At 49.4% G+C, this 137,923-nt stretch overlaps 5 protein-coding genes, 2 long non-coding RNA genes, 4 other non-coding genes and 1 pseudogene across 29 annotated transcripts; 6 read left to right on the top strand and 6 right to left on the bottom strand.

Moving 5' to 3' along the window:
* Positions 1–21,559: 21,559 nt before the first annotated feature.
* LOC140623399 (U6 spliceosomal RNA) lies at positions 21,560–21,663 on the bottom strand. The gene has a single exon (XR_012023019.1). It is a non-coding gene; the product is annotated as a U6 spliceosomal RNA (small nuclear RNA).
* Positions 21,664–29,661: 7,998 nt separating this feature from the next.
* Positions 29,662–29,733, bottom strand: TRNAH-GUG (transfer RNA histidin (anticodon GUG)). The gene has a single exon. It is a non-coding gene; the product is annotated as a tRNA-His (tRNA).
* A 637-nt stretch (positions 29,734–30,370) lies between these two features.
* Positions 30,371–30,442, top strand: TRNAH-GUG (transfer RNA histidin (anticodon GUG)). Its single transcript has one exon. It is a non-coding gene; the product is annotated as a tRNA-His (tRNA).
* Positions 30,443–30,453: 11 nt separating this feature from the next.
* On the top strand, positions 30,454–57,790 carry SHF (Src homology 2 domain containing F). Of its 4 annotated transcripts, none has more exons than XM_072808255.1 (7): positions 30,454–30,848; positions 47,618–47,759; positions 50,116–50,322; positions 51,874–52,014; positions 53,229–53,400; positions 53,545–53,664; positions 57,041–57,790. In XM_072808255.1, exons 2-7 carry the CDS (start codon positions 47,726–47,728, stop codon positions 57,225–57,227), a joined length of 861 nt encoding a protein of 286 aa, XP_072664356.1. In that variant the 5' UTR covers positions 30,454–30,848; positions 47,618–47,725; the 3' UTR covers positions 57,228–57,790. The 4 variants fall into 4 exon arrangements, with proteins under 4 accessions (XP_072664356.1, XP_072664353.1, XP_072664354.1 ...); XM_072808252.1 differs by lacking the exon at positions 30,454–30,848 and adding an exon at positions 37,997–38,512; XM_072808253.1 differs by lacking the exons at positions 30,454–30,848; positions 51,874–52,014 and adding an exon at positions 37,997–38,512.
* Positions 30,477–31,930, bottom strand: LOC140622604 (uncharacterized). The gene is made up of 2 exons (XR_012022292.1): positions 31,699–31,930; positions 30,477–31,243 (listed from the first exon to the last, which is right to left on the bottom strand). It is a non-coding gene; the product is annotated as an uncharacterized lncRNA (long non-coding RNA).
* TRNAH-GUG (transfer RNA histidin (anticodon GUG)) lies at positions 31,933–32,004 on the top strand. The gene has a single exon. It is a non-coding gene; the product is annotated as a tRNA-His (tRNA).
* LOC140622603 (uncharacterized) lies at positions 34,841–37,894 on the bottom strand. Its single transcript, XR_012022291.1, has 3 exons — positions 37,759–37,894; positions 35,894–35,969; positions 34,841–35,158 (listed from the first exon to the last, which is right to left on the bottom strand). It is a non-coding gene; the product is annotated as an uncharacterized lncRNA (long non-coding RNA).
* Positions 57,791–59,249: 1,459 nt separating the features above from the next.
* Positions 59,250–91,183, bottom strand: DUOX1 (dual oxidase 1). Of its 11 annotated transcripts, none has more exons than XM_072808232.1 (37): positions 91,059–91,180; positions 90,610–90,664; positions 90,356–90,432; positions 89,514–89,667; positions 89,145–89,250; positions 87,236–87,319; positions 86,909–87,073; positions 85,437–85,624; positions 85,133–85,334; positions 84,848–85,014; positions 84,374–84,434; positions 84,149–84,245; positions 83,119–83,209; positions 81,881–81,983; positions 81,465–81,637; positions 79,941–80,116; positions 79,614–79,732; positions 78,883–79,020; positions 78,098–78,211; positions 76,959–77,158; positions 76,173–76,358; positions 73,921–74,146; positions 73,556–73,649; positions 73,102–73,277; positions 71,496–71,565; positions 70,851–70,976; positions 70,120–70,298; positions 69,714–69,944; positions 69,076–69,175; positions 68,772–68,821; positions 67,270–67,397; positions 63,357–63,510; positions 62,721–62,953; positions 62,293–62,451; positions 61,068–61,223; positions 60,697–60,825; positions 59,250–60,020 (listed from the first exon to the last, which is right to left on the bottom strand). In XM_072808232.1, the coding sequence occupies exons 5-37, from the start codon at positions 89,200–89,202 to the stop codon at positions 59,898–59,900; spliced, it is 4,656 nt and encodes a 1,551-aa protein (XP_072664333.1). In that variant the 5' UTR covers positions 89,203–89,250; positions 89,514–89,667; positions 90,356–90,432; positions 90,610–90,664; positions 91,059–91,180; the 3' UTR covers positions 59,250–59,897. The 11 variants fall into 11 exon arrangements, with proteins under 11 accessions (XP_072664333.1, XP_072664343.1, XP_072664338.1 ...); XM_072808242.1 differs by having other exon boundaries at positions 70,851–70,940; XM_072808237.1 differs by lacking the exon at positions 89,514–89,667.
* A 276-nt stretch (positions 91,184–91,459) lies between these two features.
* DUOXA1 (dual oxidase maturation factor 1) lies at positions 91,460–100,634 on the top strand. Of its 3 annotated transcripts, none has more exons than XM_072808243.1 (8): positions 91,460–91,507; positions 92,013–92,091; positions 97,258–97,434; positions 97,756–97,813; positions 98,125–98,259; positions 98,470–98,683; positions 98,938–99,155; positions 99,845–100,634. In XM_072808243.1, the coding sequence occupies exons 3-8, from the start codon at positions 97,288–97,290 to the stop codon at positions 100,099–100,101; spliced, it is 1,029 nt and encodes a 342-aa protein (XP_072664344.1). In that variant the 5' UTR covers positions 91,460–91,507; positions 92,013–92,091; positions 97,258–97,287; the 3' UTR covers positions 100,102–100,634. The 3 variants fall into 3 exon arrangements, with proteins under 3 accessions (XP_072664344.1, XP_072664346.1, XP_072664345.1); XM_072808245.1 differs by lacking the exon at positions 91,460–91,507 and adding an exon at positions 91,508–91,549; XM_072808244.1 differs by lacking the exon at positions 91,460–91,507 and adding an exon at positions 91,547–91,656.
* Positions 100,635–101,096: 462 nt separating this feature from the next.
* Positions 101,097–105,737, bottom strand: DUOXA2 (dual oxidase maturation factor 2). 3 transcript variants are annotated; one of them, XM_072808246.1, is made up of 7 exons: positions 105,573–105,737; positions 105,281–105,450; positions 104,074–104,131; positions 103,672–103,806; positions 102,840–103,053; positions 101,860–102,074; positions 101,097–101,498 (listed from the first exon to the last, which is right to left on the bottom strand). In XM_072808246.1, exons 2-7 carry the CDS (start codon positions 105,425–105,427, stop codon positions 101,305–101,307), a joined length of 963 nt encoding a protein of 320 aa, XP_072664347.1. In that variant the 5' UTR covers positions 105,428–105,450; positions 105,573–105,737; the 3' UTR covers positions 101,097–101,304. The 3 variants fall into 3 exon arrangements, with proteins under 3 accessions (XP_072664347.1, XP_072664349.1, XP_072664348.1); XM_072808248.1 differs by having other exon boundaries at positions 101,860–101,942; XM_072808247.1 differs by lacking the exon at positions 105,573–105,737 and having other exon boundaries at positions 105,281–105,537.
* On the top strand, positions 104,820–125,581 carry DUOX2 (dual oxidase 2). 2 transcript variants are annotated; one of them, XM_072808230.1, is made up of 35 exons: positions 104,820–105,034; positions 105,232–105,960; positions 106,615–106,698; positions 106,978–107,067; positions 107,358–107,522; positions 108,118–108,305; positions 108,408–108,609; positions 108,729–108,895; positions 109,309–109,369; positions 109,519–109,615; positions 110,043–110,133; positions 110,395–110,497; positions 111,033–111,196; positions 111,777–111,952; positions 112,173–112,291; positions 112,679–112,816; positions 113,037–113,150; positions 113,341–113,543; positions 113,844–114,029; positions 114,980–115,205; positions 115,285–115,378; positions 117,245–117,420; positions 117,924–117,993; positions 118,413–118,496; positions 119,054–119,232; positions 119,336–119,566; positions 119,694–119,793; positions 120,526–120,575; positions 120,828–120,955; positions 121,211–121,364; positions 122,554–122,786; positions 123,007–123,165; positions 123,505–123,660; positions 123,764–123,892; positions 124,200–125,581. In XM_072808230.1, exons 2-35 carry the CDS (start codon positions 105,834–105,836, stop codon positions 124,320–124,322), a joined length of 4,767 nt encoding a protein of 1,588 aa, XP_072664331.1. In that variant the 5' UTR covers positions 104,820–105,034; positions 105,232–105,833; the 3' UTR covers positions 124,323–125,581. The 2 variants fall into 2 exon arrangements, with proteins under 2 accessions (XP_072664331.1, XP_072664332.1); XM_072808231.1 differs by lacking the exons at positions 104,820–105,034; positions 105,232–105,960 and adding an exon at positions 105,983–106,119.
* Positions 125,582–133,436: 7,855 nt separating this feature from the next.
* LOC140622590 (thioredoxin-like) lies at positions 133,437–137,541 on the top strand (annotated as a pseudogene).
* The last annotated feature ends 382 nt before the right edge of the window (positions 137,542–137,923 follow it).

Genomic DNA, 137,923 nt, shown 5'->3' with positions numbered 1-137,923 from the left:
CGCAGTTCAAGGACTACTTAACCGTACTCTAGATGGATAGCCTGACTTTTACCTGGAAAGATTCTATACGTCTACCAATTCTCTTAGCCAGGAGAGGGCAGCACTGATGAAGGACACCACAGTCAAAAAAGACAATCAGGATGGCTGCTAATGGTTATCAATATGGCCTATGGCGTCCCTGGCTCCATTGCTGGCAGCTTCCAGGACGTTCTTCTCCTCCCTGTGATTATTTGGCATAGAGGAAGAATATGGTGTCTAGAGTAGTCTCAGCTCCTCATAGAAGAGAAATCCCACTGTTCCTGCAATGCAGGAACGCAGGAGGAGACTGCAAGGCTAGCGTGAGAAGTGACAGGGGTTCCTAGTGACCCTTTTGGTGGCAATTATAGTGAAGCAGTATCGGATTTAATTGGCATGAGATTGCACTGACACCAAAGACAGAGGATAATGGCATGTGGAAGACAGGCTGGTGGGAGGGTTAACCAAAAAAAAAAAAAAGAAAATCAACACAGTTAGCTAGAGGCAGAGGTAGACAAGAGGGGATATGGAATCATTATTCCTTCACCAAGATACTTGAAGCCTCTGCCACCACACCATCACTCTTGACCCTGCACTTGACCTTACCATCCCCCAGATGGCCTCAAATGCCTCATTGGACTTACCCACAGGGTAATTTTACCCCCTTCTATTCTTGAACTTGGCCTCCCTCTGATTTACCAGCTTTGACAAGGCAAGAGCAGAAGGGGCAGCCACCACAGAGGCACAAATTAAGGATGATGGAGGCTCCCAACACAATGACCAAAATGGTGGCAAACGCTCCAGTCATCACTGCATGGACTTCAGAAGGCATGATGTCTGCAAGATATAGATGGATGAGCAGGGGTGCTTCTGTCTATAAATAAGGAAAGCTGTGTCAGATTCAAGAGATTGCATCTCCCCAGCCCCAAAGTACCCACCCTGCTCCTAGGACATAACCCTTCAGTGTGAGTACCCCTCTAGCACCCAGCTCTGTTCTCAGATCCTCCCAGCATTTACCTCACCCCTGCTGGCACCTACTCATATCCTGGATGGCACTGTTCTCATTTGTTTTCACAGGAATTTTTCTCTCTCATTTAAAATTTAAAATGCTATAGAAGGGAAATGGTACATTTCTTTTGTATGTTTTCAGTGTCTGAAGCCATATACTTAATGAGTGATCTTATGGAGTGCATATTAGTTACTTGAAAAGTACTTGTTAAATTAATTGCAAATAGATGATTAAAGCCCAGTGTTGATGACAGAATCAAAGGAACCATGTTTGTTTTTAACACTGTGTGTCAATTATACTTCAATTAAAAAATAATGTTTGTGAAAATGTTATGAAATTATGAAGGCCCAACTATGTAAACTGTATCTTGAATTGAGATAAAATAATGTTATTTAATCACTTAATGAGCAACAGCTATGTGCCTACTGCTGTACTAGATGCTAGGGATATTAATATGAATAAGGCAAAGTTTCTGCTGTTAGATGTCTAGCAGAAGAAACTAAGCTGACAATGCATAATTTCAGCAAAATGTGGAGTGCTATGGAAAAAGTGTGCAGAAGTACCCTAAGAACATTTCAGAAACAGTTAATCTGCCCAAGACCTTGGGAAAGACCTCAATACTAACTCTGGGTCAATTTGACAAGCCATTGTCCCTAGCATTGAGCTGAATAGTCAATAGCATATATTGGGCACCTACTCCATACAGATAAATGTATCAGACAAATATTATGAGAGACAGCCTTCATGTTAGCCCTGAGCAAGGCAAATTATTGTCTCCTTAGAGACCCTGGAAAACAGAGGTCACAAGGAGAAACCTGAATACAGGGCTAACATCTTGCATAGCCCCTAAAGAAGGAGAAGATTGGATCAGGATATTTCCATACATTCCTGTGTAAGAAGTTGGATCAGTGGTTAAGGATATCCAAATTAAGTATGCCCAGATAAGTATGAGATGTGAAAGCAAGCAGAGTTTCTTTTGAGCTTCCAAGTTTTCTTTATTGGCTGCCCAAACCATCCTCAGATATTTGACGTATCAGAAAAAAAACATACTTTTCTCAACCTGTTGTCTGCCACGCTTTGTGTTCCCCAAAGAAAAGAAGATCAAGGGGATCCCTGGATAGCTCAGCAGTTTGCCTTTGGCCCAGGGCATGATTCTGGAGTCCTGGGGTCAAGTCCCACATCAAGATCCCTGCATGGAGCTTGCTTCTCCCTCTGCCTGTGTCTCTGCCTCTTGCTCTCTCTGTGTCTCTCATGAATAAATAAATGAAATCTTTAAAAGAAAGAAACAAAGATCAAAAGGCCTTAGAGTGCTTACCAACCCCACAAAGATGCTTCTTGCCACAGCTAGGGTGTTTGTGGCAGTGGTACCTGTGGTTGTTTACAAAAACCAGGTTACCCAAAGGGATATAAAGTCCTAAGGCATTAGCATTAGCAGGAATCTTGGAAAGTATCCTGCAAAACCCCTTCTCCATTTTACTGGTAAGGAAACTGAGGCCAGGAGAAGCAGAGTGACAAGTCTAAGGCCACAAAGTAAGTTACAAACAGAACCTGGACCAGAACTCAGGACTCCTGGCTTTCAGAACAAGTAGATTAAAATTCATTATGAAATAGAAATGCAGCCTCTGGGATCCCTGGGTGGCGCAGTGGTTTGGCGCCTGCCTTTGGCCCAGGGCGCGATCCTGGAGACCCAGGATCGAATCCCACATCGGGCTCCCGGTGCATGGAGCCTGCTTCTCCCTCTGCCTATGTCTCTGCCTCTCTCTCTCTCTCTCTCTCTGTGTGTGTGTGACTATCATAAATAAATTTTAAAAATAAAAACTTAAAAAAATTAAAAAAAATTAAAAAAAGAAAGAAAGAAAGAAAGAAAGAAAGAAAGAAAGAAAGAAAGAAAGAAAGAAAGAAATGCTGCCTCCTTTCTGTCCCTGCTCTGCCCCTCAGCCTACATAGGGCCTGGACATGACCATCTAAAATCAGGTATGCTTGAAAGAGTTTGCCTTTTCACATTGGCTTTACCACTCTACATCCTACACACAAGCACTTTTCCGTAATAAGTGTCATCTTCATGCCTCCTAACAGATCACAAGATGAAAGCCCACCTGCTGACTGGTATAAGAATGAACCATCCACTGCGCAAGGCCCAAGTAGCAGAGAATGGACATCATACATCCAAAAAAAGGGATGATTGGGAAAGTCTATAGTAAGAACGACAGGGCAACTGGTGAGATGAATGTGCTCATATGTGCCCTAAATGAACTGCATTTCAGGCCTCTGAATTAAACTCTCAGCATCCCAAGAGCAGCTGAAAGAGTATAGATACTCAATGGGTATTTAAACACAAGCTAGTTCAGGAATACATTTAAATTTATTACAAATCTATCATCCCATCAGTACTAAGCCACAAGGAGATGTTTCTGAGCCTTCCTCCCCAACCCCTATTTCATTCCAATTTCCAAAGAATGATCAAAGGGCAAAGACATTGATGCTATTTACTGAGGAGATCAAATTCTCTTCTTAGGGCCACCTGGGTGGCTCAGTCACTTAAGTGTTTGCCTTCAGCTCAAGTCATGATCCCAGGGTCCTGGGATTGAGCCCCAAATCTGGCTCCTTACTCAGTGGGGAGTCTGCTTCTCCTTCTCCCTCAGCCCCTCCCCCCTCTATTTGTGCTCTCTCTCAAATAAATAAATAAAATCTAAAAAAATAAAATCTCTTCTTAGAGTCAAATTGATATATACACTAGTTCATCTCTTGGACACACATTTTCTTTTTCTTTTTTTTTAAAAAAAGATTCATGTATTTATTTGAGAGTGAAAGAGAGAAAGAGAGAGGAAGAACCCTCTCTAGGGTTTTAAAAGAGCCCTTCTAAAAGGGCTGAGCCCTCACATTCAATTTCTCATACCTAGATCTGGTCTCCCAGCCATCAAAATTCATTAAACTGAGGATCAGTTCTGATGACCAAGATACCAAAGAGCCAGTTGAAGACCCAGGCCCAAAACACAGCCCTCCAGGACACTTAGGACCAATTAGAACATTATTCCAAGGTGAGTTCTGAATCCTAGTTGTTTATTACTTGGTTTGATTTTTAAACATGAGTGTATGTACTCTGGGTAGAGCCAACCTAGGATGTTAACAGTAAATCTGGAGTGAGGAGCAGGGGGAAATGGAAATAATATATAAAGAGCCACATATATCCATATGGTTTTTAAAAACTGTCCACAGACTTAATGACACACACACACACACACACACATATATATACACTTACAAATAAAAGTGTCATAAACCAATACTTATATTTTTTTAAAGATTTATTTATTTATTTATGATAGACATAGAGAGAGACAGAGACACAGGAGGAGGGAGAAGCAGGCTCCACGCTGGGAGCCCGACGCGGGACTCGATCCTGGGACTCCAGGATCGCGCCCTGGGCCAAAGGCAGGCGCCAAACCGCTGAGCCACCCAGGGATCCCCATAAACCAATACTTTTAATATTACTGTGTGCAATATGGATTCTCTATTGTATTTTCTTTTCTTTCTTTCTTTCTTTCGTTCATTGGTTCTTTATTTGCTTGTTCTTTCTTTAACACTGATCTGGATCCACAAATTGATATCAAGATTCACTAATGGGTCACAACCTATAGTTTGAAAATAAGTGGTCCAGGGCCTCTGAGAACTTTAAAATTTCTCTAAGGAACAAAACTGTCAGAGAAGCAAATTCCAGAGATTGTTAAAAATTTAGTTCTATAAAAAAATAAAATAAAATAAATTTAGTTCTATGCCTTTGTAATCAATACTTGACACATGCACTTTTTAATTAGTAACACATGGCCCTTGGCTATGTGATACTATGCCCATCCTGCAGACCCAAAACTCACTGCATGGCAGTGTTTGGAGCAGGCAGAGGATGAGAATGAACATGTAGATTCCTGTGAGGGAGATCAAATGCTCTGTAGACTCTGGCTATCACCTCTCTCCCTCAACTCTTACAGAATGAAATTAGAAGAGTCCAATCTGAAGACACAAGTCACATGACTTCCTTTCCCTCAAATTTCTGTAATGGTAAGATGTGATAAAAAGGTTTATTCTTGGGCAGCTCAGGTGGCTCAGCAGTTTAGCGCCACCTTCAGTCCAGGGCGTGATCCTGGAGACCTGGGATTGAGTCCCACGTCAAGCCTGATTCTCACTCTGCTTGTGTCTCTGCCTCTGTGTGTGGTGTGTGTGTGTGTGTGTGTCTCATTAATAAATAAAATCTTTAATAAAAAAAAAAAGACTGTTCTAATGGATAACGAGAGTATTTTTTAAAATGGTCCCCTGTGGATCTCTACCCAATATCCAACCACTCCAAGGGCAGGAGAAAAGGCTAAGCCACAAATCAACTACTTAGGGTCTTGTGGTCCTTTGATGTACCAGACATGTTTGATCAATACACAAACTGGTTTCTTCATGTCTGAGTATTGGACAAGGAAAGAGAATTAGAAGAGAGGTCTTATATGAAAAGAAAGGAAACAAAAAGAACATATTGTCCATTGAGATGCCTCAGTAACAACAACGACAAAAGTCTTCACAGGTCACACTTGAATTTCAGAGCTGTTCTCATTGTGAACTCATCTCACTTAAAGGGAAATAAAATCTGGCTTCCATAATCCACCCTCCTAATGAGTGTCAAATAAATCAAGGATCCAAAATTTAGGCTGTAATCTGGTGTGTTTTTCCAAATTATCACTGTTGTGAACATTTTTTGTGTGTATGAACATTTCCTGTGCATCCATTGGAGAATAGGCAGAAAAGAGGAACTTCATAGAGAGTGTGAAAGTTATTCTCTCACCCCATACATGCGATCAAAGGACATGTGCATGCCATAGTCAGTTAGATGAGCTATGGCTGCTGTAGAATCCCACTCAGTATACACTGAACAGTAAGTTTGCTCCTTCAACTCTAAAGAATTGTAAAAGATACCAATCGGGTGCAAGAATTCTAGAGGACTAGAGGTGGGGGGAAGCATAAAGAGTATCAGGGAAGGAGCACCTGGGTGGCTCAGTCAGGTAAGTGTCTGCCTTCAACTCAGGTCATGATCTCAGGGTTTTGGGATCAAGCCCCCTGTCGGGCTCCCTGCTCAGTGGGAGTCTGTTTCTCCCTCTCTCTCTATCCTCATTCTCTCTCTCTCTCTGAAATAAATAAAAATAAAGTCTTTTTAAAAATAAAAAGAGTATCAGGGAAGTAAGGGAGACACATATGGCCACCATATCAGTTCAATAGCTTAATGTAGCTGCAAGCCTCTATGTTTTATTTCACTGAAAAGGAGTATGGTTTTTCTCATTTTTGATACAAGCCCTGACAATAAACAGACTGAAATTCTTCCATGAAACTTAACCTTCCCCGCCCCCCACTCCCTGGCCTCCAGCAATGTTGAGACATGAGGCTACAAGAAACTGAAGTCCAGTACATGGAGGCCTGTTGCTATTTGCTCCCTGAGCCTTGCGTTTCTAAGTGTAGGGGAGTGGTTTGAGAGACAGCTCAGGAGCTGTCAAGGGAGAAAAAGGGAAGATAATCAAATCTTATTCATCATTTCATCCAAAGCTTCAGGCAGGAGTTTTTAAAGGCCTTTAGACATCTTGTTCGTTTTTTACCAAAGAGCCTTTTTCAGAAAGTGGTGAACCAGGACCAAGAACACCAAACAGGTGAGGACAGACAAGGCCAGTGCCCTCTGGGAATCCACGATGCAGGTGCCAGGAAGTAGGTAGCTTAAGCTAAAAAGAGAAGGTACCAAGTGAGGATCAGCAAACAGGGCTCCTTGGGGGCAAATGAAGCTCTAATGATGAATGCCTGAGACTTAAAGCAAGAACTGTCCAGTGACCTTGCTATCCAGCCCTAAGGGTCAGGCTGAACTACAGTCCTCAAGGCAAAGATCGATGGCCATTTTCTGCTTGAGGATTCCCAGGAAGAGTCCAGCTTAGTTTTCACTGATTTCTAATGAAATCTCACTCCCTTCTATTTTATCTGATATCCTCTTTTGGTCCCTTGGAGTAGATTTGATCAGCATCTACCACTAGACTCTTCAAAAGTCATCTGTTCTCAAAACCATATAACAGCAGTCATTTTAATCTTTCCCCTGGAGCAAAACCACATAAACAAGGTTACTCTTAAGAAGTGTAGCCATATGGTTCTCACCTCGTGGCTGCTTGACTTGCCTCAAAATAAGATTTTTGTTTTCATCATCCTAGCTCCCTCCAATATTGGCCCCAAAGTCCTATACATCACTGACAGTATACTTTAAACAGGTTTTCTGTCTTTTTAAAGTGTTTTATATCATTGTTCTTACTAATGAAGCAGGAAATAAGTAATATATACTAGGCTTCTCTTGTAAAGACTATAACAAGCTGCATTGACTCAAGAGACAAGAAAGAAAAAACCCAGATTCTCTCAAATATCTAAGTCTATCAAATAGTATAGTTTTGAGAAATAGTTCATTCTCAGGTTTTACCTATTCCTAGAACTGCAACTCAATAAATTATGTTCACTTACAAGTCATTAAGATCTATACACCAAATAGCCCTTTAGATCAGTTTGTGAATAAAGTTGCTTTCCATCTAGCAATTGTCTTGCTACAAGGCTACATTCCTAAAATAACTGTTGTCTCTTGCTTCCATGAATTCTCAACATCTCACCCAAACAGGCCCAGCAGGATCTTCTTGAACAAGCCAGCATATGTTTTAGAGAAACTTCTTGCTCTGGTAAAAGGCTGTAGGTTCCTCCTGATAAGAACAGCAAAACTAAGTTACAAAAATTACTTCATCCCATTTGTATCAATTCCCAGAATTTATATTACCTGGCCTGGGAAGAATTTATTAACCAATGAGAAAAATTATTCAGCCATGGTACAATAGATAATATTGTGGCATGGCAGAAAGGCCAATCAAACCTTGCCAAGGAGGAGCAGGTCAGAATAAGCCTACCCAACCTGGACTAGCAATATCCTCAGTAATCTCCAACCACAGAATTGGACACTAGTCACATCAGGAGAGACTCTTGGAACTGACTTCTCCCTTGTTCCTTAGGGACAAGGGATTGTTTAGCTTCCAAGATTCAGAAAAGGGCTTATTCTGAGAGGCAGCTTTGACCAATCTTCCCTAAGAACCATACGAACCCATAACCCTGAGCAGTCAATCAGATGTGCACTGACAGACTGGAAGAAAATCACTACCACCGTCAAGAATCCCTGGTGAGCAGGACCTGATGCTATTCCAGTTGACCACTGACATGTGCTTTCTATGTGCTGGGCTCTTTGTGGGAACTTTATAAAGAGTAGCTCATTGACTCCTCTGAACAATTCTGGAGGTGGTTACTATTATCTTTTCCATTTTACGAATGTGGAAACTGGAAAACAGAGATGTTAAGTAACTTTCCCAAGGTCATTGAAGGTGTAAGGAGCATAGACAGAATGCAAACTCAGGCAGCCCGACTTCAGAATCTGAGCTCTCAACCATCCTCCTATCTTACCTAGGCCAGGCTCACCCATCTCTGCCCTTCCTAAGTATCTTCAGCACACTTAAGTCATATGAGCAAAGATCTCCAATTTGCAAACTCTTCGAAGGTCCAAAGAAGGCAAGACCAGCATGAAGGTCCCGTTGGCCATCATGCTGAGCCAGTACAGCATAGCCAGGGCTGGGACCAGTCACTACGTTCAGATGCCCAGGGGTCTTGGTTCACAGATTTCCATGACTCTCCACTGCTATCTCTGCCATCTGAGATGCTCCCTCTTCCTTAAGCATAGCCTTCCTTTTCACTCTTCCCTCCTCCTCATTTCCCCTTTGCAGGGAGCCCAAGCCTGTGTTAGTTGAATAGAGAGTATATTACCAGATATAGGTAATTTAAGAAAAGAGAAAAAAACCTTTATTGCCACCTAACTGAATCAATTCAAAAGGATACATCTCATGAACTCTGTTGCCTTTCCTTGCTTAATAGAGAAAGTAGTGAGTAAAAGAGATTGCTTAGAGGTATTTGTGTGCCTGAAGTACTTTATTATCTCTGGAACATCATTTGCAAAGTGTATCAAGGAACTAATTTAGTTTTAATCTAGACTTCCTGTGTCAGGTACCTTTGGTTTGCCCCTCCAGATCCACTCTCCACCCAGCTCTGTACTCCATGAGCCTGACCCTGTGGACTACCTGGAGGGCTCCCATGCCTTCCAGCTCATCTGATTGGGTTCTACCAAGGGGACCCACAAAGAGATCAGAGTGTATGAAAAGACTGAGGTCACTGTATTGAGGAGGTCTTTATCTGACTCTCCTCCTGGGTTCTCTTACATCTTGTCCCTTCAGGCCTAGGAATAGTAGCGGTTCACTGCTTACTGCCTCAGGTTCTTGCACTATCCTTTCTTGTGGCTCCACTACATCTTGCACACATCTTTCTAATGGTCTCTTTGTAAATGAACCCTCCTATAATTATCTGAATTTAAGTATTCCATCTGTTTCCTGTTGGGACCCAAACTGATACACTAGGTGAAGCTGATTTAAAATTATACCCAGTCAAATGCCAGTTCAGTAAAGCCACTGCAAAATTAGAGGGGGTATACTAGTCCAAAAATAAATAGAAATCACATGCCTAGAAAAGGTTTGTCATCACTTTGTAACCACGTTCAACTATTTCCTGGGAACTAAAGTTCAGTGGGTACCACCAGAAATGAGTTAAGAACAATAACTTTAGCAAAATCTATTAACATTCTAATCCTAGAATATCAAGTTGAAACTAGACCTCTCTGGTTAAAATTTTAAATAAAAAAAGAAAGCCATAAGGGGTATTGCAAAGGAAAAGAGAAAACAAACTCTCACACTCTTTTAAACCAATTAAGCAGCAGAGCATAGAGGTATGAGAAATCGTGGTCTTGGTATCTTGCTTGGCCAGGGCTCTTGTTAATACTACCTAGCTCTTTGCTTTACATGACATTACAATTTGAGGGTTAGTAACTGTTCTATCTGAAAGCTGAATCGAGAAGAAATCTGTCTGATAAATGGTGAATCATAATACCTTGTCCAATCATAATACCTTCACTTTCTGTTAAGTATGTACCCATTAATAAATTCTCTAAGTATGTGTATGGGACCCTTTTCAGATATGTACTAACAATAACCTTCTCTCATGCTTACTGCTTGCAGCCTCAACCGATAGAGCATGAAAGAGTAGAGTAAAGGCATTAAGTCATGCTAGGTGAACAGAACATTAGTGGGTACTATAGGTTAGGCTTAGCAGCAAAAGTGTTCATGCATTTTTGCAATGACTTTATTCATAGGATGTGAAAACTCAACTAAGTGAGACAAAGCTATGGAAACTCCCAGGGCCTGCAGTACTAGCATTTAGCAGTTAGAATGGAAAGCTTAGGATGACTTTCAGAAAGTCCATCTGCAGTGCTGTTGACACTGTGACCCTGGTTGATTTTTTTTTAATTTATTTATTCACAAGAGACACACAGAGAGAGGCAGAGATACAGGCAGAGGGAGGAGAAGCAGGCTCCATGCAGGGAGCCCAATGTGGAACTCGATCCCAGGACTCCAGCACGGAGCTACCCAGGTGTTAATCTTTTCTTCTCTAGCTTAAGAATGACTGAGTCTGAAAAGCATAAGATTATCAATAAGCCAAAGTAGAAAGCCAAATAGGAGCTAGAAAACCACGGAAGGCAAGAGAAAAGTCAACCGGGTGGAGGCCAGTAAAGTTACAATGGAGGCAGAGACTCCATGAAACTGGGGATGACCAATTCTGAGAACCATCAGCCCAGATAGAGTAAGAAGGGAACCTAAACCAGAGCATGGCCAGGTGCTTAATGCTGAATTGGGATTATTACCTTAGAAAAGAAAGCTTTCTCCACAGAGTACCCAAATCTCTGTTTCATGTGTCCATTTCAGACAAGAGAAAAAAATCAGATCTTTTTCACACTAACAGTGGAGATCCAATGCCAAAGGTCCATGAAGACAGTAAGGTGATACATTCAATTGGCCCGTCAATTCACCCTCAACTTCTTCCTTCCAGAACTCTTATCTCTCAGAGTTAGAGATAGCATTAGTTCTGACAGGCAATAATACAGTGGCCTTTTTTAAGCCAAGTCCTAAATTCTTTGTTAAGCAAACGTTTCTCCTGATTTCTAGTACACAGTCAGTGATGATCATGGGCTTCCTATGTTGATACAATTTGCTCCTGTTTATACATTCTTTTAACAATTTCAGTAGGAATTTGAGGACAGAAAAGCTCTAGCTTCCTTAGCTGCAGATAGCAGACTCAGGCCCCAAATTAGACTCATTTTCCTAATGAGAAAAAAAGTGGAGGAGGGAAAAGAGCTTCTACCAAGGATGCACTGCCTAAAATTCTTCACTTGGGATTTGTATTCACATGTAACATAGTCAAGCCTGAGATGTTCTTCCAAACCTCATTCCAGGGAACTTGTATAGCTCACACCCACCCACCTATCTTGCTATGCCCACCCACCCCTGCCAGGCTTACCACCACCCTCCCAGGAAGTCAGAACAAGTGCTCTGACAGGACAGCCAGAAGAGACAAACAGACTTAATAGAAGCAGTTGGAGAGCTAGGAGGAAAAGTGAAAAAGAGATATAACCCATAAGGAGGAAAGATCAATGATATTCAATGATACATAAAATCAGGTGGCATGATAAACGAGAAGATGCTAGATGTGGCAGTGAAGAAGCAACTGGTTCTGTGTGAGTGAACTGTTTACATGAGAGCCAAGGACCATACCAAGTACTAATGAATTTTCAGAGCAACTGGACTTGTTCTTCAGAGCAACCTCATGGTGGGAATGATTTCCATAAGAATATGCAAAAACAAAATACAAAAATCAACTGTGTTTTGTGTACCAAAAAATGAAGTTTAATGAAAGATATTTTAAGATATAATTTTTAAAATAGTTTATCTTCTAAGATTTTTTTTCTGTCTCTCCCATCTATCCTCTCTTTCTAGGACTCCAATTATATGTATACTAGGCCACTTGATGATATCCCAGGAATTCTAATACTGTTCTCTCTCTTTCAGTCTTTCCCCTGCTCTGTGTTTTATTTTGGATAATTTCTATTGCTATGTCTTCAAGTTTACTAATCTTTTCTTCTGCAATGTTTAAGTTGCTATTCATCCCATTCAATGTACTTTCTTTCCAGATGTTGTATTTTCAATTCTAGAAGTTCAATTTCAAACTTTTTTTTTTTACAGTTGTTTAAACTGTCTACAGGCTAGATGACACACAGAAGACCTTCCTACCCTGCTCCTGTCTCACCCCCCAGAAAGATTCCATTCTCCTCTGTGATGTCCTCAGCCATCTGTCAGACAGACAGAAAGCCTCTCCAGCAGCCCAGAAACCCAGTTGAAACAAACCCACCAAAACATTCATTATTCACAATTCAAATGCACAGTACTTCCTAGAGCTGTTACACAGCAGGCACTTGATAGATACTTGTTGGAGAGTCAATAATGAAGAACAACTCAATACTCAAAAAAAAAAAAAAAAAAAAAAAAAAATCCAGGGCAGCCCAGGAGGCTCAGCAGTTTAGTGCCACCTTCAGCCCAGGGCATGATCCTGGGGACCAGGGATTGAGTCCTGCATTGGGCTTCCTGCATGGATCCTGTTTCTCCCTCTGCCTGTCTCTCTGCCTCTCTGAGTCTCTCATGAATAAATAAAATATTTTTTTAAAAATCCAAATAAAGGGATCCCTGGGTGGCGCAGCGGTTTGGCGCCTGCCTTTGGCCCAGGGCGCGATCCTGGAGACCCAGGATCGAATCCCACGTCAGGCTCCCGGTGCATGGAGCCTGCTTCTCCCTCTGCCTATGTCTCTGCCTCTCTCTCTCTCTCTGTATGACTATCATAAATAAAAAAAAATAATAATAAATAAATAAAAAATAATAAAAATAAAAAAATAAAAATCCAAATAAAAAATGGGTAGAGGGCTTGAATAGACATTTTTCCAAAGAAGATAAATGGACAATAGACACATAAAAAGATGCATAACATGACTAATCATCAGGGAAATGCAGATCAGAACCACAATGAGATATCATCTCACATCTCTCAGAATGGCTACAATCAAAAAGACTAGAAAGAACAAGTGTTGATGAGGATATGGAGAAAAAGGAATGTTCATGCATTGTTGGTGGGAATGCAAACTGGTGTAGCCACTGTGGAAAACAGTATAGAGTTTCCTCAAAGAATTAAAAATAGAAATACCATATGATCCAGTAATTCTACTACTGGGTATTTACCCAAAAAATAGAAAACACTAATTTGAAGGGATACACACACCCCTATGTTTACTGCAGTATTATTTACAATAGCCAAGATATAGAAGCAGCCCAAGTACCCATAAATAAATCAATGGATAAAGAAGATGTAACATATATATATATATATATATACACACACACACGTGTTTATACATACACATATAAACACACATATGCATATATATACACACGTCTTTTTTTTAAAGATTTATTTATTTATGATAGACATAGAGAGAGAGAGAGAGAGAGAGAGAGAGAGAGAGGCAGAGACACAGGAGGAGGGAGAAGCAGGCCCACGCCGGGAGCCTGATGTGGGACTCGATCCCGGGACTCCAGGATCGCGCCCTGGGCCAAAGGCAGACGCTAAACCGCTGAGCCACCCAGGGGTTCCCAACACATGTCTTTCTATATATGTATATACCTACCATGAGATATTACTCCACCATAAAAAAGAATGAGATCTTGCCATTTGTGACAACATGGATGGACCTAAAGTGAAATAAGTCAGAGAAAGACAAATACCATATGCTCTCACTTTTAAATGGAATATAAAAAAAATGAGCAAACAAACAAACAAAGCAGGAATAGACACATAAATGCAGAGAACAAATTGATAGTTGCCAAAGGAGAGGGGATGGGAGGGATGGGCAAAATGAGTAAGGGGAGTGGGAGGTATAGGCTTCCTGTTATGGAATGAATAAGTCATAGAGATGAAAGTTACAGCATAGGGAATATAGTCAGTGGTATTATAATAGTCTTGTATGGTGAAAGATGAGAGCTACACTTGTGGTGAACATAGCATAACATATGGAGTTGTCAAATCACTATGTTGTACACCTGAAACTAACATTGTGTGTCAACTATACTTCAAATTTTAAAAATGGAAACATTTAAAAAAATAATGAAGATAGAAGAAATCATGCTGTAAGGAAAGGAGCTGGATAGCTCTGAACATCTTTCAGGCACTCTTGAAATCTTCCCACATGGGTGACCCTACTGAACTCTTAAGGTTGGGTCTGAAAGTGTTAATATAGTACTCATGTCATTTAGCCACCTCTGGAGAAAATGTTTAAAATGAAGGAGTTATATTAAGAGGAAAGGCCAAGAGACTGAAAATCCAACTTTCTAATCATTGGCTGAGCTATTGAGTGATTGTATTATCTTGTTATCAGCTATGGAAGAGAACAGATCTAGAAATTATCCTGCTTCCAAGAGAATTATTGAAGAAATCCAAGTACTGACGAGGAGTATTTGGAGGCCCTCCTGTTCCTCTCTTACTCAATTCCATCTCAAGTCCGTGGTGCAAGCCAGGGTCATAAACTAGCTGTTACTTGGGGGTTTAGAGCAGATTATCTTGCAGAATCATACAGATTTTTAGAGCAAAATGGACCTTCAAGATCTTCCTACTAACCACAACTACATTGATTGTAGACAATCCAAATCATGAAGCCACAGGCAGTCACCTGATGGGTATGGCATAAGGACCCTGTGCTCTCCTGTCTCTGCACTCTGCTGCCTCTGCACTCAGGCTTTCAGTGAACTTAACAGCCTATGACGCCTCCCACTTCATGGAGAGGACATCCAGTTTCTCTCTCTAACCCTGACTTTAAGACACTCCTGTCTTCCCAAAATCCTAAAGGTCATTTTCTTTTTTTTTTTTTTTCTAAAGGTCATTTTCATTTAGATGACTCACTGATGTCCCAGAACCACCATGTTCTATGTAAGAACCTCCTGTATCTTAGATGCTACACTCTCCCGATTCCCCTCTGTTACCCCCTAGGTAAAGCACTCCTTATACTTGCTTCTCTCTTCCTGTATCTGCCCCCCAAACCCCACTATTGGCACTTTCCTTCATTTGGCCTTGTGTCAGAGCTAAGCATGTGTTAGAGCTAGGAGCAGAGCTTGTGTTAGAGCTAGGGCCTTAAGGCCATCTCACCAGAGGGGAAGTTCCTTGAAGGAAGATCTTGTGAGGGAGAAAAAGAGATGTGGAGTAGGGTACAGAGGGACACATTTAAAGACCTATTTCTTCAACATCACAATCTTGGATAGGGTTGACCCTGAATACCAAGCCATCTGAGTTACTGCAGGCAGTTTAAATGTCAGGTTTAGGGCAGCCTGGGTGGCTCAGCGGTTTACGCACATGCCTTTGGTCCAGGGTATGATCCTCGAGTCCTGGGATCAAGTCGCATGTTGGGCTCCCTGCACGGAGCCTGCTGTGTCTCTGCCTCTCTCTCTGTGTCTATCATGAATAAATAAATAAAATCTTTAAAAATAAATAAATAAATAAATAAATAAATAAATAAATAAATAAATAAATAAATTTTTAAGATGGCAGGTTTAAAGGGGAGGTGACAAGTGTTTTGCAGGGATGCCATTATTTTTTAATGTCTTATGTATCCAATCATAGTTAATTTTTTTGAAATGCTCGCCATTTCTCCTGGCATTCTGATGCTTTTTAAATTTTGCTGGCAAGAATTTTAAGGTCTTTTTCTCTCGCACTTTGGCCCACATGCAGTTTCTTACTGCAGTGAGACACTGAATGTGTGAAGAGTGTGGAGAGAGGGGAGAGAGATGATAAATGTCCCTCCAGGCTGCAGTGCTGGGCATGGCCAGTACAATGGCCACATACCAGATAACCTCTTCTTTCAGGAAAGAGTTCTAAAAATACCAAATTGAAAGATCAACCAAACACCATCTGACCACAGAGAGTGGGACTATGGTAAATACTAAGGGCTTATACTTCTCTGTCCTGGCATTAGGGATTTCTATCTTCTCTCCCATCCTCTGCTTCTACATCCTGTTTGTACTTTCTCTATCTCTCTGACTCTCCCTCTCTCTCTCTTCTCTGTCTCTCCCTCAAACCCCTTCCTTCCTTTCTCTACCTCTCCTACTTACACTTTGTAGTGCTCTGCCTGAGATGTGATGGAGAGAAGTCTGGGAAGACAGCCTCCAGAACATCTGTGGGGCCCACCATGGTCCTTGCAGAGTGGAGCTGATGACTGAGGCAAACAGTGCTGAGCGCATGTGCATTAGAGAGCAGGTAGGTGAGCAGTCATGGCCTGGTGATGGGGATGGACAAGGCTGTGGAGAACCCAGAGAAGCCCCATGAGAGTGTCCTCTAGACAATGAGCATCAACAATCTTCTACAATTAGTCTTATAGGCTGCGGATTCAAATCTTTATTTTCTGTTTGCTTAACTTCGTAGGAGATTTTTGCCCTGGGTTCTGGTTAGAAAAGCCTGACCTCTAGTATTCCTTATTGATTTATGATTGGCTAATTATTTTCCATGGCTAAATTGTACAGTGGACGAAGTCTAAAAAAGTTGGTGTTGGCCTCCCAGTCCTGACCCTCCCCCTAAATGCTCTAATCTGACTAAAGTCTACCCTTGTTTGGAAAATAAGTTATAAGGAAGTAATCTTTGGTCTCTGTTATTAAGCATTTCCGGGTTTTTCTCTCTTGGGTTTTTTTACTTTTTTTTTTTTTAAGATTTTATTTATTTATTCATTCACGAAAGACACACAGAGAGAGGGAGAGAGGCAGAGAAGCAGAGACACAGGCAGAGGGAAAAGCAGGCTCCATGCAGGGAGCCTGACATGGGACTCGATCCTGGGAATCCCCGGGACTCGATCCTGGGTCCTGGGACTCGATCCTGGGACTCGATCCTGGGACTCGATCCTGGGACTCCAGAATCACACCCCGGGCCAAAGGCAGGCACTTAACCCTTGAGCCACCCAGGGATCCCCTGGGGTTTTTAACTTTTAAGGCAGGTTTAAAAATACTAGGAATCAGAGGCTCTTTGGGCAAAATGACCTCATGACATGGGGGAAGGTAGAATATTTAACTTCCATAAACCTCAATTTCCACTTCTGCAAAATGGAAGTGGTGATAAGCATATCTGCCTACAAGACCGAGACTGATTAAATTAGAACCAAAGTGAAAGGAGGGGAAAAGACATTTGTATAAACAGTAAAGTGCTCCAAGAAGTGTAAATCACTTAGCATACTGCCTGGTGCAAATTAAGTGTTCACTTGGTGGTGGCTATCGTGTCCTACACCAGTAACATAGCAGGAATTACTGGAGCATCTTAGAGCAGGACGTAGAAGGCGGCAGGAGAATAGAGAGAAAGAAATGGAGCATATGGTGATTGCTGGGGAGTCATGCAAAGAGCAGAGCTTCTATTTACTTTAGTCTATGCAATTTTGACTATTACCAAAAAAAAAGGCTTTCAGAAACTTGACTTTGTTTCTAAACAAGAAAAATGTACACTTTTCAAAGCACAATTTCATTTTTTTACTGACACGAGTCTCAAGGAGACTTCACTCATTAGTTTACAGATTTCCTGTAACTAAAATATCCTCCCATTTATTTGATATAAGAATTGAAACAAAATATTAAGTCTGATTTTTAACAAATTTGAAGTAGCAAGTTCTTTTCTGAAACCTTATTTCTTTTTACCAAGAGCCAGTTGTTCCCTTAAGGGGAATGAACAATATGTCTGCAACATCGACTATCTTATGGAGACAGATGTCCTTATAAGAGAAAGGCAGAGGGAGGCTGGAGACACAGTAGAGACGAAGCAATATGAGTACTGAGGCAGAGATGGAATTAGGCAAGCCACAATCCAAGGAATATCTGGAGTCACCAAAAGCTGAAAGAGGCAAGGAAGGATTCTCCCCCAGGGTCTTTGGAGAGTGCAATTCTGAGAACACTTTGGTTTTGGACTTCTGGCCCCCAGAACTGTGTGAAAACAAAATTCTGTTTTAAACCACTTGTTTATGGCCATTTGTTACAGTAGCCTTAGGAAGTGAAAACAAGTGCCCAAAGGACAAGAGTAGGCTGGCACCCAAGTCTCTGGACTCCCTCAGTCATATGTTTATTTCTCTACCACCGTTTCATACCCTCTAAATTCTGATCTTAACAGAGATGTGAAAAAAATTCACACTCTTTACTGCTGAAAAGATAACTTCTTAGATGGAAGCAATGAAGAATATTGCAGGTGCTGCTGCTTCTATGAGTTGATGCTTAGTCCATCCAACAACTAAGCTTTTGGGCTTTTGGGCAACAACAAAATCTTAGTTGTATGGAAAGTGATATATCCAACTAAGATTGGTATTAAACATTAGGGAATCATTCTAAGATCTGGAGGAGAGAACTGATAAAATATAGCCAAAAAGATAAGCCAGTTGATTCCAACAAAATACAGAAAATAGGTAACTCACAAAGTCTATATGCAATCAACAGAATTTACTGAGCATACAGTATGTGCCAGGCAGTTGGGACGCCTGGCTGGCTCAGTTGGTAGAGCATGTGACTCTTGATCTTGGGGTCATGAGTTCAAGCCCCATGTTGGGTGTAGAGCTTATTTAAAGAGTAATAATAATGATAGTAGTAGTAATAAAAATGTGTCCACAAATCCTTTAAAAAAGAAAAAAGTTTCTGGATCTGGTAAACAGAGTTCTTACTTGAGGTACCACAGTGGAGAATACACCACATAGCTCTTGTTTTCTCCTCCAGATCCACTTTCCATCTCTCTCATCCTGCTCTGACTAGTGTGAGCTACATCACCAGGCTGCCTCAGTCTCTGGGTTCCAATTGGGCTCAGCCATTGGGAACCACTGACAGGAGATTGGATACCTTTCTGTCTATTTCATCAACTACCCCAGTGCTTGTTCAGTGGACTCATAAACAAAATGGCCAGGATGGCAGAGACGAAGTTATGTATAGGCTCTACAATAGGGACTTCTCATCAAGGTGAATCTGGCCTCTCCTACTGGTGATTGCTGAATCTACCAAGAACAGAGACCAATGTTGAGTCCATAGTATGGCATCGATCTTCAGGGGCACTAGCCAGTTACCTGATAACAGGTTGATTATGTTGTCCCACCATGGAAGAGGAAGCAATTCCTCAATGAACTTAATGCTTATTCTGGATATGGTGTCCCTTTATAGTTTGATGTTCCATAGTAAAAGTTAAGGGAAGACTATAGCAATACCATTCTGTCAGGACCACTAATGGTTCATATACCTAAGAGTAAAGGCTTGAGATATCAGATAAAGAACCGGTTGATCACCAATTAAGAAAAAAAATCTTAGTAGATAAGCATATTTTTCCTTGGTTTATTCTGCATATATTTATACTTCTTAGTTTCTTTCTTCTTCTTCTCTTTTCCCTTCCTGTGCTTGTCCATTTAGGATGAGTTGATGACAGTTAACCTTATATTTTGTTTTTAGATTTCAGGATATCAAGGTGGGGGGGGATGGTGGATCGTGACTGAGAAAGAAAAAGGATGACCATCAGAAAAACAAGAAAAATGACTGATAAGACTTTGGGTCTCCCCTTTTAAGGGGAGATGGTAAGGCATCTTTGTAAGAGAGATAGTTACAGCACATTAGGTGTAAGCATTATATTGTCACTATCATTGTTTGGAAGCTAAATGTGAGTAAAATGGTATGTATGGATACTGAGTACCTAAAATAACGAACTGCACTAGATTGTCTACTGGCAACTCAGCATTCCACTTCTGTGATCCCCCGAGATTTAGGAATTCTGGAAAATGTTTCTTAGAATCCCTCGACAACTGTTTTTTCCATGTTAGATTCCACAAATGAGAGGTACTTGTGTGACATTTGGAGAACAGAAGAGAGATAGCTAGCTTCTTCAAGACTATTCAGACTTTAGTACAACATCCATTCATGATCAAAACCCTCTGCAAAGTAGGTCTAGAGGAAACATACGTCAACATAATAAAGGCCTTATATGAAAAACCCACAGGTAACATCATACTCCATGGTGAAAAATTGAGAGCTTTCCCCCTAAGGTCGGAACAAGATTCTCTCCACTTTTATTCAACATAATATTGGAAGTCCTAGCCATAGCAATCAGACAACATAAGAAATAAAAGGCATCCAAATTGGTAATGAAGAAGTAAAACTCTATTTGTAGATGACTCTGTGTCTATAGAAAACCATAAAGCCTCCACCAAAAACATACCAGAATGCATAAATGTATTCAGTAAGGTCACTGGATACAAAAATCAATGCACAGAAATTGGTTGCATTCCTATACACTAATAATGAAGCAGCAAAAAAGTCAAATTCAGGAAACAATCCCACTTATAATTATGGTCAAAACAACAAAATATCTAGGAATAAACTTAAAGAGGTGAAAGACCTATACTCTAAAAAACTATAATACATTGATGAAAGAAATTCAAGACAAGGCAAAGAAATGGAAAGACATTCAATGCCCATGGGATGGAAGAACAAATATTGTTAAAATGTCTATATTACCCAAAGGAATCTACAGATTTAATGCAATCCCTATCAAAATACCAACAGCCTTTTTCACAGATCTAGAATAAATAATCCTAAAGATTGGATGGAACCACATGACCTCGAATAGCCAAAGCAATCTTGAATAAAGAAAAACAGGGCAGCCCAGATGGCTCAGCAGTTTAGCGCCACCTTTGGCCCAGGGCCTGATCCTGGAGACCTGAGATCAAGTCCCACATCAGGCTCCCTGCATGGAGCCTGCTTCTCCCTCTGCCTGTGTCTCTGTCTTTCTCTGTGTGTGTCTCTCATAAATAAATAAATAAAATCTTTAAAAAGAAAAACAAAACTGGAGGTATCACAATTTCCAGACTTCAGGTTATCCAAAGTGGTAGCAATTAAAACAGTATGGTACCAGCATAAAAAATAGAGCAAGAGAATATAATAGAAAACCAGAAATAAAACACAATTATAGGGATCCCTGGGTGGCGCAGCGGTTTGGCGCCTGCCTTTGGCCCAGGGCGCGATCCTGGAGACCCGGGATCGAATCCCACGTCGGGCTCCCGGTGCATGGAGCCTGCTTCTCCCTCTGCCTGTGTCTCTGCCTCATTCTCTCTCTCTCTCTGTGACTATCATAAATAAATAAAAAATTAAAAAAAAAAAACACAATTATATAGTCAATTTAATATTTGACAAAGGAGGAAAGAATATACAATGTGAAAAAGAGTCTCTTCAACAAATAGTGTTGGGAAAACTGGGGGGCTACCTGCAAAAGAAAGAAAGAAAGAAAGAAAGAAAGAAAGAAAGAAAGAAAGAAAGAAAGAAACTGGGCCATACAAAAAAAATAAACTCAAAATGGATTAAACATCTAAATGTGAGACCTGAAATCATAAAAACTCTTGAAGACAGCACAGGCAGTAATTTCTCTGACATTGGCTGTAGAAACACTTTTCTAGATAATGTCTCCTGAGGCAAGAGAAACAAAAGCAAAAATAAACTATTGGGACTATACATTAATTTATGCGTCATCCTTGCACAGGAGCCATGCTAATCTCTGCATTGTTCCAATTTTAATATATGTGCTGCCAAAGTAAGCCCACTATTGGGGCCATATCAAAATAAAGTTTCTAAACAGTGAAGGAAACAAAAAAACTAAAAAGCACCCTCCCGAATGGGAGAAGATATGTGTAAATGACATATCCAAAAAAGGATTAGTATCCAAAATATATAAAGCAAGGAAAAGAGAGACCAAGAAACAGACTTAACTATAGAGAACTGAAGATTACTAGGTGGGTGGGGGTGGGTGAGATAGGTGATGGGGATTAAAGAGTACACTTACCATAAAGAAAAAAAAAAAAAAACCTATTCAAACTTTCCCTAACACTCTTCTCAAAGCTCTTCTAGTGTTTTCCCAGTTCCAAACCCTCTTTCATATTTAGGTTTTTATATTATGGCAGTGCCCCACTTCTAGGTAATAAAATCTGTATTAATTATCTATCACAGTATAACAAATTACCTGAAATTTTAGCAGCTTTAGATGATGAACACTGATTATCTCACAGTTTCTTAACTCAGGCATTTGGAAGTGACTTAACTGAGTGGTTTGGGTTCAGAGTCTCTCATGAAATTGTTAAAATGTCAGCCAGAGTACAGGCATCTGAAGGTTTGACTGAGGCTGGAGGATCTGCTTTCAAGATGGCTCACTCACAAAGCTATTGGTCAAAGATTTCATTTTCTTGTTTTTAAGATTTTATGCATTTATTCATGAGAGAGAGGCAGAGACAAGGCAGAGAGAGAAGCAGGAGCCCAATGTGGGACTCGATCCTGGGACTCCAGGATCACTCCCTGGGCTGAAGGCAGATGCTTAACCACTGAGCCACCCAGGCATCCCCAAAGATCTCATTTTCTTGATGATTGTTAGCAGGAGTCCTCAGTTCCTCAACTCATGGATCTCTCCATGGTGTTGCTTGGGCATTCTCAAGACAAAGAAGCTGGCTTCCTCTGGAGCTAGTGATCTGTAAGTGCCAAAGGGAGGCTGCCCCCAAGGTGGGCCACTTTGGCATGAACATTATTTTGAATTAAAAACAATCAAAACCCAGTAGATTCAGGAAAAGCTCTTTATGTCCTCTTCAAATGCCTGCTTGTACAAGGAAGAGGGCTATTAACAGATTCTTCTCTACCTAAGTAACTTATCTACATCATAGGGCAACCTTTGTTTTCCAAACATCTCCTCTCACCTTCCTACTAATGGTCCTGTCTCCCTTGTATTCTCAGACCTTACCCCTCCCTTAGCTCATATAAGCCTCATGTTGCCTCACTGTCTGCAATTTCCATGTGTGTGTAGTTCTCATACAAGCACTATTTTTTTATAAATTTATTTTTTATTGCTGTTCAATTTGCCAACATATAGAATAACACCCAGTGCTCATCCCGTCAAGTGCCCACCTCAGTGCCTGTCACCCAGTCACCCCCACCCCCCGCCCACCTCCCCTTCCACCACCCCTAGTTCGTTTCCCAGAGTTAGGAGTCTTTCATGTTCTGTCTCCCTTTCTGATATTTCCCACTCATTTTTTCTCCTTTTCCCTTAAGTTCGGCATCAATATGGTGACCTCCTGGGAGCGGGGGACCACCAGGTTGCCTAAGGAGGGGTGAACCGGCCCAGGTCAGAAATGGAGCAAGTCAAGACTCCCGTGCTGATCGTATAAACACTATTAAATTTGATTTTCTCCTATTAATCTGTCTTATGTCAATTTAATTCTTAGTTCAGGTAGAAGGACCTTATAGGGCAAATTATTCCTCTCTGACAGATCCAATAGAGAGAGCAAAGGGGAAGCCACAATGTACTTATGACTTCATCTCAGAAATGACACACCATCCCTTCTACTTTATTCATTTGAAGATGTCACTAAGTCTAGCCCTCACTCCAGGGAGAGAAAGGAAGCTCTATGATCGGGAAGGTAGGAGCATCAAAAGACTTGTGAACATATTTTAAAACTACAAGTTCTCTTGAAGCATTTGATCTAAAGAGATTTAGGGAGGAAAGGAATTCTTAGCCATTTTGATGATACAGTAAGAAAGTCATCCAGACTCAGGATGAGGCCAGTCAACCAAAGGGTAGTCATGACGCAAGTATTTTGACTCTGAAATTTAGGAGAAATTGGGGAAACAGTTAAGTCAGTTTTTTGCAATTTTTACATGTATCTCTCCCTTCTAATTTAAAATTACATTTGAAAATTGCATACTCTGTCATCATATCGGATTCTCAATATCAGCAATGACATTAGGGCAACACAGATACATCTATTTTCATAGTATTTGAACTACCATGACTCCAAAAAGTATTCTACCCTTGATATTAGAGCTTCCTCTCAAACCTCCCATCCATTTCCTTCATCCAACATGTCCATCCCCTCTACCTGTGAGTTGAAGAGCCTCTAAGCTTATTGCTCTCTGATCACACACCTATGGGTGTGATGTGAGGAAAGAGCTCCTCCTTCACCCCCAGATTAGTCCCCAAGCCCCAAACTCAACAACCAGAACCAGAAGCTGAAATTCTCTTCCATCTCTCCTCTGAACTAAGACTTTGTCAGTAAGGACACCTGGGTGGCTCAGTGGTTGAGCATCTGCCTTTGGTTCAGGCCCTGGCCCAGGGGTCCTGGGATCGAGCCAGTCCCGCATCAGGCTCCCCACAGGGTGCTGCTTCTCCCTCTGCCTAGGTCTCTGCCTTTCTCTCTGTGTCTTTCATGAATAAATAAAATGTTTTTTAAAAAAGACTTTGCCAGTAATTACCCATTTGTACGTCGTCTTTCTAAAATACAGATATGATTATGTTCCTCTTCTGCTTAAAAATGGAGACTTAAATAGTCCCCAATACCTATAACAAAGTCTATAAATGGCCTTCAGGAAATTTGTGAATTCCTGACATTTTTGTCATAGATCCATCATTTGAAGAACAAGCCTATGGCTTCAAATGGATCCCCCAAACAGTAAGTTACCACAAAATGTTAAGAACCACTAGCCTCCATGAAAAAAGACCTGACTTGACAAGGGGCAAGTGAATCATCACAATTTGGCTCCACCCCTCCTCTCCTTTCCATATCTTATGTCACAGCTATGACTTGTCTTTCCCTATGCTCTTTGTATATTCATGCTTCCTTGCCTTTGTTTCTGCCTTTCTCTCTGCCTAGGCTATCTTTTCCTCTTTTCTGCCAGGAAAATTACTATGCATGCCTTGTAACCCAGCTCAAATGTCATATCCTGGGGGAATGAATGATCTAAGCTGTAATGCATTTTGTATATACTTCTAACATAATTGTAATTGTTTCTTCACTCTTCTGATTAACCCTGGACTGAAATGATCATCTCAGAGTAAGAATGAGTCTTATTCAAATTTATATCGCCAAAGCCTAACATAGATCATACTAGGGCCTACTGTTTGTTGGGTGGGTGAATGGGTGTTAGCTTTGTAGTGTACTTTTAGATTTTACTGACTAGTAAAATTTAAAAAATAATTTTGGAGATCAACATAGGATTGCCAGTTAATTTTCCAAGTAAAGACTGTAGAAAAAAAATATCACTTACCTTATCACGTTATAAAAGAAAAGTCACTTTAAAACCTCAAAAGTTTGAAGGATATAATCTCAGCCTAGAAGACAGTCCTTTGAATTAAATACATTTAGCCTTTTGAAGAGCTTATTTTTCTCTCATCCCATGATGAAAAATTCCTGTTTATCATTTCTAGAATAATGTTTGGAAATCACTGATTTAGACCTTTACTTCTGAGAGATGGCTCCTGCATTCTTCTTCAGGAATGAGTTTCAGGCCTCATGACAAGAATAGTCCTTCAGGATCTCTCCATGGATTTATTTCTACAGGAACAGAGAAAAATACCTGGAAATAAGAGACCAACTAATGCATGTGTACTAGGGGCATATCTCAGTTAAAAATTCAAGAATGCAAGAAGTGCAACTTTATCTCTTTTTCTTAAATTTATTTTCTATTCAAATATGTTCCACTGGGTAACAAATATAATCTTAATTCAGGGTCCCTCTCCTTTTCTTTCCCTGAGGGTTGCATCTTTGATCCAGGGGACTGATTTAGTGCACAAAAGATCCTAAGCACTGATGAGATTATGATGTCTCATGTGTAATTGAAAAAAATTAAGTATTTATAGCTCGTTATTTCCCAACAAAGTTCTGGGGTCTTCTTCTCTCTCTCCTGAAATTATCACTTCAGTGCTTTATATTCTTTTAAAAAACTCTCTTACGTTTTTGGGTAGATGATTTGTTTTTCTGGTGTCCTTGGTAAATTCTTGGCCTACCAGTGAGGCCATCTGGTTCTGCTCATTGCCCTTAACATTCAATTGGATATATTTTATTTTATCGTGGGTCCATGCAGATCACCAGAATCATCCTCACCCTGCCTACCCAAGACTGCCTCAGATCTGAAGGCTCTTTATGCCCCCCATGAGCCGTTCAGGGTCAGAATTTATCTCCTCAGTGTAAAACTTTGATCCCCTTTAAAATGCAACACTTGTTATTATTAGCCATCATACTTCGCACAAAGGAGCCGAGGAGCAGAGGGAATAGGAGGATGGAAAATAGGCAGAAAACAGGAGAACACTATATCACATTATTTTCTGTTGGCTCAAATTCTATTTATTTTTTGTTTAGCTTTCTTTTCTGCACTAGACCATAGGTCTATGAGAACACACATCTACCTCATTCATTATTATTGCCCCAGAACCTAGAACAGTGCCTGGCACAAAGTAGGCCCTCCATAAATATTGTTGATGTAATGAATGAGAATAATGAGATAGGAACAACACAAAGAGGTTGAAGAGAGAGTGAGGGGGCTGGAAGTGCTAAAAATAAACTTCAATTCTTTTACAATTCTGGTGGAAGTTTATATCAGTTTTCTCTTGAAAAGTTTTGTTCCACTGAAGTAAGAAATGGCTCTTCCTTCTATCATTTTGTGGGGGGTGGGGGGGAGAGGAAAGCGAGAATCTTAAGCAAGCTCCTCATAGGAGGAGGGGCTCCATCTTAGGACCCTGAGATCCTGTCCTGCGCTGAAATCGAGTCCCATGTTTAACCAAATAAGCCATCTAGGCCCCCCCTCTTGTGTTTTCTGATTGTTGCCTCTGGGCTAGTTGTTTCTCCTAGCTGGAAAACTAAACTATTTGGGCCAGGAGTATCAGTATATACCATTGCAGCTCTCCAGGATGCAAAGCACTTTAAGTGCTAAAAGATGATAGTTTACTAAATGAATGAATGAATGAATGAATGAATGAAACTTGAGTCCTGAATAGCCAGAGAATCTCTGGGCAATAGGTTCCCTGTTGGGGGTTAAATCCAAAGTGGGTCTTGAAAGCAGCACCTCCTAGTAGAAGTACATGGGTGCTACTTCCTCCTTAGATGCCCCCAAATATGGGCCTCTTGGTTACTCCTCCCAGAGCTCCATCTTTTCATCCTCAAAATCTTAATGTTACTCCCCTAGATGAGGCCCAATAGACTCTGACAGGTCCCTTCTAGTAACCCTGAGTACTGGCAAGGTAAATAATGAAGGGCTTCACTCCAACCAAGTGGTTCTAGAAAACAGCAGCACCTTCTCAGACTTGACTGTGCAAGTGAATCACCGGGGGAGGATCTTGTTAAAATGAAGATTCTGATCTAGTAGTTCTGGGCTGTGAACAAGATTCTAATTTTGAAGCACCTCCAGGAGCTACCAAGGCTGTTGGTCCAATCTGTACCACACCTCTGTGGTGGCCAGCAGTTATAACAGTAGCTCCCAGAGGCACCAGATGTGACCAGGAAGCCATGGCATTGGCTGTTTATGCAAACACTCTGAAGCTCATAAATTACAGTTGTCCCCTTCAAGTCAACACACTGGGGGCGCCTGGATGGCTCAGTTGGCTAAGCTTCTGCCTTGGGCTCAGGTCATGATCCTGGGGTCCTGGGACCAAGCTCCGCATTCAGCTCCCTGCTCAACAGGGAGCTTGTTTCTCTCTCTCATGCTTTCATCCCCTGCTCTCTCTCAAATAAATAAATAAAATTTTAAAAATAGTACTGTATGTTAACTATACTGTAATTAAAAAAAAAACTTAAAAGTAATGCTTAACAAAAAAGTCAACACTCTGATACCAAAAAATAGTTTGCTGGAATGTTACCTAAACCATTTTTGGAATCGCTATTGAAGCTTGTTACACCTTAAAAACTCAGTGCAACTGGGTGGCTCAGTGGTTGAGTGTCTGCCTTTGACTCAGGACATGATCCTGGGGTCTAGGATCAAGTCCCACATCAGGCTCCTTGTGGGGAGCCTGCTTCTCCCTCTTCCTGTGTGTGTCTCTGCCTCTCTCTTTGTGTCTCCCATGAATAAATAATAAAATCTTAAAAAAAAAAAACTCAGTGGTGACATCTTTTGAAGATGGATTTAAAAGCAGTAAAAAAAAAAACATTTCAAAGTAAAATATTGAGACTATAAATATTGAGATGGATTAACTTATATGGCTTATAAATTAGCCCTGAAGGTAATCCCCAAACAAGAGTTCCAAAAATATCTGGGGCAGCTAATTGGAGTAAGTGGAATGTCTACTTGGAAATACACCATTTAGATGCCTAAGTACCACTGCCTTCCTTTATAAGGTGTTGATTTAATTATATCCTTTTTAAGGGGTTGATTTCATTATTAGTTTAAGTAAACCTAGATAGGGCTTAGTAAGTGGCAGGCACTGTTACTTTACAAATATTCATTTCATTTTCATAATAAGCCTGCTTTATTCCCATTTTACAAATGAGAAAACTGAGGCACAGAGACATTAGGTGGCTTACCCAACATCACCCCACTAATTAATGCAAAAGTCAGTATTCAAATCTAGGGAGTCTGCTTCCAGGTGGCACCAGCTTAATTATTAAACTATGCTAACCTTACTTAAGGTTAGGACTAGCCCAAAAAAAGAGTGTTAGCTACTAGAGTCCATCAGAAAGAAAAGGAAAAAATTAAGTGACTTATAGTGGAGACTGAAAGCCAAAAACAAACAAAGCAACGACAACAACAAAAAAAATCCAACCCAAACAGAAACAGCTGGAGCTGGAATGTGTGAACAGAGGTTTTACACCTCCTGCCTCTTTTCCCAGTTCTGATACATAGAAGAGACCTCAAGGTGGTAGGGATAGCAAGTTCTCAGGCTGACCTTTCGCTATTTTATTCTCTCATGCTCTGAGCTGTCCTGTTTTGTGGCTTTAAACCCATCACATTTAGGGAACTGGGAGCAGGGAGACCCTAGGAAATTACAGCCCACAGTAGTATCTTGCTTTTTACATGCTATTCAGTGAGACTTTGCCAATGGATTGTGGGTAAAGAGGGCACAGCCCCACCAAAATGTCCATCTCTTCCAGGAATGCTTCCTGACTTGCTTTGCCACCCCCACGATCCCTGAGAGGAGCTAGAGAGGCTCATTCCTCACTCAACCCTCTCTCATTCCTTCCCTGACAGTGACACAAGCCGCCAGCAGCCACCCAAGAGTCAAATCTAAACCTCACTTCCAATTTGCCTGATGCTGAATGACAGATCCGAATTTGTTGAGCTTGGATTTTTTTTTTTTTTAAGTGCACAAAAAATAAACTAACAAATAAAACGTGCTTTAAATCTGAGGTGGATTAGGGAAAGAAAAAAAAAATCCTGCAGGAGGAAAACACCCTCTCACCTAGGAGGTTGTAGAAGTGGGGGCCACAAGCCTATCATTAACACCCCTCACAGTGGCTCTCTAACCCTTAATAAATGTTTGCCATCTGTTCCTATAACCCCTACACTCAAAAGTATTGACGTTTTAGCAGGGCGAGGCTTTTCTGAGGACCTGGTGAGCCGATCACTGACAGTGAGCAAATGAGCTAAGAGAAAGAACCACACAGGAATACGTCCTAAAACAAACACGCCGCGGGGAAGGTGCAGGTGGGGGGCTTCACTTGTGTCCACTTTGGCCGCACTGTATAATTTCGGCCCTAACCTACAATGAAGGGGGCAGTCGGGGCACAGCCGCAGGGATGCCATGTGGCTCCCCGAATCTAAAAAGGCGCCCTTGCCGTGCCATTGTTCCCACAATGCCGTGACTCGGATTCGAACCGAGGTTGCTGCGGCCACAACGCAGAGTACTAACCACTATACGATCACGGCGAGCTACCGGGACGCCACGAGGCTCGCGCTCCCGAGTGTGGGCCTTCTGGTCTCCCGGGCCGCCGCCTTAGCCTTCCCGTGCCGCCCCGGGCCAGCCACGCCTAGCCTGGCCCTCGCGCCGACCCCGAAGCCAAGCGGGGACGCCATGGACTCCCCCTCGGGTCTCTGTCGGTCGTGCGCACGGGTCGTAAAAAGAAGGACCTGAAAACGCTTTGCAAACCGAAGGATTCCTACGAGGCTGGGACTCAGCCGTGGCCGGGACGGAGGTGATGACCCGGGGTCGCCCGGACGGGGGGGCGGGTCCCTCTTGCACCCACCTTGCCCCGGCGCTCACGCAGTCTGAGCGGACTCTGGCTGGGAACGGGGCCGTCTCCAGAATTCTACCACAAGAAAGAAAAATCGGTTCCGCCCCACCCCCGCAACGTCCTTAAGGCTCGGGGGCGAGGGGGCAGAGAGAGCCGCGGCGCAGCCTCCAAACTGGCGGAGCGGCGGGATCTGGGCCGCGCAGCGCGTCTGCGCGCACGCGAGAGGCAAACTTGGAGAGCGGCGGGAGCCGAGGATGACGTGACAAGGGGGCGGGGCTTTCAACAGAGAAGAACTCAGGCGAGGAAACCGAAGGCCGGATCCCCAGTAGCTCGCCGTGATCGTATAGTGGTTAGTACTCTGCGTTGTGGCCGCAGCAACCTCGGTTCGAATCCGAGTCACGGCATTGCGAAAGGCAATGACACGGCTAGGGGTCTGGCTTTTTTTTTATCACCGTCCTCCATTTTTATTTCGAGTCTGTAACATTCTCGAAAATGGATCCCAATCCCTTTGTGACAGTTGAAAACGACATTTACGTCACGCCGGCTCTGGCTGAATTGGACTCCCGAAGAATGCAGGCTTCCCATTACTCGGGCCACCCGCCATAGCGTTCACTGGGGACAAAGCACGGAGGCGCTCACAAGGCTGATCATTGTCATAGGCATATGTACGAATTTTCACGGCTTCGCTGGAAAAGGACTCCCAATAAGAATAGGAAGAGAAGCCTTTGCAAAGGAGGTGACTTTCGAAGTAGCTCATAAAGGCAGAAAAAGGAATTTGCCGAGCAGCCAGGATAATCTTGTGTGCAAAAGGTATGAAGGAGGTCTCAAAAAGGAACTACTGGCAATTCCTCTTTAAAAATCCAACCCCCTTCCCCACCTCGAAAGGACCTGTTGAGTGAGTGAGTGAGTGGATGGATGCATGCAAGTAATTCAGGAATGAGAAACAACGCCGAGGGATGAGCTGGAAAAGGTGGACGAATTTCCTGCATCTGTGGGTGGAGGTGAGGGGTGGAGGAGTGAAAGGATACGACTAGTGTTTAGAAACCTCCCTCCGGTGACTCTGCAGGGGACGGGGGTGATGATTAGAGCAGACAGGTGGTCGCGGTGGATTCTCTTGTTAGAACCAGCGGCACGTTCTCAGTTGAGCAAAAAGCCTCCGCCTGCTGGGGACTCGGCCTGGTTCTAGGCGCCGCGGGGCGGGAGCCCTGGCGGACAAGAAGAAAAACCGGACTGGTGGTGCCCGCTGCCGCCCGGGGCACAGCGGAGGTGGGCACCGGGTCCGGCGGGAGTACCGAGAGGGAGCCCTCAGGGCTGTCAGGGCCGTCCGGCCCGGAGAGAAGCTGCAGGGAGGTTGATGGGGAGCGGACGGGCAGGGGGGAGATGCGTTCACTGAGCCCTTTCTGCGTGGCTAACTAGTGCTGGGGAGGGGGGCTGGGCGGCCACAACCACCGCGGAGGAGATGCTGGGTCACTCCTCGGGGAATCAGCGGGGACGGGAACCCCTTAGGAGCGCCGCCTTCACACCCCGGGTCGCCCGCCGCAAAGACCTCCCAGGCGGAGGAGATGGGCATCTTCCTAGGAATGCGAGTTACACAACCTGTGAACAGAGATCCGGCCAGTCCCGTCCCTGCACGCCCAAGTGGTCCCCCCTAAACTCCCACCTCATTCACAAGGAGCCCACCCTTCCTCAGCGGGTGTGTTCCGGTGGCTAAGGGGCCAACGCCTGAGAACCCGAGCGACGCGCTGGGGCGCAACGCGCCTGCGCACTCCCGGACTTAGCGTTCGGCCGGAGCTCCGCCCCATAGGTGGGTCCCTCGGTGACGTGCAGCCTGCGAACGCCTATGACTATTGAAGAGGACAATCAGAAGGCCAGCCCCGCAGGTCCCCGGTAGCTCGCCGTGATCGTATAGTGGTTAGTACTCTGCGTTGTGGCCGCAGCAACCTCGGTTCGAATCCGAGTCACGGCATTGTGGGAACAATGGCACGGCAAGGGGGCCCGCCTTTTTCTTAACCTTTCGTCTTGCCACGGATAATATTTTGCAGAGATCACAATTCATTTTCTCGAAATGAACCGCCGCGTCTTTCTACCTTGAAGAGTGAGCCGCCCCTCAGATCGCCACCTCCAGTAATTCGCACTTAAGGCTCCGAATTCAGTTTCACAGCAGTTCTAATCCTTTCTCGAAGAAATTGGAAATCAGTGTCCCAGTCATTCTGCAGCAGCAAAACAGCGCCCCCGTGACCTTGCGATTTTTTTTCCCTTTCATGAATTTTTAAAAATTGAGTTGTTTATGTTTAAATAGAGAATACATGTGCACAAGCCCAATGAAAAGTAAGTGTCCCTCTCAGTTCTTCACCACCAATTATTGCAGTTTCCCTCATATCTTTCCATGAGACCTTTGTATAAACAAACATTTATATAGCACGTATGTAAAAATATATATATATATTCTCTCCCCTTCTTGCATAATACAAACGACCTCTTCCCTTCCTTGCCCTCACACCCAGAAGTCAGACACAATTTGCTATGATATATGTACACAAATAGGCAATCTCCCTTTACAACGAAGAGTACACATACTGGGGGGTAATATCCACCCACCGACTCTGTCCTTTTTCTCCCCAGCCCCTGGATCCTGCTGAGGACTGGTGAGGGATGGCTGACTTGGTGAGATAGGGAAAAGGGATTCCTTATTGTGCTTTAAAAAACCTTTGGATGGGAGCCTGGGCTCTGTTGAGAAGAGTCCTATTTTGATTTCATGTTGGAAGGGCAGGGTAGCATCCTAAATTTTGGGTTGTGAAGAGGGACTTGACTTGGTAGTGCATTTGAAAACCTTTCACTTCCATCTATTATCTTATTATCAGGATCAAACTTAAATTACAGGCCACTAATGTTAGAAAATTCAAGTTAATCAAAGGCAGAATTGAATCTTACAATGTATATGTTCCAAGCATACAGCCACTCCATAAATATTTGAATAGAAGTTTCTTATGGAGCCCATAAATGAGTGAAGTGGGCCAGTTTACTTCATGATTGTACCTCAGGCTGTATTCTTTCAAAACAGAACCATGTTATTTTTATATCAGACAACTAGAAAACTAGGCCCAAATGAAACTCCACCTATATCTAGAATCTCAAAGAACAGAGTGCATACATATGTGAGTGTACTAAGATATGTTTGTACTAAGATAAGTTTGTGAACAGAGATAGGCCTGAAGCAAGCCTGGTGACAAGAGGCAAGGACCAGTCTTAGAAGAAAGCAAAACCCAGAAGAGATCAGAGCTCAGGAGAGGACTGGGCATCCAAAATCAGACAAACAAAAGTGAGGGAACCCCACTGAGAACCCCCTAAGAAAAGTAAAGGCTAAAGACTAAGCCTTGGGACATGCACAAATTTAGGAGGTTAAAGGAGGGAGAGGGCGTGGCCTGAAAGAAAGGAAAACCATAACTGTCATTTAGAGAAAGTTTGGAAGAAGAAGGGTTCAGGGATAGAGGTCAGTAGATTCAGGTGCTGCAAAGGAGAAAGAGGAATAAGATAAAATCACTGAGTTTGACACTTAGAAGTCATTGTTGACTTTAAAAACCTTGTTTTTAACATTGTTAAAAAACACTGTTAAACAAACAATGTTAAAAAAACATTGTTGACTTTAAAAACCCAGGTGGCTCAGCTGTTTGGCGCTGCCTGCAGCCTGGGGTGTGATCCTGGAGACCCGGGATTAAGTCCCACATCGGGCTCCCTGCATGGAGCCTGCTTCTCCCTCTCCCTCTGCCTGTGTCTCTGCCTCTCTCTCTGTGTCAATAAATAAAATCTTTTAAAAATAAATAAAATAAAAACCTTCCACGAGAGCAACTAGGCACTGTATATCAAAGATTCAGGAAAAAAAGAAATAAATGTACACCCTTTACCCCCAATAATTCCATTTCTGGGAATCTTGCTAAAGAAAATAATCCTAAACTTGGAAGAGTTATCTGTGTAAAGATGTTTATTAAGGTTATTTAGAAGGGAAGAGAGTGCAAATGTCCCAAATGCTCAATAAATAAGGTAATATTGAACTAAACTAAAATATGCTCATTTGATGATATATTGAATAGTTTTGTTTTTTGTTTTTTTTTTTAAGTATCAAAAGCACATAAATGAAGTATTAGGTCATCTTTTAAATACCATTTCCAACTAAAAGGAGTAAAGTTCTCTTAAAAAATGACTGATTATGGGTCTGCAGCAGGGGAAATGCAAATCTGAAATATTTTCTGTAACAAAACAAGTTAACTGCTTAAAGATTGATGGGACCAAGTCAAAAGGACACAGAAGCTTCTTTAAAGAGCTCCTCTTGGCCAAATTTGGGACAATCTGAGCATCAAAAAGGAATAACAGGGATCCCTGGGTGGCGCAGCGGTTTGGCGCCTGCCTTTGGCCCAGGGCGTGATCCTGGAGACCCGGGATCGAATCCCACGTCAGGCTCCCGGTGCATGGAGCCTGCTTCTCCCTCTGCCTGTGTCTCTGCCTCTCTCTCTCTCTCTCTCTCTCTCTGTATGACTATCATAAATAAATTAAAAAAAAAAAAAGGAATAACAGTAATAATGGTAACAAATTATATCACACTGAATAGATAGATAAATACATAATTTTTGAGACCATGGGGATGAAAGAGAAACAGAGAGACAGAGAAGCAGCAGAGCAGCAGCTTTTTTTTTTTTTACAAGAGAATACTAGATAATAAATAAAAGAAATGACAAAATTAGAGTCACCATTTTGCAATCCCCAGCATCATAACAAATATAAGCAGAGATCATCAATGGAAGCTAAAAACCACTGGGCAAATAATTTTATTTGTTGGGAACAAATAATCAAAGGTCTTCGGATATCCCATGACAGCTTACCCTTAAATTGTAAAGATCTGATGAACTCCAAATTATCCAAGTGATCGAGCCCAGCATCACGAATAAAAGGACAAATGTGCACTACGGGCCTACCAGTGTGACATAGTGGGAAGTCCACAACATCCCCTATGTAGTGGTCTTTTCTGAAATGTCTAACCTATACTGAATCATGAGGAAACTGGAAAAACCCAGAATGTGGGACATTCTGCATGACAGCTGCCCTGGATGCTTCATAATGATCAATGTCTGAAAAACAAATTAACAATAATAAAATGGGGAACTGTTCAAGATTTTAAAAGACTAAAGAAACTTAACAAATGCCATAGGGGGGAGTCCTGGTTAAATCCTGAATCTGGTATATATATATATGACATTTTAAGGGGAAAAATGGAAATAATTTAATATGGACTGCATAATAGACAACACTATTGTGGATGTGTTCATATGGTCCTGTAGGAGAATTCTTTATTTTTAGGAAATGGCTGCTGAATTATTTAGAGTGAAAGTGTCATATTTGCAACTTGCATCAAACATTTAAGTTAAAGAGAGAAAGGGATAAAGTGAATATGGCAAAATGTTAAAAAAAAAAAAAAGTAGTGAATTTAGGTGAAGGATATACAGATTTTCACTGTACTTGTTTCTGTGAACTTGTCTGTAGGTTTGACATTTTTTTAAAAAAATGGAAGAAAATAAAGCTCACAATAAAAATGGGGAACTATGCAATGTTAAGTGAAAAAAAATAAGGACATAAAATTGTGTATGCCACAATTATAGCTATATAAAAATAAGAACAAGAGAAATGATCTTTATTCATTTCAACATTTGTTAAGCTCCTGCCACATGACAGGCTCTGCAATAAGACATGGGAGCACCCTGCTCCCCTACAGAATCCTGATTTTATGGTATAATGCTTGAAATGCAAGACTTTGGATCTGGCGAAACTCACCCAAGTCTCAGAGAGCCTTGCTGTGATCACCTCACCTCTATATCCTGGGTTCCTAGCAAGCCGCTTGGTCCCCAAGAGGGGCTCAACAGCCTGCTTCCATGAGTCCATATGCTGGAAAGGGAAGAAAGTGCACTAATAGATCATTTAAAATAACAGGAAGTGCAAGGTGCACATAGGGTATTAGTTTTAAAATTATCATTTAAAAAAATAAATAAAAATATCATTTATATTCTACTTTTATGATATCCACCCTCCTCCTCATCTAACATTTTTTCCTATTATTCTCCACCAGGAATCCTCCCCTTCTTTATGCTGCTTCCTACCATTGCTTTGGCCCAGCTCATGTTAACCCCATAACTTGGAGTGACCTTTTGCTTTTTTTTTTTTTTTGCTTCATCTGGTCAAATCCTACCCAGCTCGGGTCTATTTCCCTCATGAAGCCTGCCATCTTTTGTGTAGACTCAATTGATTTGGTTCCTCTGAGCTGTCAGCAGCTTAACTCCATACATTCTAAACAAACGTGGCTTCATTTGACACCTACCATTGTAAGCATTTCACAGGTTTCAAAACCTGTTCATTGTCCATTGTCTAATCCTCACACAACAATTATTATGTCCTTTGCAGATATAAGGAAAGTGAGGATCAGTTGTATTGAGTACCTTGTCCACAGATCTGGCTAGAGCCCACGACTATTGGACTCCTGAATCAGTGTCTCCTACAACCCTACTACTCTAAGTGTGTGTATGTTTTGGGGGTGAGGGTGGGGATCAGCAGCATCTGATAACTAGTGAGCCTGTTAGAACTACAGTCTGGGATGCTACCTCAGCTAGACCTACAGAATCAGAAACTGCAATTTAACAAGTTCCCTAGGTAAGATTTGTGTTCACATTAAGGTCTGAGAAGCACTGTCCTATAATGCCAACTAGAATATGCACAAAGCAGAAACCCAACAAATATTTGGAGACCTCGGCCCTGGAATTCCTAGGGGATTCCAAGTTTTGCCTTCAACATCTTCCTCTACTCCTCTTCCTCTAAGCCACCTTCCCCTTTGGAGCCTAATGTGGCTCTTTGCTCCCTCAGATGGCAGATGTGAGCCCAAGGATGAGAGAGACTCTGAGGCAGTGCCCAGGGGGGATGATGGTGAGATGAAGCTGCTACCTTCTCGGCAGAGCCAAAAGCAAATGTTGGCGTTTGCTTCAGGGCTACATTATTTCTGTGGAGAAACAGGCTTTATTTCTAAAACAAAAATGCCTATCGCTTGAGCATCGGAGCCTCGAGCCTCTCGAGAGGATAAGGGGTTGTGATAGACAACACTGGAACTGTTTCTAGACTTGATTTATCGACTTGTCTGTTTCTATTCTGTCACTAATCTGATTGACAACGAAACCTGGGGTTTGACTTGAAGGGATTTCTGCGTGTGTGCTTGCTGCCGCCGGCGGGGCCGGGTGGGCCTGCTCCAAGCGGCGGCGCCCGTCGGTGGGAGGCGTTCGTTCGCGTAAGGGCTGTTTGCATGTGAGCAGGGCGTGTGTGGAAACGACACGGGAGAAGTGGGTGTCACTAGGGAGTTGGTTATCTGTGATGTGAGATGTGTCTGTCTGGATCGGGAAGCAATGCAGTGGGAGCAGCTGGGTGGGAGGCGGTAGGTGGGGCTCCCACGGTGCGCGGGAGAGAGGGGATTGTCACAGACACACGTCGTACGGAACAGCCCCTCCTCTCGCCCTCCCTAGCTGTTCTTCCTGGGATATTTCCCAGTTAGGAGGCCTTGGGGGAAGGGAGGCGTCCAAGCGCTGGGAACCCAGACGTGTGAGGTGCCGCGCGTGAGCTGCGAGCTGGGGAGGGGGACAGATGGAGACAGGTGCGCCCCCACGGGGGCACGTGTGGGGACACGTGGAGGACTCACCTTCAGTCCAGGATTCGCATCCCCCGCGTTGGGGGTCGCCCACTTCCTTCCCGTGTGTCCACACCCGCTGGAAGCCCGCACCCCCCCTCCTCCCAGGCAGGGGGAGGCCGACCCCGATCGGGAGCGGAACCCCGCCCCTCCCTTGTTACCCACGAGCCCCGCCCCCCCGCCGCCCGGCGGAGCTCCGCCCCCGCCCCGCCCCCCGCCGGCCGCCGAGCTCCCCGAGCTCCCCTCGCTCAGTCTGGCTGGCCCCATGTTACTGAGCGGAGCTCCTCCGGCGGGCTCCGGCCCGGGGCAGCGGGCGCAGGGGAGCGCGGGGAGCGGCCCGGGGGGGTCGCGCCGGGGCGCCGGGGGAGCGGGAGCCGGCCCAGGCGGGGGCGGCAGCGGCGGGGTCGCCAAGTGGCTCCGGGAGCATCTGGGCTTCCGCGGAGGGGGCGGCGGCGGAGGTGGGGGCAAGCCGGCGCCCCCCGAGCCGGACTACCGTCCCCCCGCACCCTCCCCGGCCGCGCCCCCTGCACCACCCCCGGACATCCTGGCCGCCTACCGGCTGCAGAGGGAGCGCGACTTCGAAGACCCCTACTCTGGGGGGCCGTCCAGCTCCGCTGCTGCCCCGGCCACCCCCACCGCCCCCGGCCCCACGCCGCCCCCGCGCCACGGCTCGCCTCCCCACCGCCTTATACGGGTTGAGACCCCTGGCCCTCCAGCGCCCCCTCCCGAGGAGCGGATCTCTGGACCCCCGGCCGGCAGCGACAGGGTGAGTGCTGCGCGGGGCGGGGGGGCCGGGAGGGCCGGGAGGAGAGGTGGTATGAGGTCTGGGGCTTTCAAGAGGGACAAAGGTGGCCTGGCCGGGGCCGGGCCTGGGCCCCTCCGTGTTACGGTTCCTGGAGGACAAGATCTTTATCCTTGACCCGCAGGCTCGGAGCCTTCATTCACCTTTGTTCAAATTCTCGACCGACTAATCTGGGACGTGCGCCCCAAACTCTGCTTCTGTCCGTGGTATCGCCCCAGGACTAGTGACCCTCTTCCTCAGGGGCTTTGCTCTCTTCGTCTCAGCCCTCCGCCTCGTCCCGGGGCCTAATCAGCGTGCTTTGCTCTAACGGTATTTGAGCACCCCCACCCCACGCCAGTTGGTGGCCTTTCTGCCCTCCGGCAGCAGCAGCTCCCTGCCCTTTGATCTCTGACCCCCTCCTCCTCCCCCCACCCCCGCCCCAGAGCGGAGGCAGCACAAAGCTCCGTTCCTCCTCCTCAGGGAGCCCAAGCATCCTTGCAGGTGCTGGAGCCCCAGGAAGGAGGTGAGGGCTGGGGTTTCTCCCTGTGGATACAGCAAGAGCTGGCCTTTGCCTTCCTTACCCAGGGGTACTGGAGCCAGGTGGACTGTTGTTCTCGGGAAGCCAGGACAGGCCGTGTGTAGCTCTGTAGCTCTTCACCAAGGATACTGACCACTGAGGTCCAGGCAGGCCCACGGCACTACTTACTTCCCTTGTCCCCCCAGGTGTGGGAGCAGTCAGTGTTTAGAACCTGTTGCCCAGAAAGGGCTGAGCTACTGAGCCCACTTCTCTTCTTTTGGCCTCTCCTTTCCCAGGTCCATTCTGAGGGAGGCTAGAGCCTTTGGGAGACCTGCAAGTGTGGGATAAAAGGAGACTTGGGCATTCACTGTTCTGGAGAACATTCACTGTGCCTCCGAGGCTTCTGGTGGAGAAGCCATCCCTTGCTCAAGCCCACTTCAGCCTCCCTCCTTGATAGCTGAAAGCCATCTCCAGGTCCCTCTAGCCCTAAATTCCATGACAGTGACTCTGTGGGCTGTCCTGGCTCTGTTGTCCCCTCACACATCCCTGGAAGCTCAGCTCTGAGGCTTAATCCCTTTCCTCAGCAGAGAACACAGTTTTATTTGATTGGAGAGCAAAGTTCCTGTCTGAATCCATTGGCTCCAGGGTTGAGGTTTTCAGTGGAGAGAGCGCTGTTCTGCCCTATTTCCTGGATGAGAGAGATGTGTCAGGGTCAGAGCAGAAGCCTCAGGAATGTGAATTATTTTTTCCCTAGTTCCTGCCATGGGGCATGGCTGCCCCTCCTGGGCCAGGATCCTTAGCCTGCAGAAGGAGACTGTGCTATCATCACATGTCCTTTAGCTCCTCTCCTTCCTAATTGTCCCCCACTGTTGGGTGATGTGATGCTGGTAGTGGCAGTGAGGCAGAGGGAGCATTAAGCCTTGTTCTTACTATTGGCCAGTTAGTGTCCCTCTCCCTGACCACTGCCCATTGGCACATGGGCCTGAGCTATCCCTGGCATTCCTTTCTGCAGTCTTGGAATGGCCTAACATGCTTGCTCCCCAAGTCATGAGCTCCTCTAGGAAAAAGGACTGTTGTCCTCCTCATGTCTGTATTTCCCAAGTGCCTGACATGCTTGGCATAAAGAAGGGGTGAATGAAATACGTCCATTGAATGGTGACTGTCCATTGCTAGGGTGACCTGAAGGTCGGAGACTCCCTTAACAACAGCTCCTCTTTGTACATTTCCCCACAGAGACCCCCCCCCCCAAGGAAGGGGCTGTGTCCACACAACTGTGGTTGACCCATAGCCTCTTCTCACTGAGGGCATCCATGTCTCAAGCTGGGTTGGTTCTGTGATCTGTGGGCTGTTCAGACCTTAGGGGCCAAGAGGTGTCTGACTCCTTTGTCAGCTGCAGGGACAGGAATGAAATCCAGCAGGATCTCCCAGGAGCCACACAATCTGTGGTTTCTTTAGTGGGTGTGATGAGAAGGATCCAGGATGCCATCCAAACCGGCTCAGGGGCAGGGACATTGTCTCTGCGGGCCCTGACCTGGAGCTTCCCATCACTGGGAGAGGGTAGCTCCACTCATTTAAGAGCAGAGTTCAGGGGATCCCAGAGTCCTCCCTTAGGAAGAGTCCAGTTCAGGTACCTGAGCCCCTTATTCTAAACCCAAGTGATGGCACATGCCTGTAGCACTCACACAGAGTTGCTGTCTCTGAATGGTGAGCCAGCCTGTTGAGCTGGAGTTTCTGTTCTGTGACATGTTTTGTCCCGATTCTCTCTGCTCCTCTCCTCTTAGCCACGCAGGTCTTCTTGGCTTGTTGCTTTGGGTTACTTCCTGAGGTGAGATGAGCTGCCTCATTTTCCTTCTTCTCCTGGAGCCCAGTGGCTGGTGCTGGGTGGGTCAGAGCCCTGTGAGAGGGCCTGGGTCAGGAGGTTTGATGAAATGGGTGGAAATACTTCTGTAATGAGAAGATTGAGGGGAAATGAGCCCAGTGGAGAGTGACTGTGGGGGGCAGGAGAGATTGGGGATTTAGACAGGGCCCTGAGAGGCCCAGGGAGCTTAGGACCATTAGTGTCTCCCCCTGCAAGGCTCTGGCTACTGGCCCTCCCTTAAACCCACCACTGCATTTGGCACAGGGGCAAGGGTGGCCATCTGGGCAGGCCTGGCAAGGCAGGTGTGGGAGCAGCAGGAACCGCACCCTGAACCAGGCAGGCAGGGCCTCACCATCTGGCCACAGGAAGGCCCTCATGGTGCTGGGCCCTGTCTGGCCTCCAAGCCATACTTGGGCAGAGGGGTTAGGGCCTTCCTTGCTTTGCTCCTTTGCTCCTTGCTTTTTCTCAGACCTGCAACAGGAAAAACCTGGTCTAATTAGGAAAGGGGGATGGGTATGGGAAAGGGACCCTGATTGGATGAAGCTTTGAGCTGTCTGTGACCATCTGCACAGTGTGTCCTTTGCTTCTATCCTGCCAAGATATGTGCGCATTTGTGTGTGTGTGTGTGTGTGTGAGAGAGAGAGAGAGAGAGAGAAACAGAGAAAAAGAGATGGTATGAACAATAAGACAAGCACCCTGTATGAATTGAAACTAGGGCTCTTATTCTTAGCTCATGGAGAGGCTGTTAGGGTTCATGAACCTCCAGATTGTGTACAAATATTTGGGTGCATGAGCATTTTTCTGGGAAAAGGCTCCCAGCTCCCAGATTCTTAGAGGGTTTCATAGGGCCCAGTGTTTTAAGAACTTTTATAAATAGGTACACATCATACATGGTGTCCACACCATGGAGGAGTTGGATCCTCCAAGTCCAAATTTGGAGGCAAGTGAAAAGACCGGTAGAAAGAGAAAAGGGAAGGAGACACCGAGGGTGTCTGAAGTCCAGCAAGACATAACTGCCCTGGAGTTAGGAGGGTGGGTAGGGGCTGCTGCTGTAAGATCACAGGATCACGCCTGTGCCAGTGTTTACTGAGGATTTCCATATCATTAAATGACACTGGCCTGGACACTGAAAGGGACTTCCCACCCTAGAAGACTTGCCTTTTTTGGTTTTGGTCCTTGCCTTTTTTGAGTTTGTTCTTGCTTGAATTTTCCTTCTTATGACTTCCACAGAGTCTGGAGTTCTGATCTGTTTATCTTGCACATGTCCTTTAATGGAGGCAGAGGGAGGAAAAGAGAAGGGTCCTAATGAAGGGACCTTTGTGGACTGGTTAGGTCTCTTAACCCTTTGGGGCCCTGGCTGGCCATCTTTGCTGCCATTGGTGCTTGGCCAGGGGTGGGAAGGTACTACTGAGGCCTGCAACTACCAGGGGATTTTATGGCAGGCCTGTCCACTCTTCCAGTGCTCACTCCTTTGAGAAGACATCTGCAACTTGTTGGTTTGGCCAGTGACTCAGTGATACCTCAATCAGTGCTGGCACTCCACCTGTCGGGAGCTGGCAACAGCTAGGGCCCCATGGATCATGGGTGGGTGCAGCTGGCTGGGTCCTGGGGGGCTCTGGAGGGTAGCTGCTGCCCCCTCCAGCTGGGCCTCCCCACAGGACCAGTGTGATGTTAGGCAAGAGTGGAGGCAGAGCCCAGTCCCCCACATGCAGTGGGCCTGCGGTTCTTCCACAGCCTGGGGTGCAGCCTCGCTCTTTTGGAGCTGGCTTTGTGGCTGTCACTGTGAGCTCCTGGAGGACCCAGAAATTTAGTCTTTTTGTCTTTAATGATATAATGGTAGATAGTTATCTAGGACCTGCCTTGTGCCTGGTACCATTTGGAAGCAGCTGATATGCTTTAGACCAGTTGCTTCTGGCAACGACCCCACGAGGAAAGTTCTGTTATTATCCCCCAGTTATATATAGGGAGACTGAAGCACGGAAACGTTGAGTCACGTTTGCATGGTTTCACAGCTAGTAAGTAGGGGAGCTGAGATTCACAGCTAGGCAGCCTGACTGCAGACCGCCTGCCAGCACCATGCTCTGGGACCACTGCACCTTAGGGGAGTCCTACAGACCGGGGACAGCTAGTGTTCACTGAGCATTTGCTGATGAATGAGGGGGAGGAGACTCGGAGGAGGAATGGAGAGTGTGTTCCATGCTGAGTTCACCATTTCCTGAACCCGAAGGCCAGCACTTGCCACCCAGTTCTGAAGTGGCCATAGACACACCTTAAGAGGCCTGTCGGTAGCCATTGTGTGTCTGTGATGTTTGAATGTTTTACAAGCATGACATTTCTTTGTAATTAGAAAAAGATAACAAATGTGTCTCATGTGAAGAAGTTTCCATGGCAGATAAAATTGGGAAGGGCATTCCAATAAGTGGGAACAGAGGGTCCAAATTTTGATCTTTTGGAAAAGCAAATAGTATGCCATTTCCAAAACTGACAGACTCTCAGCGGAAAAAGGATTTCACGGTTAAATACTTTGGAGAAATGCCGAGTTAAACAAAATTAGACAGCTCTCTTTGCTACATGAGTTCTCAGAGCCTTTAACATGCTAAAATGTATTTTAAATCTACGAGTAGAAAAGATGCCACATTTCCCAAATTCTCTGGAAAGTCTGTGGCAAGGCACTGAGAGTCAAGAGACCTGGGTCCCAATCTTGTCTCTACTGCTGCAATCTGTGTACCCTGCCGAGCACCGAAACTCGGACTTTAGTGTCTGAATAGGAGAGATCATCATCAGGACTAACATTTTTGAGCACTGACTCCATTCCAGCCTCTGAACTCAGGACTTTTACATTCATAGTCTTTTTTTTTTTTTAAGATTTTATTTATTTATTCATGAGAGACACAGAGAGAGAGGGGGGCAGAGACACAGGCAGAGGGAGAAGCAGACTCCATGCAGGGAGCCTGATGTGGGACTTGATCCTGGGTCTCCAGGATCATGCCCTGGGCTGAAGGCGGCGCTTAAACCTCTGAGCCACCCAGGCTGCCCCTTTCATGGTCTTCTTCCCAATCCTACGAAGTAGGTACTAATACCATCCCTATTCTACAGGTGAAAAACCAGAGGCTTCCAAACATTAAATGTCAACTGAAGAAATGGAGGAAAGGGGTGGTGGTAGACTTTGGGGACCTTGCAGAGCTCAAAGCCTGTGGCATGTGCTCCTAGCTAGCTCCCCTTGGACCCCAAGAGTTCCTGGGGCCAGGAACTTCTAGCAGGGCCCAGCTGCATCTGGTGTGGAAGGTCGCACCAGATGGTGGGCCTGCCAGCTATTGTGGGAGAGGCTTCGGCAAGAGAGAGAGTCAAAGCAGGACAGCTGCTCTGGGAGGGGCACTGCCCATTTGGAACAGGCACAAGAGCCAGGTCTGGAGCCTGCCGGATGACAAGAGGAAGGGGATCTGGTTGGCAGGAGGCCTGGGGACAAGGGGGCCTCTGAGCAGCAGCTACTTGCCTACTAGTTTGGAAGTATTTCAGCATTTCGACAGCATTCTGTCAACCAGACAGAGGGTTTGCCTAAATATTAGCCCTGGTTTTGGGTGCCTTCCCTGCCAGTTCTTCCCTTCTGCCCTCAAACTGGAGACTTTGATCCCCATTCAAATCCCCCCATTCTCCTGACAGCCTGCTCCTGCAGCTGCTACTGGTTTGTCAGAGTGGTTGGAGTTGGGGATCTGAGAGTCCGTGTCACTCCAAAAGATAGAGTCTGAGGAGAGGGAGGCCTTTTGAGCATCCAGTAAATGTGCTATGAGCACCTACCTTGTGCCAGACCCTGTGATGGATGTGGTATACAACAGTGAGTACAGCAGTCAGGTAAAGGTCTCATAAACAATAAATCACAATAGAGCAAAGGTATCAGAAGCCTGCAGAGGCAGTTTTCTCCCACCAAGCAGTTTTGCCTCCTCACATGACCTGTAGGCCACTGGGAAGCCAAGCCTGGCCTCTGACAGGGATCCTATGGGCCCGGGGTGGGTGCCCATCTTGCCAACCTTCCCAGCAGGTGTTTCTGCTTCTGCTCCTGACTCCCAGCCCTGTGGGTGGCTCCTCTGGGTGACCTGCCCAGGGCGGGGGGCTAGGATTTCCTGGAGCAGGGTGTGGAGTCAGGGATGGAACAGAGGAGCCATTGACCTGCCCACAGAGCTGCCACCTGGGTGCCCACAGGCACTGTGGGCTGGCACTTGGGAAGCCCGTGCTCGGCTGGGGAGGGGTCATGGCTCAAGCCCAGCCCAAGACTCCAGTGGGAATGGCACTAGTTTGGTGAGGGAATGGCTGGGCAGGGAGGGGCGGGTGTCTGTAGAGTTGGGGACCCTGGGGCTTGGGCCAAGTGCTTCTCACTGAGCAGCTTCCAGGGACTCAGTGCTCTCCCCCGATCTCCCCACTGAATTTGCTATGCATTTCTCTTCCGAATAAACAAGGAAAAGTGTTTCCTTTGTCCATTCTTCCTGTTTTATGTGAACTAATTTAACAAATATTTACTGAGCACTTTTAGGCACTGGGAATTTAGCAGTAAACATGGTTTCTACCCTCAGGAAGCTCACAGTCTATAGGAAGACAGATGATGAAACAAATATTTATGACACAATGTAATAATTTGACACAATAATATGACACAATGTAATAATAATGCTCAGCACAAAGGCACTTAACCATTGCTTGGGGGAGGATGGAAAGGCTTTCTGAAGAAAGAGAATAATCTAATCCAGGCAGAGGGAAAAGCTTGTTGGTAAGAAACAAAACATAGAACTTCAGGTAACAGAGTGATCCAAGGCTGGTAGGGAGAAACCGAAGAGGAAAGTGGATCTTTAAATCCCTTTAACTTTGGGCTTTTTTTGTGTGGGCATTACACCATTTAAGGATAGCATGTCTGTGGATTTGGTTACTGTTAAGTGTCTGCCACTTAGGAGTGTGAGGCTGGGGGCCAGCTCCCAACTCCAGAGCCCCCTTGGTCAGTTGGCTGGGGCTGTGGGTGCTACTTGGCCTGAGAGGAAGCAGCTTGGGGTAGGAGTGGATTTCTAGAGAAAGGAGGACTGGGGGGGGGGGGGGGCTCCAAGGGGAAATAGGCAGTGGTCTAGTAGAGACATTTTTCTAGTACCTACTGTGAGCCAGGTGCTTATTAGAGCTGGAGAGTCAGAAAGGACAAAGAACTCTAGGCTAGGGGATGATCCAAAGGTGGGGATGGTATGACCTGAGATGGTGGTCTTCTCAGAAGCAGGCAGAGATTCGAGGGAGGTGAAGGAGCTGGGGGGCTTGGGTGGAAAAAGATGGAATAGTGGGAGCTGAAGAACGGAAGGGGGAGATGGTAGGAGATGTTGGGATGTGCTTCAGAGACCTCTAGAGGGGCTCACAGGGGGCCCCAAGAAACATGCAGGAGGGGTTTCTGTGGTGGGCAGTTTCCTTTCTCCATTTCTGCTTTGCTAGGGGTCCCGGATCCACTGACCCAGGGCAGGCAGTCACCCCCATAGCCTCCCTGCTCAACTGGCTCCCACAGTCCTGATCTGGCCCAGACCCAAAGCCCACACCAAGCACAGAGGAGATGTAGGAGTGGCCCCTCCTCATGCCGCAGGCCCCAGAGCCACCTCTTGTCAATGCCTGTCAACTCAGTGTGCCGTGCTTCCCCTGAGGTGCTGGCAGCCCTGGGCGGGCTGGGTTGTGTCTCCACCTCAGCCTCCCCCCTTCAAGGAGCCAGTGCCCTGCTTGGAGAAAGGCTCTATTGTCCTCAGCTGCACCCCGCCCTGAGCACCTTGAGCTCCTCCTCAGGATGTGTGGCTTACAGTTCAGTCTGCCTGAACTGGAGCAGGGAGAGAGGGATGGTCATGAACCACCTGTGAGGGAGAAAGGGGCAGTGTGGGATATGAGGCCAGGGCACCACCTTTTCTGTTCCTATCATCAGGAGCCAGGGGCTTTCAGCAGAGCTCAAATCCTGGCTCTCCTCAGGGCTGTCCTAAGGTGGCCTCTTCTCCCCGGATGGCCAAGATGCTCACTGGTGGCAGGTTGGCAGCATAATTTCACACAAAGGGCACGGGTTCCAATCAGGTTCCTCCACTTATACAGAATGGTCTTGGGCATGTTGTTCCCTACCTGCCATGAGCCTCCATTTCCTTAAAATGAGGATGATAATACTCACATGATGTTGTGATGAATGTTCTGAGGATAAACCAGTAGAACTGTGCCATAAAGTGAGTACTTGGCTCTTTTCTTGATGGCCAGCAAATTTGTCTTTGTTCAGCATCTGGGAATGAACTTGTAGGCATAGATCAAGTTAATCTGTTTTCTGCTATTCCTCACTTGTTCTTTGAACTTCTCCAACACCTCTCTGAATTAATTCCCTCTGTTGAACCACCTGGTGTCAAATACCTCTGTTGCCCTGTCTGGACTCTGACTGAGGCAGGCAGTAAGGCCCAGAGCTTAATCCGGGCCATTTAACCTAAGGGGTGCCCCAGAGGCACAAAATTAGCAGAAAAGAAAAATCTATCATTCTGTTGACAGACTTGAAGGGGAGCCCTGCAAAGGAAGAGCCAGAGCTCGTCTCCATCCAAGCTCAGAGCCTGCCCTTGGATACCTCGGGCTCTGGATGTAGGACATTCTACCCAGGACTCACTCCTATGGACAGAGCATCTAGGGAGAAGCAGAGCTGTCTCTCAGATGTCTGAAGCCTGCTCTCCTCACTGTCTTCCCACAGTTGGCAATCCTTGAAGACTATGCGGACCCGTTTGATGTTCAGGAGACTGGTGAAGGCCCAGCAGGAGCTTCAGGAGCCCCCGAGAAGGTGCCTGAAAATGACGGCTACATGGAGCCCTATGAAGCCCAAAAGATGATGGCTGGTGCGTGGTGGAGTCAGGGGTGGGGACTGCTTCCTGAAGCCTACGTATTTGTACAACAGGTTCTGGGACCCACAAGACAAAGGCTGATTCCATGATCCCTTTACTAGATCCTTGGAGACCATGGGTCTACCATGGACCACCTGGGGTCTTTGGCCCTTGCCTTCAAGAGTTTTTTTTTTTTTAAGATTTTTATTTATTTGACAGAGAGAGAGCACACAAGCAGGGGGAGCAGCAGAGAGAGAGAGGAAGAAGCAGACTCCCTGCTCAGCAGGGATGTGGGGCTTGATCCCAAGACCCTGGGATCATGACCTGAGCTGAAGGCAGACACTTAACCAACTGAGCCACCTAGGTGCCCCAAGAGAGTCATTTTAGAAAAGGAGCAGTGACTTGTGGTGCCTAAGACATGAGGTGGTAGAGAAAGCCACACAACCAAGGGTCAGGAAGGGCAAGATAGTGGTATGGGCCAGAGGTCATGGAACCCAGAAAGAGAATCACTAGCTTTAGAGAAGGTGGTGAGTTTGAGATGATGTGATGTCAAAGTGAGACATCTTTGTGGCAATTGGAAACACATGGCTGGAGAAGCAGATGCAATGCACGTGATGCTGGTCAAGCCTGTCAAGGAGCAGGGGCAGAGAGCAATGAATAAGACCTGGTCCTGGGGAGCAGAGCAGAGGTCAGGAGAGGATCCAGGGAAAGAGCACGAATGTGGGTGATCAGAGAGGAGGAAAGGGGTGAGTCAAGCCAAGGCCTCAAGGCAGGATGAAAGGAAGGTTTGTTCAGGGGCAGATAGTTTTAGAATTGGCCATACTGGGGAGCCAAGTTGAGAGAGGCCAAAAAGGAGCAGTGAAGACTGGAATGGGGCATTTGAACTTGCTCCAAAAGAAGAAGGAAAGCAATATGGATTATTAAGCAAGGTAGAAACAGAGCAAATACATTTTAAGGGGATTACTGAGGCTTCAGTGTACAAAACAGACTAGAAGAACTGGGCATCAGAAAGATGAGTTAGCATTTGTGGAAACTGTTGAGACTTTAAGGAGCAATAATTAACACTGCTTTCTTCCCCTTCTGAGCTTGGAGATCATTGAGAAATAAGATTAAGGAAACAGATGAAGATAAGAATGTCAGCTTTATTACTGATAAAGTAGATTAGGGAACATTACTTAGCTATCTCTCCATGATGGGCTTCTTAATACTTCCCAGAAGTAAACTTGCCCACTCAGCCTTGGGCCATGCAGGACAGTTATAGGCCCCTTCACGGGGGGCAGGAGGAGAAAGAACCAGAAGGCAGAGCTGAGAAAGGGAGCAAGCATCCACTGGTGATCAGATAAGCTGCTCTCCTTTCTTGGGAGAAGGGCAAGGAGGCAGAGCATGGTCAAGAGTGTTATTCCATGGGGCTCATGGAAACGTGAGCTGATAGAGTGGAGGTCACCCTCACAGTAATCTAGATGTGGAGAGATGAGGGTAAGAGTCATCAGGTACTGGTGCGGAACAGATGGGATTTAGAGGATGAAGGAGGGCCAGGACTGAGGGAGAGCAGTGTAGGAGACAGAAAGGAAGAAAGTGGTGAGGGTGGCTACTCTATGTAGATCAGATGGATGTTACCCCAAGGGGACCCACGAAGGCCCAGTAATTATAGGTGAAATTTTGCGCATTTTCCGGGGGAGTAGCTCCGTAGCTTTTATTAGATTTCCACAGGGGTGCATGATCCCAAAAAGAGAATCACAGAGCAGACTAGAAGAACTTCTGGGGAAAGTGGCAAGTTTGAAACATAAAAGTGAAAATCTTGATGGCACTGGAAGTGTATAGGGTGCCATGAGACTGAGCAAGGAATGAGGGCAAACGAGACCAAAAGAGGGTCCAGGGAAGGAGACCAAACAGGGGCAATCAGAGAGGAGGACCACAAAAATGACTTATTAGAGGGGACAGTTTCAAAGAGGGAGTGATCAGTGGTGTCTGATCAATAAAGGATTTTCTGATTGTCAAGTATATTACTTGGGTTGCAAGGGAAAAATTGGACCTGTGTAGCCAAGAGGAGGTAGATTAGGAGAGACCCTGCCTCAGTTTCCAAAATGTGTAAGCCTCATTTCCCTAGCCCTTGCTGGCCATCTAAGAATCTTTTTTCTATCTTTCACACTGGTGCTTCTCTGCCCCTGCCTCCATTGGATCCCATTGTTTTGGAACTCCAGAGGTATTTTGAGGGCAAGGGATCCCGGATGTGTGGCCACTGGGCCTCTGAAGCCAGTGACATCTCCTCTGAAGCAGACTTGGTGGGTTCCTGAGGGAGGGTGCTGCCCGAGTAGCTGAGCCAGGCAGCCAGGGCTGCTCTCACACCTCCCCTCCTGCCTTGCCCTGGCAGAGATCCGGAGCTCCAAGGAGACAGCAGCTCAGCCCCTGCCTCTGTATGACACGCCCTATGAGCCAGAGGAGGAGGGGACCACCCCAGAGGGTGAGGGGACCCCTTGGCCTCGGGAGTCCCGGCTGCCAGAGGATGATGAGAGGCCCCCCGAGGAGTATGACCAGCCCTGGGAGTGGAAGAAGGAGCGGATTTCCAAAGCCTTTGCAGGTAAGCCCTGGTTGGAGAGGGTGGGTCTGCTGGGGCCTCTGAACAGCACTCCAGGCCCAGGGGAGTGGAAGGAGTGGACCCCAGGGGCCATGGGAGGCCCAGGTGCTGGGCTCCAGGGAGGTATAGTTGAGTGCATCACAGAGATTGGTGAATTGGGCAGTGTGAGTGCAGCACTGTGTGCAGGGTCAGGGAAGGGGCATCCCTCAGACACCAAGAGGCTTAGGCCACTTCCACCTTTTGGGAGATTGGGTATATTTTAAATAAAGAAATTCCAAACAAAATGATAAAACTTGTGATATATGTTGAATACTCACACTTAACAAAAGAGGAAGGCATTTAACTCTCCAGACAATGAAATGGCTGTGTGTAACCTTTAGAGATCCCAGCCCTGAATTAGGGAGCCATGTCTCCCAGTAGCAGGCTGTGCCAGACCAGGGGCGCCTGTGCCTCAGGGGGATTTCTGAGGAGCAGAAACTGGTGGGGAAAGGGAGGCTATGAGAAATCCCCCTTTGCTGAATGAAGGGTAGGTTTCTCCTGTACCAAGCACCCCAGCGCCTATCCCAAGCCTGGAGTCCGCCCTGCAGAGGTGTGTGTTGGTGGCCTGAGTGGGTGGTGCTACAGCCTGGAGAGCCTGGAGAGTGCTTTAGTCCCTGGACTTGATTGAGTGAGAACATAAAGGATTTAACTGTCATTCAACTCCATCCCCACTCCCATGCTCCCCTCATCCCTCCTTGGGCAAGGGGCTCATCCTGGAGCTGGACTCAGCTCTCTGCCCTGTCCTCCCCACCCTGGCGGCCAGACTGGATAACCACAGGTTTCTAATTTGTTTCCTGTAACGCGTGCACCATTGAGGATGAACCGTTTATTTCCAGAAGTCTCCTTGGAGAATCAATACTGTTTGGATTGCTTAATGGGAAAATCTATGCTCGTCATTAGGAAACCTCGTTAGCAGTCTTGGAGCCGCCAGTGGCATCCTTCTCTTAATTGTCAAGGCTCAGGATTGAGGGTTGTGGGGGGTAAATTTCAATAAAACATCTGCCCCCACATCAGAGACTTCCTGACAGCCTGGAACTGGGCTGTCTCAGTCTCGCTGCCCATGACTTCCCAGGCCATGGGGAAAAGGAGGAAGGACAGCAAGTCCGAGGGTGCCAGAAGGCCATGGGAACCTGGGTGTGGTGCTGGGAGGTGAGGGCAGCTTGTTGTTCCTCCTTTCCTCCTTCCTGGTCCCTCTGGGCCCTGGAGGCTTATGAAGGTTTAAATGAAGGGGACCCACACGGCTGGCAGGGCAAGACTGCATCCTATTTGCTATCTGTGCCTCCCACCCTTGGACTAAGCTAGCCTGGTGTGATCACTGTGGCTCCGTCCAGCCCCCTGATGGTCCTGTTCCCCCTAAGAAACCACCCTCGCCTCTACTCTGACCCTCCTCCTTTCTAGGCTATCCTGTGTCCTGACTCTGGGTTTTGGTGTCTCAACCTTTGCCTCTCTCTGTCTCTCTCTCTCTCTGTCTCTGTCCCTGTCTGTGTCTCTTCTCCCTGCTGCTACTGGCTCCAGTTGACATTAAGGTCATCAAAGACCTACCTTGGCCTCCACCGGTGGGACAGCTGGACAGCAGCCCCTCCCTGCCTGATGGGGACAGGGACATCTCCGGTCCAGCCTCACCCCTCCCTGAGCCCAGCCTGGAGGACAGCAGCGGTGGGTCCTGTGGGAGCTTCTGGCCAGGGTCACAGGTCCCCTCACCCCTCAGGCCCTGTGGGCTTGGGTTGGAGGAGCAGAAGTGGGGCAGGGTTTGGAGAACCTGGGAAGAATCTCCCTCATCCTGGAGGAAGAGAAAGGGCACAAAGTACACATCCCTCCTTCCTCCCAAAGGTGTGAGGAAGGGGTCTCCCACAAAAATCCACTGTTTTAAATTCACTTCTTTGCATACGACTTTAATGCAAATGACTATTGGGGTGGGGATGATGATAGCACAGGTGTCTGACTCCTGTGAGTAAGAGAAGGGTCTAATCCTTACATCTGGTGACTGAGAGACAGATAAGGGCCTGAAAGTAGTAGAAGGAGAGAAAAAGCCCAAATAAGGAGAAAGGAAGCACTGGACACTTAGTCTTTGTTCAGTTTTGTACAGAATGGGCAGCCAAGGGCTTGTGAACACCTGTTTGTACATTTATGCCTGAGCGAGGCGGGGGTGGGGTGGGGGGTGGTATTTTGTAAATACAGGATGGAGGAGGGTCTCTGTTGCCTGTCCATGTGCACTTGCACCCATGTGGCCCCTTGGCTCCCTCCCTGCCTCGTGCTGGCCCAGTGGTCAGGCCTGCCCTGGGCTAGGAGGGCAGAGCTGCCTCAGCTGGCTTCCTCCGGGTGGGGGCAGGGAGCCTGTGGGCAGCGACCTTGGGGGGGGAGGGGCGGGGGGGGTGCTGGCGGCTTTGGGCAGGATTAGCCTGTCAGGATGGCACCAAGGGGAATCGGATAATTGTTCTCAAATCGATAAGTCATTTCTACAGAATGGCTTGGCAGGGTGATATGGAGAACGGTAATGAACTCTGAGGAGGAGAAAGAAACAATATTATCAGCGGTGAAGCCACCCCGAGGGGGAATGGAATAGGGGAAGGCAGGCAGCTGCTCCACAGGGAGAAGTTTAAGTGGTTTCTCATGTAGCTCCTGTCCCCTCTCTTCCCACAGTGTAGGGACTGGTAGGCACAGTATGGCACAGAAGGGCGGAGCCCCACCCCCAACCAGGGAGTGGACCCAGGACTCTGTCCCCAGAACCAGTCAAGCCCAGGAGCATGTCCCACCCTTCCAGAACATTCCTTTGAACCCCTTTTGGCAGAAAATGGGGGTGGAACACTGGTTATTCTATAGGGCTCTATCTCTGGGGTCTTCAGAGTCTATGACCGGTATATTCCCCACAGCCCAGTTTGAAGGATCTGAGAAGAGCTGCCTGTCACCTGGCCGGGAGGAGAAGGGGCGGCTACCTCCCCGACTCTCTGCAGGGAACCCCAAGTCAGCCAAGCCCCTAGGCATGGAGCCCAGCAGCCCCTTGGGGGAGTGGACAGACCCAGCACTGCCTCTGGAAAACCAGGTGTGAGTGTCTGTGTCCAGCTGGGGACTCTTTCCCCTCCCTTCCCCTCCCGCCACTGGCTTGCCTGCAGGGGACACCCAGAATGGGTGGGTCTGGACAGCGAGGGACCCAGCAGAGATGCCCCCCTTCCTCTCTCTTGTCCTCAGCTGGTACCACGGGGCCATCAGTCGAACAGATGCCGAGAACCTGCTCCGGCTGTGCAAAGAGGCCAGCTACCTGGTGCGCAACAGTGAGACCAGCAAGAATGATTTCTCCCTGTCCCTCAAGTGAGTAGGGGTGGGCCAGCTACCGGTGTTAGGCAGGATTTGCTTGTCAGGATGGCGCCAAGGAGAATCCTTGGGAAGACAACAAGCAGGACAGGAGGAGACTCCAACATTCTTCCCATGCCCAGCCAAGCTGGGGAGAACTCCATCCCCTACATGCACATTTGCTGATTCTGGGCCAGGCCCTGGGGATCTGGAGTGGTTTGAGGCTCAGCTCCTGATCTCAAGGTGCCTAGAGTCCGTTAGAGGAAACAGTCAAGCTACAGTGTCCAGCTCAGAAAGTTTCTGTCACTTACTAGCTATGTAGCCTGGGGACTCCTTAACTTCTCTGGGCCTCATTTTTCTTTTTTATAAAATGAGGGAATAATAATATCTACCTATAGGGAAGGATCAAGTGAAATAATACATGGGAGGCACTTAACACCATGTTAAGTGCCAAGTAAACTATCACCGTCATCTTTATTAATGGCAGTCCAAGATGTTCCTGAAACACAGGCGAAGAGATAGGAACTTTGCCTGAGGGGAGGCTGGGGGTCCTGGGAGGGGGTGGAGTAATGGACACAAAGCTATTGTTCACTTGGAAGAAGTGGGCAGGAGGTCTGGGTGCTAGTGGTTGTTAACCAAGTTTTAAGGGATCCAGGAAGAGGAGTGGGAGGCAGGGCACTCCCTTCCCATCAGCCTTCGTCCTAGGGAGCAGATATACACAGACCAGCACTGATTTCCTAGGCCATCCCGGCAGAATGGCCCTTGGTACCTGGGAGTTCTGCCCCTGCACCCCACATGGCAGCCTGTCAGAATGGTATGTCCATTCACAACCCCTCATCGCTACTGGGACATCTTACCACCTCCTACCGCATTTCCCAGGGGCATTAGAATACAGGTATACCCCCACTTCAAACAAATGCAATATACAGAAGTTTGGGACTATTAAACAGCTACATTTGAGGATAATTACTCAACTTCAACTAAAAGATCATGGGAAAATGCCAGTCAACCTAAATTTTATTCTTGGGCTCAATAAAACCAGCCAAGTGACCCTAGGCAAATCATGTAACCTCTCTGGGCCTTGGTTTCTTCCTTCGCAAAATGCATTGATGGGTACTTCTTAGGTTTCTCGTAGCTCTCATACTCTGCAAATTATCATAAAATCATAAAAGGAGCATTAGGAAAAGTTCGTCTGTCAAAAATTTGATATAACACTAGGAATGTGTATTGCTTTAATAGTTAAGATTCATAGAGCATCTATGTGCCGAGCAGTGTATATACCCTCTCCAAACCAACTACCAACCTGCAAGATGAATCTCTTTTTTATAGACAGAAATAAATACAAAGAGGTATGTGACTTACTCAGGGCTACCAGGTAATAAAGTGCCAAAGGCAGGATTTGGACCCGGCTCAGTCTGACCACAAGAACGACACTATTTCATTGGATAGCTCCTCCTCTCATCAAGTCTGGACAGTCCAAGGCAAGGGTCTGACTCCCCGAAGGGAGCAGGGCAGGGCTTAGCCTTAGCCTGGGGAGTAAGGGGGGAGGCAGACCTGGATGCTACTACAGCCCAGGCAGATCTGGCCCCACTGGCGTCTGTCTGCCGGAGCCTCGTTTGCATATAAATGGCTTCTCTGAAATACAATTATGGTTTCTCTGCTCTCTGTAATGCAAGGGCTTTCACTGGTAATTAAACAGCTTCCTCCAAAAGCCATGTCAGCTCTGGCCCTGCGGCCCAGCTAGTCCCACCCAGGCTCCTAAGGGTTGGGCAAGGACTCTGCTTGGGACTCTGTCCCAAGAGGTCAGTTATCCAGAAGGAGGCTTGTTGCCACACTGTTCCTCTTTTGGCCAGATCTCTCCCTCAGGGAGAAGATATAATGCAGTTTTTGGGAGAGGTGATTATCCCAAGTGGACTGTGGGTATGGGGGTATCTCCAAACTGAGAGAGTGAGGGAAAGCAAGGCCCAAACTGCTGCCCACAACTTGGGCCGGGGCCCATAGGGTAAATGGGAGAGGGACTTCCCATTGGAGAGAAGGGAGAGAAGGAAATGCCTTCCCTCTCTGCCACCCCCAGGAACTGTTCATTTTCCTCCAGCCCTTAGCTCCTTTGCCCAGGGCCTGTGTGGTCACTGTCAGCCTCAGCCGTTATCTCAGGCCTACAGAAGAAGGATGCCTGCCACCCCCCCAAACACACAGCTTGGGGCCCCCAGCAGGCTTTAGGACACTGTATCCTGGGGCAGGGGGAGGGGATTGGGAGGGTGGGTGATAAGGCCTGTTTTTTCCTGCCATCCGTTTCTTCTCTTCAGTCACCCACTCTCCCCCACTCACTTACCTATGGGCCTAGGGAAGTGGGTCCAGTCAGAGGCCTCTTGATACCCAGGCGGGGGAGGGAAATGAGGCTTGCCCCTCCTCACTGGCCCTAGCTCCCATACTGGTTTCTGAGCCCTGCACTTGTCTCCAAGTAGGCTCTTGCCAGGAGAGACAAGTATGCAGGCTTCAGGGCCCCCCAAGCACTGTGTCCTCCTTGCCTGTGGTAGCTTGGGCAGATGCTGTTCTTGCTGGGGCCCCACCCCCATGCTTTCTCTCTAAGAGGGTGTCCAGACAGCTGGGAGCTGGCCAGAGCTCTGAGCGGCAGGGTCCTTGTCTTGTGGGCAGGGCCAGGCACTAATGTCGATTTCCTGGATTGTGTCAGGGAGATGGGAGAGGCAGTGGATCGTTTCCTCTCTGAGGGAGGGAATGGAGTTACAGCCTCACCAATGATGTCATTGCAGGCTGAAGGGATAGAGGAGCTGGGGGCTTGGCCCAAGGCCCAGTTAGCAGGAGGGTAAGGGGATATCCCCAAGACAAGGCAGTTGAGCCTTCCCTGATTTGGGAGGGACTTCCAGAGCAGCTCGCCCCGTCCCCTGGTTTCTGCAAGAGAGAACCTCAACCGAGATTCACTTGGTTATCACATCTATCCACACACTGTCTTGCCAAGGATGTTTGTGTCTCCACGTGAGTCACCAGGTGTCCTCCCCCACAGCTCAGAGATGAGGAGGGTAAACCAGCCCTGACCATACAGGCTGGAGAGCACTGGTGTCTGGGTCCCAGGGTTTGGGGCAGGGAGAGTGGTTGGTTGCTAGAGTTTCCACTTGCACACACCCTGTACACACACACACACACACACACACACATTTGTGGCACACCCAGTGCCCTCACCACACAGGCAGTGCCTACTGTTACCTACTCACAAAAATCCCCTCTGCCTCCTCCATGTTTTCTGGACTGACCTCCACCTTCCCTAGTCACCTCCCCACACAGCTGGCCAGGAACAACCACATTTGCTGCAGGGGTGGAGGTGGGGAGGGGCCTGGAGGGGGCCCCTACTCACCAGGGTGTCCTCTCCTCTTCCCAGGAGCAGTCAGGGCTTCATGCACATGAAGCTGTCCCGGACCAAGGAACACAAGTACGTGCTGGGCCAGAACAGCCCCCCCTTCAGCAGCGTCCCTGAAATCGTGCACCACTACGCCAGCCGCAAGCTGCCCATCAAGGGGGCCGAGCACATGTCCCTGCTCTACCCTGTGGCCATTCGGACTCTGTAGATGTGAGGCCCGGGCGCCGTGACGAATCCTGGACCCGGCCCTGTGCCCACCCCTGGCCGGGGGCTGTGGCCCTTCCCAGGGACTCGTTGTGTCAAACCTTTCTTCCCCTCTCCCGAGAGATCGAGCGGAAGCTGGAGATTCCTTAATTTATTGTAAAGGGGACGGCCTGCTGGGGCCTTGGAGTAGAAGGTTGCGTGGGGCCGGGGGCGGAATCCCCGAGGAGAAAGGACAGTCCCTGGAGGAAGCCGCTGGCCTCCGGAGGCGTTTGAAGCTCCGCGGCTCGTCGCCTTTTCCACCGCTGGCGCCCAGGTGGCGACCCCCTTCTCCACCGCCCCTTCCCCCGGGTCAGTGCGGGGCGCCCTGGCCATCCCTCCGCCTCCCCCTAGGCCGCCGGCGGGCTCGGTCCAGAGGCCGGTGCGGGGCTGGGGGAGGCAGACCCCCGGGCGGAGGTGGCATCGGGGGCGGGGGGACGGAGGAAGGGCTCGGGCCGAGGGAACTAGCGCAGTCCCGGGCCGCGCCGGCTCCCGGCCAGAGGCAATAAAGAAACCCAGTCCTGCCAGGCACCGCCGCGCCCGCGCCTCCAGCGCCGCCCCGGGCTGTCGGGGAGGGGGCGGCCGAGCGAGCGCAGCTTCTGTTCCTGGATCAGCCCCGGAGCAGACCGCGGCGGCTGTGAAAAGCACTTTCGAAGCATCAAGTTCCTTCCTTTGACGAGATGTCAAAACATCGCCGCCGCCGCCGCCCCGACTGGGCCCCGCGCCCCCGCCCGTCGCGCCGAGGAGCGCGCCCCCGACAGCGCGAGCGGTTTCCTGCGCTCAGCCTCGCCCGGGGGGGGGCGGGGGGAGGCGCGGGGAGGCGGCCGCGCGGAGACAAAGGGGCAGCGCGCCAGGCGGGCGCGGGAGGGAGCGGGCGGGCGGCCCTGCCACGCGGAAGCCGCGCACCCGCCGCGTCTTCTCTCCGGAGGAAGCGGAGCCTGCCGCGCCTCGCCCACTCCCCGACCGTGAGTCCCGGCCCTGGAGACTCGCAACCCGCAGGTCTGGGCCCGGACCTCCCCTCCGCCTGGGGCTCCGGGCTCGCGGCCGAGCCTGGCGGGCGGTTCGCGTGTGCCCCCTGCTGGCCGTGCCGCTAGCCGCGGGGCGCGGGCGCCGGGCTCCAGCCCGCCCCAGGACGCCCCTGCCCGCGCCCACAGCCAGAACCCCCCCCCGCCCCCGCCCCCGCCAATGCCCACTGGGCTACGGGTCGGAGCTGCTGTCAGCCCCTCCAGGCCCGCGCCCCTGCCCCCACGGGGCTCCCCGTGGGGTGGTACAGACTTCCGCTGCCCTGGGAGCACAGTCTGAGGGCCTCCTTACAGAACCTAAACCTGCAACATCCAGTGCAGTGTCAATCGTGGGATTTGGGAGTTTCTAATGCCCTGGCTATTTTATTGAAACCCAGGATCTATGATCTGACACATGTAAGAATTCTGTAGGGACAATCGAAAGGCTCACTTGAAACTTAGACATTCCCTCAAAGAGGGTTGCCCTATCTTTAACCTGGAGGGTATTCAGTCACTTTGCAGATGAGAAAACAGGCTCGGAGAGTTTAGGTGATGTGCTCATCCGGCTCCTTGCTTTCATCTCTTTACCTGGAAGACCCATGTAAGCACAGGTGATCAATTCCTGTTGTTCAGAGGTCCTGGAGCAAGCCAGGCAGATTCTGGCCCCCTGCAGGCTCCTGCTCTGTCCTGCCACACACACCTCCTTTGTGCTTTGTGCCAGCTCACCTTCTCCAGAACTCCCACCCCTTTTCTCTCTCTGCCCTTCAGAAGCCCCACGCTAGCTATTCTGAGAGGCCCTGGGTCAAGAAGGGTACTCCTGAGCTGGGAAAGGGGTCTCCAGTGAACGTACTTGGCCTTGGGCCAGTTCCTTTAGTAGTAGACGCTGCCGAATGCAGAGGGCTGTCTGCACCAGCCGTTAGCTGGCTGGATGACTAACTTCCTCTGCCAGTACCTATCCCCATCCTGGGGCAGAATAAAGAAACCCAGAGGGCAGAAAAGTGGTTTATTTATAAAGGAGACTACTGCAGTAGGGAGAGAAGGCCTGAGAGCACTACAAAGAGATATCAGGCCAGATTCTGACTACAGTACACGTTTAAGAACCCGGGAGAGGAGATCAATTGTGCTGTTAGACTAGGAGGCTGAAGGGGTTCCTGTAAATTTCTCTCTGCAGGTCTAGCCTCTGCCCCGCCCAAGGCATTTGCCAGCCCTTTTGACAGTGGGGAGCCTAGAGAAGGGGGAGGCTTGGGGGGAGAGGTTCCAAAATGCCAGCATCTGTGCTCCCACTTCACCCTTAGGCTCACAGTCCCCTGTACACATGCACACAGCTGACACATGTCAGCTCCAGTCTTTTGAGGGTTTTTCTTAGTTTGGAAGAAGAGGTGTCCCTTTGCCCCAAAGTAATAATAGCTCTCCTACCTGCTATTTCCCAGAAAGTGCCTCCCATTTCTCCAGGCTGAGACAGTCTGAACTTGGGGGTCTCTGAACCCATATGGGGTGACTGACCATGGTCACTCGGACCAAAGTTGGGAGCTAGGAATGGGGAGAAGGCTGAGGAAGCCAGAAACAGGAAGTACAGAGTAAGGTGCGGGTCCAGACCTGCTCAGTGGGACAGTGGGAAGAGCCCTTGGACAGGAGGCCTAGAAGTTCTCATAATGGTGGGAGAAGTGAGTCCGGTCCTGCCTATTGATGAGCTGACAGGCCTTTTCCACATTCTTGGTCATGCCAGGGGGGCCACAGCTAAACACCCCAATCTTCCGGACCTGTTGGGGGAGGAAAATGTGAAGGCTAGCTCAGTGCTCATGTTGAAGGCCAGCAAGAGTCCTTGGTGAGGGCTCCTTCCATGTTTCTGATAAAGGTTTGCCTCATACCATGTGTGGTGAGTGCAGGCTGGGCATTTTTAAGTCTAGCTCAGTTTTGGTGGATTTGCTCTGTGTGGGTCTAACCTCCACCTCCTCCAAGGCATTTGTCAGCTTCATGTACATGATCAGTGTTTCTGCTAGGGGCTGGGTTAATCAATGTGCAAGTTAAAGGCTAGCTTAGTGTCTCTCTGAGGGCTAGGTCATTATTTATGAGTAGAGGCTAGCTGAATGTTCATGGTAAAGATCAGCTCAGTGTCCAGGGTGAGGGCTGGCTCAGCGTTAATGGTAAGAGTAGCTCTGAGTTTATGGTAAGGACTAGCTCAATCACTGAGCTGTTCCTTCTGGATAGGCATCATGGCTTTAGAAGTGGCAAGTCCCTGTCCCCTGCCTCCGACCCTTCACCCCTCAGAGTGACCCCTACTTTTTTTTTTTTTTACATTCTGTTACCCCCACTTATCACCCAGATGATGAGTTCTCATCAGCAGTCAGTTCCTTCCCTCATGGAGCTGGGTTGGGAAGTTTGCTCAGACCTCAGATGATAAAGACTAGGAGAACCTTGATATGGGGTGGGGCTGACCTGTGGGTGGACCTCCTGCAGGGACTTGAAGAATGGCTCGAAGGGAGGGCGGCCGAAGTGGGTGATGGAGCGTAGGCCCGTGAACAGGCTCCGGTTCAGCACCTTCTGGAAGTGCCGCTCACAAATGTACTGGGGGCAGAGGGGCAGGTCAGGTCAAGGATAGTCAGGGTCAGTGCCTAACCCAAGCCAGCCTGCAGCCCAGGAGACAGAGACTGGGGTGGAGAGGGGGCTAGGGGCTGAGGGTCAAGACCACCACTTCTGTGCCTCCTGCCATCTGAAGCTGGCTGTCCACCCACCTGCCTTGGTCATTTGCCTCACCCTGCCACTCCATATACCCACCTACCCACCTTGCCTGGCCAGCCCTGACATACCAACATGGTGGTCCTGAGGTCAAACTTCTCAGCCAGCTGGGTGATGTAGATGTGCACAGACACCAGGTCCTGACAGTCATTCTCCTCTACCTCCCGGATGATGTCAGCCAGCCACTCAAACTGCCGCTGGGTTCGTGTCACCCAGATGAAGTAGATCTGGGGACACATGGCTGGAGCTTAGGACCTGGCTCATATCAGGCTCCTTATATCGCAAGGATCTCCAAAGCAATAGAACTCTCCTGGCCTTGGTCACCTTGTGCCTCTCCCCAGGCACCCTGGGGAGATGGGAGTATTGTGGGGTGATAGGACCAGGCTCTGGGGCAGGAGATGGAGTTGCCCCAGGGCATGCAGAGGTAAAAGGGAGTGATAACCTGGGATGATGAAAAAGGAGCTCATTTGTCAAGTGAACTGACGGTCTGATGGGGTGGGAAGCAGCTTTTTCACACTGAGCCTGCCCTGCCATTCCCTCCAATAGGCCCTCCTCAGGCTGCTAGGCTCCCAACCAACCTTAGCCCAGAGGGATAGGGTTCCACTAGGGGGCACATCACAGAACAACCTTAGGGAGGACCCAGCTGGCTGCTTGGAGCAGATGGGAATGGGCTAAAGAGAGACCAGGAGGATGGAAGCTGCCATGGAAGGACCCATCTCCAACTTCTGAAGAGGATGAAGCGGGGCTGTGTGGGTTAAGAAACAGAGGTAGAGGTGCCACGGACGGAGGAGCAAGGGAGCTGCCTGTCACCCCCTGAATGCTAACAGTTTATGGGCTGGGCCTCTGCCTGCTGCGTTCCTGTGCCCCTGACTCACCTGCCAGGCCCAGAGAGACAAGCAGGGGCCTGCTACCAGGTCCAGACTGGGGTGAAGGGACCTGGTACAGAGGGGGCCTCAGGGCCTGGGCTGTGTTCCTGGAAACGACCCAGCCCACCAGCCCTGCCTTGCCACCTCCCCTCTTCTTCCTCTTGAAAACAGTTTAATTTTTGCCCCACCCCAAGTGTTCCCTTCCTTCTCCCAACCTGACAATGCTTCCTTCCTCTGTAAGAGGGAATGGGTTCCTTTACCCCTTTCCAACTCTGTTCTTTAGGGTCTGAGGATACCCTGATCCTTCTGGGGTCAAGCCAACTTGGCCTTGCCCATGTCAGGCCAAGAACAGAGGCAGGAGAGACAGGCAGAGATGGACACAGTGATAGGGAGCAGGGGTCATGGGCTGGCAGGAGGAGAAGACACTCACCTTCTTACAGAACACTTGGCAGCTGACTGATGACTTGAAGACCAGGTCTTTGAGGATGGAGGCAAAGGGGGTGACCCCAATGCCCCCTCCCACCAGCACTGATACCTCAAACTTATGCCACTCCTGGTGACCCTCTCCAAATGGTCCATCAAGGTACAGCTGCAAGAGGAGGAGTGGGTTTGAGTTAAGCTCCACCACCACAATAGTTCTGAAGCTAGAAATGGGAGGCAGGGAAAGGGCAGATATGCTTATGGAATGAAGAGAAAAGGGTGTACCGTGTTATTACGTGGTATTACCTGGAAAGACCAGTCTCTGGATTGGGAGTGGGGGGGGCGGGGAGGAACACACTGGGGAGTCTGGGGCTGCAAGACTAAGGCCTGCTGAGTGGATGTGGGGGCATGTAGCACATCTGGCCTGGGTTTGGTCACCTTTGGGTATTTGGCACAGCCATCTCCTGTTGGAGGTGAGTAGATCTCCCTGAGACGAGTGGTCCAAGGCCCTGCTGCCCGGATGTGCAGGCTGAGTGTGTCCTCATGGGGTGCAGAAGTCAGTGTGAAGGGGTGGTACTCAGTGGTGCCCAGAGCCAGGCAGGCAATCTGCACCCACTGTCCCGACTTATATTCAAAGCCTTGGGGCCGCTGGAACTGCAGGTGGGTCACGCCTGGGGAAAGGAAATGGGCAGGAGGCTGCTGTCCAGGACTCAGCAACACTGTGGCCTCCAGAAAATTCCCCCACCTGCAGTCTCAGCTCTCCTTCTGGAATATGGCAAGGCCTCTCCCCATCAGAAGGCATTACCCCCCCTTGGGCCATGTTCCCCTTGAGGAGAGGCAATGCAGCACTGGTGGTGGTAGTCAGCAGGGAAAGGAATCTGGCCCGGGGTTCCTCCTCTCTCTGTTGTGAAAGAGACTCAGGTCCTCTGACAAAGCTCCTTCATCGCTGCCATTTCAGGGCCATTGCCAACTCCAATAGCCAAGTCAGGGGATTGCAAGATCCAAGCTCTGTCCCCGCCCTGTCGCCTTTCTCAGTACCACCCAGCTGGTCCCTGACTGCCTATGGGCTGGTACCTGAGGGCAGCAACTCTGCCTTCACCACGCTGATCTCCACCTTCTTCCGGCTCAGGCTCACCAGCTTGTCCCCCACATAGATTAGTGCCGGGACCAGGAAGAAGATGTGGAAACGGGGCAGCTGGATGAGGCCAAAGCTGCCGTGGATGATGAGCTGGACAGAGTAAAGAATACAGCTCAGACCAAGCCATACCCACAACAGTGTCTGTGGCCAGCTCGGGCTTTAGCCTTTTACAACCTCCACACCCCCCACCCCATCCCCATGGGCACACTCCATCCCCACCTCTCTGTGTACCATGCTCCTTCCAGGTTCCCAAATCTAACCACTCCCAACCCCAACCCCATCCTGCAGAGCATCCATGACAAGTGAGACTATTTGCGTCTTCCTGGCACCATCCTAAACCAGCCACTTCGACTCTCACCTGTTCTCCTGCAGTAGCCTCCTAGCTGATCTTTTGGGTTGCCCCATTGTGACCCATTCTCTTCCGGGCAGCCAGTGTGACTTTTTCAAGTTCATTTTATCCTGCCATCCCAGCTTAACCAGCCTTAGTAGACTTCCCATTATACCATAAGGCCTTGAGATGCTCTAGCCTCTGCCTGCCAGTGTATCCCCTTTCCTGTTCTTCAAACATGGCAAGTCCTTTCTGCTTCAGGACCTTGGCACCTGCTGTTCCCTCTCCCAGGAATGCCTCCTCCCAGGTTCTTCCCCTGGCTACCTCTGTCTCATTTTTCAGGCCTCAGCAGAAACGCCACCTCGTCAGGCCTTCCCTTGGTCTTCTGTTTTATCTCCCAGTTAACTCCCATCAGAGCACTTGTCATCATCCACACTAATGTTTTTTCATTCATTAACATGTTTCTGTTGTTTTCCCCACTGGACTGGGGGTGGGGTCCTTTATTTTTTTTATTTAAAAATTTTTTTTGCCACCATACTGTCAGCTCTTAGAAGTTGCTGCCTGGTACATAGCAGGCACTTAATAACGGTTGAGTAAGAGGAGTTCCTCCAATTTATCCCTTTGGAGACTAACACCTAACCAGTTCCCCATTTTCCAGAAATAACTGACAGGTATTGTCCAGCTCTGATCCTTTCCCCAACAAGCTGATCTAACATGGTCAGATACCATTGCCCCCATTCTTCCCATTTGCTTGCTCCTAAGTCTGGTCAGTCTGGCTCCTGCCTCCACGTCTTCTCAGGACCTGCTCGCTGGGAGCTCACCCGCCCCATGAATGGCGAGACCCCAAGGTTTCCTTTCATTTGCTCCAATGGTTGGCAGTCTGTGGTACTAGCAACTGCCGGCTCCTTGCCACTTGGGTGACAGTGCTGTGCTGGTTCTCTCAGGACACTCACTTTCCACCTCCTCCACCAGCTCTCTGTTCCTTCTCCCAGCCCTGCATGTTGCCTAAACCTGCTTTTCTCACTCTCTGCTCTCTTCTGTCTATGATCTCCCATATGGCACGTCCCCTCCACTGAGCCACAGCCCTTCAGCTGCCCCTGCAGCCCACACGGGTCCACTATGTCCTGTCAGCACCTAATAACCTGAGACCAGCCACAGCTAGGCCTGTCCCCATTGTGCCCTGAATATTCTCTCATCATTTCTGCCTCTGCACCAGGGCTCATGCCCTTTCTTCTACCTGGAATGCTCTTCAGATTCCACTGTGCCCTTTCAAATCTTAGCCTCTCCTTAAGGCTTGGCTCAAGTCCCATCTTCTCCCCAAAGTCTTCCCTAACCAGTTTGGCCCAAATGAAACTCCCTTCAGTGAGCTACTGTAACTCACTGTTTGGAATGCTCAACTCAGCAATTAATCCTATATTGTCTGCTCATTCTGATCACTTCAGGTGCATGGCACTTATCTGCAGCAAATCCTAAATTCTTGAGGGCAGGGCTTAAAGTCTCCTACTTCCTCCACTGGGTCTAGCACCAAACTAGTACGTACTAGACCCTTCAACAGATAACTGTTAAACTGAACTCTGGCTCCTCATTCAGCTCTCCCTTTCCCCTCCTGAGCCTTTGCCCACAGAACTAACTGAAACCTCTCTGGGCTCTTCTCTAACTGGCTCTGGTTGCCCCCAGCTCCTCTTTCATTATGGAACCCACGCCCTCCCCCTCAGGCTTTCGGAGGATCTAACTAGGCTGAGAACAATGTCAGGGTGACCTCATACTCCTCTGTTTATACATCCCATTTGGTGTTGGCTCTACATTTAAACCACAAAGCTGCTGCAGACTCATGGTTGGCTGAGGAGCCAGGGGAGCTGCCGCCAGCTCAGCTTCTGCTGTGCTAGCCCTGCCCTCTTCTGCCTGGATCAGGATTCTGGACATCCTTCTGCAGGGTTGGCTCCATGCAGGGGTCCTTTACTTGTAGCTTCTCTTTCTGCCTGAAGTCAAGTGGCCATAGCAGGGATAAATGGGAAGGAAACTGGTGTTTTGGCCCCAATATCCAACACCACCCCCCAACCCCCCACCCCAACCCCCACCCCAACCCCCAACCCCCACCCCCGCTCCAGGTGAGACTCTCCCTAGCTGCCAGGGCTAAGACTGCTCAGCAGAGAGGGTCCTGCACCTTTCTGAGCTGCTGACTTCCCTACTGGCAAGAAGGGTGACTCTGAATCCCAGGACAAGTCAGAAAGGGGTCTTGGTCTCAGGGAAGCAGTTTGGCTACTCTTCTGAGTCTCTCATCCAGTTCAAAGAAGCTGTTTTTTTTTTTTCCCCCCAGGATCAAGAATATCATCTCCACCCCAACAGAAACAGTAACCTGGAATGGTAGGGCTCCACCCTAGAAAGGGTGGGTAGGGAGGGATCACTTAGCCACAGCTTCCAAAGAAGGCAGAGATTTCTTTGGAAACAAACATCAATTCTATGAAACAACCTAAGTCAAGGCTGGGTACTCATCTAGAATTGTGAAGTGCTGAGCCTCGAGCAACATGGAAACAGACCCTCTGATCAGTGAGGAGAACCGCATCTGGGAGGAGGCAGGGCAGCCCACAGGTGCTGGCCTGACCCAGGCAATGATGGACTCTCTCCCTCTGTCTCAGGACAAGGGAGATCCCTGTGTGTAGTTCAGCCTGGAGCCAGGTAGCAGATGGCAACCATCTGGGCTCTGCACGTCTTGAAAGCTGGCAGCCAAGCTATCATCAGTGGGGACACTGGGGCCTTGGGACTTAGTATGGCTTCTCAGCAAGACCTTTGGGGTGTCCTTTAGGGAACTGCTTGCATCCATGAGGAAGGTAGGTTAAGCAGAGCCATGACACAGGCACAGATCAGAGTCAGCTCTGGAACTAACTAGCTGATGCAACTGATGGCAAACCCAGGGAAGGTAAAGGGAACAAGAGAAGGCGGGGGGGGGGGGGGGGGGGGCGGATTGTGAAGGAAGTGAAGCAGGAGCCCAGGTTAAGGAGAAGGAATGGAAATAGGTAGAGTCTTAAAAAATCATCTTATCAACAGTCCAGTGAAGACATTTTAAGCAAGCTTATTAACTTTACCAGTGGCACTTAGCTGGGTGCGGTGCTAACACCCCAGAAAACAGGATCAGAACAAAAGTGTCAGAACCAAGTTAAGATATATTTCTCTAAGAGAGAGGGTAATGCTCCCTTGAATGTAGGCAGTCCACCCAGGAGCCCACACCAGCCACTGGAACTCAGGAATGACTGATGAAATGATGTGAAGGAAATGATGTGGAGGTGTCTGCAAGGAACATAGACCAGCCTGGTAGGGCTACTACTGCTAGAGCCATGCCAGGGCATCCATCTTCCAAGTACTGCATACTGAGGTCAATCTGCTTGACCGCCCCACACTACAGTCTCCAGCTTTGAAGTGACAAGTGGAGAAGGTTCTTGAAATGACCAAGGGGATGGAGAAATGATGTCTCAGCCCTCATTGCCTCCCTGGGATCATCCTGCCAAGACCCTGAAAGCCCTCACCAGCACGTAGAGCAGGATGTAGAGGTGGTGGGTCAGCCAGAAGCCCCGGAAGCTGTGGCGACGGAAGTGGTGGGAGGCGAAGACATACATGATGGCCAGGACCAGGAGCAGCATGACCCCCGTGAGGCCTGTGAAATGAACATGGGGTGAAGGGCAGAGGAGCAGGGCTATTCTGAGGCTGCCATGGCTCAGGGGCCCCGTTCCACTTCACTGCTCTGGGTGGAGGGAGTGGAAGCCCAGGTTTCTCCTCTGTTCTCCTCTACCTACACCACTGATCACAGGTGTCTTTTATTTCAGCAGACTCTGCTTGTTCCTCACAGACCGGATTGCTATTTTTCAAGGACCTGTGTCATTTATGTTTGTCACTTCTCTGTCAGGCCCACAAGAACAAGGACTAGGCTGCTGGTTCACCACTGAATCCTAATGCTTACGGTAGGGCTTGGCACCCCATGGGTCTTATATAAATGTGTGCTGAAAGAATAAATGCACGGGGTATCTGCTCCGGGCCCTCGGGGTCAGACTTTGAACATTACAAGCCATGCCTCCATGGAGTTAAGACTTCATCTACATCCCCTTAGCACTCTACTTGGCTACCATGGCATGAGCACTGGCACCATTAGTGAATAATCACAACCACTTGAGCCCCCTGGGTTCAGTTCAGTGTTGGTGGGAGGACCCTCCTCTCACAGGGGACCCCAAGCATGGGGTACACAAGAGAGTAATATTAGAGTCAGGACGAAAGTGTGGGGCCAGAGAATGGCCCCTCAAGTGATCGAGGAGAGAGGCAGAAATTAAGAAGATTAGAACCCTGCAGTATAGAAAAGCAGAGGTTAAGAAGGGATCTAATCAAAGCCTGTAAAGGCCTGAACAGAGAGGAGAGCATAAATACAGCCTTATCCACTAAATCCCAGTGTGCAGGAATTAGCAAGCACTCTGAAGTTCAAAGCAGATTGTTTTAGGATTAAAAAAAGAATGCTGTGTTTCACGGAGAGGAGTGTAGGAAATGTATTACCCCAAGGAGGAAACAGACTGAAAATATAAATAGGTTCAAGAAGCTCTTGAATAGATTCACAGCTAATAGTTCTAAAATGGGTGATTATGGGGAGTTAGAATACATCCTTAAACAGCCCTTGTCAAGACAGACTACAAAGGGTAGGGGGCTCTTCCTAGTTTGACAATGAGCCTGTCCCTCCAGCAGAGTCTGCTGAATGCAGCTGCAGCACAGCATTCCTCAAAGCCACTGTCATGGCAGGTGTCTATGTTGGGGTGAGGGGAGAGGCGGTCCACTCCCATTCCACAGAAAGAGGAAGTTCAGACTTGGGGTAGGAGCCCAGCCAAGCACCCAAGAGAAGGACTGGGAAGCAGAGGCTCCTACTGCCCAGGAGAGTCCTCAGGGCCAGAGGGCAGAGCCTGATCACTGTGAGAGCTGAGTAAGAGCTACTAGGCAGCCTCATGGCAGATAGAACCCAGAGCCCACAACTCAGAGCAGGGAGGGTTCTTACCTGGCACAGTCTGAAAGAACCACCAATAATATTTCTGGGGAAACTCAGATCTGTGAAGGGAAAGCAAGGAAGGATGCTGAGATATCTGGGACTTCCAGAGGAAACACCCCAACCCAGCCACAAGTCTCCCTTTCTGCCCACTTGGGGTCAGGGCTCAGGCTGGTCACTGTCCTACAGTCTGGAAGGTGACATTCTCCTCAGAGCCAAGAGAATTTGCTTCTTTCCACCCATAAAGAATCCTCCAACCTTGACACACACATGCACACACACACACACACACGCACACAGCGACCCACTCACTCACCCATCATTGTGGAAAAGTCCAGGGAAGAGGCAGGAGAGGACGCTGAGTGGGCTGATGGAGAACAGGTACACATTCACCACGTGGCCCGCACTGTGTAAGACTAAGGAGGACCAGACAAGGTGGGAGTGAGCCTGTGGGCAGCCTGGTGGGGGCACTCAACCCATTCAGCCCAAGTTGGAGGACTCTAGCCACCTAGTGTTGGGAGCCTAAAGAAGGTCTGGTCTCTAATCATCCTCCTGTCCATCCCCACCCCCGGAAGTGCCCATATACGCCACCCATGAGCACAGCCACATGAGTCTGAAATGATACCATCAGAAGTTCATTCTCTTGTTTTCTCTCACAGAATATGTTTTGTAACATCAAAACTGGGAGAGATCACGTATTATGTGCACTTGTTCTAGGGTGCCAGTAACTTGTCAGGAGGAGGCTGGCGAGGTGGCCCTGAGAGCATGGGAAGGCCCTTATGAGGCTCCTGAGCTCACTGCACACCACTGCCAGGTCAGCGCCATCCTTTGGAGAAGGACATCTAGCACTTACATTCAAGTTAAGCACAAAAGAGAGGAGGGGCTATCAGAGGGGGGTAAGGCAGCAGGGGGCAGGAGGAAGTGGACAGAATCCCCAGGACTCCAGGGCCCTGCCTGTGAGGACGATGGCAGTGGAGGCAATGAGCCGATGGAAGTCCACGGCGGCGTCGAAGGGCACGTAGCGGTTGAGGAAGGTCTCTCGCAGGAAGGTGATGAGGTTGCGGCACATGGTGAGCAGGATGTAGGAGAACATGAAGGAGATGCTGGCGGCTGTGCCCCGGGACAGGATGATGCCCACACGGGTGGTGTCCGTGATGCCCATGTGGTGAGCCCCAAAGGCATAGTCTGTTGGGGAGCCCACATAGGTAAGAGGGGAGCAGTGCAGAGGAGACAAGGCCTCTGAGGCAGATCAAGTGCACGTCCCGGCTGCCACCCCTCAAGCAGGACTTCCCCGCAGCCTCCATTCCAGCAGGCCCCATGTACCCATGGGAGCCCCAACTTCAGGGCTGCCCCCACTCACAGTAGGCCCGCTCCAGGAAAAGGCCCCCAGTGATGGCATAGAACACAGCCACACAGCCAATGTGGCGTCGGTAGTTCTCGATGAAGCGCTTGAACTGCTGCAAGGTCTGGTGGCGGCGGCTGCGTTGGAACTTCTCCCGTTGAGCCTCCGTGAACAGCAGGGGCTGGAATGATGTTACCCTGGGAGGCAAGAAGTCTTGGCTCTGGCTACGGACCCACCGCTAGTGCAACCCACCTCCCTAGAGCAGAGAAAGGGCATCAAGTTGCTGAAGCCAAGCAGGGTTCAGACCCAAGGCTATCCCATACTCCTCAAGCAGACTGGGACTGGCATCAGACAGCGTTGCAAGGGCTCACTTGGTCAGTTCATCCCAGGGGATGCACTCCCTCTAGCCCAGTTCCCACTCACACTCAAGATGGCCCTCTCCCTTCCCAGTCTGCAACTCCCCATTCTTGCTCTGGTCTCACCTTTTACTGGAAGCTCAGAAGACACCCACCTCTGGGAAGTCTTCCTTGACTTCCCAGGCAGAGTGTGAGCACTTCCTTGAGCTCTGAGGCCTCCTGCTCTTACCACTATTACAACATTCATCAGTGGGACATTGTAATAATGATCAATATACCAGACCATCTTGTAGGCTGTGATCTTCTCGGGCACGAACTATTCATCCTTCCTGCACCCCTGCATGCTAAAGGGATGGATGAACTGCCCGGGCTTAAGGAGAGGAGTGGGCGTACTTCTTGCCAAACCTCCGACGAATCTCCTGGGGAGGGTCTGTGTCCACGGGGCACTGCAGTCTCTGTGGTGTCCACTCCACCTCAGTGTTGCTGTGGGGACAGCGAGCACTCACTCTGGGGGAGGGACTAGGACAAGAAGGAGAGGACTTTGGCCACCTAAGGCACTTGATCCTCTACTGTCCCCAGTCTGCCTTCAGGCAGACTCTGCTGAGGAAGGGTCAGAGCTCTCAGGCAGGGAACAGCAGGATTCCCACAGTTCCCTAGAGAGAAAAGGAGTTACATCCTGGGGGGTCCCAGCCAAGGAAACGCATCCAGCTCTGCCCTTGACCAGGGCACCTGACCCTGGCAGCAGGAGAGCACTGAAATCCAGCAGGCTCTCTGCTCCTTATTTATTTATTTATTTGTTTGTTTGTTTGTTTGTTTATTTATTTATTTATTTATTTATTTATTTATTTATTTATTTATTTTCTCTGCTCCTCTTGATGCAGGGCTGTGTCTGCCTGGAGTAAGGAGCACTGTTTTCTAATTTGCATGAAGGCACTACATAGGCTAGAAGGGCCCCTGATTTTAGGCATTCTGGGGAGAGAAAAGGCAAGCCCCCCAACCACAGCCCTCCCTCTACCACTCCCAGATGAGAGGACTCACCAGATCTTTTCCTGGCTAATGTAGGAGGCTCGCCGGCATAGGTCTTTGATGACTTCAGGTACTTCCACCCCTGTAACACAGACCTGATCTTGGGAACAGCTCAGGGCCCAGAGCCCAGGAAGACCTGGCACTCATCCTATGTCCATACTGTAGAGGCTCCTTGGCCGGTACCCTTGCCTTCAGGTGCCCAGCCTCAAGCTGTGGCCCCAGTGGGAGCTAGACCCAGCCATGAGTGGGCAGGGAGGCCTGAAACAGTTAGCCAGGCAGTGTCCCCTGGATGTGTGTCCACCTGCAGCTCCACTCCTGGGACTGGAATCAGGCTAATGGGGTAGAGTTCAGAAACTGTAAGCAACCTGCCTGCTAAGACCATTCTGCTACAAAAACCCCTGCTGAACCCTCCAGCTTAAAACCTCCTGGGAATTAAATGTAGATCTAGGTGGCATATATGGAGACATGGAGATCACCATAAAATGCTTTCTACCTTCCTGTGTTTACAAATGTTCATAATAAAATGTTGGGGGGAAAGTAGTACTCAAAGCTACCCTTCTACATAATGCTTGCTCCCCCAGCCTGTCCTCGCCTCCAGGGACTGAATGTCCCTGGGACTGTGGCCTGGGCTCACGTCCTGGCACCTGTCCCTATTCTGCCCTCAGGCCCAGGTGCCTACTGCCCCAGCTACCTAGGAAAAGTGAGAAGATGAAGAATCAGGAGGGCTGGCTCTGCACTCTACCAGCTCCCCTCCAGCCCTAGACAGGGGAAGCCATGACCAGAGTGCAGCTGGGTCTTACCCAGCTCACCCTTCTCCATCTGGGCTGCTCAGCTCCCTGAAGTGCTCATAATCTGGAGAGGCTGGGTTTGGTCTCAACATGCTCCAGTGAGAAACTGTGAAGGTGCAGCACCAGCTCAGAGTAGGCCATGGAGGGTCCTGCTACCTGCCCCTCCTACCCTGGCTTTAGCCCCTACCTACCCGAGGTGGACACAGATGGGACAGGAAGTAGGGGTAAGGACAACAGATGTGGGTCTCCGTGCACTAAAGCAAACTTTAACTGAGCACTCAGCCAAGGGATATAAAGGCAAACAAAACCAGAGCACCCCTCCACCACCACCAGACACCCCAGCTCAGGCAAATATGGCCTGGAGAGGACTGTAACAAAGAGACACTGTTGTGTCCCCCCACCCCCACCCCCATCCTGGGCACCCTGCACATGGCCCTTTGAGAGAGAGAGCCAGGAGAAGCAAAATTCTGTGTGCTGTCCCCCTCCCCACCCCAACCCTGCCCAGCCCCGGGACAAAGCTGCACTGTGGGCCCTAGGCACTGTCGCTTTCCTAAGCCACTTCCTCCATTAAAAAAAAAAAAAAAAGAAAAATATGTATATATGTGTATTTATAAAAGATAGATATTTTTTACAATCATGTTGGTTATACAGAAGAATATAATCCAGCCTGGATAAATCATCCCTTGTTTATTATTGTTATATTCATTCTTCAGATTTTAAGAGAATCTTAAAATTGATTAAAATATCTCTGTGGGCTCCTAAGAGGATGTGGGCCTTATACGCTGTGGATAATGGATAAGTCAGTCAGTCCCAAGGCCAGGCTGTCCCACCTCTGACGCAGAGCTGCGTGAATCGGAGCTCACTGTCATGATCCCGCAGCATGAAGTGGAAGTCCTCCCACGTCAGTTCCTCCTTGTCCTGGAAGCCTGACTCCCGGAACATGGACTCTACCACCTCAGTCAGCTGAGCCTTGGACAGACAGTTGTTGGAGATCTCGATGAAGGACCTGGGGTCAGGGGAGGGAAACCATTAGGCCCTGAAAAGAAGCCTGAGGCCTAGGCAGGAGGACCTCCTGATCATCCCACCAGGCCTTCAGAGACCACATGGAAGGGCTCCAACTGGCCAAATTCCAAGCCCCCTCCTAGTTGTGACAGTCTTTGGCTATATAGATGAGGAGGAGGAGGCCCCTGATCTTTACTCTCCTGCTCCCACCTTCATGCCCTACTTCTTACCCCCAGTAGTCCCTGCTCCGGCCTACTCTTCTGGCCATCCCACAGGACCAACCTCAGCATCCTGATGAACTCATCCTTGGAAATGAGACCATTCCCATCAAAGTCATACATGCGGAACATAAGGCGAGACTTCTCCTCAGGAGAACCTGGGAGAAGGAGGACCCTGTGAGACCCCAACCTACCTGCCTAACCCCAAGCTGACCAGAAGGGACCTCACATGAGTGTGACCCAACTGCTGAGCACAACAAGGAGTCGCTCTCCTTGCTGATCTCTATCTAGGTGCTCCCAGCTGTCTGCCATGGCTGGAGACCTGGCCCCAGCACTTCCCCATCTCCAACAGATCAGCTACCCTCCAGCCGCAGTCTCTAGCTCCTTCCATCTTCTCCTACCTGGATGATCACTCCCTTCTCCCGCTACCTTTCATGAAGACCACCAGGATGTCCAGAAACTCCCGGAAGGACAGGTAGCCATTGCCATCTTTGTCAGCCAGAGAGAACATGGACTCCACAAACATGTCCTGGGGCTTAAGGCCCAGGGACTCGGCAAACTCAGCTCTGCTCAGCTCGCAAGTCAGGGCCTCCTGTACCTTCTGGGATGAGTCCAGAGGCAGGGTCCCTGCATCTGCCTGGTCGATGTCCAGCACCTGCACTCGGGCAGCAGCAGAGGGAGGGAGAGAGGAGACAAGGTTTCCTTGAATTGAAGTCCAGTTGAAGCTTATAGGACAGATACCACCTTTTCCAGATAGCTGCCGAGCACCCTGTCCCCTAAGCACTACCCTATGACCTGCAGGTGGTCCCTGAGGCCATTTGTTCTACAGAGCCCCGGCCCTCTGTGTTAACTGATTGGACCGGGGATGCACAATTGACCCAGGCAGATTATCTGGAACTGGGACTGACAGGTCCCAGGTCTGTCTTGATCTGAGCACAAGAAAGCTCAGAAGTTGTGGGCCACCCTGTTCTTCCAAGTGCTCAGAGACACAGATGGAGGGAAGTAAACACACAGAGAAAATGAGGCCGGGTAAGAGAGAGATTTGACCTTGCTTGCTGGCATCTTTCCTTTCCCTAGCCCCTTCTAGGCCAAGTCATAGTCCTCCCTTTGGAATTCCTGAGAATTCCATCACCGTATCCTCAGAGTCAACTGACCCTTCGTCATTGCTAGCTTGCTCTTACACCCCAAGGAGTTTTGACTGAGAAAAACCCCAGCTGAGTGGAGAAAAAGTTGGGCATGGGAAAGGGGAACTCTCACGGTGGGCTACCTTCAGGTAGTGAGGGAAGCAGGCAGGCCCCAGGCTATAACACCTATATTTCCTGCCTTTTAACTGGGAGCCCCCAGTCCAGGGCTGGTTATGGTTTCATGAGGCAAACCTTGTTACTTCAAACAAGGAGCTTTAGTGGAAAGAGCCTGGGGCTGGAGGCAAAAGACCTGCGTTCCTGTCCCAGCTCTGCCATCCACTTGCTGTGTGACCACAGGCAAATCTCTCCAGTTGTCTGACATTCATTTTCTTACATGCCCTACTTATCTCACAGGGCTATTGTGAGAATTCAACAGGAGACATTGTATGGAGAATGTTTTGAAACCTGGAAGTGCTGTGCAGGTAGAGAGGATTGGCAGCCACCCCCAGGACACAGCAGCAAACCATCTCACCCCCAGCAACAAGGAGTCCCCGTAGCCCTGATGGGTCCTGAAATGAGTAGAGGTGCTCCAGTCCCGCCTGGGCCCTGGCAGTGAATCTCCTCACCTATGGGTCCTTCCATTCTAGAGCATACTCATGTTCAACTGGTTTGGGAAGTAAATGACAAAAGTCATGTGCTTGGCACATAGTAAATGACCACTAAATGGTTGCTTCCCTCATGAAATCTTCTCCCCAGCTTGCCAACCCTGCTCCTTCTTCTCAAACTTTTTTTTTTTTTTTTTTTTTTTTTTGTCCTTATACTGGGCACCTCTGCTCCTTTCCTCTGAGCTAAAAATTTTCCACCTTTTTTTAAGTCCTCACCAAATCTGACCCAAACTATGATCCTCCACCAGCCTGAACTCCTACACTGCCAGCTCCTGGATCAGTTCTGTAGCCATCATTTTTGGCCAGTTATCTTCCTTTCTGGGTAGGTTCCATTTTCCCAGAAGGATGACAAAGGTCTTAAGTGGGGCCCATGATGTATTGATCTTACCTCTACCAAGCTTCTCCTCTCTACCCTTCTACACCCAGACTGCTTTATTTTTGTGCCAGATATGGATGCAAGTCCTTGCATTTCTCTTCATGGCTTGTTTCCCCACATCCTCTCAGTAGTTCTCAAAAGTCTGCAAGGTGTGCATTAATACCCCACAGAGGCCTCTGGCAGCTACACTGTGCCAAGGAGGGCGGACCAAGGGCTCTCACTGCCCCCACACTGCCCTTCTCGTCCTGGGTTTCTGCAGCCTTCTGGCCAGGGTGAGTTAAGTGAAGGTAGAAAGCCTGGATAGCCCTGGGGAGAGAGCTGAGTGACACATGCATTTAAGCTCCTGATGCGGCCTCCCTGGAGTCACACAGGTGGGCACCAGAGCATTTCCTTACAGAAAGGCCAGGCAATTGGGTCAAAACCTCAGTAGACCTGATTATTAGTGTTAGGCCATCTGCAGATAAGGGCACCACCATAGGCAGACATGCAGGGACAGACCTCACCCTACCTACACACCTGGGAGAAAAGGTGCCTGAAAAAGGTCTCCAGGAGATGGCTCCTCTGCTGTCGTGTCACAGCTGTCCTCATCAGTTCCTGCTCCCGCAGCTCCCACTCCTGGAACTTCAGTCCGCTCTCCTTCAGGGCCCCCCGAAGGTTTTCCACCAGCACCTGCCGCTCTTCCTCCAGGTTAAACAGCAGCACCTACAGAGAGGTGACAGGGAGAGCAACCACTTCTCAATGCCTCCTGAGGCCAGGAGCTTTGTGTGAGTTTTGTCAGGGGCCCCTTGAAACAGCACCCTTGTAAAAGGGATTTACTGTTACGGCCTGGGCTCAGTGGGGTTCAGGCTTGCTTATAGGCACAGAGATGGCATGCCAAGACTCATGTCTGAAGCAATCCTTCCTTCTCTGTTCATGCTGGAGAAGAGAGGGGAAGGGAGGGAGGACACATGACAGAGGGCACCGGGAGCCAGCTAGTCAGAGCTGAAGATCAGCCTCTGATTGAGTTATCCTCCAAAATCTCTAACAATTCCCTGGATCCTAAAATCAGGGGGCCTGGCTTCTTCCCAGGACTCCCAGCTAGGATCCACTGGTGCATCCTTACAAAGGGAGGAGGAGGACAGTGCAAGAAGAAGAAGGCACTGTGGAGATCATGTCACCCCATAGGCCCAAAGCAGGACAAACATGTTCAAGGTTCTCTCTGCATCAAGGACTACAGCCAGGGACTAGAAGAAACTAGCAGAAACTCTGCTTGATTTGGTGCTCCTTCCCCTCCTTGGAGGAATGGGACCAGCTGCAACATACCAGGTCATACTCCTTGGGGATCTTGAGCAGCAGGGCCCGGCGTCCGCGGTTGCCAGATAGGATGAGGTTGACCTGCTGGGGGGGCCGTAGCTGGATGGTGCGGAGCACAGACAGCCTGCCATCCACCACACAGATCTGCCCAGGCTGCAGGTGCACGAGCACAGGCCGACAAGGCTCCTTGTGGCCCTGCCATTCCAATGCTGGAAAGATAGGACTGGGTCAGCCAGGGCAAGGATGAAGGAGGCCGGCTTAGGACTGGAGTCAGGTCAAGGCCTCCAAAGCTCCTCACCCCTTCTTGGGTAGTGAGGGTCATCCTCTGCCCAGCGGTTCTCCTGTGCCTCTAGCCTACGTGAAGAATGACTACCATTTCCTTAGTGTTTACTACGTGCCCAATACTGTACCAAGTGCTTTGCATGAACAAGTTAATTTAATATTAATAAACCTGTGAGGTAAATGCTAGTATTATTCCTGTTTTACAGGTAAGGAAAAAATGGTTTAGAGAGATTAAAAAATCTGCCCAAGGCCCAAAAGCCCAAGAGGTGAAACCAAGATTCCAATCCTCCATCAGTGTGACTCTAGACCTTCATTAATTATGTCACTGTTGCTGAACTTCCAGTACAAGATGCCACAAAGCATCCTTTCCCAAGGATTCTAGAGAATCATATTAAGCCTCTAAAGTGTAGTCAGGGTCCTGTGGCTCTTCCCCATAAGTCTACCACATCCTCTTTATTTGGGACCTTTGGGAGGATTTTTTTTTTTTTTAAGATTTGTATTTATTTCAGAGAGAGATGGCATGAGAGGGGAGAGGGGCAGAGGGGGTAAGCAGACTCCTTGTTGAGCAGAGAGCCTGAAGGAAGGAGGCTTGAGGCTCATCCCAGGACCCTGGGTTTAGGACCTGAGTCAAAGGCAGACGCTTAACTGACTAAGCCACCCAGGTGCCCCCGTTGAGAGGATCTAAGGAGGGTGGAGGACCTCAGGTCCAACGACTACCTGATGCCTCCACAGCTCTTCCCACCTGCCCTGAGCTGCTTGGGGGCCTAGTAAGGGAAGGCCTTTTCCATAGGCTGCTGAGGTGGGGGTGGGGGGCTGCAGCCCAGGCATGTCCTCCCTCTCACCACCCTGGCCAGCTCCAGGCCTACCTTCCATGCCCCCAACGAGCTTCTCAGACATGACGCTTTTGCGGTCCTGGCCCTGGAGCTTCTTGAAATTTTTCTTTCGGAGCCGGGCAACAATCCAGGCACTAAGCAGGCTCACTGAGAGGGCAGAGGCAGTAGGATGCTCAGAGGAAGGGTGGGAGTCTGGGGAGATCAGTGGCCTCCTTCCTTGGCAAGACCCCCTGCCTTCCCCACTTCCTAGGTGGGCTCATTCAATTGTCTCAGATTGTGAAGCTCCCTGGTAGGGGGGTGGAGGAGGGAGCCTTTGTGTATCATCTAAGATGTCTGCAGCACTGTCAGCACAGCCTCCCCTGCTTCCACCACTCAGGTCCCTTCCCAGCCAGAGACTAAGGCCAGAGTCCTTGTGCTGATACTGAACCCACTCTGCCATGCTTGCTGGTGGACTCACACACAGCCATGACAAAGTCTAAGTCTCAAACCTTTGCCCCAGCTAGTTCTCAACTGGTTCTCAAGCAGGGTTTGCCTCTAACAGTTTCCCAGGCCCAGGTTTCTGCAGATAACTGTGAAATACAGATACCCTGTGGCTCCTGACCAATCTGGGCCTTAGAGGGACCCCAGGAGAACAGGAAGGCAATTTTCCCTGGAGTTAACTTAGCTACAGGTCAGACACTTCTCATGTCCCCTCCTGCTCTGAGGTTTTCTTCATGTGCCCAAATAGAATCCTGCATAGTCTGTATTAATGAAACCACCCCACTGCCATCCCTCAGAGTACACATTCCACCCAACCCCACCCTGCCCATCACTTTTACCGAGGGGGAAGCAGCAGAGAGTCCCAATGGTGACTCCAAAGCCAAATCCACTGCCTTCAAAATAGTCCTGCATGGTGGAGGGAGCACAGGCTGGCAAGCCCTGAGTGCTGAGCTGTCTTGGCTGTGGGCAGGGGTCTCCTGGGGAGGAAGAGGAAGCAGGAGTCCTGGGGTGGGGGTGTGCTGAGCCAAAGGCTCTGGCACCGAATCACTGAGAAGGTTAGTGTGGCAGAAAGGGTGGGGGGGAGGTGCTCTCAGTAGCAGAGGGGGTGGGAGCTGCTTACCCCTGTCATTATACCAAGAATGTGGTGTTTGCCTACTTGGGTTACCTCAGCCTCTGTCTCCCTCACATGCACATATGTACACACACACACACACACACACACACAGCCCTTCCCCTGTCACTGCTGTGGGATAAGGATATCCTCACTGCACTACGCCTTCCTGATATCACACCCACCCAGGCTTAGCCCAGCCCATGGAGCCTTCTCCTTAGGTCTCTTGAGTTTCAGTCTTGCCCTCACATGGATACCTCCTGGGGTTGTGCAGAAGGGGACCTACACAGACACCTGTGGTCGGTCACCTTGTGCCCAGAACCAAAGTTTCTAAGGGCAGAACCATAGCTCACTGCCTCCTTGGAATCTACTGCCCAGCTGCACCTGAACCAGGCCCACGGCTGAGGAGGGATGAGACACCAGACCCCAGACCCCTCCAAGTACCCCCTGGCTACTCACCCATATGCCAGAAGAAGACATTGGGCTGCAGGGTACTAGGGTTCATGTTGGTGACAGCCACTAGAACATCCCGTAGGGAAGTATTTCTGATCTCTGCGATTTCTTCCTCAGAGAACAGCCTGGGGTGGGATAGGTAGGGAGCTGTTGCATTGGGAGACAGATGCCTGCTCTGGCCCAGGGACCCAGATGAGGAAAGAGACCCAGAGAGGCTGAGGAGTGGGTGAGTCCAGCTGAATCAAGGGCCCACAGGGCTGCTGACATTACATGCAGAGGTCCTGGAGCTCAGGCCAAGGTGGAGTCTGAGGAAGGGGGCCAGCCAGGCCTTACCCATTCCTGGTATTCTCAAACCAGTAGCGGTCGCCATCCCGCAGCCTCACAAACTGGTTGAGGACGATGGCACTGAAGAGGGGTCCGGGGTCCCCATGGCTCTCCAGGAGCCCCCCGGGGAGCAGCTCTAGCTGGGATAGGTCCTGGTTGTACAGGGCAGCTGTGGCCTCCAGCACCTGAGGCCAAGAAGGGACAGGAGTGAGTGCAAGGACCTGGCACTTGCCCTGGGGCAAAGAGGTAGTTCCCAGGGATCAGCCCCAGGGATGATAATAATAAATGACAGCAACGAGCACTCACTTATTATGCCCCAGGCACTGCTCTGTGTGCTTTACATAAGTTAACTCGGTTACGGGAACTCACTCACAGATTCGGCTGCCTATTTTCTAAAGTTGGAATAAAACAGGCAGCCAGTTCCCTATGTGGCTTGTTCTCAAAAAGGTATGAAAGTTAAGGGTCAAAATTCAGTACAAAAGTTGGAAGGCTAGAATGATGTGTTAGAAAAGGTTTCTATTATTGAAAGTGAAAAAAGTTTTTAAAAATCCAATCCCGGGATCCCTGGGTGGCGCAGCGGTTTGGCGCCTGCCTTTGGCCCGGGGCGTGATCCTGGAGACCCGGGATGGAATCCCACGTCGGGCTCCCGGTGCATGGAGCCTACTTCTCTCTCTGCCTATGTCTCTGCCTCTCTCTCTCTCTCTCTCTTTGTGTGACTATCATAAATAAATAAAAATTAAAAAAAAAATCCAATCCCTGCATATACATTGCCTTTTGGAGACAGACTTCAACATTATATGAGCAGCATTTTCTATCTGACCTTTACTTTAGTTCTTTTTTCTGCAATCCAAATAAACATTTGCCCAGCTTAATTCCAGTGAGGCCCAGTTAAGCTAAATATTTGCTACTTTTGGTACTCCTGGTGATTCCTATCTTTATATTGATTTTATAAAGTTTACAAGCCCCATGTGCATATTGCTTCTTCCACGGTCTTTTCAATTCTCCACTTTCCAACAATCTTATAAAATAGTAAGGACGAAAGTAATAAAACAAGCATGCAATTGTAGAAACACCACTGTGCTAAGATGGTGAGGCCACAAAAACTGGTCTGTTGGCTGCAGACAATGCCACCTGCCCAGGCAATAGCTCAGGGTGTGACAGTTGACTCCCCAAAGGCAGCTTGAGTAGCAGTATATAAAAAAGTACAGCTTGTTCCTGGGTTGAGGACCTTCTACACTTGCTCAGATGGGATGTTAGAAAGAGTAAATGAGATAATGCCTATTAAGTGCCTGGCATGCAAGAGATGTTCAACAAACATTTGCTAGATTGCACAGTCACAAATTCTAATGCCAAATATTGCTAGTCTGGGACCCTCCATCCTGGTGTATGATACTAGGAAAAGCCACCTGGGTAAGTCCCATCCCTCTCACCAGGGACTTGTCTCTTGTTTGTGTCTCACTGCCTCCCTTCCATGTCTCAGGCCAATGTGCCCTGACCCTCCCCCCTGACGTCTGGGTCCCAACCCCTCCTTACGGTGTGGTTGTTCTGGGAGAGTGCAGGGTTGATGTCCTGCCATCTGGTAATGGGAGGCAGACCCAGTGCTGCCCTGGCCTTGGTATAAGAGGGCAGGCCCAGATCGCGGCCCCTCTGTAGACAGCCAGCCACGTGGTCTGTACGGGAAAACTTCAGGGACCCAGGCCAGAAATCTGGGGATGAAAGAGCAGAGAGTCTGAGGTTGCCCAGGGCCACCATAGCTCCATTAGCTCAGGACCCAGGCTTCGAACATCTCCAGGGGGCCCAGAATCACACAGAGGAAACCATGGTCAACAGTTCTCTCAGCAGTGAAAGAAGGAAGGCTCCCAGGCCCAGGCATTCCTCCCAGCCTGGAGCAGGAGCTCCAGCAGAAACCCCACCCAGGGGCCACTCTGTAGGGACAGCTTCAGCTTCACCTAGCACATCCTCAACCACCACATGGTCCTCTCGCTCAGCGATCTGGGAGGCCATGCCTAGCAGTAGCGCGTCCACATCTTCAGCTCTTCGTAGGTTTGGATGCTTTGAGAACAGGGAGAGAAAATGGAACTGGAGGTTGAGCAGTCAGGCTCTCTCCATACCCACAGTCCATATCCTGGCCCACCCAGTACTGATATTTGCTCTGAAACCAGTAGGCCATCCCTCCTTCATAGGTTGATTCCCTCCTTAAGGTGAGTGATGTCCCTATCTGAAGCTCATGCTGCTGCGAGACAGGTCACCACAAACACAAGGGATCTAAATCTTTACTTCTATTTTAAGAGACTTGACAGTATGATTGACAAAGGCACTAGAACATGTAGGTCTTGGTCCTTGCTCTGTTAGCGAACAGCTGTGTAACTATGGGCAAGTCACAGGACCTCTCTGAACTTGGTGCCCTTCCCTTAATGAAAAGAGCATTAGGGATAAAATTAAATTAAGTTAAATTAAAATAATTAAGAGGACACCGAGGTCTTTTTCAATTCAGCACTATGACTCTGATTCTGCGCATTCCTGTTCTTCCTTTCCCTCCCATCTCTCTTTACCTCTTTTCTCCTCTTATGAACACTCTACATCAAGTATTGATTTTGCTTTAAATTATTTGTCAATGGGATGCCTGGGTGGCTCAGCAGTTGAGCATCTGCCTTTGGCTCAGGATGTGATCCTGGGGTCCTGGTATTAAGTCCCGCATCAGGCTCCCCACCAGAAGCCTGCTTCTCCCTCTGCCTATCTCTCTGTGTCTCTCATGGATAAATAAATAAAATCTTAAAAAAAAAAAAGGTATTTAGAAAAATTATTTGTCAACACTCTTCACCCACACTGGCCAGGTTTGGATGGAACAGATTATCCCTGATAATGTCAGAATTCTTACCTCCTTCCAACATACACATTCACACACTGCCTTAGGTATGTCTAATTGGGACATTTCTTTTGGGGGTACTCCAAGGCCTACAGGGGACCCAGAGCTGTCAAGGGAGAAGAAAAACCTAGAACCACATTTGCATATAGGGCTCACTGTCCGTCACATAGCCCTGAGGTCAGGGTGGAGGACTGACTTTTGAGCATGCATATAGCTAGCTGCCTTGGCCCTGCTGCCAACCTTCATCACATACCTGACACTCATACACAGAAGTGCATGTGCACACACACGCTACACACATACACCCACCCACATACTGACCTTTCGACTCCAGTAGCTATTGCAGACCCGGAGAGCTCTGGAGATACTTGAGTTCCTATTGATGACCTCTTGGAAGTGACAACTGGCATTTCTGAAATGCAAGTAGAAAGGGAGTGATGACTGAGGCCATGGGGTCCTAAAGTCAGGCAACAGCTCTGGTCTCCAAGACTATATATAGCCAGGAGCCAGGTCATTGTAAACATCTAAAAATGTACCCAAAGCATGCACATGCCTCACCTCCCTCTGTCTCTTTCTCCATCTCACTGTCTATACATATATTACTCAAAAGCATGAGGCTCCGTTTAGAGTACCATTTCTTTCCTGATTCCCAAAGAGAGAGTTTATACATTATATATATAACATATATATGTAAGTTAAAACATTTTAAAAGGATTTTAATCATTGTTTTGAAATTACTTGTCTATGGAAAAGTCAATTGTTATGATTTCTGTGGTTCTCATCAGGCATATCTAAAAATTGTTCCCGAGTAAGAAAATCTAACCTATGAATTGTTTTTAAATTATAACACAATTGTGAAAAGAAATGGCATTTTTGTTCCATATACATTTAATTAAATATGTGTTTTTTAGTTTAAAGTTCCCTTTTCATTATTTTGGAGTCAAAATGTATCTTCAGCTCTCACACATTTCTATTGTAATTCCCTCCAAAGGCTTGCAAGCCCCAGGTCCTGTGCCTATAGCTAAAAATGTCCCTTGTGTAGTGTCAAGACCTAATGTTCAGATGAGCAGGCTTTGTAACTCACCCTCTGAGCCTAAATTAGCCTGTGTTTAATTGGGGGGTTAACATACACCAGCTATAGGGAAATGGACATAAAGTGCTTAAAAACCACACTGATGTCTTTTTAAAACACTGTTCTCCCCACTACCACCACCACCCAAGTTCACTGTTCCCTTGGGAAATGAGCACACTTCAGACTGATAATCCTTTCCTGAGGGCTCTAAAGAGCAGATTTTTCTCAAATGACATCCCCACTCCCCCCAACACACCAACATTTACCCTTTGCGCTCACCTCATGTAAATGCCAGGAGGCACCATGGTGGAGAAGAACTGCTCAGAGGCCACCAGGAACTCTGGGGAGATGCTGGGGTCCAGGAAAGGGTTATATCCTGGGGGAAGGCGAGAGGAGAGGGGATAGGAACATTTAGCCCTTCACTGCCCAGCCTCCTTCCCCACCCCCTGCTGCCTCCCTCCAAAATACTGCTAGCTCTCCCATTCTTCCTCCTCAACCCTTCACCTGCATACTTCACTGGTGCTCGCTGCAGGAAGCTGGGCAGCCACTCATAGAGAGCAATGTTCTGAGGGTCAAGAGAGGGCAAAAGGGAGGCAAGTGCTGGAGCAGTCCCGCTGGAGGGACCTGAGCCCAGGGAAGCCTTAGGTGGGAGATGAGGGCCAGGCAGGGGCAGTCAGTCATAAGGGAGGCAAGTCAAACGGGACAGGTGTGGAGGCCTGTCCCCCACTAGGAACACGGGATGGGAGCAGGGACCACTAGCTAAGAAGCACAGCCAAGTCTCCTGTATAACAGCCCTTTGCCTGCCCCTCCTCCTTGGGGTCCATTCCCAGATGCTAGCTCCAGTTCTGGGGAGCAGCGTCCTCCTGGAAAGGGGCGTTTCTGGGGGCTGCTCATGCGAGGAACGAGGGCTCCGCGGGGCACGGTGGGGGTGGGGGGGTGGGGGGCAGGAGGGGCACGAGGGGAGGGCGTGTGACGGACCTGGTAGGTGGCAATGACCCTCTTGCGCGCGTGCTGGAACAGCTCCTCGTCCCCCCAGTGCGGGTGCTGGCGGGCCAGCCGCTGCGCGCACAGGTTGTGGTAGCGGAACCACAGCAGGCCCAGCGCCTGCAGGAAGGGGTCGCGGTTCCCTCGCTCCGCCCCGAAGGCTGCACGCACGCAGGGCCAGGGCCGCAGGGAGGAGATGGGCGGCGGTGTGACCACGGGGAGTGCCCCGGCCGCCCCCGCCCCCGCCCCGGCCGCCCCCGCCCCCGCCCCCGGCCTCACCGTACAGGCCCCCGGGCCCGCGCTGGCCGCTGGCGGGGTCGGGCGCGCTCCACATGAGCAGGGGCGGTTGCGCGTTCCGGGGGAAGGCGGGGTCGGGCCCAGACGCCAGCTGCCCCCCGGAGAAGCTCCGCAGCGCGTCGCTCCAGGAGTGCGAGGAGCCGTAGATGGCGCTGCCGTCCAGCCAGCCCGTCACGGCGTTGGTCTGCGGGGGCACCGGGGGGCTGAGCCGCGCTGGCGGAGGCGGGTGTCCGCGGGCGAGGCTGTGGGAGGACCCGCACCCGGGAGCCCGCCTGCCTCGTCTCACCAGGTCCCGGGGGTTACTGGGGCTCTGTCCGCTCTCGGGGTCCCAGCGGCTCCTCTGGAAGGGGAGGACCACGTCCCCGCGCCCGTTGGGGTCGAACACCGGGTCCCCGGGCGGGATGCGGATGTTGAGGAACTCGGCTGGGCAGCCGGGTGTCTCCACGCTCACCAGGTCCGAGAGCACGTGGTAGCCTGTTGGCAAGAGAGGGTAGGGGGACACGGTGTGCTAGGCCAGCTGAGGGCCACTCTCCCTTCTGCATCAGTATCTAGCCCTCCTAGACTTCCCTTGAAGCTTCAAAAGACTCCTCAGCCGTTTAGAGTAAAGCCAAGTCTTGACCTCCTCCACCCTTCCTAATCCTTTGTTACACCCTGGTCCAAACTGTTTTCATTGCCAGTTTGGTCTTCTCCTTGGTAACTGGGAGGTGCCGGGTGAGTGTGCCTAGGCAGTCCTGCTGGGAGCACCTGCTCCAACATGCAGCTGGGAGCAGCCTGCCCAGAGAACCTGTCAGTCTCACTGCAACGCTGGACACTTAGAATCAAATGTAGACACATGGGTGGCCAGCAGGAGCCAAGCATTCCGACTGGGAGCCAACAACCCACAGTCACTGGGGTCACACCACCCACCCTAGCACCCCTATTTTGACACACACACCCACCAGCCCTCTAGCCAAAATCAGAACCCTGCCCTAAGACTGTCCTAGGAGTCACAGAAGCAAAAAGTGAGAATAGGTTCCCACCAAGAGTCCCTACCAGATTATTGTCATGCTCCTGCCTCTACCTGTACTTCCATCAACAGCTCAATGTGAGGCAAATTTATGCTTCCTCCATCCAGACTTTCTCCTTTTACTTTTTCTTCCCCAGAAAAAATACAAGACATGGCTTTCTTGACTTAAGGGAAGTCATGTTAGGCCCCAGACATCTTGTAATTTATGACTACTTGCCCAAAGTACATTCTTGAGTTATCTTTGCAGGATTTAAACCCCCTTGAGCACTCAGATATCAGATCAGTTAAAGACAGAGAATTGATGCCTACCTTTGCCAGCCCTTGTGTGACTTCCATCAATTAAGACCTGGACTCTGTCACTCTGAGATGACTTTTGCCTAAATTCTAGGCTGAATTCCCCATTGTACAAGTGCCTTTATGAATCTGTAAGTACCTTTAGCTTAAAACTTCCCCAATTTTGTTATTGGGGAAGACACTGCTTTGGGAAATATCTTACATGTTCCCCCTTACTTGTTCCAAATAAAACTCCTAATTCTTGGCTTAGTTGTGTCTTTTGGCTCAACACTCCCCAAGAGGCAAATCCAGTTTTGGGTAACAGTATCCCATCCCACTGCCTCCCTCTCCGTCTCTCACCCCCATCTCTAAGATCCTCCATAACTTCTCTCTCTCTCACTCCCTGACTCCCTGCCTCAGACATAGAGGTGTCCAGTGGACCCTACTGGCCTCCATCCCCCAGAGGTTGAGGCCCTCACCAAAGAAGACTCCTAGCACTGTTCGGTTTCGCAGGGAGGCCTGCCCTGCAGGGCCCCTCATGGCAGCGTTGCTAAGGTCTCTGGGGTTAGGCAGGTGAGGTTCTCCCAAGGGCTGGTACACACCATCTGCATAGCTGGCTGGAACCAGGCGCTGGAGCCGAGAGCCTGGGGTTAGAGGGGTAGGGACAAAGATTAATCCTCAGTGGGGCTCCCTTACCTCCTCTCTCCCAGGCTTCCCTCCATACCACAGATCCTAAAACCTTAATAATCAATGAGCCTTTGCTGGCACCCTGGCCCTGGGGCTGTCTCCACTTGGCCCTCACCTACCTTTGCTGCCCCACTTGTGCTCCATGAGGTTGTTGTACCACCCATCAAATCGCTGCACCTCCCAGGAAATGGGTTTCTGAGCTCCTGTGTGAGAAGAGGGAAGGGGCAGCTGGGTTAGTTCAGGCATGAGAGGGCAGGCAAGCCTGCAAGATATAGGTCTTGGGATCCTGGCAAGGAAAGCAGCAGAAGTGGACCCCAGGCACACTGTGGAAGGTAGGGTGCAAAGGGAGAGAACTGAGGACAAAATGATATCCAAACTCAAGCTCTCAGTGAGGGGAACATGGTAGGGAGCACTGAAGCAGCATAGCCAGGGGCAGTGTGTGCTGATAAAGAACCTCTAAGAACAAGACAGAAGCTAAAGAATAGTAGCGATGTGGAAGGGCATGCAGGAGCTTCCTACTGCCCTCACAGCTCAGCTTCCTGGGGGATAGGGCAGGACAGAAACCATTCCCAGCCCTAAGATATCATATGGAGCAAGAGCCAGCTACATCCCCAAAGCCAGCCAACCACTCTTCCACCCAGGAAAGGAGAGGTCATTCTGTGACCACTCCCTGGGTAGGGGTAGTGTGGAGAGGGGCTTGGCCCTCTCCTGCCAAGCAAAGCCCAGGGCAAGGGTATGAGCCCTGGGTCTGTGGCTCTGGGGTCTATTGCTACTCTGATCTCTTTTCCAGTTTCAGTTTCTGGGGTGGGATCAGGGACTGCCTGGTGATAACCTTGCCTTTCCTCTCTGTTGAGGCATCATGTTCCTCCTATAATTCCCCTTGTTGATTATCCTATTATACTTTCCAAAAACTAGGATCTGGAAGGGAGCACTCAGTTGTTGAGGGAAGAACTCAGACAGTGAGGGCAGAGGGAGGGGTCCAAAATCAGAGGTGGAATGGGGGTCCTTTTGGTCAGTAGATCAGATGACCAGTCATATTCCTTTCCCCAAACCAAAAGGCTAGAGGACTAAAACTCCCTCTCTAGTCACTTCAGAGAAAGAACAAAGAAAAGGACCCACATCAGCCAGCAAGAGACCCATTCCTCACAGACCAAGGGCAAGATCTCAGAGCTACCCTCTGGCCCCACATTCATGTGCATGTGCACGTCCATGCATGCACATTCACTCACCCAGAAGCCAGAGAAGGAAAGTGACTCAGGCCCTGATGTTTGAGCAAAGAGCACAACCAAGGATTCAGGACTTGGGGCAGGAACTAGGACAGCTACGTTACATGTGATCTCTAAAATAAGATGAACTGGTGGCAGAACAAGGGGGAGGAAGGCCTTTGGGGAAGGGTATAAGGTAGAATGCCTCCTGGGAATAAATGGCAAGAGCTGGCTAGGAAAGGAAGATCCAAGATCAAAGCAAAGAGAGAGTTGGAAGGAATAGGAATGTGAACAGCTCTGTCCTGGGAGAAACTGCAGGGGTCCACTGCCTTCAGTCAGAATAGATCATTCATCATTCCACAGGTTTCCTCTGCTTCCTTTTCTTGTATCCTCCTGATGATAAGGAACTGCCTTTTTTTTTTTAAACCTAACTTGTAGCATCGCAAACCCACTCCCCTTCTCAGAGACCCAGACTTCAGAGAATGGCCTCAGATTCTATTAAGAGACTGTCCAAAGCTGACAGTAACAAGATGAAATCAAATGGACCATATTGGTGGTGGTGGGTGGTTTACTGTTTTCATATTGTTTTAAAACACTGGTGACTTCCCTTCAGCTTTGGGTCTAATCTGGCCACAAGATCCTTTATTGTTTTGTATGCCTCATCCATCTTTCCCCACCTGGGATCAGGGGGTCCTTACTTTATGAAGAAAGAAAGAAGACAGATGAGAGAGAAAGGGCCACCAGACTGTAAGGAATGAAATTGGAAATGCTGACACAGCAAGGTTCCTCTGCTCCTAACTCTACTTCTTCAATTTGTACTTACCCATGGATGTCCATGACCCAACCAGGAATGTCCATGTCAGAGCCAGGCAGAAGCCCATGATGAATATAATAGGGCTCAGGTGTTAGAACACCCTAAAATGGAGACCCTAGAAAAAGAGGACAGGGAGAATGCATCCCAGCAATTCAGGAGATTCAGGCCAGGGCCTCTGCAGGTCCCTGTGAATCTAGGTGTGGGCTGGACCAACACCATAGTGGGGAGCAAAGAGCAGGAGACTCACCGTCTCCCAAGAATCTTTCATTCATTCAACAAACACTTGACAAGCATTCACTATGTATCAGGCACTGACCTAGGAAGTGGAGATTAAGTGATGAACAAAGCAGACAGAAATCTCTGCCTTTCTGGACTTACCTTCTGAAAAACCTTGCTTTGGCCCAGCTTCCAGAAGTATATATTCCTTGGACAGAGTCTTGCTCAGGGGCCAGGACACTGGGCTGCTGCTAGTCCACGAATGTGGTCTTAGGCAGGTCACTTATCTGGTCTGGACCTTGGTTACCTCTTCCAGCTATGGGAGTAAACATGCCTGAACTGTCTATCTCCTAGCATGGTTGCCAGAATCAAATGCAAGAATGAGGTTGAATTCAAAGCAAGAAAGGCTACAGGTGTTATGTAAATGTGATATGTAGAGAGAGTGGGCTCTGTGGACTCAAAGAATACAGCACTAGGCACTCCTGTGTTTGGTGCCAGCTTTCTGCTCTCTCTCCCCAGGCCAACAAATTGCCCAGAGACAACAGGGAAACAGAGGCAGCAGGGGACTCAGGCTGGGGCTCCTAACTGGCATAGGTAGTGCCTCAGGACAGTAATGACCTTCTAAAGTCCCCCGTAGAAACTGGGGGTGGGGTGGGGCTGGGGAACTCTCTAGTGGAAGAAGGTGGGAGTTCAGAGAAAGCCTTAGGGCAAACCAAATCCTCAGGACTCTTGAATAGGTTGTCTAGTCCCAGAGGAGGAGCCCCAGAGGGTGACCTCATCCCCAACTTGCCATCTCCTATTAAACAAATGAAAAACCCTAAGCCCTGTCATAACTCAAAAGCTCAGCATTCCACTCACTCCATCACAGAGACTGTCCAGATGGTGGCCTTTGATAGAATGTGAAGAACTGGGTCCGGAACGGTTGAAGCCATAGGGATGGACATGCTGATGAGGCCATAGTGGTCCTTCCCTGATCTAGGATGCCCTGCCCCTTCCCCTCTTACCACTGTGTCTTCAGGATCCTGGACCCCAGCTGGTAAAAGCATGCAGTGAGCTTTCAGGCCAAGCTGTGGGGATAAACCTGAAGAGGAATGTGGGCATGCTTAAAACCCACTCCTTTCAGGTAGGTAGCCACAATGGTTTATACAGCAACATTGGTTCAGTAACTTTCTAACAACCTTGAGCAGAAGGCATAACCTTATGACAGGGCAGTGAAGCCCCAGGCAGTGGCAGAACCAGGGAGAGAACACAGGCCTACCTTGTTCTTGCTCCACATGGCTACTTTTCCAGTTTGAACTCCTACAATGGTGACCCTGGGGTGGGGGTAAATATAAGCCAAAGCCTTAGGGATTCCAACCTGGTCCCAAGGGAAGGTTGAGGGGAAGCCTGGACTCTCTAAAAACCCAAAGTTCCCTCCCTGGCATAACGTGCTGGTGCCAGGAAGAGCTCCAGAGAGATCCTCTAGGCCCAAGCAAAGTAGGCCACGGAACATTCCCAGTTCTCCGAGAACCTAAAACTTTGGTGGGGTGGAGGATAGGCCTGAACACGTTCCATTGGAGGCCCCCTCGGGCTAGTAACCGAGGCGCAGGGGGGCCAGGGCTCCAATTCCCCTTCCCCCAAGGAGCACAGCGGAGCTGGGGCGCGCTCCACCGAAGCCACGCGGGGAGTCCCTCCCCCGGAGCGCCGAGAAGCCCTTCGGGGTCTGACCTGCGGCCGCGGCGTCCCTGGCCCCGGAGTGCGGCTTGGCTCCCTCCCGGCTCGCAGCGGGGCCCGCGACGCCCGCTCCCCGCCGCCTGGCTCCGCAGCTCTGCGCGGGGCGGGCGGGGCTGTGGGTGCGGAGCCGACGGCGCGGCCCAGCGCTGAGGCGGGGCGGGGCGGGGCGGGAGGCGAGTCGGCGCGCCGGGGACCCGCCGGGGTGCGCCGAGGGGCCCGGGGTGCGCCAGGCGAGGCGGCACCGGCTCGCGGGGCTCAGGCGCGACATCGGTCCCGTCCGCGGCAAGGGCTCGTCCGTGCGGCCGCCTGGACGGCGAAGAGGGCAAGTCTGCTCCGGGTGGGGAGGGGGCGGAAGACCGGGAGGGTGCGGGGGAGGGAAATCTGGGAACGTCACCCCCAAACTCCCCACACCTTCGGACCGGGCATCAGGACCAGGAGGACCGGTCAGCGCGCGGCAAGGAAGCTCGTCCCAAGACCCTGAAAGAGTGGGTGGCAACCCCCCCCCACCCTCCCGGGGTTCCTCGTGAGCTCCCGAGACCTCAGGCCCTCGAGCCCCGCCCGCGCTCCCGCGGGTGTCGGACTGCCTCGCTAGGTTTGTGCGGGAGCTGCCCGGGGTCCCGGGCAGGGGGCAGGAGGAGGAGGGGCCGGAGGGATGGCGGGGGGCGGGCGGGGGGGTGGCTCTTGCGCGCGGCCCCTCCCGAGTCCCAGATCGAGGACGGGGGGGGGCGGGGGGCAGCGCCTCAGTGCCTCGGGTGCGGCCTGAGAAGGTTGAGAGCCGCTTGGAGTGGCGGGCGGGGAAGCACCCGGACCCGGTTTGTCCAGTCCGAGGCCTGGTCCTTCAGTGAATTAGGGGAAGTGTGGGGTTGGAAGCGAGCTGGGCCGGGAGAGGGAGCGCGCTTTCGGTGACAGAACGCCCGGCCCTGGTTCCCGGCCTAATCCCACCCCCAGAAGCGCTGCCCGGGACGTTCCACCGCGAGGAGGCCAGCGGCAGGGGTCGCCACGCACGCATTGTTGGCAAGACGCGAAGGTAAGGACGTAGTGGTCCAGGGGTGGGTGGCGGGGGTGAGTCTGCGGGTCTGTGCGGTCAGGGAGGGTTCTGCGCAGCGGCCTTAGAGTGCCGCCCCTGCCCCGCACGTGCACTTCCAGCGCCCACCCAGGGCAAGTTCAGATCGAGTGGGAGTTCCTCAAAGAGAGAGCTTGGTAAGAAATTTAAGAGGAGGCGGTAAACGCCACTGGGTTTACAGACATGGCATCCTTATCCCGGTTTACCTGGAGCCCAGGTAGTTTGACTCACATGATTCAGCCCCTCTGGGCTCCTTACCTCAGCCCTGACTGGGGATTCCTGCCTCAACCCACTTCTCAGATCTTCTATTGCTCCACTTAATCATACCTTGGTGCAACAGTACACACACACACATGTCCACTCATCTTCTTGAAGAAGCTGGGGCAGGAGCTCCTGGCAGGGTTCCCTTAGCCAGCCAGAGTTGTAAACTTTTAATGGGATCAACTCCAACCAGAGAAACAAAATATTACATTCCAGTAGCTGTGTATCATTAATCAGAGCTCTTGGCAACTCCAGCCATGTCACCCATTCCCCTTTGTAGAGAATAACTAGGTTCCAGAAGATGGGGGAGGTGGGCAGAGGCAGGCTACTGGATGGGCCACAGAACATTAAGAAAGCACTTGAGAAGTTTGAATGCTGAGGACCTGCTATACCAGGCTGAATTTTCTTAAAGGTGTGTAACTTTATTCCTTGCCCACCCCTCATACATACACACTCTACTTCAACCTGAGATAGGTAAGGATTACATTAACTGTCTGAAACACAACTGAGCAATAGAAATGCTTCAGTATTTTAAGGGAGTTCAGAAAGGTGGGGGGGGGGGTGCCCCTCACTTGTCCAGGCCAGGGAGGAGGGAGGACCCCAGAGTGTGGGGATTGGCCAATCCATTGAGAAAGCCCCTCAGTTTTGTCACCGGGGCCTCTGATTGAGGGCTTATGTATCTAGTTCTCTATGTTACTGAGAACTACTTTCTTCTCCTGTCTATAGTTCTGTTTACAGAAATTGTAAGTGTATGTCTGACTGTATCTTGTGCTTATTTATATCAATATCCATTGTGTCTACATATTAGTCATGGTGGTGAGCTAGGGAGAAGTGAGTGAAGACTGACAAAAGGTTTTTCTCAGATTGGAAGAAATTCTGCTGTCAGAGCCTCCTTGGCTTGCCAAGGAGGAAGATTTTCCAAAGGGAAACTACAATCTGTAAGAAAAGCAGTATCGCTGGGCATGGGGACTTTTCATTTCAGTCCCACTACTTCATACAGGAGGCCTGTTACCTTAATAATTAAAACTAATTTGAGATCAGTGTCATCCAAAATTAACTTTAGATTAGACAATGTAGGTTAAGGAAAACCTAATTCATTAAATTTTTTTTTAATTTTATTTATGATAGTCACAGAGAGAGAGAGAGAGAGAGGCAGAGACACAGGAAGAGGGAGAAGCAGGCTCCATGCACCGGGAGCCTGACGTGGGATTCGATCCCGGGTCTCCAGGATCGCGCCCTGGGCCAAAGGCAGGCGCCAAACCGCTGCGCCACCCAGGGATCCCTAATTCATTAAATTAAACAAGAAGAAATTAAAGAAGGTGAATTTTATTCACCAACCATCTTTTTGCTTTAGTCATCTTTAGTAAATATTTTGGAGAATTGGAAATAAGTTAACATTGTTTTTTTTTTTGTACTTAAGATAGAGAGCCTTTTGTTAGTGTTTCTTTGAAGCACTATGTTATTAGAGATGAGCCATTCTTGTAAAATATTTTATAACCTCCCATTAAAATATATTCAGGAATAATGTTAACAGGTAACTCTAACCAAAATACATTACACAATTATTTGCTTATATTGCAAATATTTGTTTTTGAAATTTCAACATATAACATGTATTCATAGTATTAGCTAACTTGCTTTCTCTTCCTACTTTATTAACCAAGATATTCTATATTTTATAGAATTTTCTAAAAAATATAGCCTTCCATCACAATTGTAATGGCTTTAGTCTAGGTCATAGATAAAAAATTTCTAAAACATAAATAAAATCAATATCATCACACATTTTAAAAGATAACAATCTACAAGTTCTTAGTTATTTATCTTTAGCTTGTGTTGAAATACATTTCAGATTCAATTAAACATGAACATTCATACTTTGGATTCCAACTATTGGAAGAGACTTTCTGAAAATTTTGTGAAAGCACAAAAATGGACAGAGTTGGTCAAATCCCTTCCTGCCCAGTCTTTAGCCCTGTCCTGGTGACACTCCATTAACAATGAATGAGAGTTTAATACTGTATCGAGGACAGAGGGAGCATAGCTCCCTCTTGTGTGTGAAATAGAAGATGCCACCTAAAGGGAGAGGAACTCCTTCATATATTCGTTCATTCAACCCACAGTCTGATTAGTATATGCTACATGCAAGGGATGCAAAGATGGAGATTAGAAGCTAATGAGGAGACTGATGTTCACACAATTACAATACAGTGTAATTATTGTTTTTGTGGAAGCATATTCAAAATGCAATCAGAATATTAGGGAACATCCACCCTGGCCCAATGGTGTCAGAGGATATTTCATAGAGGGAGTAACATGAGCTGCGGCTTGAAGGGTGTAAAAGGAGTTTGCTAAGGGTAAGAGCATTCCAGGCAGAGGAAATAGCATATACAAAGGCATGAAGACTTGAAAGAGCGTGTCAGATTCAGGGAGAGGCCAGTAGTTCAGTATGGCTGGAGGTTAGGCTGGGCCAAAGACAGAGATGCAATGGTAGGTGAGATCAGATCACAGAGGACTTCGTATGTGATTGTGAGATTAGATTTTACCTAAAGCAAATAAGTAACATGATTATATTTGCTTAGTCAAGGCAAGATAGATGAGGCTGAGCTAGGGCGTAGAGAAGGAAATGCATGGATGGTTTCAAGAAATGTTTAGGAGGTAAGATGGTCCAGCTTTCTGACTTATTTTATTGATAAGATGGTGATGCCACTAAAGAGACTTAAAAAACAGAATGAAAGCAGACCAGAGACAGTGAATTCAGTGTGGGACCTGTTAAATCTGAGGCATCCGTGGGAAAGCCAAGTGAAGATGTCTATGGGGCAATTGGCCCTTTTGTGTTTGAAGCCCAGGTAAGACGTCTACCTAGAGACAGATTTGAGAAGCATCAGCCATAGGAGTTTGCTTAGGGAATCATGAAGAGTGCTAGAAGAAAAGAGCCAAGACAGAATCCTGGGAAACAAACATTTCAGAGGGAGGAAGGACTAGCAAAGGAGCCACAAAAGGAATGGCCAAAAGCAGGAGACCCAGAAAAGCATGGTGTCATGGAGGTCCAAGGAGGACAAGTTTGAAGAAAGAGGGAACAGTCCACAATGCAAAATACCACAGAGAGATCAAGAATGATCAGTGAAAACTTCCCTTTGGATTTAGCATATGGTAACCTAATGGAGAAGTTGGAGATGGAGAGAAGCCAGATTGCAATGAGTTGAGGAGGTAAAGCAGTGAAAATACCAACATAGACTATTCTTGCAGAAAGCCTGGCTGTGAAGAGGGGAGAGTGGGATAAAACAGTAGCTGGAGGGACCGAGAAGTTCAAGGGAGAGAGTCCTTTCTCTTTGTGTTGTTAAGATGGGAGAAATGTATACATATCCTTAGAAGAAGGAGCCAGAAGAGAAAGAGAAGCTGAGAAGTTGTAAAGAGAAAGGGGATGATGAATGAGAAAGGTGGTAGGCAGGCAGGATTTGAGTGACAGCCCATGAGGAAAAGAGGTACTTGTTCCTCTGGAATGGAAGAATTAAAGAGTTAAGAGAAAAGCAACACTTCATGTGAAAACTGGGACTCAGGTGTTATGTGACTTGTCCAAAAGACAGGATTAAAAGTTCAAATTGTCTGTCACTTTGTCTTTTTGCCTGACACTATGCTACCCCCAGAGACAGCATAGGAGGTGGCCCGCCTAGAAGGAGAGTAGAAGGCTGGGAGCCACCAGGTATTATAGAAGAATCACAGAATTTAGAACTAGAGAGGACCTGGAGATCACCATATCCAATTGTAGATGAGGAAACCAAGGGCCAAGGAGGTTGTCATTTGCCTCCCCAATGTTTTAAAATTAATGAAGAACTGGAACTGGACCCAGATCTGATTCTAACCCATGGTTCTCTCCGAGAAGGATTGGATAAAGAGATACATGGAGTAATAAAATGTCCCCTCTTTCCCAATGTGGTAGTAATAAAATGTCCCCTTTCCCCTATCAATGTCATTCTGTTTCAGATATTATTCTTAGCATTTTACACACACACAATCTTGTTTCACACTCACAATGACATTATCATCCCTATTTTGTAATAAAACCAAATCTCTGTAGGGGTCAAATAACTCGCAAGAGGCAGAGGCAGAATTCAAACACAGAGCTGCTTAACTCCAAACTTATTCTTTCACTATATGGCTTAACAAGACCCTACCCGGTCAGACTATAAATAATGGAGACTCCTGGGCAAACCAGGGCCCCAGCAGAGGTCACACATAGGGATATTAGCAGAGCTAGGTTCATTGACTGTCAAATGAGGTGAATGAACTCAATTATTTCAATTATGCTAGAGTTGCCAGAGCAGGAGCCAGGGTGCTTGAGAAAGTGGGACAGACCAGTGTGGGCATCGCCAGGACTGGGAATCAGTCCTCTGATAATGTAGTTGGATTATACACTTAGCAGAGCTGTCTGCCCTTTGTTCCTTTGGGGACTAAGAAAGAAAGCCAATCTTTTTGTAATCTGTACCATCTTTCACCCTTATGCCTTCACTTGATAGTAAATATAGCTCTTTTTATGTCCTGTGATTTGTCTGATTGTGCTGGAGGCCTGAGAGAGAAAAAAGAGAATTATATTTCTTAAGACAGTCCTAGAGGAAGCAGAGAAGCCTCGAGGGTGGTTGTGGCACTGACTTAAGGGACCTCAGGGTCAGGAAAGGAGCATGAGGCAGCAGAGACAGATTGCCAAGACCCTCGCTCTCTTACAGTCAAAACATAGGGAGATGAAAGACAGAGGGGCAGTGGAATGGCAGTAGCAGTAGACTCTGGTGAGCTCCAGAGATGAGGGACCTAGTCTGGTTTACTCTCTGCTGTATTTCCAGCACTGAGACATACATATCTGTTGTCCTACAGCATACGCCTCCCCTGCACAACCCCACCAAAATGGCTACTCTGGGACACACTTTCCCCTTCTATACTGGTCACAAGCCAATCTTCCCAATGGACACCACCTTGGCCGTCATCATTGCCATCTTTCTGACTGCACTGGTCACCTTCATCATCATCCTGCCTGGCATTCGAGGCAAGATGGTGAGAAACAAACCCAGCCCTGGAGACCCCAGCCCCAGGGAGATCTTGGCCTCAAGGTGAGGGGGCCAGACTCTCTGACTACAACCACACTCAGGAAAGAGCCTCCAGTCCTGAGAAAAAGTGTCACTCCTACTCCCTGATTCAAAAGATGATTATTGAGTACCTATTACATGCCAGACACTTTGATCTCAATTGACCAAGTGACCTCAATTTTAGAATATGTCCCCCTGCCTACACACACAGACACCCAAGTTTGGAAAGAGGAAGGGTGGATTTGGAAGGAGGGTGTTCCTTCCTAAACCTACCCACTCTGTGACTCAGAGGCTGTTCTGGCTGCTGCGGGTGGTGACCAGCTTATTCATCGGGGCTGTGATCCTGGGTGAGTGTGATCCTGTCCCATCTAGTTCCCTCAGCAGTCAGCTTCTCCTCTCCTTGTTTCCTCACTGGCAGCTTCTGCTTCAGGGAAGGGAGGGAGAGGCAGAAGCAGAGTGTCACCAAGGGAAATCTTGGGTTCTGATCCCTTTATTTGTCTTGGGCAAACATATTGTTGACAAGCTAACCATGAGCCAGAGACTGAGCTAGTTAACAGATCTACAATTGTGAGCAAAACAGACCTAGACCCCTTCTGACTCTAACCCAGTAATGCCTAGACCTTCCTGAGTTCCCATATGTCCAACTCCCCAACCCCAGCTGTGAATTTCAGTTCGGAGTGGTTCGTGGGCCAGGTCAGCACCAACACATCATACAAAGCCTTCAGTTCTGAATGGATCCGCGCAGATGTTGGGCTCCAGGTTGGTCTGGGAGGAGTCAACATTACACTCACAGGTGAGGGATGGCTCTTGTGAGGGAGGAGAAGATTCTGCTATGTCTTTGGGATCTGGTTTGGATCTACAGAATGGGGGGACGGTAGGAAGGGAAATTTCCAGACACTAAGACCAGCTCCTGTCCCTCTACCCAATGTGACAAGCCCCTACCTAGGCAAATGCCCACTCTGGTCCTTGGGTTCCTGCTGAGCACAACTGCCCCATTCCCCAGGAACCCCAGTGCAGCAGCTGAATGAGACCATCAATTACAACGAGGAGTTCACCTGGCGCCTGGGTGAAAACTATGCTGAGGAGTATGCAAAGGGACTGGAGAAGGGGCTACCAGACCCTGTGCTCTACCTCGCTGAGAAGTTCACCCCCAACAGCCCGTGTGGTCTGCATGGCCAGTACCGCCTGGCAGGACACTACACCTCAGCCATGCTCTGGTGAGGGTGGGATGGAGGCCCTGCTGGCCTAGACCTAGAAATGGAGTTTCTACCCATGTTTCCTCCACTTCTGTGGAAATCCCTAGTGGGGACAGGCTGGCACCAGGCTGGCACCCACAATGCTTGGTTGGGAAACCAATAGACAGAAATCCCTATCTCACATCTTTGGGATGTTCTTGGGTCCCTGAGCCTCCACCTGGGCCCTTCCGAGTAGAGGTGCCTAGGCCAGCCTTCATTTGGTCCTGGCTCTCTAGGGTGGCATTCCTCTGCTGGCTGCTGGCCAATGTGATGCTGTCCATGCCTGTGCTGGTCTACGGTGGCCACATGCTGCTGGCCACAGGCATCTTCCAGATGCTGGGACTGCTCTTCTTTTCCACCGCCACATCACTCACACCATCCTGTCCCCTGCGCCTGGGCACTGCTTCGCTGCACACTCACCATGGGCCTGCCTTCTGGATCACACTGACCACAGGTGAGGCCCAGCCCTGAAGATAGACACCAGAGATCTTAAGGCTGGGGAAGAAGGTCAAGGACCACCATATTGGTGGGGGTTGAGGGTCTGCCTCTGGTAGCCAGGATGCTCTTCCTCTCTTTAAAGCACCAACCCTCTTACATTACTCATCTCTGGATTTTCTCTCCTCAGTTCTACTCCCCACCCCCATGGATGCCTATGCCCTGTCTTCTGTCTTGTGTCTTCGGTCTCTGTCATTTCCCTCATTCCCTAACTCTTCACCCAGCTCTTTCCCAAATCTTCCAGTCTTGTGTCCCGGCCCACTTCCCCCAAATACTCTTCTCTGTGTCCTCCATTCCTTCTCTTTCCCTGCCTCACATAGCCTTAATTTGTCCTGCCCTTCCTCATGCCTCTTCCTCTGTGCCCTGCCCTTCCCTGAGGGTTCTGTTTTTGGAGTTCTCTCTTTCTCTTTCTCTGTCTCTTTCTCTTCTGAGATGTAATTCATGGCTCATTGGGCTGAGTCCAAAAACTCAGTACAACAGAGCCACATCAGCCATATGACCCTAAGCTAGTCCCTGCTCTGAGACCAAGTTGCCCTGAAACAGGGATGCCAGCAATTCTCTTAGAGTTGTTCTGATGCTCTTAGGAGAAGATGTTCTTGGCAGGGTGTTACTGTTACCAAGGCAGGACACCTGTTGTCTCATCCCCAGGACTACTTTGTGTGCTGCTTGGCCTGGCCATGGCAGTGGCCCACAGGATACATCCCCAAAGGCTGAAGGCTTTCTTCAACCAGAGTACGGGGGAGGATCCTGCACTGGAGTGGAATCCCGAGGAAGGGGGACTCCTGAGCCCCCGATACCGGTCCACAGCTGAGAGTCCTGAGCCCCAGGACATTCCTCTGTCAGAGGCTTCCTCTGAGGCATGCTGTAAGGAGAAGCATCCCACAGAGCCTGACTGTGCCCTATAAGGTTCTTCTCCCTGGTGGACACCTGGACTTCCAATCTGGTTGCAGATCTCATTGGAGCCTCACAAACCTGCCATGACTGACTGAAGGATGGGTTGTGTCTGGCCCCCAGCCCCAATCTGTAGGTGGAGTAGGAAAAAGAAGCTCTTCCTATTGATGTTAAAAAACAAAACAAAAAGCCTTAAAATGCTAAACAGACATTGGGGCTGCCTATAAACCCTGTCTCCATGGTAATACCAAGCAGGTGCTGCCCATTTCTGCACAGCAACACTGCCTTCCCTAGGTACCTTGCCTCTTTGACAGGGCCGTTTATTGAAACTCAGCTTCATCTACATGGTGTGTGTGTGTGTGTGTGTGTGTGTGTGTGTGTGTCTGTGTGGTGGGTAGTCCCATTTCATCCCTCTACACCTCTTGTTTTCCTTTCTCCTGGTCCCTTTTGTTTTTCTTTTACTTCCCCAACTTGTGTGATCTCTTGGTACAATGAAAGCCCTGGGCAGGAGAAGAAACAAAACTTCTTGTCCTGGGCCTAATATTAACTCAGCGTGCTACATTATTTTTAAGCTCCCGTTCTCAAATTTGCCAAATAAGATTGTAGGTCTTGCCAAGGACCTTAAAAAAAAAAAAAAAAAAAAATCCTAGGATTTGCATTTTTATGCCTTGCTGATATCTACCTTGGCCCTTGGACACTACCTCTTAGTGAATAAACTAGAGTTAATAAATGACCTCAAAAATGCCATTCCCTCCTACTCCACTCAGCTGGCGAGCAGAGGGGGATCCCACTGGGCCAGTGGGAGGGTGTCCTGCCTCCTTACTGCTACCTAGGATCCTTCTGGAGCAGCTCTAGAAGATGCTGGCTCCTGTGGGTTCCCTTTGGGCTCACTAGAGGGCGCCCCTCTCCCAGAGCCTGTGGCAAGGCTGAGAGACTGCTTCCAACCCAGGGAAGTAGGCTGACGACTCATATTTCCCAAGCCTGGAAAAGCCATGGAATGTAACAGAAACAAGTTTAAAAAAAAATTATTTACAGCTCGCCCTGGGAGACCATTCTCAGGGCACAGGAGAGCGGCATGTCTGAGGCCGCCTGCTTTTCCCTGCGCCCAGCCTGCCGTGCAGGGACTGTCCTCATGCTCTTCTGGCCAGAGCCCAGCAGGTATTGCTACCGGGTTTGCAGAGGGCCGAGGCCGGGAGAAGTCCGCAGTTGAGTCTCCCTCAAAGGTTAGTACTGGTCGTTAAGTCCAGGGCTCCAAATTGCTTATGTAGTGGGTTGTTGAGGATGAGAGGCAAGCTCCCTTTCACCTGGCTACCATAGTTCTTGACACTTTGGTCCAAGAAGGTGCGAAGAGCGCTGGGCCGAGAGTAGTGGAGACTCACCACGGCCACTCCGAGGAGGAGGCACAGGATGCCTGCGGTGACCCCGACAGAAAGAAACAGGGTAGTCAGGTCTGCAGGCCAGAACCTGGCCAGCCCGCTTCCATCTCCCGGGAGCTACACCTTGCATTTCCTCCCCCAGCACATGCAGCAGAAAGACCTCTAATACGGATTACGTGATACACGAGTTCATGTGCTAACTGGGGCAAGCGCCCTTCAGAAGCCCCTGGCCTCCTCTGGAAAATGGGTATAACAGTGCCTGCTTGTAGGAGCTATTAAGAGGAGCAAATCAGATGATCTAGTATGTGGACTCATTTTGTAAACGGGGAAAGCGCACCTCGGTATGAGTCCCGTGCCCTCCCCGGGCCTCCCGGGATCCGCCCCCTCGGTCCTCACCCGTGGCCAGGGTGACCCAGAAGGCGGCACCGTAGTGAGTGGTGAGCGTGGAGGAGCCGAGGCGGAGCGGGCAGAGCGGCACGCTGGAGATGGAGGCGAAGGCGAAGGTAGAGAAGAGCGCGAAGGCGCCGGCGGTCAGGAGCGCCAGGCCCCCGTGGAGCGGGACGGGCATGGAGAGCAGCGCGTTGGAGAGGAGCCAGAAGCAGAACGCCACCCTGCGGAGGGGGCGCCGCACCCTGACTGGCTGCCCGGCCTCGCCTCCTCCGAGTCCCGACCCCCCAGCCGCAGGGGCAGGGACGGCGAGCGCGAGGCGGAACCCTCCGGGTCTCCCTGGGTCCCGACGCCCTGTGCGGGCCTCCTGACGTCCCTGCGAGAGGCGGGGATTCTCGGCCCGCGCGCCCCCCGGCTCCCACGCCCCGCGCGCCCCCCGGCTCCCACGCCCCGCGCGCCCCCCGGCTCCCGCCCCCCGCGCGCCCCCCGGCTCCCGCCCCCCGCGCGCCCCCCGGCTCCCACGCCCCGCGCGCCCCCCGGCTCCCGCCCCCCGCGCGCCCCCCGGCTCCCACGCCCCGCGCGCCCCCCGGCTCCCGCCCCCCGCGCGCCCCCCGGCTCCCGCCCCCCGCGCGCCCCCCGGCTCCCACGCCCCGCGCGCCCCCCGGCTCCCGCCCCCCGCGCGCCCCCCGGCTCCCACGCCCCGCGCGCCCCCCGGCTCCCGCCCCCCGCGCGCCCCCCGGCTCCCACGCCCCGCGCGCCCCCCGGCTCCCACGCCCCGCGCGCCCCCCGGCTCCCGCCCCCCGCGCGCCCCCCGGCTCCCGCCCCCCGCGCGCCCCCCGGCTCCCACGCCCCGCGCGCCCCCCGGCTCCCACGCCCCGCGCGCCCCCCGGCTCCCGCCCCCCGCGCGCCCCCCGGCTCCCGCCCCCCGCGCGCCCCCCGGCTCCCGCCCCCCGCGCGCTCACTCCCGCCGGCCGGGCCTCCAGGCTCACCACAGCGCGGCGGAGGCGAAGTGGCCCGCCAGGCGGTACTGGCGGTACAGCCCGCAGGGGCTGCTCGGGGTGAACTTCTCGGCCAGGTAGAGAACTGGATCGGGCAGCCCCTTCTCCAGGGCGTCCCAGTACTCCGCGGCGTAGTTCTCACCCAGACGCCACTTGAAGTGCTCGTTGTAGTCGATGGTCTCGTTCAGCTGATGCACTGGGGTCCCTGCGACGGGAGGGCGGCCGGGGTCAGGGATGTCGCACCATCCGGGACCGCGGCTAAGCTAATACGGATGGGAGGGGGGAGGGTGTGCGGAAAAATGGGTTCGGCAGCGGTTGGAGAGAACACGGATCCGTGAGGACTAAAAACTATTCAAGGGAATGCCCGGGTGGCTCAGCGGTTGGGTGTCTGCCTTTGGCCCAAGGTGTGATCCCGGGATCAGGGGAGCATGGAGCCTGCTTCTCCCTCTGCCTGTGTCTGCCCCTCTCTCTGTGTCTCTCATGAGTAAATAAATAAAAGCTTAACAAAAAAAAGGAAACCATTCAAAAACTATTCAAGCCGGGATCCCTGGGTGGCGCAGCGGTTTAGCGCCTGCCTTTGGCCCAGGGCGCGATCCTGGAGACCCGGGATCGAATCCCACGTCGGGCTTCCGGTGCATGGAGCCTGCTTCTCCCTCTGCCTATGTCTCTGCCTCTCTCTCTTTCTCTCTCTGTGACTATCATAAATAAATAAAAATTAAAAAAAAAAACTATTCAAGCCTGTGGGGTCCGAGATTTCCTCTGGCTGCCCCTGCCGCACTCCCCCCACCACCCCATCTGCTACTCCAGAAGTTCAAGCCCCCACCTGTGAGTGTGATATTAATCCCCTCCAGGCCGATGTGCAGACCAACGTGAGCGCTGACTCGTGCTGCACTGAACGCCTTGTAGGATGTGTTGGTGTTAATCCCTCCCACTGACCACTGTGCGCTGAAGTTCACGGCTGTGGGGGGGGGGGGATTAGGGAGAGAATTGAGGACAAGGAAATTGCAGAGTGGGAGGGCAGACAGGACACTGTACAGAGAGATGGGGGCTCTAGGGGTCCAAGGTGGTAGACACTGTAAGGGTGGAAGAGTGGGCACTAGAAAGAGCCAAAGAATGGGAAGAGAGAGTGGAAAATAAACCCCAAATCTCCATTTCCCTAGGTGCCCTCCACCCACCTCCATCCTCACCCCAGGTCCTCTCCTGATCCATTGCACAGCACACTCACCCACAATTTCTGCGCCTATGAACAGACTGAGAAGAACTCTCACCAGCCAGAACCAGCGCTGCAGGAACAGGAACCTCTGTCAGGCCTGGTAACTGCCCAACTAGAGCCCCCAAGACCTCCCTTGACCCCATGCCACCTAGATCTTTAGTGCCCTTGCAACTGTCCTCTCCTGCCCCACACCCTTTTCCCAGTTACATTCCTGATGTTTTGAAGTTACAGTCTTGCTTTCTGTGCAAGTCCCTCTGAGCCACTGGCATTTCCAAAGTTTTCTAGCCAGGCACTTCTGCCTCCCTACCCCATTTCCCAGTCCACTCTGCAATCTGGCTCTCTGCCTGGTGTTGTCCCATCACCTTCACTCCCACAGCCTCCCCCCCTCCCCCCTTCCCCCTCCCCCATCTGGCTCCTGGTCCTGGTCTTGCCAGCTACTTGAGTCACTACTATGGTGAGGCTCAGTAAGTCCAGAAGTGCTAGGCAGGCTGAGGTCACCTACCCCAGGAGAGGGCAGCCTCAGTGTCCTGTTGCCAAGTAGAGAAGGAGGGAATGCAGCCTCTCAGATATTCCTAGTTGCACCAGTTTCCCAAGGAAACCAATACAGAGCAAGACTCAGGAAGGCTAGATAGTCCTAGACTTGAAAAACAACTTATGTTCTAGGAGAAGGGGGAGTCCAACAAAAACTACCCAGTCTGCTACGACTTTGAATCCTGCATGGAAGTCCCCGAGTTCCTAGGATGGGAGAGCCCATACACATGCATTTTAACCCAGCACACCAGTGAAACACAGCAGTCTCAGCCACTGGTTTCTATCCTTTTGGTCCACTGGTCAGTACTTGGAGGCTGAAACTGGAGTGCAGCCACAGTCTGAGGAGAGGAGGGAGACTCCAGCAGCATGTGAAGACTAGAAGTAGCCCCAGGATTCCTGGACTGGGCACCCACTCTCTGTAGCAGCCTCCTGAATGATCCAGGTGGGATCAGTCTCTAGAATGTCTTGTACAGGGCCTCAACCTCTCTCAGTCTTTGGGCAGCGGTGCAGGGGGAGGGGGGGCAGTGCCTGCTGCACCAGATTTCTGGGTCTGCTCCATCTATGTTCCTCTGGTTCAACATTTCATCTGACTATTCATGGAGGCCCTTATTACAGTATTACCTGTCCTATGTCTTCCAGAGACAAGCTGCCCATGACCCTCAGGCCCTAGCATCTAGCATCTCCTTACCGAGTGACCACGGATCCCAGGCAAGATGAGCAGGAAGCTGGCAGCCAAGGCCAAGAACACCAGAATGACGATGAGCAATGGGACGCTGAAGCCAGGGGCATGCCGGGGTTGGGGGTAGAAAGACAGCTCGCCATTCCACAGAGTCATGCTGCAACCAGGCCAGGCTGGGTCTGGTGGAGAGGGAAAAGTGAGAACCTGGCAACCGAGCCCGAATCCCAGTTCTCTTTACCCAGTCTCCTGTGTTCTTGGACAGGACTCAATGGGCTGGTCAAGTCTGAGCTCCTCAACTCACCCCTAAGGAAGCAGAGTGGCTGGCTGCCTTCAAGTGCTCTGGGTTGGCCCCAGGAGGGGTCGGGTAGGCAGGAGAGAGGAATTATTTCTCACTGGCTATAGCCAGTTACTTTCGCAGCTCTGTGGTTCACACAGTGTTTGTAAGCGGTGCAGGACCTGGAGCCCTTTTATAGTAGCCAGGGCAGCTGGCTGGGCCATTGTCTGGGCTTGGCAGCTGGGTGGGGTTGGGAAGAAATCCTGCAAATAAGGGGTGGAGGCTGCTATGCAAATGAGGGGAGCCCTACCATCACAGCAAGAGGGTGAGCTTCCTGTCCAGATGCAGACTCTTGGCATTGATCTGACTCAAGTGGACACCAGGGCAGCTAGCCTTAGAGGATCCAGAAAAGAGGGTAAGACTGCTGCTGGGGAGGCAAAGGATCTTCAGAGTTGGGAGGGGCAGGGGTGGTGGTACTGTGTTGGGAAGATGGAGGTTGGGAGGAGAGCAGAGAAGCAAAGATTCTTAGAGGAAAGAAAAACTTCTGACCCCAGATGGGGGTCCTAAACCAGAGGTTGGACAGGAGTTTGGGGCCTGATCTTTCCATCCCTCTTGTCCATGCACAGGCATTCACTGCAGAGTAGGAGGGGCTGCAGATCATGGGTTCCCAGCTCACTAATGGCTTTCCCTTCCATGCCTCCTCTAGGAGAAGCAGTTACAGAGGGCTTGGGGATGGAGATTGGAGGTTGTCCCGTGGGGGTGGAGATGCGGGCAGGTGGCTGCGAGGCTGGATGTAAAGTTCTGCCTGGGACTGACCAACCTCAGAGGACTAGTGGCCTGGGGGGTTCCTTTGGCCACTGTTAGTTCTTCCACCAGGTAGAAAGTGGGGACCCAGTGTCAGTGTTTACCAGGTATCCTGAAAAGAGTGGCATGCAGGTGTGGATCTTTGGTGATGCTTCTAAAAGCTTTGCTCCAGAAGTGGAAACATGAGGCACCTCTTCCCCAGTGCGGGCTGCAGGCATGGGGACACTAGCTCCTCGTCCCTCACTTTTCACCTCCCACCTCCCAGGCAGCGGGTTCAGCATGCTCTGTGCAAGGCCAGAGGCAGTGGTGCTCCTGGGAGCTCTGCTGACTGCATCCCTGGATCCCGCGGGTAAGTATCCGGCGCCCCTCGCTTCGGGATGTCACCCCGTACCTCCTGAGGACCGGGAGGAACAGATGCAGGCAAGCTACAAGATCCGTCAAATCACACGGAGCGGGATGGGAAATATCCCAGGGCAGCTTCAAAGCCGCTCAGGTGTTGCCTCTTGGGTAAGGTTGGGGGCGCTCTGGGAGCGGGAGAAGCACGGGCGGGCGAGGCCGTCGTGTCCCCGGGTGGTCGTGGTCGCAGGGAGGCTAGCGCTGGGCGGACCACTCACTCTCTGACCCCCAGGCGGCCAGGACTCACCCCCACTGTCCTGGGAAGTGCAGCGCTACGACGGCTGGTTCAACAACCTGAGGCATCACGAGCTGGGCGCAGCGGGTGAGTCCCGTGGTCCGGGGCGGGGGTGAGGGTGGAGGGGGTTGGGGGGATGGCTAGTGGAGAGCCGGGCGGCGGGAGACCCCGCGCGGAGATGCCGGGAGCGCGCCGCCAGCCGCACCCCGCCCCCTCGCTGTCTGCGCCCGGAACTCTTACGCACTCCGGGGACCAGGAGACCCCGGGAAGGAGGGTCTCGTCAGGGAGGATGGGGATCGGACGTGGTGTAGGGAGAGGTTTGAGGGCTTGTTGGGGACGGAGTGCCCGGACAGAGCTCGGCTCCCCGCTTCGCACAGGCTTCCGACTGCAGCGCCGCGTGCCGGCCAATTACGCGGACGGCGTTTACCAGGCCCTGGGGGAGCCCCTGCTGCCCAACCCGCGCCTCCTGAGCGACGCCGCCACGCGGGGCCCGGCCGGGCAGGCATCCCTGCGCAACCGCACCGTGCTGGGGGTCTTCTTTGGTGAGAGCAAAGTGGGAGAACACGGGGGCGATCAGTCGCTTAGCTCAGCGCCTGGGGAGAGGGGCCCGGTGGCCCTCTGCAAGAGCGCAGGGGACGGACCCAAGCCTCCCAGGCACCTCCTCCTCCGCACTGAGCCGCACTCCCAGCCTTTCTATCTCAGAGGGATTTGGGAGTGTCTCGACTCAGGGATATTTGCTTTTCCGATCTTTCTCTTACCCCTTGCTCCAAACCTGGGAGTGTCCCTGGACCGCCACTATACATACCTCCTAGGAGCTGAGTCCTCCGCCACCGCTCTCCTGCCAGTATGATTATATCCTCTTTCCTGCGAAGAGAAAGGGGGAGGCAAAATCTGTTGGGGGATGGGAATCAGTTTGGGGAGCCCTTACACTCGTATTATCTTGATTGCTGCAACAATGTTATGAGGTGGGTGGAGGGGAAACTATATCCCCACTCTGAAAATTAGAAAAAAAAAAAAGGCCCGGAGCGGGTGGTAGAGCTTGCACTCCAACATGTCTTTTGACTCTTAAGAAACCTAGAGAAACTCGCTGCCCAAGGGGAATGGCCATTCCCATCAGTTTGGCCCCCTTGCCAACAGGCTACCACGTGCTCTCGGACCTGGTGAGCGTGGAGACACCCGGCTGCCCAGCCGAGTTCCTCAACATCCGCATCCCGCCCGGGGACCCGGTGTTCGACCCCAACGGGCGCGGGGACGTGGTCCTCCCCTTCCAGAGGAGCCGCTGGGACCCCGAGAGCGGACAGAGCCCCAGTAACCCCCGGGACCTGGTGAGACGAGGCAGGCGGGCTCCCGGGTGCGGGTCCTCCCACAGCCTCGCCCGCGGACACCCGCCTCCGCCAGCGCGGCTCAGCCCCCCGGTGCCCCCGCAGACCAACGCCGTGACGGGCTGGCTGGACGGCAGCGCCATCTACGGCTCCTCGCACTCCTGGAGCGACGCGCTGCGGAGCTTCTCCGGGGGGCAGCTGGCGTCGGGGCCCGACCCCGCCTTCCCCCGGAACGCGCAACCGCCCCTGCTCATGTGGAGCGCGCCCGACCCCGCCAGCGGCCAGCGCGGGCCCGGGGGCCTGTACGGTGAGGCCGGGGGCGGGGGCGGGGGCGGCCGGGGGCGGGGGCGGGGGCGGCCGGGGCACTCCCCGTGGTCACACCGCCGCCCATCTCCTCCCTGCGGCCCTGGCCCTGCGTGCGTGCAGCCTTCGGGGCGGAGCGAGGGAACCGCGACCCCTTCCTGCAGGCGCTGGGCCTGCTGTGGTTCCGCTACCACAACCTGTGCGCGCAGCGGCTGGCCCGCCAGCACCCGCACTGGGGGGACGAGGAGCTGTTCCAGCACGCGCGCAAGAGGGTCATTGCCACCTACCAGGTCCGTCACACGCCCTCCCCTCGTCCCCCGCCTGCCCCCCACCCCCCCACCCCCACCGTGCCCCGCGGAGCCCTCGTTCCTCGCATGAGCAGCCCCCAGAAACGCCCCTTTCCAGGAGGGCGCTGCTCCCCAGAACTGGAGCTAGCATCTGGGAATGGACCCCAAGGAGGAGGGGCAGGCAAAGGGCTATTATACAGGAGACTTGGCTGTGCTTCTTAGCTAGTGGTCCCTGCTCCCATCCCGTGTTCCTAGTGGGGGACAGGCCTCCACACCTGTCCCGTTTGACTTGCCTCCCTTATGACTGACTGCCCCTGCCTGGCCCTCATCTCCCACCTAAGGCTTCCTTGGGCTCAGGTCCCTCCAGCGGGACTGCTCCAGCACTTGCCTCCCTTTTGCCCTCTCTTGACCCTCAGAACATTGCTCTCTATGAGTGGCTGCCCAGCTTCCTGCAGAAAACACTCCCAAAATATACAGGTAAAGGAGTTGGGTTAAGATATCGGGATTATGGAAGAGGAGCAGTGGCCGGGGGTGGGGGTGGCCAGGATCCATAGGATCCATAGGGTAAGTGCATGTATGGCACGATGTGATAAGGAGTCTATTTCTCTTATTACCATATGGGGCAGGGTATCATCCTTTCTTGGACCCCAGCATCTCCCCAGAGTTCCTGGTGGCGTCTGAGCAGTTCTTCTCCACCATGGTGCCCCCTGGCGTCTACATGAGGTGAGGGAGGGGCTGACAGTGGGAGAGGTGTAGAATGCTGGCAGAGGTGAAGAATCAAGGCTCCTCAGGGACCTGGCGCCTTTTATACAACTCCACAGTTTAATGGGGAAGAGAAGCAGAATTTGGAACCCTAAAAAGGACCCTGGGGTAGGAGTTTCAATCTTAACAATCCCTCCTAATGGCTGAACTTTGGTTGCTGAGAGCAGGATTTGTCCAGCAGTTGGGTTACTCTCATTCCCCACCTTCCCACTGTAGGTGGGCAAAGAACAACCCATACCTTCCATCCACACACATTGCCACATCTCTGCTACGTTCAAAGAGTTTCAGTCCTCAGTCCTGGCCATACCCCTCTGAGTCTCTCATCCCACTCAACCTCATCTCAGCTTTTTCCCTGATTTCTCATCTCATCCTTGATTCTCCATTTCAGAAATGCCAGTTGTCATTTCCAGATGGTCCTGACCAAGGATTTGGGCAGCTCCCCAGCTCTCAGGGTCTGCAACAGCTACTGGCTTCGGGAGGTCAGCCTGGGGTCCGGGTCATGGGAAGGTGGGTCAGTGTCAGCCTGGACACACATGCTGGGAAAAGCAACCATTCCCTTTCTCGGGTGTTGTTGCTCCAGGTAGTAGGGATCAGAAAATTATCTGGAGACAACAGCTCAAAAGAGTCTAGGATGGGCCAAGGGCTCTTTGTCCTGAGGTACTGCAGTGGTTCAGGGTGACAAGAGCCAGGCTTTGGGGAGAGGCCCAAGAGCCTACCTTGAATGTGTTGTTTATTTCCAGAACGCCAACCTGAACAGTGCCCAGGCGGTGGATCAGCTCCTGCTGGGAATGGCCTCCCAGATTTCAGAGCTAGAGGACAGGATAGTGGTTGAAGATTTGAGGGGTGAGCTCAAGAACCAGAGGGGAGAAGGGCCCAGAGGCCCAGAAGCCTGGGGATCCTTCTGGATGAATCAACAGGCAGACCCTAGAATATCTACAATGTGGGAACACAGATACACACACTGCAAATAGAAGAAAAAATATTTTATTTTGTTTTTTTTTGCTTAATTTGAGCTTAGTGTAGTTTTTATTCTAACTTACCTATGCTTAAGAGTGGGAGGAGGGGTGACAGCACAAACTCCTTGGTGCTTAGGTCTCTAAAGCTTTTCATCCAGCCCTTTCATGAGGTTAAGGAGGTAAAGGACAGGGAATATACTACTTGGTGACTAGAACAGTCTTGAGTCCCAGAGGAAGATTCTTGCCAGAAAAATTGCCTCCCATCACACATGGTAACATTGACCCCACATGGAGGCAAGGTTGATATGGGCCCATATATTGGGAGTGCTGGGATGGGTAGTTCCAACAGCCTAAAGTAAGGCTGCTGGACAAAGAAGGGTCAGGAGGATTCAGTCTATAGCCTGGTCCTCCCTCCTTATCAGACTACTGGCCTGGCTCTGGCAAGTTCTCCCGCACAGACTATGTGGCCAGCAGTATCCAACGTGGCCGAGATATGGGGCTGCCCAGCTATACCCAAGCCCTGATGGCTTTGGGGTTGGAGATTCCCAGGAATTGGAGTCATATCAACCCCAATGTGGACGCCCAGGTGAGAAATACTAATGATGGCAATGGCAGCTAAAACTTTCTTGTTTTAAGACCTGTACATATGTAACTCATTTAATCTATATCAAGAATATTATAGGGTAGATACTATCATTACCCTTATTTTACCAATGACATAGTTGGTAAGTCAGTCATAGAGACAGGATTTAAATTCAGCCCTCTGATTCTAGAGTGTGTTCTATGTTCCTCACTGCTACACTGTACCATTCCTGCAGGCTGGCCTATGTTGGGTGCCATTGTCCTATTCTTGCTGGTGCCCTCCTCATCAATTGGGTGACCTTGAAACTGCTCATTGTTGGGGCCGGATAGTCTGGGTAGTGGATATGGTCCTCAGGCACCTCACAGCGGTCTCACCATGGGTGGAGACACATTTGTCCTTCCATCAGACTTGCCACTCTTGAGGGGGGCTGTCTAGGAAGAGGAGACTCCCTCAGGCCTGAGCAGCAAGCCGGAAAGCTGAGGGAGTCCTGTGTTTGAAGGATGGAGCAACAGTGACTGCCCTTCCTAACACAAACATGCGTGTGTGTGCACACACATACTCCTCACTTACTGTGATGCCCCAGGTGCTGGAGGCCACAGCTGCCCTGTACAACCAGGACCTGACCAGGCTGGAGCTGCTCCCTGGGGGGCTCCTGGAGAGCCATGGGGACCCCGGGTCCCTCTTCAGTGCCATCATCCTCGACCAGTTTGTGAGGCTGCGGGATGGTGACCGCTATTGGTTTGAGAACACCAGAAATGGGTAAGGTCTGCCGGCGCACCTTCCTCAGACTCTACCTTGGCCTGAGCCCCAGAACCTCTGTGTGTAATGTCAGCAGCCTCAAGGGCCTTTGATTCCCAGCTGGCCTCACCCTTCCCCCCAGACTTTCTGGGTCTTTTTCCTCATCTGGGTCCCTGGATCCGAGATTGCTGGAGGCTGGCAGCCCCTTCCCATGCCAACAATTCCTGGCTTTCTCCAACAGGCTATTCTCCAAAGAGGAAATTGCGGAAATAAAAAACACCACTTTTTGGGACGTGCTGGTGGCTGTTACTAACGTGAACCACAGTGCTCTGCAACCCAATGTTTTTATCTGGCATGACGGTGGGTGGCCTGGGAGAACATAGTGAATGGCAGCCAGAGAAAGGACTAAGCATGGAGGGGGAATCACTTTGGTCCTGTCCAGGGAGCCAGGTGCCAGGAAGTCCCTTCTGTATTAGGGAAGCCTGCATGAGGGTGACTGCACTGGGAAGCGTGCATTAGGCTGCCTCCCCTCGTAGGGACTAGACTGGTTTGCAGGCTGTACTCTGTGGTCAAGCTGGGATGGATACTGAGAACAGGATATGGAAGGAGACTTTTTGAGGGGAACAAGCTCCAGAGAGGTGGACCTGGGAAGGAGAAGGGTACCTGGTTCTTTACAGGAGAGAGAAGAATACCTGACCTATGAGTGAGATGCTCAGACTTTGAGATCTTCTGTATCCTTTCCCTTAGGTGCCCCCTGCCCTCAGCCTCGGCAGCTCACAACTCAAGGTTTGCCCCAATGTGTGCCCCTAACCGTGTTTGACTACTTTGAGGGCAGCGGTCCTGGTTTTGGCATCACCATTGTGGCCCTCTGCTGTCTTCCGTTAGGTGAGCCCTTCACACCCTCACCCACCTCTTTTCTCCTGGCTGTTGCCCTGCCCTCTGATTGTCCCTGCCCCTCATAATGTGCTGGTCTGTGGGACTAGCTTCTCGCTGCAGTTGAAGCCAGGTGCACGGGACCTTGTGAAGGGAGGGGCAAGAGTAGAACCTTCAGTGAAGCTGTGGGCAAAGGGGCCCTTCCCCACTGGCTCCTTCTGATCCTTTTCAGTGAGCCTGCTTATCTCTGGGGTGGTGGCCCATTTCCGAGGCCGAGAGCGCAAAAGGCTACAGAAGAAAGGCAAAGAGAGTGTGAAGAAAGAAGCAGCCAAAGACGGTGTGCCAGGTGAGATGGGGCTGAGGGGAGAGACGGGAGTGGGGGTCAGATTGGGGGCCCTGGGAGAAAAACCAGGTTACAGATATGAGGTTAAAGCCAGGCTTTGGGGTGCCTGCTCAGACTGGTAGAGTGGAATTGGCTTGAGGTTAGGGGCCTGGGTACCTCTGTTGAACTCTCTGCCCAATTGTCCCTTCCCCAGCGATGGAGTGGCCAGGCCCCAGGGAGAAAAGCTGTCCCATCACCATCCAGCTGCTCCCAGACAGGCGACTGCAGGTCCTGGACAGACAGCTGTCTGTGCTCCGCACTGTCCAGCTGCAGCCCCCCCAGCAGGTCAACCTCATACTGTCCAGCAACCGTGGACGCCATACCCTGCTACTCAAGATCCCCAAGGAGTATGACCTGGTATGGCCCCTCCTGCCTCCCCTACCTGGAATGCTTATTTATGTATCTCCCCTCTCAGAGCAAGTCCTGTCAGCTTGCCCTCTCCCCAGCTACAGAGCTCCCTTGTGAAGGCAATGCTGGGGAGAGCCCACACTCAACATGACCCTCCCTCTGACCCCTTTGGTCTACTCACTGGGTTCCAGCCTGGATGGATTGGCAGGGGGCAGCTTTTCTCCCCTTCCCTAAACTCAAGGTCCCTTTGAGGGGAGACTGGACCAGAGCTGGAGCTCTGAGCACTGGCACGGGCTTCCTTCTACCCAGGTGCTGCTGTTTAACTCTGAGGAAGAGCGGGGCACCTTTGTGCAGCATCTGCAGGACTTCTGTGTGCACTGGTCTCTGGGCCTTGACGTGGCTGAGATGAGAGAGAATGAGCTGTTCAGAAGAGCTGTGACCAAGCAGCAGCGGGGCCGAATCCTGGAGATCTTCTTCAGATACCTGTTTGCCCAGGTGCCATAGCTGTATCTTTTGGAGACAGGACCTGGCCCAGGGGTTGGAGGGAAGCTGGGCTGGACAGGACCCTACATGGGGTAAACTAAGCTTCTGCTCTCTGGGCTGGAGACAGACACTTTTGACTGGATTGTAGCTTTGCCACTCATTCCCTGCCTGACCTTGGGCTAGTCCCATCGTCTCTGCTCTGTATCTCCATTTCCTCATCTATAAAACAATGATTTAGATAGGATCCATCACCTTGGGTTGTTGTGACACTTCAGTAAGATAGTCTACATTAGTGGTTCTCAAAGTGTGGCCCCTGGGCCAGCAGCAGCCACCTTACTTGGGAATTTGTTAGAAATCTAAAACCTCCCCATCAAATCTAGTAAATCAGAAACTCTGTGGTTGGGGCCCACAAGCCCTCCAGGGGGCTTTACATTTTGAAAAACACTGTTCTGTGTATAGTGTTTTATCCAAGTGCTTGGTACACTGTAGGCATTTAACAAATGGTAGTTACACATATATGACTTTTAAATTTTTTGTATGATGGGCAGAGACCAAATCAGGCAAGATAAGAGAACATATCTCTAGCCTCTTCCTGCCTGTCCACCCTTGTCTATTCCTCTTCTGTCCCCAGTATAGGCTCTTTCATTTTGCATTTTGCATCCCAAACTTTGCCCTTTCTCATTCCCCCCTTGCCCTGCTACAGACCTAACATCATCCCATCCCTACTGTGTAAAGCTCCCAGATCTTGGGTCCAAGGAGAAGATGGGCTAGTTGCTAGAGGTTTGAGTCACCCCCTCAACAGGAGAGCAGAAGCCCAAGGCAGAAGTATAACTAAGGGCCAGGAGTAGTCACTAGGGCTCACCCTTTCTGAATTGGGCTTTGGGGAGATATAAAGGGTCACTGAACTGCATCCAGCCCAGGCCTCATCTCCTTATCTCTCTCCCTCTGCTGCCCAAATACAGGTGCTGGACATCGACCAGGCAGATGCAGGGACCCTGCCCCTGAACTCATCACAGAAGGTGCGGGAGGCCCTGACTTGCGAGCTGAGCAGAGCTGAGTTTGCCGAGTCCCTGGGCCTTAAGCCCCAGGACATGTTTGTGGAGTCCATGTTCTCTCTGGCTGACAAAGATGGCAACGGCTACCTGTCCTTCCGGGAGTTTCTGGACATCCTGGTGGTCTTTATGAAAGGTAGAGGGAGGGTGGGCCATTCCAGGAACCAGCAATCTTTCAGCATAGAAGTGATCTGCATCCCCCTTTCTCTTTCCAGGCTCCCCAGAGGACAAGTCTCGCCTGATGTTCACCATGTATGACCTTGATGCAAACGGCTTCCTCTCCAAGGATGAGTTTTTCACCATGATGCGGTACAGTGTGGGCCCTTCCAGTTCTGAGACTCCCTGCTATTTGAAACAGGAAAACACGTCAATTCAGAGGAGGGTGGGTGAGGAGGCTATATGACCATCTGTTTTGAGAGGTGGCTTAGCTACTGCATCCTAGGCTCTCAGAGCATCCAGCCTCATAAGTGTATCTGGCCAGGCCTCTGCCTCCAGGAGGGTCTATTATCTGCACTGTCTATACCAGCCAGAAAGTTCTCCTTCCCCAGCTAAAAACAAACAAACAAACAAACAACAGTGACAACCGAACCCACATGACCAATAACAAATGTCTACTAGCCCCTTTTGGATGCCTTTGGATCTTTGTAAACTCTTGCATACCCTAACACTGTGCTTTACGTTGTGAAATAATGGATGGAGGATGGATGATCTTGGTCACTCTTCCAATATTAATCACCATGACATGCAGGAGGAGAAACATGGGAAGTTCTCCTATAATCTAGCCCCCCTTTCTTCCTGCTTCTTAAGCTATTTCTGGTTGTGGTGTGCTGCTAAAGACCAGTTTTGAATGCATAGACTTCTTATTCTTTAAGACACTGTTTCAGTAACACAGTCCCCTTCAGCTCCATAAGGACAGGGTTCTTATTTCTCTTTTGTTTCCCACTGACTCCATCTCTTCTGCACTGTGATGAGCACATAGCAGGTATTCAATACAATCTTAATTGGGTGGAGTAGATGAGTAAATGAATAAATAGAATGCATAAAACAGTGCAGAGTCTTTTATCTTTTCTACCTTAAGCCTTTCCATTTGCTCTCAGCATTCCCCCTCACTGCTGCATCCCTCTTATAGCCCAGATACCACAACTGGACATGGGTGTCTAAAAGGCTAGGGTGAGGCTGCCTGGGTGGCTCAGTCAGTTAAGCATCGGACTCTTGATTTCGGCTCAGGTACTGATCTCAGAGTCGTGGGACTGAGCCCTGAGTCAGGCTCCCTGCACAGCAGGGAGTCTGCTGGAAGATTCTGTCTCTCCTTCTCCCTCTGCCCTTCCCCCCACTAGCTCTCTCTCAAATCAATCAATCTTTAAAGGCTAGGGTGAAGCTGATTGCTGTCCATCCCTCCATGGGTGTGCCATTGCAGGCCCAGGCCTGGGTGAGGCTCTAGGAAATCTAGGAGAAGGTCCCTGTCTCCCAGGACAGAGCATCCACCTTCTCCGCCTGTACTCAGTTGTGAATCCTGCTCAGTCTCACTTGGATGATGTGTTTTTCTAATGTGCTTGCTTTGCCATGCTCACAAAGGTATCTTTCTATTGGACTCACGCAAATGTGCATGCTTGTTTTGTTTTTGTCCCAAAGCACAGCCTGAGAAAAGAGTGTGGCCACTGCCTCTGTCACTCTGGGTGCTATATCAGATGGGGTGTGTAGACACTCCTCTCTGTACCCTGAAGTGCTGGCACAAGGAAGCACAGCCAATGTAGCTATATCTCCTCCTGCCCCACCCCCCCCACGGGCTGTCTATGCCCCCACTGGACTGTGAAAGGGGGAAGCCAGCGGTGGCATGGGATGCGTTAACACAGGAGAGTGGGCAGAGAGCCTGCCCATGAGAAGCCTGTGGCCCATCTGGACGTGTCCCTACCCTAAGTGGACATTCATCCTACCTTTCAATGCCCCCTTGTTTGAGGGCTGCTTTCTCTAACTGGTCAAGGTCACTTTCAATTTCAAACCCTTGGCCACCCCACCCAGCTTCATGTTAGCTGCAGGCTGGATGAACACTTTCTCTGTGCCATTTCCCGGGTCACTGGTAACCACATTAGATCATCTAGGGCCCGCCCCACCCTGCACCTGCCTGAACCTGACCTTGCTGGATGACAGGCTGCTCTGTCTTTCCTCCTCCTCCAGGTCCTTCATCGAGATCTCCAACAACTGCCTGTCCAAGGCCCAGCTGACTGAGGTGGTAGAGTCCATGTTCCGGGAGTCAGGCTTCCAGGACAAGGAGGAACTGACGTGGGAGGACTTCCACTTCATGCTGCGGGATCATGACAGTGAGCTCCGCCGTACGCAGCTCTGCGTCAGAGGTGAGGTGGAGGTGTGTGAGTATGTAAGAAATGGTAGGAGTCAGGGAGAGATGTTCCTTCAAAATGAGAGTTACTGGTGGATAGAATCACCCAGGTTTTATTTCTCCCCAAGTCTTTTGTGCCTAGTATAGAGCCAGATACATGTAATCAAGGGTGTCACATTCAGCTGTGCAATCTGTTCACTGCACAAAGATGCCTACCGAGACATCAGGGGGTGGGCTGAAATCTAGCCTACATGCCACTCACTAAGCTCATGCACATGGGCCTGGGGTGTATCTAGTCAGATGAAGAGGCATTATTTTCTTTATACAAAGGATGCGGTGGTCTCCTTTTCTAATGGTACCAAGTCACCACCTTGTCTAGCAGTGGCTGCCTTGTGTCCAATGGGTACTCAGGGTGGGTAGTGAGGGGAACAAGACTGGAACGAGAGATGAGAACATGATCAAGTCTCTGGCAAGTGCTGTGGCAGCCTTCCTGGAGAAGACTCTCGTTCTTCTCTTCAGGTGTTGGAGACATCTTTAAACCAAACATCAGCTGCCGAGTCTCATTCATCACTCGAACTCCTGGGAAACGGTGAGCAGGAATGGAGCATTGGCAGGTCCCCTCAGCCAGGTTCCCTGAAGAGAAATGAAGGAAGTAGTGCTGGCTGAGTCAGTCCCTGGAATCAGCTATTTGCCCTCTGAAAGAAGTTCCTAGTACATGAATGATCCTGGTTCAAATTCCAGTGCTTCTCCCACCCCATGTCCCCATGTGGCTCAGGAGCCTGGCTCTCTCCCTGCCCCTCCAGGACAGAATCCTTCTCAGCAACAGAATCTTTTATTCATTCTGCCTTGCATCTCCTGCCTGGCTTCTCTCTGCCCAGTTTTACAGGCGGCTTCTGTGGGCAGGGATGGGTCCCAGGATCCATCCCCATCTCCTGAAATTCTGGTCTGGTGGTTCTTCTCCTGGCCACAGAGACAAGGGGAGAACAAGCCCCATTTTCCGTTTCTCAGCTCCTGTTCCCAGGACTTGGAGTTCTCTGCCTCAGAAGCCCCAGAGCTGGGAGGCCCTGGGCTGAAGAAGAGGTTTGGAAAAAAGTGAGTATTTTCCAGACCCCTGGGTCCAAGGAAGCATGGGGAAAAGTCTCAAAGTCTCTGGGCCCTGTCCACCCTTCCTGGACACACAAGGAACCATCATGTATCTCATTCCACGTGTCCCTGACCTGACTCGTGGGCCACAGAGCCTAATGATCCTTCAACATCTTCCAGCCTTTGCACCCTAGTCTTCAGGCAAGAGGCTTGGCCCTCAGATACAATACAGAGATGGCAGTAAGGGGCCTCCTGGCTCCTGCCTGCCTTGGGCACAGCAGCAAGGCCAGGGGCAGTGGGGGGTGGGAACAGCAGGAGGGAAGGACGGAATGAGCAGGAGGAAGATAACGTGAAGCAGTGGGAAGACAGAAGAGTGAGTAGATGGAGCAAATAAATATTAGGTAAAAGTTGGAGGAGGGTAGGAGTTAACTTCCCATAAGCTGCTTCCTTCATCTGTTCTGGCCCATCCTGAGCCCTGCCAGGTCACTAGGTCTCCTTTGTGGGATGGCATTTAGGGGAGGCTGGGGTGCCCTGGTCTTAGGGCCAGCCGCCTCCCATGGCTGCAGGGTGGTGGGGCCCACACCCCGGCTGTACACGGAGGCACTGAAGGAGAAGATGCAGCGTGGCCTCCTGGCTCAGAAGCTGCGGCAGTACAAGCGCTTCGTGGAGAACTACCGGCGGCACATCGTATGCGTTGTGGTCTTCTCAGCCATCTGTGCCGGCCTGTTTGCAGAGCGTGCCTACTGTGAGAGCTCCAGGTTATGGGCAGTGGGGAGGGAGATGTGGAGAGCCCAGGTGTCTGACCCCAGCCTCTGTGCCCTGCTGATCCCCCCACCACCCCTGCCCAGATTATGCCTTTGCCTCGCCACCCTCGGGCATCGCAGAGACTACCTTTGTGGGCATCATCCTGTCCCGGGGCACAGCCGCCAGCATCTCCTTCATGTTCTCCTACATCCTGCTCACCATGTGCCGCAACCTCATCACCTTCCTGCGAGAGACCTTCCTCAACCGCTACGTGCCCTTCGATGCCGCTGTGGACTTCCATCGCTGGATCGCCATGGCTGCTGTTGTCCTGGCCAGTCCGTGGCTCCTGGGCATCCCCCCTTCCCTTGTTGCAACCCCCTGGGTCTAGCTGGGAGGGAAACAGTCCCTCGGGTAGGAGGAAGAGTTGGCCCCGAGTGACATCTCTAACATGATCTCTCTCAGTTTTGCACAGTGCTGGCCATGCAGTCAATGTCTTCATCTTCTCAGTCAGTCCCCTCAGCCTGCTGGCCTGCATCTTCCCCAACATCTTCATGAATGATGGGTCAGTTCTGGGGAGGGTTCCCCCTTGGAACACTAGGAGCAGGCTGAAGGGTATAATGGAAAAGAAATAGATGGCACTTAACTCCACTCTCTCATTGAATGAGAGTGAGAAGCCTGGTGGGGGAAGCTGAAAGGTGACTTCCTTGCTCTGGAAGCAAGCTGGCCATGATTAGCCCAGAAAGACATTTGAGAGTTGAATTGGAGACCTTTCCCCACACTTACCTGGCACAGAGCTTGGTATCTTAGCCTATCATTCATTCACTGGGCAGACATTTATGGAGCACATCTTATGTGACCATCCAGGTGCCAGGGAATAGGCAGGATAAATTCATGCAGTCATTCAGCAAATACTTACTGAGTATTTACTTCAGCCTGGTGTTGTTTGAGCAAAGGGATTTACTTCAGCCTGGCGTTGTTTGAGCAAAGGGATTAGAGCAATGAGCAGAGCCACACCCTTGCCCCCATAGAGCTTACAGAATATGAAGCAGTCAAGGAAGCAAATGTCAGCTGTGGTAGGAGAGTTCAAGATAACACGGGGAAAAATTGCCAAGATAACAGAGGGTAGAGCTGTGGGAGGCTCTATGGAGGCCATGTCCCTCAGATGGATCCCTGGCCATCTGAGTGGAGGCCCAGTAACCTTAGCAGTCAGGGCCAGCAGGAGCAGAGTCACATGGTGACAGTGGGGGAGCCAGTCCTGCCCCAAACAGAAGTTCCATATATCTTTGCCCTACAGGTCCCAGCTTCCCCAAAAGTTCTACTGGTGGTTCTTCCAAACAGTCCCAGGTAGGGAGTGGGGCTGTCTGTAGGGTGTGGGGCTTCTATCTCAGGATCTCCACTTAACATGAATACCTGCTTGTTTGTAGTGGTCGTGGTTTCTTTCTAGTCTCCATGTCAAGCCCTGGCTGCAGCCCCTGCAGACAAGCTGGGCCAGGGAGGTCAGAGAAGGAGGGCAGAATGGGGGCAATGCTCTGTTGTATTCTCACCTCATGCTGAGGTCCTGAGAATATTCTCTGAGCCAGTCCCCACTGCTCTCAGGCATGACAGGGGTGCTCTTGCTCCTGGTTCTGGCCATCATGTATGTCTTCGCCTCCCACCACTTCCGGCGCCGCAGCTTCCGGGGCTTCTGGCTGACCCACCACCTTTACATTGTGCTCTACGTGCTGGTAAGGGTAAGGGCTTCCTCTGGGCAGGGACAGGCCATGGGGCAGGGATGAGTGCTCATGATGAGGGTAGGGAGCAGGCTGAATTGGACCTCAGATCTCAGGGTAAGACCTTGAGATCGAAGACCCCAGCCTCTGAAGTCTATACTGGCTTTGTCTACCCAGCCCAGGTGAGGGCCGGTCAGGAGGTGTCTAGGCAAGGGGAGTTCAGGGAGGGGGCCTGGCTGCCTGAGCTGTACTAACTGGCCATGTCTCCAGCTCATCATCCATGGCAGCTTTGGCCTGATCCAGCTGCCACGTTTCTACATCTACTTCCTGGTCCCGGCACTAATCTATGTGGGGGACAAGCTGGTGAGCCTGAGCCGGAAGAAGGTGGAGATCAGCGTGGTGAAGGCAGAGCTGCTGCCCTCAGGTACCAGGCCCAGCCTGACCCCAGGTGGACAGCATTGGAAGTCAACTCACGAGGTGTGTGGAGACAGCTCTCCAGGCCTCCAGACCACAATGGGGGCTTCTGGTAGCCTCTTGGGGAAGAGGCTTTCTTGATGCAAACAGAGCCCCAGAAAGGGCTATGCTTGCCCCCAGGAGGCCTTGCAAACAATGAGAAGAGACTGTGAGAAGAGGCAGCTGAGAGTGCATACAAAGAGGTTTAAGGACGACACAGACTACCTCCTGTGTGGCCTGGGTAGGGCTTGGGGAATCATAAATACCCCTCCCATCCCTTCTTCTAGAATAACTATCCCCCCTTCAGAAATGGGCAATAGGCCCACATTTTGAGAGTCTGTGTTGGCCAAAGTGGCAATTCACATCACTGTAGAGGCTGGCAGAAGATGATTTTAGGTGTTGTAGGACCATCTAATCTTCAGAACTAACATAGTAAGAAAATTAACCTCATTTCAACTTTATGTCAATTAAGATTACTCCAGGACAAAGCCTCAGCATGGAGCTTTGTATGCCTTTTGTACTCTCCAGTACTTGCAAATCAACATTTTTTTTCTTCAAATCAACTTTTTAAACAAAGAGAATGGGCCTGAAGCTCAGCTATGGTCAGGTACCAAACAGTACCCAGCGAAAATTTGATAAAATATACTGCCTTCTATTTAGAATACATGATCACATGATACTGGTTTTCTACCCATTTTAGCAATCTGAAGTTTGTCAAGGTAAATCAAATTGAAAAAAGTAAGTCAATTTAAGGAAAAATATTAAACAATAGTTCAGAGGTGTGTAGAAATGGCCCATCACAAAAGTAATTGATTCTCAGATGGTGGAGGTTTGGTAAACACTGAATTGGTCCTTGGGGAACTCGAGGTCCCCTACCTGTAGACTGATAGGAAGGTGGTCTAGGGCCCAGGACTTTCATGGGAATAAGGAGTGGAGGAGAAGAGAGGAGCTGGAAACAGGAGCAGAGAAACCCAGCTCTTGGGTTACCCAGGAAAGAGAGAAAGGGATCCTCCAACTCCCACCTCCAGGAACCCCACTTGCTCAGACCATATGTCCACTCCCCGTACCTTGGTTGTGTGGAGAAGACAGGACATCTGCCAGTCCTCAGGCACTAGGAGCAAGCGTTCTGATCCCTTCCCTTGCCTGTTCATGACCCCCAGGAGTGACCCACCTGCAGTTCCAGCGACCCCAAGGCTTTGAGTATAAGTCAGGACAGTGGGTGCGGATCGCCTGCCTGGCTCTGGGAACCAATGAGTACCACCCCTTCACACTGACTTCTGCACCCCATGAGGACACACTCAGCCTGCACATCCGGGCAGTGGGGCCCTGGACCACTCGCCTCAGGGAGACCTACTCACTTCCAAAGGGTGACGGCTGTGCCAGATACCCAAAGGTGCCCACCACTGGGAATCACTTTGGGGGATCCAGCATTGGCAAAGGCTTCCCACCTCCTCTACCCTGAGACTAGATGCTCCAGCCAGCACAACAGCAGGCTGGTACCTCAGAAAATGCTAGAATGTTCCTATGTCCTTCTTTTCCCTGCCCCATCCCCATTTCTAACCTCAGAGCTGAGGCCAGGCCAGGCTCATCTCCTCTCTCTCTTTGGTTGGCAGCTGTACCTTGATGGACCATTTGGGGAGGGCCATCAGGAATGGCATAAGTTTGAGGTGTCAGTACTGGTGGGAGGGGGCATTGGGGTCACCCCCTTTGCCTCTATCCTCAAAGACCTGGTCTTCAAGTCATCCTTGGGCAGCCAAATGCTCTGTAAAAAGGTGAGTGTCTCTCTCCCATTCTTTGAAGGAATGGAGACAGACTGCCTGATTGTGTCCCCACATCATAGCAGAGTAATATGAGGAAAAGCCCTCAGCTCCTAGGCACTGAGGCTTCTGATTCATTCATACATGGTTATCCACATGCCTGACATTTGAGGGAGGGAAGGAGTTATGGACAGAAGGGCCTCTGCTGGAGTCTGTTGGTTATAAGCTTATGGGGTTGCCAGAGTTTTGGTGTCTGTGGGTGGTCTGAGGTTTTCCAGCCTCTCAGGTGAAGGCATCTGGAGTGGAGGAACCTTCAGCTGAGTTGAGTCCTGAGCTCCAGCCATGTATCCCCAGATCTACTTCATCTGGGTGACACGAACCCAGCGGCAGTTTGAGTGGCTGGCTGACATCATCCGGGAGGTAGAGGAGAATGACCACCAGGACCTGGTGTCCGTGCACATCTACATCACCCAGCTGGCTGAGAAGTTTGACCTCAGGACCACCATGCTGGTATGTCAGGGCCGGCCAGGCAGGGCAGGTAGGTGGGCCACCATCTAGACTAAGAGCTGACCCTGGCTTGGCTGTGACCTTCCTCCTCCACTCCATCTCCCAGTACATCTGTGAGCGGCACTTCCAGAAGGTGCTGAACCGGAGTCTGTTCACGGGCCTGCGCTCCATCACCCACTTTGGCCGACCTCCCTTTGAGCCATTCTTCAAGTCCCTGCAGGAGGTCCACCCACAGGTCAGCCCCTCCCCACCTGCCCTGGGACCCTGGCTTTCCCCTGCTGGGATATCCTGGCCTTCAAGCAGCCTGCAGCTGTAATCTGAATGGAGAACCACCCATGTCAGCCCCAGGATAGGGTCAGGTGTTGGAGGAAGGCTTCAGACCTGACCCCCTGCAGCCCCCAACTCAAGCCTCCTCTTTAGGACTAGGGGTCAATGCCTTGGTCATTCCAGCAGGCTCAAGAAGCAGCTTCCTTTTGGGGGTGAGCATCTTAAGCCTTCAGGCCTCTCCTCTCTGCAACCATTCCTTTCAACACATTTGATAGGTACCGAAGATTGGGGTGTTCAGCTGTGGCCCTCCAGGAATGACCAAGAATGTAGAGAAGGCCTGTCAGCTCATCAACAGGCTGGACCAGGCCCACTTCGTGCACCACTATGAGAACTTCTGAGAACTTCCTGGTTCCTGTTTTCCCTCTGTGGACCAGCCCTACCAGCAGTTTCTTTCTCAGGCCTCAGCTGGGAAGCTAGAAGAGCCCCTCCCTCCTGGCCCCATCTGTCCTATGCTCTGAGAAGGTGGAGAAGACCCCTCTAGCTAAAGTCACAGCAGGTTATGGCAAACAAAAGTAGGATGGGGACAGTCCCTGCCTTGTAACATCTGTAGAGGTGAAGAGATATAATAGTGTCTGCCTCCGATCAGTCCCCATATCTCTGCTTTCCTTGTACAAAGTTGATGTATTGCTTTGGTATTGGACTCAGCATTTGAGGGCTAAGTGAGAATCTCCTCAGAGCCTAGCTCAGAAGCCATGATACTTGGAACCTAGACCGTCAAACTGCCTCTGTTCAGTCTCTGAGGTCTTGTCCTTCCAACTCTACCCCTGACCCCTTCTTATTCTTAAAGGGTCAGGAACACTGAAAAATAACCAGAGAACAAAGATGGCTCCCTAGTCCTGATGTTTCTGCAGTCAACCAGCAATGCCTGATACCATGACCTTTTGATGGATCCTCTCTGAGTCTGTGGGGCAGCCCCTTGGCTCTGAGACTAAGGGAGTCCAGCCTGTCTGCCAGACACCCAAAATTCCCTCTCAGTTTCCTACTTCCACAGAAGCCGGGTGACCAGCTGTCCCGGTTTGCCCAGGGCACTCCCAGTTCTACCACTAAGAGTCTCTTATCCTAGGAAACATCTGAATCCTAGGCAACTCAGACAAAGTTAGTGACCTCACACAGGAGGCAGCCTGGGATGTCATCTCCATACTCAGCTCTTTAAGACACTTTCTTTTCCTTCTGCAACTGACCCTTTCCTAAAAATCTGAGCTTTAATTTTTTTAAATTTAAGTATAATTTGCATGCAGCAAAGTGTGCAAATCGTAAAGTTACATGTCCATGTGTCAACATTACCCAAGTCACGATATAGAGCATTTCCAACAGTCTCCCCCAACCAGTAGAAGCAACCACTGATGTGATTTCTGTCACCCTGGATTAGGTTTGGCCATACTGAATGTATTCTTTGGAAACTGGCTTCTTTCACTCAGCACAATATCTTTGTGATTCATCCATGTTGTTGTGTGTATCAGTGGTATATTCATTTTCATTGCCAAATTGTATTCCATTATAGAAATGTACCAAAGTGTTTATCCATTCTTCTGTTGATGGACATTTGGGTTGTTTCTAGTTTTTGGTAATTCTGAATAAAGCTTCAATGAACATTCTCGCACCTGTCTTTGGTGGACATAATGGACTCATTCCTCTTGAGAATATATCTAGGAGTGGAATTGCTGGGTCACGAAGTTTTCCAGCCAATAGGACCAATGGCAGGGAGAGTTTCTGTCCATCTCCACATCCCTGCCCTATGCGCCTCTCTTCATTGGTCCCAATTTCTTCTGACGGGGCAAATGCCTTTAGCTCCTAACCCTCTATACTGAAGGAATCTCTCTGACAGAAGTGGAAGAATGCTGGATCAGAAACCAGGATCCCAGTGCCAACTCTATCCTTAAGTAGCTACAGAGGAAAAACTCTTAATTTCTCTGAGCCTGCTTCCTCGTGTATAAAAATGTCTGTGTGGGTATTAGGAAGTCAGATAGCAATACTGGTCCGAAAAAGATGCAGATGGAAAATGTATGTGTTGTGTGCCAGTCTCAGCCCATTAATAATCAGTGTTGTAGTCCTTGTGGTTCTTCTTATGATTGCAAGATGCCCCCATCAGGAGACTTTGAAAGAGATGAGGTTTATTACTTAAAGTGTTGGAAATTACATGACACACCTGGGACCACACAGGGAGGTCATAGCTCAGGCCTGGGGGTCTGTGTCTATTGGGGTAGAGAGGATGGGTGCTTAGGGTTTCACAAGCTCACTCTTTACTGGTGAATTTAAAACAAGAATAGAGAGGCTCCAGACTAACTGGGTTGACAGTGGAGCACACAACTCTTGATCTCAGGGTTATGAGTTGGAACACCGTGGGAGGTTCAGTTGGTTAAGCATCTGACTCTTGATTTTGACTCAGGTCATGATCTCAGGGTTGTAAGATCAAGCCCCAGCAGGGAGCCTGCTTAAGATTCTCTTTCTGCACCGCTCCACCTCTAAAAAAATTTTTTTAAACCCCTAAGAGTGGGAATCAAAAGTACAGGAAGAGAAAAGCAGTTCAAGGAGTAGAAATCAACCGAGACCTCTAAAACAATGGAACTTTGAGTGGTGTGGTGGGAGGGAGCCACAGCCTGGCTCTTTATCTAGCCATGTGGCTGGTAATGTGTTTATTCAAGATAGCCATCTTTTAAATGACTGCCTCTTTTTTTTTTTCATATTTATTGAAAAATAATTAACCTGTATCACTATATTACTGTATAGGTTTAAGCAGTAGAGTATAATGGTTTGATTTACATATATTGTGAAATAATCACCACAATAGCTTCCACTAACAACATTCATCATATCATATAACTACTATAAAAAGAAAAGAAGCAAAGAAAAAATAATTTTTTTCTCCTTGTGATGAGAACTCTTAGGATCTACTCTCTTAGCATCTTTCCTGTATATCATTCAGCAGGGTTAGCTGCAGTCACCATGTGGTGCATTACATCCAAGTACTTATTTATCTTATAATTGGAAGTTTCATACCTTTTGATCCCCTTCCTCTAATTCCTTATCCCCACCCCCACCTCTGGTAACCACATATCTGATCCTTTTTCCTATGAGTTTCGTTGCCTTTTTTTTTTTTAATTCCATATATAGGTGAGATCATACAGTATTTATCTTTCCCTGTGTGACTTCTTTCACTTGGCATAATGCCTTCAAGCTCCATCCGTTACTACAAATGGTAGGATTTCCTCATTTTTTTTATTACTGAATAATATTCTGTATATATACATACATAGCACAACTTCTTTATCCATTTATCCACTGATGGACATTCAAGTTGTTTCTGTGTCTTGGCTAACATAAATAATGCTTCTATGAACATGGCAGTGCAAATACCTTTTCAAGTTAGTGTTTTTGTTTCCTTTAGATATATTCCCAGAAGTGGAATTGCTGGATCTTATAGTGGTTCTATGTTTACTTTTCTGAGGATCCTCCATACTGTTTTTCAGAGTGGCTGCAAATTGTAATCCTACTAACAGTGCACAAGGGTTCCTTTTTCTCCCCAGCCATGCCAGCATTTGTTATCTCTTATCTTTTTGATGATGGCTATTCTAACAGGTATGAGGTTTTAGTTTGCATTTCCCTAATGACTACTGATATTAGCATCTTTTCATGTACCTGTTGATCTTTTGTGTGTCTTCTTTGGTCCTTTGACCGTTTTTTAAAAGGTTTTATTCATTTATGGGAGAGAGAAAGAGAGCAAAGGGAGGAACAGAGGGAGAGGGACGAACAGACTCTGTTCTGAACAATGCAGGGCTCTATCCCAGGACCCTGAGATCATGAATTGAACTGAAACCAAGAGTCAGATGCTCAGCCAACTGAGCCACCTAGGTGCCCCTCCTTTGACCATTTTTAATGCCTCAGCAATCAAGAGTTAAATCAGTCACTTGCATTAAAAAAAATAAAGAAGGAAGGAAAATAAAGAGAAAGAAAGAAAGAAAGAAAGAAAGAGAGGAAGAAAGAAAGAAGAAAAGGAAAAAGGAAGGAAGGAAGGAAGAAAAAACCATCAGGGCTTGCACTATAGCATAAGAATGTATTATACATTTGCAATATGTGATAATTATTAATCTACCTACTTATTAATATCATCATGTCTATGGGCCTCCAGCCCCTCTGCTCCTCACCAGGTGTACAACCAGTGATTAATCCTAAACTCTAGTCGCTTAAGTCTCAACCTTAACTTGTTCCCAAATCTGGCCCACCAGTGCCTGCCTTATTTCCTTCTAAGGACTGCTCAAAGTATTTATCTTCCTCCTCCTAACTCACCTCTTCTTGCCAGACTAGAGGATGTTGTTGATATGGCAGTTATGATTGTCTGTAACACTCTCTACTCAGCCCTACCCTCCCTGCCATGATAGGGCCTGAGGATCTCCTAAAAACTCCATGATCACTCTTGCCCAGACCAGACACCAGACAATGTCAAGTGCATGTCCAGCTGGACACAGGGATGTGTCATCATGATCTTGAATAGCCTCAAGTGGCACCCAGCCTCCCTGGCCTCAAGTTCTAATGCCCTACTCCAACCAGGTTCTAGATGTCAACTCTAGGCATATGTTCTTGTGGTCTGGCTGCCCAGTCTAGCCTTGCTCAGGTTTCCAGTAAGCCATTTGTTGCTGAGATAAGAGTAAGCAACTGGGATAAGCCAGGAACAGGGAGCCATCAGGCGGTTTCTCATTTTGAGAAAATGAGGTCATCGAGGGGGTGTAGGGGAAAAGATAGACTCCAGAAAATTATGTAAGCAAGGGAAGCCACAAAAATACCTCAAGAAAAGAGGACTAGGGAAGAGTGACTTAGAGGAAATTTATGGAAACGTTCATACTAACAGTGTAAAAGGGAACAAACCTTCTCTACCTCAGGTCATAGATGTTGATCTCAGGCCTTGGGACAAAACCCAACCCAAATTCTGCCTCAAAGGGATAGGGGTGAGGATAAGAGTGGAACAGAGTTGGAGAAGGAATCAGGTGGGATTTGATGGCAATGGGATGGGGGATGAAGAAGATGAGGATGAAATTGGATGGAAGAGCTTCAGGGTCAGGTGGGAATGGACTATATGAGGATGAGGAGGTTCTGAGGCTGAGCTATGTTAGAAAAGGAATGAAGGCTTGCTCTTTGCCGCTTTGTCAACTTTCCAGACTGAGGTGCTACCTCAGTTGAGAGGAGAGAAAGTTGACAAAGTGTGGAAACCTTCCCACTCACTTGCTAAGAATTTTTGAGTAAGTGAAGCCAGTGTAGAGAAGTAGTTAAGAGTAGAGACTTTTTTTTTTTTTTTTAAGATTTTATTCATTTATTCATGAGAGACACAGAGAGAGAGGCAGAGACTGAAGCAGGCTCCATGCAGGAAGCCTGATGTGGGACTTGATTCTGGGACCCCAGGATCATACCCCGGGCTGAAGGCAGACGTTTAACCACTAAGCCACCCAGGCGTCCCAGGAGTAAAGACTCTTGAATCAAACTGGGTTTAAGACCCAGCAGGGTGACCTTGAGCAAACAAAGGAAACTCTCGGTGCATAGTCTTTGTAGTTTATAAGTGTTCGGGCAAAGATAATGTGTGGAGAGCCCTTACCTGTGCCTGGCACCTAGTAATACTGTTTATATTATCACTTTCATTAAGAGACTCATTGTCTCAAGTGAATAGAGCCCTCATATTAGGAAAAAGTCTTCCTAGGCCTCTTATCCAAGGTTCAATTGGCTAGGGGAAGAGACCTGGCATTTGAGGACTTATATGTGTTAGATCCTATGTCACATTTACATAAATCTCTTCATTTAATCCTCATAATAACTCTTGGGGGAGGTAATGTTACCCTCATTGTACAGAGGAGGTGTTTGAGGCTCAGAGAGCAAATTGCCCGTTAGTATCCTGCTAATAACAGGCAAAATCAGTATTTGAACCTAGGTCCCATGAAATCTTAGAATCTCTGCTCTTTCCATCCTGATGTCTCTAAACATACAGAAAGAGAAGGCAATCAAGAAGCAGTCGAAGTACAGCATGGTGACTATAGTTAATAACACCATACTGCATATTTAAAACTTGCTGAGTAGGATCCCTGGGTGGCGCAGCGGTTTGGCGCCTGCCTTTGGCCCAGGGCGCGATCCTGGAGACCCGGGATCGAATCCCACATCGGGCTCCCGGTGCATGGAGCCTGCTTCTCCCTCTGCCTGTGTCTCTGCCTCTCTCTCTCTCTCTCTCTCTGTGACTATCATAAAAAAATTTAAAAAAATAAAAAAAAAATAAAACTTGCTGAGTAGTTAAAAGTAGTCATCACAAGAAAAACACTGTTATATGTGATGATGGATGTTAACTACACTAACTGTGGTGATTGTTTTGGAATATATACTATATCAAATCATTATGTTGCACACCTGAAACTAACATAATGTTATATGCCAGTTACAACTCAATAAAAAGGGGGCAATCAACATTTTTATTGTTTTATTTTATTGTTTCTCATTATTAATTGTTCAAATGTAATTTATTGAGCAACTGCTGTGAACACAAAGCATATTAAATCACACAGGGCCCAAAAGAATGCAAGACACACTCCTAGCCCCTCAGGGGTGGAAAATCAGCCCAGCTCTTGTGAGGAAGAGGAGTCTCTCTTGCAAGCACAGTTCTCGTGCAGTGCCCCTCCTTCCTATTAACGCTGTGAGCAACCAGAGGGTAAGACCAGTGCCTTTGCTGTTCACTGTTATTTCCTCACTGCCTTGTACGGTGCTGGGCACAGAGCAGGCCCTTAGAGGGTATTCGGTGAATAAGTTGCATCACACAATAGATGACTGATGAAATGCCCAGATGATGGCAAGGCCGTGAGGACTGGAGGTGTTTAGAAAATTCTCTGAAGGAGACAGACTGTGAGCTCAACCTTTAGGACACAGAAGGTCAGTTGTACAAACTCATCCTGGGTTGGAATCTACTTCTACTGGTCCAGTCTTGAGCTGTGTTCCCCTTCCACAGTCAGACCTTCGTAAAGACAGCATCCTCAGAAGGAAAGAACATCTCTGAATTTCTATTACCTTTGCATCTGCCAACACCAAATGTGATATGGCTACTTTGTCAGTGTCAGCGACTTCTGAAAAAGCATTGTCACCTTAGCATCATCCTCTAGGAAACAGGAGTCTGGCCTGGTCTGGGTTCAGGAGAGGTTGGCATCCATGAAGGCACAGGCTTTGGGGGATGGGCTGGAGTGGCCTCCAGGTGGGATGGAAGGCAGTTAGGACTGAGTTTTCAGGGAGACAGAATGCCAGTACCTGGAGTGGTGGAAGGAAGGGGTAGGCAAACAAAGTAATGGAGTTGCCCTCCGAATCTGGCCCAGAGCTGGGTTCCTTCCTATGTTCTCTCATTTCATTTTCTCAGCAGCCCTGTGAAACAGCCATAACACCTGGACATCCAACAGTAAGAGAATAGTTAAGTAAGCTACGGGACCAAACAGAATATTATGTAGCCATTTACAGTGAAAATTATTAGATGAGTAATCTCATATTCAGGAAATGTGGCAAAATATCTTCAGAATCTTAAAATATTTAAGCCCTTCACCCCCCACTAATTCCTCTTATAAGAACCTATCCCAAGAAAATGATAAAAAATCTGAACAAAGATTTACATTTATAGACAAATGCACCAAAATTGTAATAGTGATTATTTCTAGGTGACAATGTTATCGTTGATCTTATTCTCCTCTTGTAATTCTATTCATTGTTCAAAAATACAAGGTATCTCTTTCCTCTTTTTTTAAAGATTTTTATTTGTTTATTTGACACAGAGGAAGAGAGAACACAAATAGGGGGAGTAACAGAGGGAGAAGGAGAAGCTGAGCAGGAAGCCCGACTGCTGAGCAGGGAGCCTGATTCGGGGCTCAATCCCAGGACCCTGAGATCATGACCTGAGCCAATGACAGATGCTTAACAGACTGAGCCACCCAGGTACACCAAGATATTTCTAATAAGAGGAAAAAATAAACATTAAAAATGGATTCCAGTCCAAACAAGTCTTTTTAGAAAAACTATAATTACAAAGATTTTGTAAACATATAAAAATGGTTACTACTTATTATTAGGTGAAAATAAATCGTATCTATGTTTTGATGGTAACTGAAAATATTTATAAATTCTTAACAGTGCTTATCTTTGGGGGTGGAGTAGAACTGAGAGTGACTTTCATTTTCTATTTATACATTTCTGTGATTTTTTTGTAGAAGTATATATTACTTTCATACTCATAAAAAATAAAGATACTTTAAAATTATAATTACTTAATAAGCAAGGACTTGCAACAAAGAAAAATTAAAATTTGATGTGTCATAGTGATGGTTGTCAAATCAAAATCTATATTAGATCAAAATTGATCAAAATCAAATCAAATCAAAATCTGTATTAGAGCTGTGTCAAAACAATTTTTTTTAAATCAGTGTTTTTGTTTTAATCTATTAGGTGTGTGTTGGTTTTTTGTGCAGCAATAGAAAACTGTAACATCCTCTAACACATCATCCTGTATATTATACTTTATATAATGCATCAACCTGCAAGGATCATATTTATCATTTCTTTCCTTCCAGTCACCACCCTCAATTAAATGTCAGCTCCACGTCTGTCTTAGCCACTTCTATGAATGATCTCTGGCATAGAATAAATGCTTGGAAAATTTTTTTAAAAAATCAATATTTCACCTGCAAAAGGGAAAAAGGTGGCTAAAAGGAACCTGAAGGAGGAAGAAAGAGTGGGGCAAATGCTGAAGAACCGCAAATAGCCAATTGATTAGATAGCATTTATTCTGAAAGCAAAGAAGAAAATATTTTTGCTCCCCAAGGGAGCAGATGGGGATTCTTGAAAATTATGTTAACATCCTTCAGCATAGGGGAACTGGGTGACTCGTTTGGTTAGGTGGCCAACTTTGATTTCAGCTCAGGTCATGATCTCAGGGTCATGAGATGAAGCTCCAAACCCGGGCTCTGAGCTCGGCAGGGAGTCTAGTTAAGGATTCTCCCTCTCCTTCTGTCTCTCTCTCAGCATGTGCTCTCTTTCTCTCTCTAAAAAAAAAAAAAAAAAAAAAAATCCTTCAGCATAGAAATCCTACTTGTAACAAACCTACAGAAATTTTTATGTATTTATGTGGAAAGATGTATGTGCAATAAAATGTATTGTATTTATAATGGCAATATATTGGAAGAAACCTATACACCCACCTACAGGATAATGATAAAAAAATATATGATGATACATGGTACATCCATGCAATGGAATAATTTTAGCATTAAAAAGAATGAATATGATGGTGTTCGTGGGCTATCATGTAAACATATGTAACAAGGATATGATCCCATTTTTGTACAACTAAATCTGTGTATATATGATATAGATATATGGATATAGTTATGTATAGCATTTGGGGTGTATCTGCAAGGACATACTCCAAATTATTAACAATGCAGGGTTCTACGAATATGGGGTTTGAGGTAAGATAGGGTTTCTCAGGTGCATTAAGTCTTCATTCTACAGGACAGTGAATAATTACCAATGCCAAGAATACTAGCATAGAAAGACTACATAGAGCCAAATTAAACAATGAGTTGATTATAATGCAAACCACCCAGTCCCCACCACGAACCTAGCAGCATGATGAGAGAACATCAAGGTACAAGGACCACATGATGATCAAGAATCACAAAGAAAATGCAGCATCACTGTGGTTGCGGGATCAGTTATTTGGGCTCAAACCCCCATGAGCCAGTTATCTCCATTCAAGTTCCATCACTGCTCTGACACTCAATGTGAGGGAGAGATGAGAATGAAAACCGCCAAGAGCAATACGATCCTCCACCAACATTTCCCTGCATGGCTACTTGCCAAGTCTGTAAATTCTGAGATGAGATCGAATGGGATCATATAAATGTGGGTGCAGTACTTGGTGAGTGGTTGGGGAGGGGCTGGGAAGTGATATTTGAAGAAGCTAGAACAAAAATTTTTTGAGCTTCACATCTCAAGCCTAGGGAAAGAGAAGAGCCTGAAAGAAAAGCCCCACAACACGAAGGAGAAAGGACCCAGCAGCATCAAATAAAGACCCCAGTTGACTTTGCCACTTAGAAGAATATTTCAAGAAATGGAAACCTTGAAATAATTCACCAACAGAGGTTGTGGGCTGTCCAAGTAATTCAAAATAACGGTGGGGATCTAAAAAACTGGTCACTCCAAATGGCATGAGGTCTAATTAAATGGTGTCTCAGCTTTGATATCCTGAGAACTACCAGGCAAGTGAACAGTGAGGTTTACAGGGTTTTCTAGACAACCACATCATATCAAAATGTTAGTGAGTCTGGGGAGGAGCCCATATTTCTCTAGAGCAAGATTAAAATGTGAAATTGGTAGTAGAAAGATAAAAACATTCCATCAAAGTTTCTTATGGTAAAAACCAGTTTAAAAAACTAGAAAGATAGAGGCGGATCCTTCGGCCCGGGGTGTGGTCCCAGGGTCCTAGGAACGAGTCCCACATCGGGTTCCCTGCGTGGAGTCTGCTTCTCCCTCTGCCTGTGTCTGTGTCTCTCATGAATAAATAAATAAAATCTTAAAATAAAAAAAAAAAACTAGAAAGGTGGAGTGATGTTCTCTTCTGACCCCACTTTTAAGGATCCAGAAAATACAAAGTCCTCTACAGAAATTGCATACAGGGAAAAGAAGCAAAAGAAGAAACCAAGGCAGGTCCGAAGGATGATGAAGCCACACACACCATCATCACAGCCCCAGTGAGTCCCAGCTGAGTTCATCTGCCAGCTGAAGGGTGATTGATGATTCAAAAACAAAACTCAAAAAAAAAAAAAAAAAAAAAAAAAACCCCTCAGTGCAATGAAGTCCACAAAACATGGCTAAGACCAAAAGATGCAGGCGTCTGGGGACTAATGGGAGGCAGCAAAGACTAGCCCACTGTTGGCAGTCACTCTGCTGGTCATCAGATAAAGGTAATTAATTAGAAAGACTAAGACTACAAAGATACAGCCTCATGGCTGAAATATGGGAAGAGCTAGCTTTGCAGAACTAGTGAATCTACCCCACAGTCCTTGAGGCCACATGATTGACTTTTGGGCCCATGATGTAACAGACCACCCTGCCCAGACTGCCCAGGGTTCTGCTGGAGTCAGGGATAGTTCTAGTTGTTTGAGAGTGGGTGGCTCCCTGCCTCTCCCTGCTTCTGGGAATTGGCCAAATACAAAGCCTTTTTGGGAACGGAATGTGTCCCCTACCTCGGGGGTCTGTGCTGCCACTTACACTCTTCTGTGGTTAAGTCTGAAAGCCACTGAACTGTGATTCCCTTATTCATTCATTTTCTTTCTTTTTTTTTTTTTTTAAATATTTATTTATTTATTTTGGAGAGAGAGAGAGAGTGCACACTCAAGTGTGGGGGGAAGTGTGATGGGGAAGGTGCTTGAGGGGTAGAGGCAGAGGGAGAGAGAGAATCTCAAGCAGACTCAGCGCTGAGCGCAAAGCCTGAGTCGGAACTTGATCCCACAACCCTGAGATCATGACCTGAGCCGAAATCAAGAGTCAGATGCCTAACCGACAGAGCCATCCAAACACCCCCCCTTATTCATTTTCTTAAATTGCAAAAGTGATATATGCTCCTGGTAAAAAAAAAATTTTTTTTTCAATCAACAGAGAAACGTATATGGTTTTAAAAAAGAAATTCCTCCTGTTCCCCTCCCCTCAAATAATACAAAACCTCAAAATCTTCTCCAGAGTTAAATGCCATTAACTGTCTGGTGTCTATCCTTAGAGATATTTTTTTCCCATGTATATTCAAATGTATGTCTGTATGTGGTGGTGATGGCAAATGGTGCAAATTATTTAACCTCTGTACCTCAGTTTTCTCAGCCTTAAAATGGGGGAATGATATTAATCCACAGGATTATTTGAAGGTGACATGAGTCAAGACGTCTCCATTCTTAGACGTGTCTAGCCCGTACCATAGTAAGCATTCAGGCATCAGCTGTTATGATTATTCTCTCACTCTTTTCCAGAGCAATTTAGTATCTGATTATATAAATGATAAAGATACTGAGAGAGGTGTTACTGACACCACTTGAAATGCCCAAGAACACACACAAATTAAATAGCTCTCCTAAAATTAGTTGGGATGGGGCAGATGTGTTGGTCCCAGAACAGAGGATTCCTGATACAGTGTTGTTTTTACCACGCTACAGAGTCCCCCACAATCCCTCTTGAAGCCAAAAACGTCTGGAGCGGGCAGCTGGTCCCCATCTTATTTGGACTCCAGGCTGTCTCATGGGGGCTCAAGGCTCAGGTGAGCCATCCTCTTGCTACACTCTCCCGACATGCCCCTCCTGGGTCCTTGGGGCTTGACTTCTCTTCTACACAGAGAATTGTGCTGAGATCTCCTGGTAACCAGGGAGTTAGCTTAAGGGTATGGGCAGGATGGCAATGGCTTGGAACTGAGAGGGAGATCTGGCTGCTTCTCAAGCTACAGACACTTCTAGAGCTCCTTCTGTGTGTACCAGGCACTGTACTAACCAGTGAGGGATACCTCCATGCCTCTGGGAGTCTCTGTCCCACTGGGACAAATTGCTCAGGGCTCTTGAGCACAGGGCCTCCTCTGGTGGTCTCAGGGGCAGAACAGGGCAGGCAGGTAAGAAGCAGCTCCTGAGTCCAGTTACCTGGTTTCCAGTCCTCCTCTCTGTTGGGCCTCCAGGTTTATTTCTAGTGTCCTTGCTCTGACAGGTTTATGGAAGAGTTGAGGGTGCTGGGTCATGCCAGGCTGAGGCCTTTTCTGCCATCCAGGGAATTTCTCACATACTTCCAAGTGCCTTTCTAGACTCCAGGTGCAAAGCTGGCAAAGTCTTGAGGATCAGCGACTCTGCTCATTTGCCATAGGAAGAGATAAGTTTTGGTGAGCAAGAGGCAGGGGCATAAGCACTTATTAAGCATAGTCATGGCACTCTTGGCCAAGCTAAAGATTTCCAAATAGAAGCTCTGCCCAGAGTTTTAGATCCACTTTCATCAATCCTTATGGTCGCTTGTCAGATTCCAGCTGCCAAAATGGGTGAAGCAGACCGAGAGCAAGTATGCATTTTAGGAAGCTTTGAACAGGACAAGAGATAAACTTGTAGTAGTTGACTTCTCAGTCACATGGGGTGGGCCTTGCAAAATGAGCAAGCCTTTCTTTCATTCCCTCTCTGAAAAGTCTTCCAATGTGGTGTTCCTTGAAGTAGACATGGATAACAGTCAGGATGCTGCTTCAGAGTGTGAAGTCAAATGCATGCCAACCTTCCAGTTCTTTATTTTTTTTAATATTTTATTTATTTATTAATTAGAGACACACACACAGAGAAACACAGGCAGAGGGAGAAGCAGGCTCTACGCTGGGTCTACGTTGAGACTTGATTCCCGGTCTCCAGGATCACACCCTGGGCTGAAGGCGGCGCTAAACCGCTGAGCCACCCGGGCTGCCCCTTCCAGTTCTTTAAAAAGGGACAGAAGGTGAGTGAATTTTCTGGAGCTAATAAGGAAAAACTTGAAGCCACCATTAATGACTTAATCTAATCATGTTTTCTGAAAACATAACCAGCCATTGGCTGTTTGCAACTTGTATTTTTTTTAAATTTATTTATTTATTCATGACAGACAGACAGACACACACAGAGAAGCAGAGACACAGGCAGAGGGAGAAGCAGGCTCCATGCAGGGAGCCTGATGTGGGACTCCATACCGGGTCCCCAGGATCACACCCTGGGCTGAAGGCGGCGCTAAACCGCAGGGCCACCGGGTCTTTTTTTCTTTTACAAAAAGTAAAGATCGAGTATGAAGACTTGTGGGAGAGCAAGACCTCAGCAAGTAAAAGAAACAGTAAGAACAGGGACACGCATAAACAGCAACAGCGTTATGCATGTGCAAAAGCCAGTTGTCCCGGAATCGGTCCGCACTG

This window comes from Canis lupus, chromosome 32 (genome assembly GCF_048164855.1).
Source record: "Canis lupus baileyi chromosome 32, mCanLup2.hap1, whole genome shotgun sequence".
NCBI lineage: Eukaryota > Metazoa > Chordata > Mammalia > Carnivora > Canidae > Canis > Canis lupus.
The sequence above is the reverse complement of the archived record's forward strand: the minus strand, read 5'-3'. Positions and strand labels throughout refer to the sequence as shown.

Bases quoted from the DNA above. Each gene is read 5' to 3' on its own strand.
- DUOX1 (XM_072808235.1), bottom strand. From the start codon at position 89,202: ATGGGCTTCTGCCTGGCTCTGACATGGACATTCCTGGTTGGGTCATGG. The intron at 79,021-79,613 runs GTGAGTAGCCAG...CTTCCTCCCCAG, and splicing joins TGTCTTCTTCTGGCATATGG to GAGACCCCTGCCCACAGCCA. The intron at 60,826-61,067 runs GTATGTCAGGGC...CTCTGCCCCCAG, and splicing joins ACCTCAGGACCACCATGTTG to TACATTTGTGAGCGGCACTT.
- SHF (XM_072808252.1), top strand. From the start codon at position 38,012: ATGTTACTGAGCGGAGCTCCTCCGGCGGGCTCCGGCCCGGGGCAGCGG. The intron at 38,513-47,617 runs GTGAGTGCTGCG...GTCTTCCCACAG, and splicing joins CCCCGGCCGGCAGCGACAGG to TTGGCAATCCTTGAAGACTA. The intron at 47,760-50,115 runs GTGCGTGGTGGA...TTGCCCTGGCAG, and splicing joins AGCCCAAAAGATGATGGCTG to AGATCCGGAGCTCCAAGGAG.
- DUOX2 (XM_072808230.1), top strand. From the start codon at position 105,834: ATGCAAATGAGGGGAGCCCTACCATCACAGCAAGAGGGTGAGCTTCCT. The intron at 108,306-108,407 runs GTGAGACGAGGC...GTGCCCCCGCAG, and splicing joins CCAGTAACCCCCGGGACCTG to ACCAACGCCGTGACGGGCTG. The intron at 119,567-119,693 runs GTCCGTGGCTCC...GATCTCTCTCAG, and splicing joins GGCTGCTGTTGTCCTGGCCA to TTTTGCACAGTGCTGGCCAT.
- DUOXA2 (XM_072808246.1), bottom strand. From the start codon at position 105,427: ATGACTCTGTGGAATGGCGAGCTGTCTTTCTACCCCCAACCCCGGCAT. The intron at 104,132-105,280 runs GTAAGGAGATGC...CTGTTCCTGCAG, and splicing joins CTGGGATCCGTGGTCACTCG to CGCTGGTTCTGGCTGGTGAG. The intron at 101,499-101,859 runs GTGAGGACCGAG...GGGTCACCGCAG, and splicing joins CTGGGTCACCCTGGCCACGG to GCATCCTGTGCCTCCTCCTC.
- DUOXA1 (XM_072808243.1), top strand. From the start codon at position 97,288: ATGGCTACTCTGGGACACACTTTCCCCTTCTATACTGGTCACAAGCCA. The intron at 98,260-98,469 runs GTGAGGGATGGC...CCCATTCCCCAG, and splicing joins AGTCAACATTACACTCACAG to GAACCCCAGTGCAGCAGCTG. The intron at 99,156-99,844 runs GTGAGGCCCAGC...TCTCATCCCCAG, and splicing joins CTGGATCACACTGACCACAG to GACTACTTTGTGTGCTGCTT.